This window comes from Astatotilapia calliptera, chromosome 1 (assembly GCF_964374335.1).
Source record: "Astatotilapia calliptera chromosome 1, fAstCal68.1, whole genome shotgun sequence".
NCBI classification, from domain to species: Eukaryota; Metazoa; Chordata; class Actinopteri; order Cichliformes; family Cichlidae; genus Astatotilapia; species Astatotilapia calliptera.
Window position 1 is genome coordinate 38,706,998 of NC_137422.1, and position 144,179 is coordinate 38,851,176.

Here is a 144,179-nt window from a genome sequence, read left to right on the forward strand (position 1 = left end):
TGGCAGAGGAGGCCAAGTTTTCACTCCTGGACAACACAAAGCGATACGTGATGTCGCTGTAACTATGTCCATCTTTAATTTAATGTCTCTGATGTGAGCGTGACAGTTTTGTAAATGTTAGAGCAATAATCACAGTGAAATGCTACAGATGTACACAGATGCTGAACAACAGAAGAATCCAGACTGAGAGACAGTGACTCTTAAGGTTCCCCCTGTGATGAGTCCAAATGTCTGCAAGTGTCTGTCAGCTGTTTAGACTCTGAAGGCTTCTCCTGGTTTGTGGGTCACATTCAAAAACATTTATCTGGCTCTGAATTCAGCCCAGAATTAAACTAAAGAAACCTTTCATTATAATATAAACAGAATGCCCATCCTTCACCTTTCTGTTTGAAATACTCCAAAATATTGACAAAGAGGCACATCGACGTTTGTCACATGGATTTCTTTCTTTCCCAACTACCAACTATAGTGGAACTGAAATGTGCAGCACTTAACAACAATAAAAAGAAAAAGAAAAATCGTACTTTCTGATAGAGACGAAGGTGAGCAGCAACTCTTCAGAGGCAGGAAAACATTACAGTTGGTGGATAATGAAAACAGTTTTATTAATCCTTAATCACAGATATAAGGTCTTTAAACTGCTGTACACTCACAGGGCTTTCCTGCTTGGAACGGGTGTTTGATGGTGTCAACAGTCTCCCTGTTATTTGTGGCTAGTAATAAAGAGATTGCACATAAAGCCCACATATACAAAACACTTAGCTGTGATCCATCTTTGGCAATTATTGTAAATATTACAAGAATCACTTTCGGTGTCACACAGAATGCAAGGGGTTAAAATGAAACGGTGAAATCTGACCGATTTACAACTTAAAGCACTCATAAATATTGTGTTTTACATCTGATTGCCTCAAGGCCTTAATACATCCTCCACACGATGCACTTGAACATATAAAAATGATGAGCACCTCTTTCATTGACTTTGGAGTGTTTTATCAACCTTTTTACATCTGTGGTGTTCCTGGTCATAAGTTACCGCCATAGGAAATGAATGGGAATCCACTCAACAACCACAGCCCCCCCTCCAGCCACCCCCCACCGGCCCCTGACCGGCCCACTGAAGGACCAAATGAAAGACCCACTTTACGACCTACTGAACAACCCACTAAGCAACCCATTGATCCACCCACTGAACTGAATTAAGTGGTGAAAAATGTTTGTTGTGCTAATTTAAGACCTGTTAAAACAGAATGGTCAATTTTGACCGGAAGACTAAAGTAAGGGGGTGGGGTGCACAGAATTGGAGGGTTAAATATTAAAAAGCTGAAGAACATCATTATTAGTTGACTACTGATAAAAAAAAAAATGCTAGTTTTCATCTTTGCTGTCTCTAGTAAACTTTTTTTCTCATAAATTTATGACCTATAAATCCCCCCCAAAAAAATCGCACATAAACAAACTGAAAAAAGCAGACCTACGCTTGAGACAGGTTAAATCCTACCATTAAAACCACCTGTACCATCTGCACTCATTTTGGACCTTAGACAGTACAAAAGTTGGACTCAAAACATAAACAGTGCAGCTAAGCTGTCCAAGTTACAGCTGATCTGCAGTTTTATGTGACATTATGAATATTTTTGGTATATTATTTGTATCTACCAGGTATCACAATTAACAGCCAAAGCAACTGTTCCTTAACCACCCAACTTCCCAAAGTTCAACGTGCTCCTCCTAACTGTAGGGAGTAATTACAGCCAGTCGTCCACCCACTAAACACTGTTCCTACAGTATGTTTAAGGCGCAGGGCGTGCTGCTGCAGAGCTCACAGTTACACAACATGCAGCTCGAGGCTAAACTCTGGAAAGACATAATGAAAATCAGACAGGTTTACTGAAGGAGCTGAAAGTTACATCTGCAGGCCATCATAGAGCACAGAAAACTACAACTGAATACCGTCACACACAATCATCAGGCCCTGAAGGCAAAACTGTTACTTCCAAACACACCGCTAATGACTGTTATCCAACTTTAACCTGACATGGTATAAGATAGTGACACACACTGTCAATCCTGAGATCAAATCCAGAAGTTAGTGAAGAGACTTGATTATAAAAGGACTTAAAGTTTAAGCATTCAATAAAATAAAATGTCAGGAGTTTGTTTTTGTCTTTTATGAGAGAGACTAAATCCCTGCATGGCTTCCAAAAGTCAATTTACTGCTACAAGTATCAATGACAAAAGTTGTATAATTACCTATATTATTCATAACTAAATTTATTTTTTAAAATTAAAACAAAACAAAACATAAATTCAGACTTGTGAAAGCTTTATTCCATTTCTTAAAACTAAAGAGAGAGAGGCGCACGAGGCTAATTTCAGCTTAAAGGAAGCTAGCAAGAGTTAGCCAAACCGCCAAATACGTTAAACAACCGTTTGAATTACGAACTTCCGGTCAGGACTCTATCAGGCAGAAAACACAAAAATCTTCACCTCACCGCCACTGAGGAGCAGTCTCCATATTTAAGGACATACCCATCCTCCATTTAGGCTAACAAATTAGCTAACAGGTGTGGCTAATGTCAGGGAGTCAGGTTCAGCTTGAAACCGACCCTGGTGCGCGGTATCCGGTTGTGTGTGTGTGTCCACACTCACCACTGTTTGGAGTTCTTCCTTCAGCCAGGATTCAGGAACACTTGTCCTGCTTCAGCGCTTCATCACAAATCATCCTTCCAAATATATCCACAGGAGACCAACTTTCACCCCTTCACCTGCATGGCGTCTGCACTGTGCGTGCTCGCTCCACAGCGCCCTCTGCAGTCACGCAGCGTGCTGTGCTGAGCTGCATGTTTCAAGTAAAGGAAGAGCCAGGGTACAAACAGCTAAATTCAAATACCATGCACACCGTGCTTACTCATGCTACTCTCCATGAACTGTAGGAGGTATGACACAAAGTGGTTAGCGTACAGTACCACAGACACTGGTTGTATTTATTTTTTATTTGTAGTTTTCTATAAGGGTGTAAGAGGTCAGACTGAATTGGTCTGTTCAGGTCCTCAGGCTATATTTTGTATCTATTTAATGTCAAACAAGCAACAGCAGAAACTTTTCATTTATCAGTTTCATGAACTCGCTCATTGTTAAAGGGGAAAGAGCAACGATTCATTTGGTAAGGCATTACTGTTCATAGACAAGGTGAAGGAGCAGTGCTGATCAGTTCACCTGATATGTCTGAGAAAACACTCATTAATCTCTACCAAAGACAGATTTTCACTTTAAATTGGATGAAACAAGAGGTCATATGTCATATCAAGCTCATGTTAAAATAATAAAGAAAGCCTGCTTTACATGATGAGACTTTTCTGCTTATTTAAAGTAGGGAATAGTTTTGATGGATATAAAAAGTAAGACTGTGTTGAAAAACACAACAATTCTGTTTAAGGCACTGCTTATTTAAATAGTTTTGTGAATTTTGTGAAATCGGCTGATATTTTCTGTTTGACTTTGTAAAAAGTTTGAATTCATTTTTATGTTCATTCAACTCAAATTCAAATTTGAACTTTTCCTTTTTAGGCTGCAGGACTGAATAAAAACAAGCTGTTCTAACTTTAAATTTCACATTTTTTAATTTCATCTGTTTGTAGTTTTTGCTGCACGTTAAATGACGTCTGCAGAGGTGAACTACAAAGCGAGCTGCATTCAGAGATAATCTGATTATCAGTCTCCTCGTCAAGACCTTGTTTGTGTACATACCAGCAGATCTGGCAGCAAATCAGGAACAACAAAAGTAAAGAGAAATATTTGTACAGTTTCAGCACGGCCAGATGAATGCATGTCGGTTCTTGTTTCAACATGATGCATACAGTACGTGCTGTAAGGCTTTGTTCAGAAGCACTGATACCATACAGCTCAACGGGTTTACATTTACACACAGCCCCTGGCTTGTTACAGCTATAACAAGCCAGGTATTTAACTTGGTAAATACCTGGCTCTGGTATTTAACTCTGACGCTTTTAAATGTTGAAAATACTCCTGAACCTTCTGAAATTAACTAAAGTTGTCGGCCCAATCTGAAGAAACAAAAACTATGAGTTTAACTGCCAAAAATATCTACTGTGTATTGTCCTGAAGAGATACCGACAGAAGCTAAAGAAGGGCTGAACTGTACTATGAGTGTAATACGGGTTTGTACCACAAGATGGTGCTGTGAGTGAACACAGCTTTATTTTAAATGGAAGGTCAGGAGAAGGGTTAAATTGAGCTGAAACAATAATTAAATCTGATTGGAAGTTTCATACAAAGTACGAATGAGTTCATTTTCATGTGCTGCAGTCTAGCACACACTCTGTCTGCCAGCTTAGGGTATGTAGCTGTATTTTCCAGAGAGGGGATGTTTGCCTTCTTTGCATCCATCATAGTAAAAGTCCTGCAAATGAAAAATCCTTCACAAGACCAGAGGTATTCTAAACCTACCGAGCGACATTAATGATGAAAATGTCAGAAGTGAAAAACTTCCCAGAGTATCGAATGTTTTACTGCTGTAACTGAAACCAGCAGAAAGAACATAAAGCACTGAAACTCTGGGGTGGAGCCGACTTTTAGTCCAGTACTGCACCGTTTGAGAACACTTCAAATTATGTTTACTTTACTAACATTTATTTTAGTGATGTCTGATATTCTGAAGGAGAACTGTAAAATAAATGTCAAGTAAAAATATAACATTTCGTCTTAAATGAGATGGAGCAGAAGGATAAAGTAGCATAAATTACTGTGTATTATAGTATTTCTGTGCACTGCTAAGGTACATTACAGTGTACAGGTGTAGTTTAAAAACATCTGTCCACTGATTGGTGGTTGCATTCTGAGGGCGTTTTAGGTTCTGTTACTCTGCATAGGTCTTGAGTAACAGTATCAGACGTAATGAAGCAAGTTTCCCTCAGACATTAAAAGTAAAGCATCAAAAGAGTAAAGCAGGTAGAATAAAGAAGCACGGAGACAGGTGGGCTCATTCAGAAAAACACTCCTCACATTTATTGACTCTTGGATCTCTGGGCCGAAGCCAAAGCTAACACACATTTGGCACAAAGACAGACACGATTCATTGGATTTTTCCAAACAACGGCCCGAATCACAGGCCTAACAGACGAAGACCTGCCGCTGTGCAGAACGTTCCCCTGTCTCAGAGATTCAGGCATCACTGCGGCAATGATCGACTGGACACGGCGAGGTCATCCCCTCGCATCCACCGCATCAGCTCCAGGTTCAAGTATGTTTACAGTGCGAAGACCTCTCTACAAGCAGCGACATGTTTCCTGTTATCACGGCTGCACCACGAGGCGACAGCAGAGACGAAGCAGATCACAGCAGCCTGCTGCAGCCACTCAGCGTGCACTTCACTCCGTCTTAATTCAGGTCTTTGCACTTCAGTTATTTACACATGCGCTGCTACTTTGTGTTAGCTTTTTCAAGTGGTAGCTTCAGCCTAACATGCAACGAGGAAGGAAAAAGAACAGAAGAAAGACCAAAATGTCTGGTTTGTGCTTGGGATGCCAACTTTACCTGTGTGAAGTTACAAAAACAGGATGCCACAAAAAATATGTATCGGTCGTTTTAAAGCAAAGCTGATTAATTTTTGAATCAAAATATTACAGGATTCTGAGATGTTCTCAGGCGCTTTGTTTTAAACGAAGGACAAAATAAAAATGTGTCAGTTCAGCGAGCTGGAACAGGCGTTGGCGTGTTTACTGAGGTTGAGATGTTGACATTTCTGTGAGTCAGGTGGCTTTGCAAAGACTTTTATTTACTCTGAATGTCTTAAATCCTGCACTCTAGTAAAATGAAAAACCTAACAGCAGCTATACTGTTAGGCAGGGAGTTTCAACTTAAAGATCAATAAACTGAAAATGAAAATTCTTTGGAAAATAAAGAAACTGTAACCTTCTTCCATCCTGCAGCTTCCTGTGTGACACTCACAGAGTTTTATAATTAGCTCACTCCGGCTGAAATGTTTTGAAGTGCAGGTCAAAGATTGATGTCGCTTCTGGGTCTGAAAAGTGAAGCCAGTGCAGAGCGTATTATTTCTAATGGCCAGCAGGGGGCGTCTCCTCTAATTGTAAAAACAAAACCCTATATTTGGATTTGTATGTATATGATTATTCTATATTTATTTCCTGATGAGTGCATCGTCTAAAACTCTGGTTTCAAGTTTTACTGAATACAACACGATGTTCATTTTGGAAATTATGGTCCCCTTTAAACTAAAACAGAGGATAAAGCCGGCTATGATTTACGGCACAGCTCTCTTGCGACTGTCAGAGCCACCTCAGCCCGAGGCTTCAAACACGATGCTGTCTTTTATATACAGTCTATGGAGCATCAGCACTGTGGAGAACAGTGAGATCTCATGTCAGTTTTTTGTTCTGTGTGTTTTCTGGATCGAGAGGCCGACGGGACTTTGAGGGTGAAGCTGAGCGGCTGCAGATGCTGCAGATTTGTGATCGGCTGACAGAGTAAAAGCAGCTCGATGAGACGTTAAGGCAAAAAAACATTCTTTGGCAAAACAAGAGAAAACTAAAGAAACATCACACAAACATGTTTGCCTGCTGGTGGGATAAGAACGTGCGGACGGCCCGGAGACTGTTGTCCACCTCTACACACACACACGCACACACACACGCACGCACACACACACACGCACACACACACACACACACACAGAGAAACACATGCAGTAAGACATGAACACTGAATCAACACACAGCTGAACACAGACACGACAGAGTAAGGCAGTTACAGACGGACGCACGCCATAGATATGTTCATTATGCTTGTTATTACACACTTTGGTCATTTAAAATAAACTATTCTGTAGATTTTATATGTCTGCAGTTTTACAAAATACATTTTCAGATTTTTACGGTTTACGAGCAGCTTTGACAGAATAAATACACACATTCAGATTCGAAGCAAAGCAAAGAACTCTGTCAGAAAAGCTTCTATCAGCTCAGGTTAAAGGGTGGCAGCAGGTGGAGGCCTTAACACTAGCATCCCCTCTGTGCAGCAGCGCCCCCTGCTGCTGTCTGCAGTTGGGTTTTACAATCTGCACCAGAAAATTTGCCTCAACCAGCAACTGATTAAAGGACATTTAAAGGGAAAAAAAACCTCTGAATTTGTGAAGGTATTTGATTAGTAACAAATCAACATTAAACAGGTAAAATCAGGCCCAAGTCAGCAGCTGCAGAGAGGGGTTTGAATGCACTTTGCTACAACCAAGGACCAAGGATTATTTTTATTGTTTTATTCATAATCTGTGATTATATTGCACTCACTATGTCACTTATAACTCCTTCACTTTGTAATAAACTACATAAAATATGAAATTGTCCTCCAACTTGTAGTCAAATGGACTTTGTTAATGTCCATCTGCAGCAAGAATATGCTGATACGTGATTACGTAGTCATAAATTGCAGATTTGATCAATAACACACAGATTTTCCTACACAGACCTACAGCAGAGCAGCAGCGAGACTGAGAGCTGATTCTGTCCATGAGGCCACACAGAGATCAGACGGTTCACGTACAGACTCAAACAGACAGTGAAAGGATCAACTAAAGAAGTTTGTCTGCAGGACTTTCTGACAGAAAGACAAAGGCCACTTTGACTTCACGGCCCTGGTCGTGCTTTTAAAGTTACTTATAACTCTCTCCCTGTTTGCCATCCACTCTCAGACATCAGGATAAATAAAGCTGGCAAACATGTTTATGAGAGAGAAGAGCTGACAGGAAGCTGCATATTTAATCTTTACTAGAACGCTGATGTTTAAGGTGCCTCGGTTTTATGCCCACTGTGAGGACATCCATCTGTGGTGCTAGCGGTAGAGCTTTGTCTGATAATCACTGGGTTGGCAGGTTGATTCTAGGCTTGAGTCCCTCCGGATGGTGAACAGATAGTTAGTGTTTTGTGGCCTCTCCACTTTTAAAATGAATCAGAAAGCCTTGAAGGGAAACTTCTCTTGGCTCTGGACTTAGATGTTGATTAGCCTGCCACTAAAAATAGCTCCAAATAAATACACTATGTCCTCCTGTTTATCTGATAAAACTACAGAGAGCTTTCTGAAGGAATTACCAAACCTTTTCAGAAAGCTTTAAGGCTTCAGCACTGGGCTCAGAGCTGAGAGCCGCAGACTGAGAAGAAACGATCCTGATGAAACAGCAGCAGGAACTCAGCTAATTCACTCAATCATGTCCAAAAACTACAACCACGTGGAGCTTTGGAGTACCATCAGTCTGACCCCTTTACCCTGCTTTGAGGTCAAAAGACAAAACTCTGCATTTTTGAGGAAAATGAAAAGGCTAAAGAGGCGGAGACAGGAAGCTGAAAGCCACGAGAGACACATAAACACACAGCTGCTTTGAGTCTGAACATGAGATCTGATAAAATCTGTAACATCACACCGTTCACCTGCCTAACAGTCACCTGAATCTGAACACCTGTCTGCACCTGTGTCGGCTGGTGACGCGCAGATCAAAAGCAGCAGGTGACCTCTGACCTCTGCAGGTTGGTCACATGGAGCTCAGGCTACAGGAGAGAAGATCGGACCTGCTAAGAGGTGCAGCTGTGGGAGGATGGATGATGAGCTAGTTTCCTATTGGACGGCCTAACAGGAAGCACATCACCTGATGTCTGTGAGTATCCTGAAGCTGCTGATTGGTGGAGTCCAGCCCTGCTCTGCAGGTGGCTGATGTTCCACTGATCTGGCATCTGCTGTTACAGTTGGGTGGGGCCTCTGCTGTGAGGCTCAGGAGGGGGCGATGTCACCAGGCTCCTCAGGTACACACAGGGGGTCCTCCTCCTCCCAGAGCCAGGGGCGGAGCTAGGTGGCGGAGGTGGAGGCGGCAATGGCCCGGGGGGCTTCAGGGAAGACATGAGCGGCTGCATCTCCGCAGCCACTCCCCCTTCCACGTCCTCTTCTTCTTCCTCCTCCTCCTTCTTCTTGTCTGGGAAGAGGAACGAGCCCTGAGACACCTGAGGTCCGATGGAGAAAGTGCTGCCCGCTGCGCTGCCGGGTGGCGTGTAGGAAGCTGGGCGGGGTCCACCCAGCCTGGAGAGGGCGCTCACCCGTGGGTGGATGGGCTCAGCAGGGGCCGGTGGGGAAGAGATGCTCTCCAGAGAGGAGATGCTCTGGTTCCAGGCCTGCTGGAGGTCCACTGGGATGATCTTTGTGGCCTCCAAAGACACGCAGGGGGGAGGCGAGCCCAGACTGCCTTTCCACGGCAAATGACTGTCCTCACTGGTTGGTGAGGAGGGTGCGGGTGGTGGTGAGGGCGGTGCAGGTGGTGGTGGTGGTAGTAGCGGAATTTGACACCCTTCCAGAGCTGCTGGCACTGAAGGATGAGACACAACAGGGGGATAGTTACTGAGCAGCGAGGCTTGAAAGACTTAAAGGTTCACACTCTAAGAAAAGGAGGAGATTCTGATTCTGCTTTTAGTTAGTCATGTGACTTTAATCAGACGTTCACCTCAGGGACTGCAAATCAAAGATGGATGTAGCTTCTGGATCCAATAAGTAAAGCCAAGACTGAAGTGCCCAAAATCTGCAGTCTTCCTAGCAGCCAGCAGGGGGCGACCCCTCTGTTTTCTACAAGAAGTCTGGCTCAGTTAAAGTCTATGAGAACATGTCCCTAAAACTCACTTAATCTGTTAGCTCAGTAAACACTTCCTGATCACTTCACAGCTTTATTTGCCTGTTCAGTTCATTTTGTGAATGCAACATGATTTTAATTTTGTAATTTATGGTCCAAGGGCCGCTGTCCTGCAGGTTTTAGATGTGTCCTTGGTCCAACACAGCTGATTTAAATGTCTAAATGACCTCCTCAACATGTCTTGTAATGTCCTGGTAATGAAATAATCATTTGATTCAGTTGTGTTGACCCAGGGTGAGATCTAAAACCTGCAGGACACCGGCCCTTGAGGCCTGGAGTTGCCCACCCCTGCTTTAAAGCATGTCTTCCTTCGGATTAATAAGTTGCTACATTATGAGCTTACTGTGTCCCTCTGTCTGCCACTCCACTCCTCACTTATTACATCCAGATTCACACACACAAGAGAGTTTGAGGTCCACTGAGTTTTTGAGTGACACAGTGACGTTTTACCCGATTTGGGTCGCTGCTTTGGCGTCTCGGCCTTCCGAGCTATGAAGGTGATCCCGACGTCTTCGTCTTTCTCTGGATCTGAATGTTCAGCTTTGTCCTCCGTCTCCACGGGAACAACCACCGGATCTGAACACAAAGACAGAGAATCACGTCTGCTGATAGGTGGAGACATTAAAATCCTCTCTGATGGCAGAGGAATCTTTCCTTAGACGTTCAGAGCAGATGTGTGGATGCGTTGGTAAGTAGAAAGAGCCCGCTGAGGCTGCAGCGCGCTCTCTTTATTTGCGTTACCTTTGTCCTGCCAGCTGACGTTACGTCTGGGTTTATCGCTGCCGTCCTCCTTGACGTCGGATCCTCGCCGCTGTTGAAAGGGGAGAGAGCAAACGCAGTGAGCCACAACAGGAAGCAGCCGGCCTTCAATCAGCAGTCCTTCGTGACAGACAGCGGTAAAAGCCTCTGCGCTGTAATCCACCAACCGTTTCACAGTCTCAAATGTCATGTTACAGTTAAACAGACTGACGCAGGGATCCATGTGCACGTTTAGACATCTTTGTGAGGACAGAAAATTGGATTGCTACTATACTTGTGGGGACAAAGTGCCCGTCCCCACAAGTTTAAGACTCAAAATCTCTTTAAAACCTTTAAACGTTGTCTCTCTCTTTCATCTTCCAGCTGCGTCACTCAGTATGAAACGTTTACAAAAGTCTAAAATATAGATTTCCTTGGACCCGTCCAACGACCGATCCACCACGTGTCCATAGTAATCTGCGGACCGCACCGTGTCATTTAGAGGGCTGTTAGTGGTAAAATGGGATTCTTTGTGAAAACAGGTTCACTCCAGAATGTCTTTTTCTTTCTTTGTTTTTAAGAAATAATCCAGTCATTTTCTGTCCGTCTGGTTCTTTCTGTTTACTGAGCTTTCCGCACAGGTAGTCCGCTGCATCATGCCTGCATAAATAAAGCTGAATGAATAACTCGCACCTCCATAATCAGCTTCGCCCACACGACACAAACAGAGAAATTTCGCCATCCAGCTGATCCGTCAGCCTCTCTGTGATATTATGGACCTGAGCTGGAAACTAGCAGGACTTTACTGAGCTTACAGAAGATATACACCCAATAAAAATGCTCGATTTGGAGCAACGGTGAGAACAGATGCAGGTACTGCATGATGTGCACTTTAAGTCCCAAAACAAGCCCAGTGAGAGCAGAGCAAAGCCAAGCTTTAAACAACTGATGGGGTGATCGTGGCTCAAGAGTTGGGAGTTCGCCTTGTAATCGGAAGGTTATGGTTCTCGGTCGTTGTGTCCTTGGGCAAGACGCTTCACCAGTTGCCTACTGGTGGTGGTCAGAGGGCCCGGTGGCGCCAGTGTTCGGCAGCCTCGCCTCTGTCAGTGCGCCCCAGGGTGGCTGTGGCTACAACGTAGCTGCCATCACCAGTGTGTGAATGTGTGTGTGGATGACTGGATGTGTAAAGCGCTATACAAATACAGGCCATTTACCATAACCGATCAGTGCACAATGAGACTCACTCATTTCACAACACAATGACACTGTTTGTCTTCATAATCTTTACGCATAAAAATTTTGCTGTGACACCAAAGGAAACATTTTCCAGCTACAGTACAGTAGATGTAGAAGTAGAAACACTTTATGAAGTACATCTACTGTACTGTATTTTCCTCCATCATCATCATCATCAGGAGTCATCTGATCGTTCCAGATCCATTCAGTCCAAACAGAGCAGGTCATGGGTTTTCTCTTGATTTAAAAAAAAATACATTGTTCAGAGCATGCTCAGAAAAGTGATTCTTAATCTCAAGCATTTCACTTCCTGGTTCATTAAAGGTGAAAAAAAAATCACAACCAAACTAGACAACCGCAAAAACCAGTCTGTAACGACAGCTGTTATTTCAGCATCACAATCATTCTGTTTAACAAGAAAGACCGAGGACCCTGGGACCGACTAAATCCTGGAACAGTCTAAAAGCTGTTCCTAAAAAACTGGCGTCTGGTGCACTAAGCAGAACTTTATGTTTTCTCTGGACTTTGGTTAAAGCTTGTTTCGGTGACTGATGCGTCTCACCTTTTTCAGGCTGCGTTCCTTCTTGTGGCGTTTGTATCGGGTGGATTTGAAGGTCTCCATGCGGCTCCTCATGTTCCTCTGAAACACCTCCCGGTCCTGGCGCTCCTGCTCCCCCAGCGGCATGAAGTGACGACTGTAGTGGGACTGATACTGAACACAGAGGACACCAGCCTCAGCCTCACGCACTCAAACACATTTCATTTCCCAGTGAGACCTGCTCCCCTGTCCTGATCTTCTTTAAAGATCTCAATAATGACTTTAAAGACCCTGAAACATCTTGAGTGCCCTCCAACACAATCTCCACAACTTTAAGAAACCTTGGGGCTCCAAGAAGGGAAAAACTTACCCGTCTCCTGGGTTTGTACAGGTTTCCAGCGAGGACATGGTGCGTCTCCATGTCCTCCTCCACTTTGGCTCCAGGAATGTTATCGATGACCTGGAGGTCCAGACACACACCGCTGCCGTTCTCACGTCTGGAACAGACAAACATCAGCGAGCATTCAGGCCAGTCAGAACTGAAAAGCTCACAAAGAGTTTGATAATTCACTTATCAAAGGGCACAGGGTGAAACCTGAAACTTTTATGAGTCCGGCAGGGCAGATTTTGCAGTCATGTGACTCACAGATAGTTTGTGACGTTGGTGACTTCGGGGAACGAGGCTCTGCTGGCCATCGAGGGCAGAGACAGTCTGGCTGAGGTCAGGACGTTCCCACCCTACACACACACACACACACACACACACACACACACACACACACACACACACACACACACACACACACACACACACTCTTCAAAACATGTCTTACTGCAGGTGCACTACTTGCAAATCACCTGGTGGTACAGTTTGGTGGTTCAAACGAAGCGGTGACCTCCACAAAATCAAATGAAACCAACAGCGAAGCACCAAAACTTGCAGTTCCTTTAATGACCACCAGAGGCCCCAGCACTCAGTCAGTCATAAACAGTATCCAATCTGACACCCTCCTCATTTGTTACAACCCACAGTTAATGTTATTGTAAACATTTTTGTGGTTTTCTGACAGGCAAAGGGACATTTCACCCTGAAGTCAAATTAACAGGAGCCACCTGAGGAATTCCAAGCATGTCCCACTGGGAGGAAGCTCCAGGGTAGACCCAGAGTGGATATTCCCACCTGTTGTGCTGTTTATCCATCAAACTAAAAGTCTGTTTCCAGAAATGCTGACCTGGTTTCTAAGAAGTTTTCTGTAGGAAAAATGATAAAGTTACTGAATTTTTAAATGCTGCGTATGGATTTTTAGCGGTGGAGATTTTTGTGCTCTCCTAAAAACATATGATGGATCGTCATATAATAAAAAGGCTGTCTCGTTCCTGTTTTCCTCATAAATCTGGTCCAGGGGTTTTCCTCGTCTCAGCTGGTGGGCTGATAAATAAAACTCACCTCTGCTCTGACTCTAATGTCGGCCTCACGGGGGGACTGAGCGTTAGCCTGGAGGCCCCTCACTGTGTTTCAGGCTGATTTATTAAAACGCTCAGCTTGTGCAGGTGCGGGTCAGACTGTTTGTGTTTCACTCTGCTGACCAGGAAAGTTCACAGTCGTGAAAGGAGACGCCAACAAGTCCAAAATCAGAGCCAGCTCAGTCTGAGAACACTGAGACAGAATTTAAAGGAAGGACCTTAAAACTGGAAAATTTTCAAAGCCATAAAAGAGACGATTTCATGTCTTTTCACAGGCAATTTATCTCCAAAGGTGGGAAACTCTTTTGTCAGAGAGGTCAGTGTAGTTATTCTTCTTCTTCTTTCAGCTGGTTCCTTCAGGGGTCACCACAGCAGATCATCTGCCTCCATGTCACACATTCCCAGCATCCTCTTCTGTCACACCCACGCTCTGCACATCCTCCTCCTCTGAAGTCTTCCTCTTTTCCTCCTGCCTGTTAGCTCCATCTCCATCCTCCTTATATATCGCTCTCCCTGCTCTGCCTCTGTCTCTGATGTACTCATTTATAATCCTGGTCCAGCTCGGCCTCCATCTCCAAACCACACATCACAGCAGGTCTCACTGCCATCCTGTAAACCTTCGCTTTCACACTTGCTGCTGTCTTCTGTCACAACTCAACTCTGACACTCGTCTCCACCCACTCCACCCTGCCTGCACTCTCTTCTTCACCTCTCTCAAGCACCGTCCTCTCTGTTAATCACAGCGTTAAACTAGAACAGGAAAATTTTTTTTATAAAAAAGCAAGTAGAGCAGAATGAAATAAAACAGAATAATACAAAATATAGTGTGTCAATAAGTAAAAGCTAAATAAAATAATACAATGAAAGATAACATTCCTGAATGAAATAAAAGTTCATAGAAAAAAAATCATTTTCTAAATATTTTCAAATTATATTTTCAAAGTAAAAACAAATGATGCTGTTTTCTTAATGCGTCTGGATTTGTACGAACTGATGCTCAGGGATCGACGAGTCTCTGTCATATTTTGAATGTTTCTAAAGTGTCGTCTTCCTCCTACACACAGCAAACCTCTGTCAGCTTCACACTGAAGCCTACTGACTCTAATTCTTGGTTTAGTTCTCCACCTGGTGGCTTTCAGAGGAACTGACAGAGACGGGACGTCATCGCTCATCGGTCCATGAAATATGCAAGTCACTGTCAGCAGAGAGGGATTATACCTCGTCGTTTACGGGCACGTGTGTGGTTCTCTTTATGAATCTGGTCCCTTTCATTTTCATTTTCTGAAAGTTTTCAGTGTTGGCAAAACCAAAAGCCATAACTGACTTTCATACATGTTATTGATATAAAACTACGATAGATGTAAAGCTGACACGCTTTAAAACTCTCTCGATGTGACAGTGAAGGACTTGCTGGCTGCTTTCCTTCTTTACACTTAATGTTAGTAATGCTTGGATGGTTTTTCCGACCTGGTCGATGACGCTGATGGCGTCTCTGATGTTGATCTTCTGATAAGCCTCCCACAGTTCACTCTTCCTGTAGACGGACTTCCTCAGCAGCAGCTTACTCAGGTAGTTCTTGTCAAACTGCTCCCACCTGAGCTCAGACAGGGCGACAGGTATGAAACACTTTGTCTCTGCAGCTTCCTCTGATGTTGCTGTAACATTGCAGTGATGTCGGGGACACTCACTTGTCTCTCCAGTGGTGATATCCCTGCAGTCCTGCGATGTCCTCCACCGCAGTCAGAATGTGGTCGAAGGCCTGGAGACAAAACATTAATGAGAAGGGCGACGGTGAAGAAGGTGAAGAAGAAGAGGAAAGGGGGAAGAAAAAGAAGTCACCCTCTCGTGGATCTCCTCGTTGATGGTAGGCTTCCTGTTGGTGGCACGAGGAACTTTGAGCCACTTCACCAGCGGTTTGATGGTCAGACCCTGATGACGAGAGAAGAGTCTCAGAGAGCTTCTGGTCAAAAGTATGTGGACACCTCCCCCAGGACCTTCTCTATTGCTAAAGTCGTGATGGCACTTCCAGTCTAGCATTTTAATCTCAAAGAGACATTTACCATCGAGGTGGCAGCAAACCCACCAAAACAGAGCCATCTATCTTCGCTGTACACGTGTCTGAATCCATTAAAGGTGGATTTACCAGCACTGGATTCTCCTGTGATGGAAGATTTAGTGGAATTTTCTTTTGCTTTTCTAAATATTCCTGAGCCTTGTAGCAGTGTTTTTGCCTTCTGGTGCTTCTTTTTGTACATATTAGATGAATTTAATGTATACTTTATTGATCCCTGTGGGGAAATTCCTCTCTGGATTTAACCCATTCACTCTATATAAGTATAAGCACTGATTCTACGACATTACAGTGGAGCTAAAACTGGTGCAATGTAGCCCTGCCTCATGTCTCAGCCCCCCAGAAGACTCACAGCCTCTGAAGCAGTGTTCCAGTTTCTTTTACTGTTTCTCTAAAACAGCTCATGAACTTGAGAAGTGATTTGGTCATAATCCAGAGATGAGTCAGCGTTATCCACGTCTAAGTCACGTTTTCGTTATTATCTAAGTGATAAACCACCATCTGTTGCACTCAGACGGTAACTCATTAACAGAAGACATTTGTGGGAATCACCACCGTCTGCTGAGGTCCGTGATTCATGATGGGAATCAAAGGTCCTTCAGCCTCAACGTCAACTCATGACTTACACCAAAGTATACTCTTTAGATTTAGTGTTTAGAATAGAACAGAATAGACTAAACAGACGCTAACTCAGTTGGCTGCTTCTGATTCCAGGGGATCCTTTTAGCAGGAAATGCTTATTCTATCTAAATTAAGATGATATCAAACACATGCATGTGTGATTAACACCTAAGATGATGGAAGGATGAATCTGTGAGTCCTCCTAACAGCCTGAAGCAGACACAGTTAATGCTGGGTCCTCATTTTGATTGGTTGCTTTGCAGTTGACTCCGTTGGGTGACTTATAATGATGGTGAGAAGGCCTTAAATGGGTTTTTTTGGAACCCAAAAACAATTCCTGTTTGTTATCTGCAGAGGCTTCGAAGCACACTGAGTGCAGCATGAAGGACAGGGATGGTTGGACCTGCTGCTAAAATCTGTTTCACTAAAACTTCCAAAAAATCCACGTAAGAAATAAGGTATCAGCCGAGTCCGACTTTCCTCCAATTTCCTCGATAATTTCACCACTGAATGTGAAATTAAAGGCCACTTTATAACATCGACAAACTCGTTTCTGTTTTTTTAAAACACTTAACTTGTGACAGATTCCAGGTCTGACACAGATCAACAAGCGAGTCAAATTTCAGTCAGTCAGCAGCCAGTTAGTGAGAAAAACAGAAAAATGGCTGAAGCGAACAGACGCTAATCGGTCAAATTTAAGGGGGCAGGGGAGCAGGGCAACCTCAGGTCGCCCTTTAGCCACGCCCCTGCTCCCATCTGTGCAGAATAGTGTAACTCACTGGTGTCAAACTAAATTTAATCTGTGTAAAAGTCACGGCGTGGGTCACCTGACCTCACTCGTTTGCTCGTCTGTCTTTCATGGAGGGCGCTGAACGCCGTCATTCCTACCTGAAACATGACGGTGAAGAAGACGACCACGATCGTCGTTGCGACGAAGTAATCCTTGGCTTTGACTTGCTCGCCGTCTAGCAGTACCACCAGGGCGAACGCCACTGCTCCTCGAAGGCCGCCATATGACATCACCACCTGGTCAATCTTCTCCAGTGGCACGAGGCGGAAGCGGTTCAGGACCCAGGTCTGACCAACCACACCTGGAGAAGAAAGGACGACAGTTTCACCTTTGTGCTGCATGAAATATCTTAATTTAAGGGTGGAGAAGATTCGACATATTTTCTGGATTCAATTTAAATTCTGCGCGCCTCCTTTTAGCAGGGAGAGGTGGAGCAGGAGGGGGAAAAGCCTTAAAGGTTAAAAAGGAGGTTTTTCTCTGTCTGATACGAGTGTGACATTTGAGCGTGCTCAGTTAAAGATCAGCCATGCAAAAGGTCACCGCAGGAAAAGCAAACAGAAAAGGACAAAGCTGGTTTATTCCATCAGCGATCATCGAGCAGATGCTCCGTATTTTTCTGCTTTTCTGTGAAGCCGCCGTCTCCTCGCACTCTGAAACATATCCTAGTAAGATGCTGAACTATTTTAAGACACGATGGAAACCGACTGACCGACAGCTCTGAAAATTAAGATGAAGACGAGGGTGCAGGACACCAGGCCCGTGTCCCAGGCCCACTTTGACTTGTCCACAGCTGAGATGCCCAGGAAGATGAAGATGATGGTCTCTGCGATGCTGGCCAGAGTCTTCATGGTGTACTTCACCGTGGTTCGAGACTTCTGGGAAATGTTGGCCTCCACATATTTGTTGGCCCCGATGCCACAAAAGGTCATGCTGAGATGTGACAAAAAGACAAAGTGAGACATGCTGTAAAACTTAAAATCAGACCAGAGTTGATACAAAAGATGGATGGAAATGTTTTTGTTTTTGCAACCAGAGAAGTCGCCATCTGCTGATGATCAGAAAGAATGCAGATTTGCGACACCTTAGACCCAGAACCCGCTCCATCTGTTGTACACTGGTAGTTCTGATTTATAGAGGATGGACTTACGACAGGATGGCGGACAGGGAGAAGAGCTCGGCGGTCAGGTAGGCCAAGTAGACCATCAGGAAGACGAGGAGCGGCTCGATGATCCGGACTTTCTTGGTGAAGCGAGTGATGAAGCCCAAGATGACGGCAAAGATCAGACCCACCATAGTCCCCCCGATACTGACGATGAGGAAGGAGGCTGCAGGAGAGGAGGAGGACGTAAGTCACAGGACTCAGGTTTAAGTCAAAGTTTGATCCTTTCTGTGGACTCACCGACTCCTTTGAAGTAATCTGCTGTCTGCACATTCTCTGCTCCCACTTCCACAAAGGAAATGTAGACTTTATATAAAACCTGCAGAACACAGACAGGTTTAGACTGTAGGTGTTTGGAGGTCTGAGCCCACGGACGGTCTAATGTTTAGTGATCTGCGTCTCGGGAAAATCAGTTAAAGTGCAGGTGCTTAATAGCACCACAAGGTGGAGCCTCATTCTTTTTTTGTTATTTGGAGCTGGAGCGCTCACAGGCTAACAGAGGTCATCATGTATGACCAGGCAGCAACCTTTGACCCCGGGGCTGATAAATGAAGCCATCATGAGGTGATAAAAACTGTAGTTCCTTGAGTGGCCACTTGAGGCTGACTTCAAAAAGAGTCATTCCCCCAACAAATGGTTTCCATTTATAGCTAATTATTTTGTTTTGTTGTTTTTTGTATCTCACCTGTATAGATTTTGTTCACATTTAAGGACTGGCAGCCTCAGCCGGCAGTTCTCTGCTCAGCCTCACCTCAACTTAATTAAGTTTTTAATATACTCAGTGTCTCAGCAGTGTGGAGGTTCACACGTATTGCTTCACACGCAAAAGATTCCAGATTTGAAAGCAGGAGGTGACACAGAGCAGCCTCAGGGGTCACAGGCTGCTGCACTCCGAGTGTCAGCCCCGTGGGAAGGTTGTGTCAGGTGGGGCACGTGCTGCAAAAAATCTGCTCCCAATTATTGCAGCTTCATTTTCTGCGGCTTCCCTTTGGGAAACCTCTCAAGAAGTCTGTGCTGCAGTTTCTGTGATTTAAACTCTAATACAATCAAGATGAAGAAACATGTTGTTGCTGTTCTGTTCACTGCCAGGTCACCTCTGTACGGTGCATTTTTGAACGTACTGCCCAACACTAGTGATAACCAGCTGGATATCAGCTCACTTCACTGGGTTATATTGCTTTCTTTTTTATTGTCCTGCAGTGGAAACCCCCTCCCTGCTTTTCAAACACTGATTTCATGTCCTCTGCTCTCTAAGCTGATTCACACAGTATGAATCTCCACTTTATACCCACAAATAATCATTTCACAGCAGGAATTCCAGGCATTCTTACTGTTTACAGGACCTTAATGTGCTGCGTGACAACAGTAAATTATGGCGTGCGGCTTCGGGGAAGCATGCAGCACTCAGCTGAGCCTGAACAGTAATAACTGTGATGTGAAGCGATTGAGCAGCAGTAGTGAGCGGCCAGCCTGAGAAAATGAACTCCTTCCTTCGTCCTGTGCTTGCAGGTCATGGCTGCAGTGCTCCCACACTTTGGATTTTTCCATTTCTTGGTGGGATTAGCTCAGATTCGGAGTGCTGCTGAGGATTAGACAGTTGCAGTGTTAATCTCCTCACAACTGATTAATCTCAGCTTTCTCAAACAGTAAATGTGAGAAAATGTGAAGGTTCTGCTCTTCTGTCCTGGTCCGTGTTCATCACGCAGCTCTGCTGCTCCGATTCACCAGATTCTGTCTCTTCTCTGTCTCTCTTGATGTGGAGTAACATCGTAAATCAGCGGACCTGCTGCCGCTCAGACCGGCACCAGCACCCACACTCGACCTTTCACTGCCACCATCACTTCATACAAATGCAACAAGTGAAGTATGAAGGAAACGATATGTTCGCACAAACACGGCCCACAGTGCGTCCTTGTGTGCTAGTCATTGTTGACCTTGTAAGCCGCTCTGTTGCCACAGCAACACACCTGACATGATGAGGCATGTGTGAGAGCGTATGTGTGTGTGTGTGTGTGTGCAGCTCTGCCTTAACATATCATGTGTTTCTGTGCTGGTTTTACACCTACTGTGGGGACGTACGTCTGTTTGCTCAATTGTGCTCAATTTTAAGATGTGTTTTGAACAGGAAAATACTGTGTGGAGATGCACGTGTGTGTTGTTTATTTTTTATTGTAATTTAAGTTAGAAAATATGACCTTTGATATCAAGAACTGTTTTGCAAATGTGTCAGCAGAGATTTCACAGACTAAAAAGAAAGAAAAACACATACATACAGAAAATAAGTTTACACATGTATCAGAGTTTCTGGTGATATAATCATGATATAAAAACTTGTATTATTATTGGAGTCTTTCAGGATTGGGTGATAAGTTACAATTTTAACACCATCAGTAACAATAACCAGCTGGTGATTGTTATTGACGCATGTGTGCGTGCCACTTTCCATCCCCCGTCCCTTGTGCCTGACGGACTGTGTGTGGTTCTCACCACGGTGACGGCGTCGTTGACCAGTGACTCTCCAAACACGATGATGAAGAGCGTTTCATTGACGTGAACCTCCTCGAACACGGCCAGCACCGCCACGGGGTCGACGGCTGAGATCAAGGCGCCGAACAGCAGGAAGTCCAACATTTCGGCCTGCACGTGCTCATCTGCAGGGACACGCGGGAAATATGAAGAGACGGGACAACACAACAATAACAGGAAGTTTCCAGTTTTAAACGAAGCAACTTTAACATTTTAAAGGAAATTATTCTGCGCCACTGGTTCTCAGATGCTCGGCGAACTCTGTCAGTACTGTGTTTGCAATGATTACGAAATCTATCACAAACCAGTGAAGACAACAGAGAGTTCAGAAGAGAGTGCAGGTAGGGTGGAGTGGGTGGAGATGAGTGTCGGGGGTGATTTGTGACAAAAGGATAGCAGCAAGAGTGAAAGAGGAAGACCTCAGAGAGAACATGCAGGGGGCTGGTGTGACAGAGGAGGAGACGGAGGCAGGTGAGCTTCTGTGGGGAAGGAGAGGTGATATGTGTTCGTTTATTCGCTGTCATATATAAATCGTGCTCAAGAGTAGGAAGCATAACCACGACCATGATATACATGACCAAAGTAAGTAATGAGGTCAGCACACGTCTAAAAAAACCTGTGAGAAATGAAGAGTTAAAGGAAGAGGAGGTACAGCGGCTCGTTTCAGACAGAGGATGGACCGGAGGGACACACCGAAGCCCAACATGACAACATAAATAAGGACTATGTTGAAATTTGGATTACGGAAAGCTGCTCTCACTGAGTCCAGAAAATAACAATAAAGGTGGAAATGAGCACCATGAATCTCCTTTAGAGGCACTTAATGTACTGTAAATTTACTGCTGTGTGTTTGTCCTGAACAAATGCTGTTCGCTGGCACATTTAACTCAAATTTATTCACAAGTTATTTCTGTTTCCTGGAAAGAGGCGCTGCCTTAAAGACTAAACTCAGAGAACAACAAACTGATTGCTGTAAAGAGCTCGGATTGAGGGCAGACTATAAATTTACACAGAGGTGGGGCTATGCAGGACTGCAGATGCACACCTGTGACCTATGACCCCTGCACCCACAGCACTGACCTATGAACCCCAGCAGTTTGGCAGCGTACAGGGAGAACCCAGTGCAGAAGGCGTTCCACAGCGTTCCCACCACAGCGTATGTCAGGATGGCTCCCAGGTTGTCGAAGAAGAGCCTGGCCGGCATGAAGTATCCGGCATCACCCACGATGGTCGGCAGCAGGAAGAGGAAGAAGAGGCTGGGCTCTAGCTGGTATAGCTGCTTCTTATTGGCTATGAGGACGACCCCGCCCAGGACCAGACCCAGCAGAATCAGCATGCAGCTCTCTGGGACCACGGTGGTGAAGCGCTGGGAGAAGTGGAACACTGCAGGACAAGATGCACCGATTACAAAACAAGGCATGAAAAAGTTTGCATGACTTCGTTAAGTTTAATTATTTATCTGCTTTTCTTAATTTACCTTCTCTACCTTCTGTTTCCTGCAACAGCTCCTCTTTGTTCCTTCTGCTACTAAATCCTATGTCAGCTCTATTTTTCTCCACCTGCTTGGCTCCACAAACATCTGACTCTGCAGCTCCTGACTCGTGCTTCATTTTAGTCAGGTCTGCAGGTGTGAACACGGACATGTGTCGCACGTGTGCTGAGATGTGAGGAGGCAATTATTTGCTCTCTGAATTGTTGATATTTTTGCATTTGATGAAACACATAAACAAAAATCAGCGCTGCCATTGTAGCCTTGGACATGCAGTTAGGAATCCATCAAGGCCTGCGGTGAGTCACAACAAGACACACACACACACACACACGCTGGTGATGCTCCTCATAAATCAGGACACAGGGAAAAAACATCAAAGCCTGAACGAACATACTGTGTGCGTCTGTTTCCATGATGATTCATTTACACCAATCAGAAGGCTCTGCTCCATCAGCCAGGGCTGGATCACCATCCAGACAAACTGGGAGTCAGAGGAGCCTCTGACTTCCTCGTTATCATTTCAGTCGACATAATTTGATCAGCTGAAGCAGAATGAAGTAGAACTACAACAAGTCAGACGAACCCAGAACCTTCAACTGCATCATCATCATCATCATCATCATCATCATCATCATCATCATCGTGCTTCCTGAACATTCTGCAGACTTTGATACTGAACTTTTCCAACTGAAATAAGTCTTTTTAAACAGGGTAACTCTGCATTTTACTTAAGCTGGTCATCGGGATCAATGCGCCGTGTTCTCCGTGACCATGGATAACAGCGCTGGGTCATCCTCACACTGAATTCTCCACATACACACATGGAGCATCAGCTGTTTGCAGCTTTTAACTAGAATAAAATAACAAAACATGAACAAAACTTTAAATTTCATGTGTGAATGAGCTTTCTGCCTGACTCACATATATGAACGGATATGTGTGTGACGCTCTTACAGAAAGCAGTTCAGTTACATGGTGTACTCGTACACGACTCTGTGCTCTGGATAACAGATAGCAGAGGAGGCACAACAAGAGGAGCGATACAGTCCTTCAGCTCACTGTAAAGAGCGTTGCAGAACTTTTCTAATTTTTCTAACCAACATCATAAGATAACGTCTGTCGATCTTTGAGCTTCTGGGTTTGTGTCTTAACACTTTAAAACCTGAACCATGAAATAATTACTTAGTTTGTCAAACAGAGTGTTAAATTAAACTTTCTGACAATTTAATTAACTATTTATGGAAGCCCGTTTCCGCCACTAAATAAAAACAAAACAGCTAGTATCCATAACTCGAAATTTCGAGTTATTTTTCTCGAAATTTCGACTTATTAACTCGAAATTTCGAGTTATTTTTCTCAAAATTTCGAGTTAGCTCTGCCAATCAAAAATATAAGTGAATGAGGTCGCTTTCTTGTTACCCGGAAGCATATGGCGCAGAGGAACGCACACTCAAAAACGGATCCCAACAAACTGGCGCTTTGGCGAGTACGTTTTCTGATAGTAACACCATGTGATTCAGCTAATAACAGGGATTTCATCATTTGTGAAGCCAGGCTGAAAACACTCAGCAATCTGTGCATTCACGACTGGATGTAATACCGGTAGCTTAGCTGTAGCATTTGTAGCTGAGGGCTTCAGCTTCCGGGTAACGAGGAAATGACGTCATTCACGTAGATTACTGATTGGCAGTGCTAACTCGAAATTTCGAGTTACTTTTCTCAAAATTTTGAGTTAATAAATCGAAATTTCGAGTTAATATGTCAAAATTTCGAGAAAGTAACTCGAATTTTGAGAAAATAACTCGAAATTTTGAGTTATGGATCCATTTTTTTTTTTTTTTAGTGGCGGAAACGGGCTTCCATAACTATTTGTTTGCATATACTGTACGAGTTTTAATTTGTACCATTTTTATTGCAATTTATTTTGTTTTTTGGGGGAAAGACACACAAATGATGTAAAAGTATCAAAAACTCAAATTCTCATGATACACTTTACATTAAAGGCTTAAACTTTTTAATAGCCAACAGCAGACGACTTCTCTGGTTGCAAAGAAAGACGTGTGAGTGTGTAGAAGTTTAAGGGAAACGTTATTCTACTGCCTCTGTGAGCTATGACTCCAGCGAGCGCTTTTCTGATTATTATTAGTTAGAAGTATGATTGGATACGAGTGAAGTTACTCTCGATTTCTCAGTCGGATCTGCCCGGGTTTCAAACTCCAATACACCAACTGGGAAAACACTCATTTTGAAGCTTTATATCAGGACTTAACAAACGATGACCGTGGTCATATTTTTTATATGCTATGCTCAATAAACTAACTGCTGTGCATTCAATGAACACATTTAATAAACTATAATTAACAAATAAAATGTAATAAAATAACAATGCAGCCCATAAATGTTGAGTAAAGAAAGAGCTCGTTGTCTGATCAACATCAGTCTGAAATAAAATCCTAGATTTTGGTGCTTGACGCTTCATTGCTTGTTTCAAGAGAAGCATGTTTAATATTTGCTTTGTACAGTAGTACACACACACACACACACACACACACACACACACAGCCGAACCACCTACACACCAGACGCACAGCGAGGACAAAAAACACTGAGAACATTCAGCTGCTCAACATGACGTCCAGACATGGCCATTTATACACCACACATCCAAAGCAGCTCTGAAAACAGAGACTGACAGCGTCTGAGTCTGATTCCTCAGAGCTGCAGAGCTCCACCATTAAAACTCATCCCTGAGGCTTGTCTAAGGAGCTTGGAAAGAAAAGCGTCTGGACTTCTTTAGGTTAGGTCCAGCTTTTCTTTCCAAGCTCCTTAGACTACGATGACCTGGATGACTGAGAACCTTCACAGACATCGCTGAGGCTTCATCACCATCAAGCTACACACATACGGTGGTTTATTCTGACTCACTGCAACATGAATCGCCCCTCTGCCAAATAAAATCTAGAGCAACAAACACTGATTCATCCACTGCAGAAAATAGTCCCCAAAATGGTCTATTAACTCCTAAATGATAGTGAACAGTCTCTTAAAGAAATGACTGAGCCTAAAGTTTATATATCTGTTATGGAGGTTTGACTTTTGAAGATCAAAAGCTTAAAAGTTTTAGCTTTAAGAATGTTAAAAGACACCAGGAAAGAGCACATTTGTCTGAGACCGTCTTCAGTGTCGGATTAACCCACCCGTGGCGCTCTGTGAGCCTGGAAGAATCTCACAGTGACAGGAAACGGGGAATTTAACAGTAGATGCTTGTGTTCGGCTTTAACAACAGGAAGAACACGCAAGAGATCACCAGACCTGCTGATTTATGTCTAAATGATCTGAATGTGTGCAGCCAGCTAGAACAGAGCCACAGTGTGTGTCTGTGTGCACGCATGTGTGTGTCACTAACATTACCACATTAGTAAGCAGTATGTATAGCATGTGCGTACTATTGTCTTGCAGTGCAGTGACTCACCAGCAGCTTGGGAAGTATTTATGTCAACAGGTATTCCTCATGTTGTGGGGACTTAAATGTGCAATCATGCTATGGGGACGAGTCATTTTAACAGGGACGAAAGCGTCAAATTTTTAAGGTGAATGCAGCATTTAATGTTCGAGATTGTCTCCAGGAAGTGAATGAGAGTCATGGAAACATGGCTGTGTGTGTGTGTACCTGTTCAGACGTTTTTGTGAGGACCAAAAATTGGAACCTTACTATACTTATGGGGACCAACAGTCTGTCCTCACGAGTTTGAAGGCATTTCTGAGATTCAAAACGTGGTTTTAGTGTCAGGGTTACAATTAGGTTATGCTTAGGTTTAGGCATTCATTTCGAAGGTTAAGGTCAGAGTTATTGTAAGCGGCTAGGGTAAGTGTTATGTCAATTAGATGTCCTCACTAAGATATCAAAACGAGAATGTGTGTGTGTCAGTTAAAGTCCTGCTGCTCTGAAACGTTCTGAAACACTGAAGCTTTCGAGGATCGAGGTTCAAAGGTTTCTTTGTTCTTTTCACATTTTAATACTACATAAAGTTTATTGTTCATTACTATTAATGTTTAGCAGACGTGGCCAGTTCTTGGCTGATGAACAGACTCATCAACCCACTCATCCAAGCACACACGCCACATAAGCGACCTCTTACTCTACCTACAGGGACTCCTTCAGTTGTGTCAAGATGGAGACATCTTGGGGAAACTGGGGTCTCCTCCGGGATATGGACCCAGGACCTCAAGAAACCCAAAGATTAAGGATCATTCCTCTACGCTCTTCTTTCATCTACTCCTGTGCTTGTTGCTCCCTGTCAGTGGGACCCTTTCCAGCTGAAAGTGGGCTCTAACAAGATGCTGAGGTGCTGGGGTAGCACCGGTTCAACAGGATGCAGCTGATATTGAGCGGGTAGTAAGCTACTTGCCCCACAGGTTCAGGTTTCGCCAACTAAACTACTCTGTTGTGGAGAAAAGAAGCACTCACTTTAATATTGGGCTTTGAAACTCTTTGAAGTGTATTTAGGCAGCAGTGGGAGTCCTCTTGTGGTATATGCCAACCACAATCCTCTTATTTTTGCACACTGTAGAGAACACAGATCAGCACATGATGAGAAGGTGCTCATTTTAACAGCTCTGCCAGCTGGATGTCCAACATTATGTCTGTTTAGTTTTTTTTTTATTTTGGGAGTTTTCTTCTTCAGTTCTCTTAAAAGTGCTTTTTAGGTACCAAGCTGCTGAGAACAGAATTGGTGAAGGTAATCTTAGTATCTTCATAAATACATTTGTTAGTCTTAATGACTGAAGTAACAGCTGGTGTCACTTTTGCTATCTAATCATAACAAAACAAAACCAGCCATATTTCAGACAGAAAGGGTGCAGGTCGAAGCAACAGCTTCGGTACACCTACCCCTCATATTACACAGTTTAACCAACCGTGAAGTGATTGCTACGAGTCATTACGTAGAAGAGTCAGATAAAAATTTATGTCCAGAAACAGACATCAATAGCTGAAACGTGCTGTCAATGTTAAAAACTGTTAAATCTGAACATTTACAGTGATGCAAAACCAACAAATACCACCAATACTACTGATAATAATAAATGTTATACTTAATATTATGTTGTACAGCACTGATTTATTGTTGTGGCCTCATTTATCTGGAGTCTTAATTTCTTTTTATGAAAACAATATAATGACTGATTCTGTTCATGTTTTATTCACTAAATATGATTTTCTTATTTTGAACTTGGTGATATCTCAGTTTTCTGATCTCGCTTCTTTTTATGACCTCCATTTATCGTCTAATCTAATCCCCAAGAAACTAAATGTGTTTTATTACTTCGACAACTTGTTTATCATGTGAAGATTAGTTTTATTTCTGTCTTCTGTCTGGGTGGCTCATTTTTAAACTAAGCGAATAATCAGAAATAATCAGATAGATATAAATAAAAGTTGTTCAACACTGGATTAATTAACATGAAAAGAAGGCGCTGTATGGAAGGCCTCAGGTTTGACGATTTCCTTTGGGTTTCTGTAATATTACTTAGAAATCCAACCTTTATTAAAAATGTACACAGAAGAAGAACATTTCATATGCAACCAAAATCTTAAAAAGCTCAGTTATTTTAGTTTGTACAGATGCCATTTGATTAAACTTGGTCTTTTATCGAGTTGTTCAGCATGTACAGTGACTGATAAAGATTTCATAGGAGAACTGTGAGGCTAAAACCAGCAGTTAGTTCTTCCTCCTTATCTAAAACTCCAATCATTACTTTCAAACTCAGAAAATATTTTAAACTCTTGTTTTGTCGATTACAAAAGTGTTCATTATCAGAGAAAACTATAAAAGAAGGAAATTATCCCAAGCTGAGTAGGAGACCCCACTGGGGCATACTGCTAAAATAGCGTGGTCACTTGTTGGTTAATATTATTAGTAAAATATTACAATTATTGGCAGTTATAAGTGTCTTCGTTTTAAAAAAGAAAATATTTGTTACTTATTTTTTCAACCATTTAATGAATTAAGCCATCAGCTCAAAGTCACCATCAGTAATGAGCCTAATTCTTCTTTTAAAGTTGTTCTAAAAACCCTGGTAACAATCAAACAAAAAAAAAATCATTTACTTTTGCTTTTCTCTACCATTTTTTAAAATTATTATTATTTTGGTAGCTGACAATAATCAGGGTTAGAAACATCACCAATGATTTAGACATCAGTGTTTACTATATCAAAAATGGGGTGGGTTCGGGGGGCCCAGCAGGAACTTTGTGGCCCGTGGCTCCGCAGCAGGTGATTCCGGCAGTGGCTGCAGCCATTCCCTCACTCTCATTAATAAACTTCCAGTCTGGTTCCAGCTGCAGTAAGGAGACCAGTGAAGTTCCAGTCTGTGTACTGGTGCTGGGAAACAAACACACACAAACACACACACACTTACAGATCTTGGCCACGCTGGCCACCAGTAGCCAGATGGCGATGATGTACGGGGTCTGGACGTAGCTCCACTCCCACTGGACCACCCGGTACCCGCCGCCGTGATGATGATCATGCTCCCCTGCGTCTTCCTCCTTTCCGGTGCCGGTCGGCTCCTCTGCAGCGGACCGGGCCAAGGCGACGCCGGGCGCCCCGTATTCCGCCCCGGGCTGCGGGAGGAGGAGCGGCGGGGCGGAGGGAGAGGCGGGGACCGGTGGAGAGAAGCCGAGCCCCGGCCCCCGGAGCGGCGGAGCGCCCGTCCCGGGCAGGTCGGCGGCGGCGGCCGGCAGCAGGAGCAGCATCAGTCCGAGCGGCAGCATCTCGTCCCCGGAGCTCAGCGGGCGGACATCCTCCGAGTCTTTATATACACACCGGGACACGGAGAGGACGCGGAGCGAGGCCGGGAGCCGGTTTACAACATCAACAACACACACGCGCGCGCATGGACCCACGCTCACACACACTCAGACTCCGGTAAGACACGGAGGAGGGGACACCGGAGCCGGCATGTGACCCGCCCAGTCCCCCTTTAAAGAGACGGAGACACTGCAGGTGAAGCTCTCCTGCTGACTGACTCACAGCTGATGCTCGGTACCGATCGGCTATGACGTCACACATCAATACTGCTCGGCGTGACGTCAGATTTTCAATTCATTGACATGTTTGAACTTTGCAAACATCTGGTGATTGTAACTGCTCCTTCTTTGGGAGGATTACTGAGGAGGAGCCATGTTTCTGGAGAAACATGGTGAAGGGGCAGAGCCAGCTTGGGGGGGAAAAACACTGAATGAGAAGACATGAGGTCACATCTGGGTCATTCTCCAGCAGAAGGAAAAACTATATGAAGATTTAATAAATGTATGAACAGATGTGATCATCTTGTAAAACCAGAACATGAACAAGTTAAACTACAGTCCTCACCCAAAACAGCACAGTGTAAAGCAGGCTCATGATTAAATGACAGCCTCCTGAAACAGACTGTATATAGAAGATGGGAGTGATAATCGTGTCAACTCGCTGGTCAGTAAAGTCCAAGGAGTAGATGCGACTCGGGCACACTGCTATGGAGGACCACAAGAGCCGCACACATGGAAATAAAGAATTCTGTGCTTAAATAAATTGTACAATAAATTATGCATTTGTAAATTCACTATTTACAGAATTCTTTATTTCCATGTGTGTGGCTCTTGTGGTCGTCCATACGCCGCACCCTGCATAGCAGGAGCTTTTTCACAATGAGGCCGCCACAACCTGAGGCACTAATTAAAGCAGAGAACGAGAGTGTTCACCCGAGCCGTAGCTAAAAGCCTGGACCCGAGCTGGAAGGGAAAGACTCTCGCCCCATTCAAAAGAAAACAAAAAGCAGTGGTCAGTCTGAGAAAATAAGTAGAATTTTATCATTTTTCCATTTCACACAATACAGTGGAAATACACAAAACCTCCACACAGAGCAGGGATGTCAAACTCGTTTTACATCACGGGCCTGGCTTTAAATGGCCCAGACCAGTGAAGCTTCTCTGTCTGGGAATGCAAAGAAGTTTAACTGCACATTTAATTCCCGCGATATCTTAATATAAGGAAGAAAAAAAAAAGAAAAGAAATGCATACCACTCAGTTTTGGTACAAGATAAAGAAATCTGTCAGCACGAGTCTTTGGGCTTAAAAGTAAAATTACAGAAAAGTTTCTGGGAGCTCACCGAAACCTGTTAATGATTGTCGATGAAATATTTTGTAGTATTGTAGTAAACCCCCCAAACAAACAGACTGTAAAACCTGCAAAATATAGTTCAAAACCCAAAGTTTATGTCCTTCTTCAGTCTTTGCTGGGCCGATTCTGCCCCCCGGGCTTTATGTTTCACACCACTGAAGTAGAGATTGAAGAGGGGTGGAGATTAAAAAATACTTTGAACTTTCAGACGTTTTCATACCAGGAACAGAAACCAATCAATCGCGGCTGATACAAGAGAAAACATTTTATTCATTACAACCATGAAACTTGGGTTAGACCATACACACATCAGGAAAGTGTTTAATGAGGTTTTAAATCACCAGATTAAAGAATCTGTTTCCCCTCAGGCTTCTTTTTGTAACCTCAGTTTCTTTAACACACAAGCTTTGGCTGTCCATCTTCTATCTACAGTCTTTGGTTTGCAGCTTCATATTGCTGCATTGTTGAATGCGTCATTCCAGCGTGCTGAAAACCCACAGAGGCTGCTGTAAGTGTTGGAGAGCAGCTGTTTAGCATGCAGAGTGGAAAAGGAAGGCGTTGCTTTAATCTGTGGGAAATGAAGGGTGTGGAGCCACTGCAGGTGTAGTGGGTGGATGTCCAGTGGAAGAATATAACATGAGGCACGAGGAACGTGACAATATTGTTGTGTGGAGTGAATGAACAGACTGCAAACACGTCTCTCTTCTTAAAAATCTTTATTAATTATACAAGCGACACATTCAACCATCCATTTAATATTTTTATAAAATGTTCGTCTTGCTCTTTAAGTTAAAACAAAGTCGTCATCTGTTTGTGAATGAAAAAAAAAAATATGTGAAGAAGCTTTTCACACAAACTGACCTGAAGTCAGCCGCAGAAAGAAACCATAAAAACACCTCAGAGTGCCAAAAACACCAAGACCGACGCACACTGTTAGTCCTGTAATCTCACACACACACACACACACACACACACACACACACACACACACACACACACACACGTTTGTACCACGTAAGTGATTTTAGGTTTTAATCCAACTTTTTTTTTTAACATGTGTGATTAAAATTTTCCAAACTGAGCATTAATCGGTTTGAAGACCACGCCTCCACGAGGGCCCGAGTCCGTGTGACCACGCCTTCCAGTCCGTGCCATGTGTTTTGACCTGATGAGCCCACGTTCACCTTGAATTTAAATAAAACTATACAACTGTCAAGTTTTTAAACAGACCACCTTTGTGCCGTTTGTGACGCTGCAACAGCAAACTCTGCAAACTCTTCAACTCTGTGCAGGTCGGAGTGCAATTCAGCTTCAGGATGACAAATCTAACAAGAATCTGACCTTTTATTTGCAACGTATTCCTCAGATAATCCTCAGAACAGCCACTAAATGGACCCTGCTGTTTGATAATTATGTCAGCTGAGCTTTCTATGAAGTACATTTGCCTCCAAATCCATCAAACACACTTTCACTTACTTAGGAAAACAGGTTTAAAATTGTAATTTTATTATGATATTTTCTAAAGTCTCACAGTCTCCGGGTTTAAAGTTAAAACAGACCAGTTAATGAGCTAAACGTGAGGATATTTCACACACTTCAATAAGTTAAATATATTCACCAGCCTGTCGTTTCTATTGAATTTTAAAGTTTACCCTCTGAGGGAGGAAACTCGCAGCCATTTCTGCTGAACTCTCAGACTCTTCCTGATCCTTCGCTGACAGTTTTTGGCTGTGAAATAAAGAATTTGAGGCCATCCAGTAACGAACCTTTAACAGAAGAGTCCATCCTGTGGAATACGACAGTAAAAATAAAGCTTAGCTTTGCATAAAAACTGGACATGCAGAGAACTGGAGCCTGGATCACCTGACAGCAGCGGTAAAGCCCACCAATTAAAAATGTTTTATGTGCCGGATGACTTCTTTCCCTCGATTTCATTTTTGAGGACGGGCGTTTGGACGTGGCCAGTAAAACTAACTCGGACTGCTCCCATGCCAGTTTCACTCATGTCATGTTCAGACTCAAGCGCATCATCTCACTGTTCTCTCTGGCATTAAATCTGCATCCACCTTTGCAGACGTGCTCTGAAACTACACACTGTTGTGGCTCCCTTATTATATACTTTTTAAACTTAAATTTAGGAAAAGTTCATATTAAGAACAGCTGTGAAATTTTATTCCCAGTTTATAATTTAAGGAGCGAAACTGTTCCTTCACATCGCTGATGGTCTGTTTACACGCGCTCTAAAGATTATGGTAACACTCCAGTCCAGCAGGTGGCGGTAACGCAGAAGACTGAACAACAAAAATGAGCAGGTACAAGCGACGCGTGTCGGAGAGGCCATGCTCGACTTAAAGCAAACACACAGACTATAAACTGGGGACTTCCCAAAGTTATCTTAAAGTCAGTGAAAATGTAACAAAATACCAAAAGTTTCAATTTAAACTAATCACCAAAAAAACCCAGAAACAACTTTCAAAACAACAAACCGCCGGCCTTCTAAAACAGCCGGGGTGGCGTGCCCGAGCGTGCCACGTGTTCAAAACCCAGAAACTGTTTTGAGATCTCGATGAGCTCGAGCCGAGAGTCAGACAGGAAGAGACACACAGACAGTGACACTTCAGAGCCAGCGGCGATTCAAGTTAAAACAAACATGGGAGCAGTTCGAGAGGTCGAAGGCTTTGCTGTGCTTCTGCTCGCATTTCATTTATCCGACTCTCACACTTTCAGTTCTGGACGGACACCTGACAACGACACCTTAAACTCATTTCTCAGTAAGACCGCAGCTCTGCGTCCAGATTTCCTCGTGAGCATCTAAATGTTTCAAAGCTGCAGGAAACCAGTAAAAATCTGTCACGCGGGAAAAATTCTTCTCACAACTATTTCTACAGCAAAGTGTCCGAACAGCTGCGGCAGATGTGCCGGTGGAGGAGTCTCCAAATGCAGAGCGCACGTCTCCCGACGTCTGCTGGAGCCGCTCAGCTGGTCTGGGTTCAGTCTCTGTAATCAATAGTTCGCCGATTTATCGATCAGCTGCAGTCGCAGCTCAGACTCTGTCTCCTGCCGTCTTGTTGTTGAGTCCCAGAGCCTGAACCACGTCCACACTGAGGCCGCTCTTCAGAGTCCTCCTCACTGAAACACACAGAAACAACGTCAGCATTACAGGAAGCTGGGGCTCAACTTTCTTCTTCATTGATTTTGATTCTTTTCACAAAACTCTTCAGAAAATCTTCAGCCCAAAAATAAAAAGTTTAAAATATCTCCTGCCTACGTCTTAGAACAGACCAAAGAGGAGGCTCGGGTGGACCAGCGACTCCCCGCTTCTGCCTGATAACAACTATTTTACTTGGAAGAAGAAAAAAAACCAGCCATTTATCTGCTCCTAGAAGAGAACGCTTCAGGAACTCGTTCCTACAGGTCTTCATAACACGTCTTTCTGTGCTATTCCACACATATTTCTCTATTATACCATCTTTCAGCCTTTTTCTCAGATTTATAGCGTAAATGTACTAATTACTCATGTAATCTGCACTAGTTTCTTGCACAGTGTCAGTTTTAGTCATGCAAATGTAAATAATCATCATCATCATCATCATCTCCTCGAATCTGAGAAGCCAGAAGCTGCAGATTTGTGCGTCTTTTGCTTTAAAACACCTCGTGAAGGTCAAACACTCCAAAAATGTTCCAATCAAAGATTGCAGTTTATCGCACTGCCGCCAAGTTACTTAGAAATGAGTCTGCAGCCTGCGAGCAGCAGTTCATCGTGTCCTGCGCTCAGCAGTAGGATGATGATGATTATCTGCTGCTGTGGACAGATTTACTGAGGAAGTGCAAACAGTGATATGAAGCTGCACAGATATCAGCTTGTTTTGGACACACAGCTGCTGTTGTGTCTCCACGCAGTCTGAACCAGACTGAAGCTCAGAGGACTCGACCTTCAGCAGGACGGGTCCCTAAACCTTAAATAACACAGCAGGGGAACCTGAGGGGCAGCCGCTTCCCCTCGCTCAGGTTTCGCTTTTCAGGTCGTCCTTTGGAAAGCAGCGTTGCGTTCGTCAGTTTAAACTGTGAGTGGAAAAAAGTGACTAAAGTAAAACAAAAAGAAGCTTTGAAGAATTCTCAAAAGCAAAAATTTAAACATGAGTGAAACCGTCTTCAGCTGTGTTTGACCAAAATCATAAAATTCACTAAAATTAAATAAACAAATACATAAACGTGAAAGATTTAAAAAAGAAAAAAAAGAAATGTGGTTTTTCTTCCGGGTGCCCCTCAGCAGGCTTCTGAAAGTTAGCCAGTTAGAAGAAAGCACGTATGGAGGGCGGAGCTTAAAGAGACAGGCGCTCATTTCAGACAGATGATGAACTACATGAGACTCATTTAAATGAAAATGCTGATTTTAAGCCAATAGACTGCTTTTGCAGAAATGCACCCTGGGAGTTGAAGTCACATAAAGCCTCGACTACACTCTGTTAGGGACGGCTGGAGACCCGAAGGCTCAGCAAAGCCAACACAGCCTAAATGCTCCGCCCACAAGTCTGCAAGGTCACAAAAAATTAGGCACGTCCTCGCACTCACCATCTGATGACGTCACAGGGAATCAATATTAAGAAGTAAATTCATACTCACGGGACTTCCTATTCAGTCGGGACCGCTTGCGGTTCTTGGGGCTGGACGATCTGCCGGAGGGATTCTGGGTAACAGACTTGACGAGTCGGTCCATGATCTCATCTGTGGCGTCGTCCTGGGAGCTCGTCTCGTCTTCTTTGGCTAAAGACATCTTGGGCGGCTCCACCCGGCCGAGACCTGAGGACCAGAACCGGAACATTAGCCACGAGCAGGAACGCGATAAGGAGCAGGGCGAGGGCGCCTGGGTGTTCCCATCCCCAGCTGCTCGAACTAGTTCAGAGTTTAGTAGTATTTATCCCAATTTTCTAACTTTCGGCTTAATTTCAGTGTGACGCAGCATCTGCCAGACTCACTAGACGTCCGAATATTTAACAGTAAAAACGAAATTAATTCAGAGCGTGCCGAAACAATCGCTCATTACGTTATTTATAAATGGAGTCATTATGTTGATGGAAATGTTCGGAAAAGAAAACTTTTTTTCATTTTAACCAACCAGAGTAACTCTGAATGAGTCCTGAAGGACGTTTCTACAGCGTCCGGTGGAGCGGCGCCGGCCGCTGATGGCTCTACTCAGATTTAAGCAAAAGAAAATGATTTCACTTTTTTCTCTGCAGCTCCAGCAGAGGTGAAAATATTCAATTTTTCATGCTTTCCAATAAAAAAGAAAAAGCTGATTTAGCGTGTCTGAGTTCAAATCACGACGCAGTCACATTTTTCTGCGTCCTCACTCCGATGACATCAAAATGTGGGGAATGTCGTGCTGCAGACCGGATCTCTATGTCTGATTTTACTGGTTGAACGCTCATTTCTAGCAAAAGCAGCACGAGCCTGACGGCCTTAAAGTTAAACTGATGCCGGAGGTGAACGTGGCGCTGACAGTCAGTTATTGTGGGAGTCGTGTGGAGGTGAAGAAAGCTGCTGGTCTTACTGCGGACGGCTCGGGAGCGCCTCAGGCCTCTCTGATCACAGTTCAGGGTGCTGCTGCGACTGATCAGCAGGTTCTTCATGTTCTCATGCTCCTCCTCCTGATCTTGGTCTGCCTCCGCTGCCATAGAAACGGGGGACGGGCTGTCCGGACGTGACACCGCCCCTGAAAACTTCTCCGTCTGAGCACGGGAGAAAGAGGATAAGCCCACTTTAGAATATAATATCTGTAAACAGTGATTTAATCTCTAGATTGTAAATGTTTTCTTTTATTCCTCTCTGTTCAACAGTGAATTCTGGTGGCATCCTCTAAGGATCGAAGAAGCGTCACAAACTGCAGTTCCTTGAGTGGCCACTGGAGGCATACTCCAAAAGTGAGTCACTCCCCATAGACTTCCATGTTAAAATATCCAACTTTACAGCAGAGTTAAACGCATTTACAGCCTGCTGCAGAAAAATGTTTTGGTCTGTGAAGCTGATTTCCTCCTTTGCAATAATCACACAGGCAGTAAACTGATTTATACCTCGTCCACTTGAATTTAATTAAAGCCTGAAGATGGAGGCGTGGCGGCTCTGATTGAGAGGTGTGTTTGCAGTGGTTTAAATTGTACTGAAAGATCATCAGAGAAGTTCAGTGAGATTCAACCATTATGTGAATCTGCCATTTAAAAACTACAAACCTGGGAAGCTAGAAGTCTGTGGGCTTTGGTGCCGTTCTCTAATTAATACAAATATTTGATATTCTATGTAGATAACGGTGTTAACTGATTGGCACTGGCTTAAATCAAGTAACTCAGATTTTGTGATTCTGTTGCCGCTGACCTCTGACATGCAGGGGAGAGTCTTACCTCGGTGATCATCTTTCCTCGCGTCTTGGTGCGCTCTCGGTGAACTGCGCGTTTCCGTTTGATGGTGAGCACTCGCTCTCTGGTGGTGCGATATTCCAGAGCGAACTCGCTGATGATCCGACAGAAATTTGTCACCTTGACGTCTCTGACCGAAGACGACGGCTGACCCAGGAACAGCAGGAAGGAGTGGAACCTGGAGGAGGAGGAGGTCAGTGCATCATCGTGCCGAGGACAGTGTGTGTGTGTGTGTGTGTGTGTGTGTGTGTGTGTGTGTGTGTGTGTGTGTGTGCGCGCGCATGCTGATGTGTCACCTGTTGATGACTCTCCTGTGGACGACCTTCAGGATGATGATCCTCTGCGTGCAGTCCTTCAGGAAGTCCGTTAGTTTGTTCTTCAGCGCCGCTTTGGTTTCATGTTTGGCCACCACCTTCAGGTTGTCCCATGATGCTTTGCAGCGTCTCTCAAGCTGGACCAGGTTCTCCGATAGCAGCTCAAAGTCCACCTGGAGAAAAAAGTAAACTAGTCAGCACCAGGCGATTTTACATCAGGGCGGCGTGAAGGTGAGAAGGACTGAACTGTACTTTGGCCGAGCGGGTGATGGCGGGGATCTCAGAGTAGACGTCAGAGGATTCTGGGTAATTTTCCACCACCAGGTTACAGGTGTGATGAAGCAGAGACTGACGGTGAACCGTGTCCTTCACCTCCACCACTTTCTCCAGGTAACTCAGCTCAAAGCCTTTAGCCTGCGCACACACACGCACACACAGATTCAGAGGACGATGTTTGATCTCCGCCTGAAATCTCCAATCTTGACTCTTTGTTTAGAGGAATAACAAACTGGCCCTCGCTGTCAGAGATACGTTTGGATGTAAACAAAGCACCGTGCACGTGTTTGAGATTCTTACCCATCACAGAGGCGTCTCATTGGCCAGATCTAAGATCCCAGACGAACTACCGCTTGAAGACACGCAACCATGGTAACCAAACCCCACCCATGACATGATCCAAGTAATGATTAGCACATGTGAAAAGTACACTACACCCAGTAAAGTAAAGATACTTGAACTAATAGATCATCACCATCCAGCAGTGTCTGTTGCATTGTGGGATATTATATTACAACATTCCCACAGAAATAGCTTGGACGTGGTGTAGTGTCCAGCAAAACAGCCCTGCAGCGCTCTAACTGTTCTTTGTGACTTCAGCGAGGTCAAACAGCTGGGATCACTTCCTGGGATCTGTTTTTCTGACTCCACTGATTTATCAATGATAAATTAGTACATCAGAGGATTTGAATAAATACATATGTGCAGGCTTTTTAAAGGCCTGATTCAGAGTGCCAGCACGTGGAAATAAAGCTTAAATCAAGCTCTTTCAACCTGATTTTATCTCACTTTTAATAACGTGCAAATATATAAACACAAATGAAAGCTTCAGCCGAAAGTCCGTTTGAGAGCACAAACCTCCCTCTTGACACAGTACCGCAAAATCTGAGCTTTCCCTTTAGAAATGTAAAATGCTGCTGTGTATTTATTCTAGCTTGGTTTGCTAGTCTGTAACCTTTACAGTTTAAACTGTGCTGTCATGATGATGAGGAAGATGGCGACGACATCCTAACAGCGCCTTCAATCCCCTTCTGTTAGGGCAGCAAACACGATGCACAGCCTCTGGAACAGCCCTGCTGTGGTTTATGTTCAGTTCTCTTTGATGTGATAAAGTGAGGAGGACAGCAGCTGTTAGCAGACCTGCTGCTACATCCTTTTTAATCAGCCATTCAATATTTTAAGCCCTGGTTCGTTTACTGTCACAGATCATAAAACTCTTCCTAAACACCGATGTATTCAGTTTTTATAAAGAAGTCGGGGAATAAACATCTGCTTCCATCTTCCTGTGAGTAACCGTGCATACAGCCTGTCTGTGAACAGCAGGGTGCAGTGAAGGAAACGTGAGGCTGCGGCTCTCGTGTTGTGTAGCAGCTGCTGTCGGCTCAGATTGAAGCACCGCTGACCTCCCTGCTGCTGACTGGCTGCAGTCAGAGTGCTGTCACATGTCGCTGAACCACCAGGGAAAAGTGTTTTTAACCTGACAACCACACTACTCTGTGCGGCAGCTGTTCAGTTTATTTGGATACGTCTGGAATATGTTATCACTGCCTGCTGCAGCAGTAAAATCCCTCATATGCAAGTATGTTTACTTTAATGACGTGTACAAACCGCACGTGAGTTTTTCTAACCATGGAGAGATTCACATTTCCTGCTGCGAGAGTTGAGTTTCTACACCTCTTGTCATGTGTGTGTTTGTCTATTTAGACAGCTTTGTGGGTACAGTTAGGATTGTGTTAGGGTGAGGCTGAGGGTTAGGCTGAGCGGCTAGGGAAAGCATTATGTCCTCACTAGGATATCAAACTAGAATGTGCGTGCGTGCGTGGGGTTGGGTCCCTCCTCACGTTGGAGCTGTTGAGGAAGTTTCCGATGGCGAGCAGCGTCGCCAGGATTCTCCTGAAGGTCTGATTGGAGGCGAGCTGCTCCATGCCGAGCTTCAGGTCAAACAGCGGTTCGGCTATCTCCTGCAGGGGCGACACAGTCACAGGCTCAGCATTGCAGTATAACAGCCTAACTATAATCAGATCCAGTTTTTCTGTAATCTTGCTGAGCTGAACTCAGGTGACTTTCAGGTGTAAATCTTCTAATGATCTGCAATCAGCTCGCTTACCTTCTCCAGAGCCTCGTAGTTCAGTTTGAAGGCCCAGAGCTGAAGGCGGGGGGTCAGGCCATTGATGGAGGCCAGGGTGAGCAGGAACTGCTCTGCTGTGCCCAGAGGGAGGTCGGGATTGGCGAGCTGAGCCTCCTGGATCTTCTGCTTCTCCTCCTCTGTGGGGGTCATGGTCAGGATCTTCTGCTCAGGACAGAGAGAGGGCCCATAGCGTTAAAGTTGAAGATGAAACAGCAGATGGATCAGACTGTGATCCGTCCGCACACAGGAAGTCACCCCTACCTCGATGCCCTCTTTGCTAATGGCGAACTCGTCGAAGCTGAGAATGGCCGACTTGATGACGTGGATCGCTGGCAGGACGGTCATACCGATGTTGATGGCGTTACTCCTCTTTGAGTCCAGAACCAGAATCTCAGTCTTCTTGGTCTCCGGTCCTTTCTGCACACAAGCGACATGTTAGAAACGCGACGAGTGCGACAGTTTTCCTGCTCAATAATTCCTCCTCCAGCTTTGGAAGAGAGCCGCTCGAGCGCGACTAGCAGTGTCAGCGCTTCCTGTGATGTCATAAAGTTACACAGTAACACTTCTTAACAATCATCACTTTTAATGGTAAACTGATAATTGGTTAAACTAAACACACTGATCATGTTCATTTTCTGTTTAGTATTCACTGCTTGTTTAATTTGTGGTTTGAGTTGAAACATTAAATGGTAAATGGCCTGTATTTATATAGCGCTTTACTTAGTCCCTAAGGACCCCAAAGCGCTTTACATATCCAGTCATTCACCCATTCACACACACATTCGCACACTGGTGATGGCAGCTACATTAAGTGTAAAAGTGAAGGGATTTTACAGCCCGCTGGAGCCCCCTGGTGGTCAAACTGTGGCAGACCGCTTTAAATGAGCTCGTATGTGTTTGACATTGGATACCCTTTCTGCAGCCCGCCTTTTTACAGCCTCTCGAGTGCATCTCATTTTGCTCTGTGGGTCTCAGGCAGGGTTTTAAGTTTTTTTTAAGAGAATCTATCATCCACCCACCTTGGTTACAGGGAGCTCCTTGCCTTTGGACTCAAACAGATGCTCGAGGCGGGCGGTGTCCACCGCCACCTTATCCAGAGACGCCCACACCGTCCCCCGACCGAAGCGACACTTCTTCGGTCCGTCTGCCTGCTTCAGCTCCTTCCAGAACAGCTTCACCGTCTTCTTCTTCTTCTGAGAGGCCTCAAGAAGAGGAGGAGGGGGGACACCTGGTGGAGGTGGAGGAGGAGGGGGTGCGAGGCCTCCCGGTGGAGGAGGTGGAGGAGGGGGTGCAAGACCTCCCGGTAGAGGAGGTGGAGGAGGAGGGGGAGGAGCCCCCGGCATGCCAGGAGGGGGAGGAGGAGGGGGAGGGATTCCAGAGAGGGTGAAGGATGAAGCGGAGCTGTCGAAGGTGTCTATGTCCAGGACGTCGATGTCCTCCTCGTCCAGCAGGTCAGAAAAGTCCAGGTCCTTGATGCGTAGGGCGGCGGCGCTCGGCTGCAGCTGGTCCCAGGCGTCGTTGGAGCTGCCGGGGCCTAGCGGGGTCATCTGGGTGGTGTCCAGACTGGCGGCGTGCGCCTCGGTGTCGATGCTGCTCTGGTGCCGGATGTAACGCTTCTGATGGTGGATGGAGACACATTTATCAGCTTTACGTTCAACCTTCAAACTGCACACATGAGCCAAAACATGATGCGGCCCCGCAACTCCACCTGCTCTTTAGCACCAACGTGAAGCCAGCGGGCCTCAAACTGGAGCCACTGATGCAGGCGGGTGTGGGAGGGGCTACAACAAGAAAGCAGCACCACTTTAATAAAACAGAGGAGCTGCAGAAGCATGCTCTCTGTTATTATTGCATGTCATGACTTGTAGAATAAATTTCATGAACAGCAAACGCTGATTTGTTCTGCTCGCCATGAACGTCGTGTCTCAGAAATGACCTCAGCACTCGTTACAGGAACTCTGCTGAGCTCCTCACGACATTTCAGAGAATCTCTAGAGTCCTGTTGGAGAAGTTCAGCTCCTCACCTGAATGTTCTCATAGACCCAAGAAACTCTACTTATCCAGACCATCAGGTTTTGGCTCATGCCTGCACAGTAACTCGGTGCATCAACTAAAACCCGATTCACTTTAAAGATAGATGCAGATAAGTGACTAAAGAACGAAGGATAAACCGAGTACAGAAACACTGCTTTTAAAAACCTGCGGATCCGCAGAGAAGAAGAAGAAAAACATCTGCAGACAGAATAACGTCCTTCATGTTCTGACCTGTTCTTCAGCCAGTCGGGCTCGTGCCGCCTGCGTTGAGCCTTCCAGACTCTCCAGCTCTGCCCTGCGGGAGGCGCTGCTCTCGTTGGAGGTGGAGGACTCTGCCGAGCGCGCTTTGAAGCTGGACAGACGCTCAGTCACACGACCCCGAGCAGCCACATCGTCACCTGATGGGAAAGGGAACGAAATCACAAAAGAACAGAAGAACGTTTTTGCAACTTTATTTATTGTCATAATATTAATAAAGTCTGGGATGTGCAGCGAGCTGCAGAAAAGCGGCTCTCTCACCAGGCACGAAGCTCCTCTCTTCTTCATTGGTGTCTGCAGCTGCAGAGGGGCTCATGGGTCCCGTCTTTGAGTAGAGCATGTCGAGCATGAACTTTGTGTCGTTGGATAACGTGCTGCCCTGTCGCTGCACAAGCGGTGCTGCAGACAAAAACACTGGTTTTTAAGTTTATGCCAACAGACTGATTCAGGAGAAGATGTCCTGCAGTTCCTGTCTCTGCCTGTAGAGGGCAGCTGTAGGCTCTCACCTGGGTCATCCTGGGAGTCTGAATGTCCGTTTGTTTCCAAACTGCTTGATGTTGAGTCTGAACACACACACGAAGCAGAAGAGTGGCTGTCAGCTCACACATTCACTTAATCTGGAGTCACAGGAGCAGCATTAACACCATCACACAGTAACAGAACCACGTGTACATCAGGAGGCTGTGTGCAGCTCTCTGACTGTAATGTGAAGCTTTACCGTGACGTGACGGCACTTCGGCTGCGCCCTCGTCCGCTGTCCCCTCCAAAGTTGACGTTACGGCATCATCAAGTGAGGGCAACTTAATCTCGCTCAAGTCTTTAGTTTTTCGCTTCCTCTGCCACTGTTGGGCAGCCAGGATGCGCAGGAAGGCGTCTCTGAGAAAAGAGAGAGGAGAGGGGGGAAGGGATTAGACCTGATCCCAGACTTCGAGGCTGCTTTGAGGAGCCGGGAGGCAAACTCTGGACTTCTCGCGTCAAGTTAAAGAGGACCTTTTCAGTCTCTTCTCTTATTTCCCCGTCTTCTTCTGATCGTTGCACTTTTGGACGATCATATTAAACAAAGGTTTGGCCAAAGTTTCAAGTAAATAGGTCAACATATTTAAAAGCTCAGGTGCTACTTATGGAGGTTTGCCAATCAGGAGGCAAATTTAAGTGGAAAAGGTCCCCCTTAAGTTACTTTAATACCGAATCATCGCAGTCAAACTGATCTCAGATTCATTTTTATTCTCAACTGCAAACCAAACCAGATTAAACACCAGCAATTAGACTCCACCCAGAGTTACAAAAGACAAAACCAAACCAAACTCAGGACCGGAGGACGCGGTCAGCCCCACCACCAGCAACACACCCCTCCCCCCACATCCGCAGCACTGAAACATCCCACCGGTGCAGATTTATGACTTTAATATGTCAGGATTTGGACGGACCGCTGAGCCGCGGAGCCAACAAACACACACAAACCCAAACACATAATTTTTATATGGTGTTTTTATTATTCAGTTGTTCTTGGCCACCAAAGAATCTCTTCTCATTTCAGCGTTCAGAGGTCCGCGCTAATTTAACATTTTCTAGTTAATTTTATGAAATGAGACGCTCTTTGGTCACATGAGGGGGTCAGTGTGGATGCATGGTAATCATAATGTGTCTGTTTGTGACAGCGTGTAGTTTCCTCATCGATGACTGGTTCTACAAAGAAAAAAGAAAAAGAAAAAAAAAAAAGCTGTGAGTAGGAGAGACTCACAAAACGATTGGTCCCAAAGTTGGAGCCAGCGATGGGCTCCTCTAAGAAAAGTCATATTTAGATAAAAGTGGAGCAGAAGCAGGAGACGCTTCTGAAAAGTCCAAACCACCTTCCAAACATAACCGACTGTGTTACTGCTGAAAACAGGGCCGTGTGGGCTGTTTTCTCACTCTTTGTGGTTGTTTTGCATCTTTTATCTGAGGTCACTTCGTACAGAGACACGGGGGTCCTTGGTTATCGCTGCCCATCCACGCCTGTAGTCACTTTGAAAGCATAAAGAGTATTTTGTAACGTTTCCGTAAAATGTGCAGAAACTTTGCATTAGTTACATATTCAGACAGAAATATTATTATATCATCTTTGATTAGTTTAAAGTCTTTAATAGTGGCAGAGATTTGGAGGCGTCTTAAGAGGTTTCTCTCAGCCAAGTGGAGAGAAACACTTCTTATGTGAGAAATTGTTTTTACACAAGTTTTAGCTGCAAGCATACTAAAAAGTATGCTATACCATGTATATCAATACACATGTAGTTAGCTTATTTGTACCAGTACAGTGCAGTACAGTGGAGTGGAGAGCGGTACTTTTGGAGATGGAGCGGGTCCAGGTCCGGGGGACCGCAGAGCTGCCGGGTTCGGCTCTGCGATCGACGATCTGGGCTTCACGTCTGTGTTTAGTGGCTGCAGCTGCCTCCCAAAAATCACACAGCTACATTTTTGCTTCACTTTATGAGTTTCTATTGTTCTGGTCTGAACCACAGGAGGACAACAGATCCAGACCAGGACCAGGACCAAGAGAAAACTACAGCAGGGTTTGTGTGCTGGGAAATAGATAATCTACATTTAGCACAGAGATACTGGAGGCTTTGCTTGTGCTTCTCATTTGTGTGAGACTTGAGCTGAGAACATTAGAGACAGCGTCACTTTGAGCTTCTTTGATCCGTTGCTGCACATCCTGCTGCAAAATGTGACCCCGCAGCAGCTAAAGACCCTGACATGCACACAGACTGCATGTAACATGTGACAATGCATGAATGCATCCAACGCATGTTTCCATGCTACATCCCGCTGCTACAAACAAGCTTCAGCTTTCTTTGAAGGAATCCATGTCCATCTACTCTGAGCGTTTCCTTTTACAGTGCTGCTTTCTCTCTTTGGTCAGTCGACACAGAACGGCAGCCATCGTTGGCTGAAAGATCACGACGAGACCGTGCACGGCGTCATTACACCGAACGACATCGGCACGATTCTTTCACGCCGGTCGCCTCGTTTGAAAACCCAAAATGACATAAAAGCAGCAGCCTTAAATCTGCATTAAGGGAGTTTAAATGTCACTCAGACAGCGTCATAACACACAACCCAACCCACTGAGGTGATGCAGTCCAACCAACACACACACACACACACACACACACACACACACACACACACACACACACGGGTGAGATACCGTCACTTTGAATCACATGAATTAATCACTTCCCGTTGACTCACCTTTACTCCAAACTACAAAGAGTCCTAAAGTTGATTTCAGTGATGACACACACAACCCAAACACAATCACCAGAGCCCGACAACCATCCCTGCAACTCCCAGCATGCAGTGGGGCTGCACCAGTACTTACTCAAACTTCCTCAGCACCGGCTTGTCCTGATTTACATTACAGTCAATTGGGCTGTAGAGACACAATACACATCTGAGCATGACACACACACGCACACGCACACCAGCAGGCTTTCATCATCCTGTTCAGGCAGCAGTTGCATGCTGGTAACCGGCTACTTTAACGTAAAACCTGCTGACAGGTGCTCAGCTGCATAAAAACCCTTAAAGGAGCCCCTTCAAAGTCAGACCTCTGTATCTGTGGCCCAGCTTCTAACAATGAGACAATCCAGAGAATCACGTAAAAAAGCAGAAACCGAAACCAAACAAATAGAGCCTGAAAAGAAAAGTGTTCAGCACTGAGAGATGAATGAGGTCAGTTAAAGGTTCCGCTCCCTTATCGAAGCACCTGAATCCAGCCTGATGTACAAAAGTGTTACTAGTCAAAGACTCATTTTATGCAGCTGAACACCAGACTGACGACTACAGACACACAGGACGATGAGGAGGAGCAGGAGGAGACGTGTACTTACCAGAGGAGCTCCTCATCCTCCCCAGAGCTGGGAGAGGAATAAAAGGAGACGGGAAAAAAAAAAAAGGAGCAGGAATTTTGGAGGAGAGACAAACAGACAACACATTATAATGTTATAACTGAAAGAGGAAGTGCGCCGAGAGTAAAGAGTAATAACGGCGAGAGCGAACGAAGACGCTGCGGCTGAACTTTTTACCGTCTGCAGCCCTTCTTACTGCATCGTCACAGTTTTTATCAAACTGAAAATCAGAGCCAAAAATCATCTTTGACAAAAAAAACTAAAAGAAAAGGTAACGAGACAACAACAACTTAAACATGGAAGAAAAAGTTCAACTAAAATGATCCAAAAAGATAAAAACGTCAGATTTTAAAAGATCGCAATAAAGATGATAACAGATAAGATAAAGAAACAGTCCTAAAAAAGTATCGTTTTAGAAATAAATAAAAACAACGTCAGGAAATTATCCAGGAAAACTGACATAATCCATCTCAAAATAATAATTACATTTTCCATAAAATTATCTGGATGCTCTATACACGGGATTGAACGGGAAAACATCAGCCAGGAATTTAAACACAGAATATAATCAAGTTTTTATAAAAGAAAAATAATGAAGGTCACAGATTAAAATAACCCACAAAGTTCCAGAACAACGCTGGACCATTTAAAAGGCTAAACCTGATCCCTCCTGCAGTGATGACCCTGCACAGCGATGCCAGAGACGCGTGGTTTAACCGTCCGTTAAACAAACAAACAGAAAAAACAGAGCGCCCCCCCCAAAAATCAACTGATTCACTTACTTCGCTTTAGTTTTGGGCTCCGTCTTGTTGTCGAGCTGCTGCAGATTCGACTGGGAATTCTCGCGCAGAGAGAGATCTGGCGAGGATGGACTGTAACACACACACACACACACAGAAGAGAGTGAGACTGCTTTAAAAACATTGCTCTCTGCCAGTTCATTCCACCACTGCTCTGTGTGTGTGTGTGTGTGTGTGTGTGTGTGTGTGTGTGTGTGTGTGTGTGTGTGTGGCTCCACGTCTGCAGCGACCATCAAGAAAATCAGTGCTACTGTCAGCGTCTGGCTGGTCAGTGAGGAACATGTGACCAGATGTTAGATGAACCCTTAATGAGTTCCTGTTACAGCAGGTTTTTCACAGAGCTGTGTGGACAGCAGAGTGGATGTGAGTAAGACTGAAAGCTAAAAGTTCAGCTACACCAGTTTACACAATAGTTGCCTTAAGCTTGTGTGGTATGAGAAATATACATGATAGTGAGAAACGCATGTTATTGGTCTGTGATTTTGCAACAAAACGTAAAATAAATAATGACAGTGATTGTGAATCCTAAAGGGACTGAAGGCATGGCAGCGGACAGAGTGCTGCAGGCAACACTAGCATGACTGCAGAGTGTTTGTTAGTCGACAGCAGACAGGCAGGAGTCCTGGTTGCAGGTTTGAGGTCGGTCTCAGTGCTACAGACCTGCAGTCGGCCCGATGCTCCTCAGAGATGGAGCTGGTTTTGGAGAAGAACCTGGACTTCCTGCTTAGACCCAGAGACGACATGTGGTGGCTGAGGAAAGAGCGACTCCTAGTGGTCAAGATGCAGGACAGCACAGCGAGGGAGAGAGAGAGAGGGGGGAGGGAATCGGTGGTTAAATCAGAGACAGAACCGACACCAAGACACCCAGATGAGGGGGGAAAAAAAAAAACAAAAAACCCCAAACAGAAAAAGAGCCCGAGATAAGAGGAAGAAAAAACATAACCAGAGGTGAGAGAAGGCGTCCACGGTGGTGTGATTTGTTGAAAATCACCACAACTGGAAAATCCTCCTGATTATTCTGCCATCATGACAATAATCACCTTTAAAAATATTTACACCCGTTTTTAAAATCAAACCAGTCACTTAACTAAAACAAGAAAACTTAGAATGTTTAGGCCAGCGGTGGGGATCTCCAGGCCTCGAGGGCCGGTGTCCTGCAGGTTTTAGATCTCACCCTGGGTCAGCACACCTCAATCACATGATTAGGCCTCTGGAGAACTTCAAGACATGTTGAGGAAGTCATTTAGACATTTAAATCAGCTGTGTTGGATCAAGGACACATCTAAAACCTGCAGGACACCGGCCCTCGAGGCCTGCAGTTTCTCCAGGCGGTGGTACATGTTCAAATAAGGACCACATGAAGAACAGGATGCAACGTTTCCCAGCAAAACATTCCTCTGCAGTGACAGGATCGCTGCTCCTCACGTCAGCCGTTTTCAGTGTTTCTGTTGTTATGGCTGATTGGTGTTTAGATTATAATATAGATCATGACGGTTTCACGAACTCGAACAAGTCTTGGTTGTGAACCCAGAATGACTGAAACCAGTTTCCCCTCTGGCTCTGCAATGACTAAAACACGACTAACATTCAACCTGCCGGCGTCCCTTTAAACGCCCGTTTCTGCAGAGGCCAAACACGAGCAGAAAGGTTTACCCGCTGAGGACAAACATTCCTGCTGATTGAACTCACAGAAAAGCTGCTTCCAAACAAAACACGCCCCCCGTCTCCCCCCCTCCTCGCTCCGTCTGTCGGGCTAAACTTGGTAAACTGAGCAGCGGGAGAAGGCGACGGCGCAGACCACAGCACCCGAGGGAGACGCAGTCTGACCGCTGCCTCCGATTAACAGCCGACACGGCGTTTGACCTGCAGGAGAGTCACGATTGCAGGAAGGACTTCAGGTCGTTTCCTCCCACAAACCTGCAGAAAAGCACGCTTGCACATCTGAACCTTCGCTACTGCCTCGATTTCAGGTTTCTACTTGGGCTCCGTTTAGCGAAACGTCTGGAGCTGTTGAATGTTATACTAGCTCTCATTGATTCGTCTAATTGATTATTAATGATCAGAATCAAGAGGTAAAGGTCACGAGCAGAGTGAACTCACGGGCTTGGCGGCGTTTTTGTTCCCTGCTCCGTGTCCACGGTGCCGTTGGGGGACATGTGGGGCGGCAGCGGAGATTCTGTCCGGGATCCGGACGGACTGGAGGAGGAGCTGCTGTGCTCGGAGGCCAGCGGGGACGAGGCCCTGCTGCCGAGACCTGCCGTGGGGCTCGGGGAGGAGATGACCGGGGAGACGGTGGGAGACGCAGCGGGGGAGACTGTGGGAGACGCAGCGGGGGAGGTGGCTGGTGACACTGAGGAGTTGACAGAAGATGACAAGAAGAGGGTAGGAGTGGTTGGGGCGGTGGAGGGAGATGAGGACGTGGGCGAGGTGCGGGCGTTGAGAAGATTCTGACTGGACAAGTGGCGGCGGCCCCTTGATCCGTCCTGCTCGCCGGTCGCCAACTTTCGTCTCTCTTTACGTAGGAGGGGGGAGGAGTCATCCACCTCACCGTCTTCGTACTTCAGAGTATTCTGCACACACGCACACACACACACACACACACACACACACAGAAAGACTGAGCATGCTCTAAGATCCCTCATATAAGGGGTAACAGAAGTCACATGACTGAATGATGATGTGCTGGTTACAGATGTGCGGCTCATAAATCCAATGCTTCTCATATTAGCGCCATAAATCCTGCGATTGCTGCTCGTTACACACTGAAGCGGCATCACTGTGCACACACATCCTAAATCTCGCCGTATCAGCACTCAATGTTGGGATGTTGTGCAAAATGCAAATAAAGCCGAGATGGAGCCACGATTTTTTATTGATAACAGTAAATGTTTTTAAAGGTTGAACTACAGCAGGGCAGCTGTAGCACTCAGGACCTGCTGGCAGGGCGCTTTCACCGAGAGACTTTCACTGAAAAAGACGTCTGTTTGGAGGCAGCACGTGTTCCTCAAAAATGGAAATGTATTTAAATCCCCGTTTCTCGTCGTTACCTCGTATATGGTGAACTGCGTCCGCAGGTCTGGCTCCGTCCCCTTGTTGTTCATGTGTTTGCGGATGACGGCCTCCATCCCCAGCAGCTCCAGCTTGTCCGTCACATCGTAGAACGAGTCCTGGTCCGGGAGCGCCACCAGAGTCTGAGAAGCACACGGAGGAGTGAGTTTGTACTTCCCAACTTCTGACCTTCTCGCTTACATTTGGAAATTTTGCTTACCTTGTTGATGAGTGTCATGGCAAACACGAGCAGCTCCGTGTCGGCGCCGTTCCTCTCCTCCAGGACCTCCATCATATAACTCCATGGCTTCGCAGCTGCCAGACACACACAAAAACACGTGATCATCATACGGCTGAGCACCTGGTGAAGCTACCCACGTCACATTCAGGGCATCCGTCTAGGAAGAGGTGATAGGTCACATGGAGCAGCTAATGAGAGTAAACGTTACAGACACGTTATATGTGATCTTACATAAAACCATCATCTGCGTTTTTGTGCGCACCTCTCTGTCCAGCCACGGTGTTGACGGCTCTGATGAGCAGAGGACTGTTGGACTCCGAGTACTCCACGAAGACGATGAGCAGCTTCAGGGCAGTTTTCACCACCAGGCGAGACTAAAACAGAAAAACGTGTTGAGTGTTTGACCAGCAGGTGGCGTCGCACCACTGCTCTGAGGTCCGAGGACTCACCGAACTTCCCGTCAGCGTGTACAGCCACTGCACCGTCTCGTTGTGGTTGATCACTCCGTTCATGCCGTCCACAAACAGCATGATCTGACTGAGAGCTGAGGACACACAGACCGATGGATGAGCGCTGGCGTTTCCACAGGAGGCTCCAGCAGCTGCAGACTATAATCTGCAGCGCTGACTCAGCTTTCTGTGGGTTTGCTGGACTTGTGAAGCCGAAGCTCCGTTTCCATTCTGACCGAACACGAGAGCATGCGCCGATCCGAGCACGCGGCCCCAGGTCTGCGCTTCTGCGCTGGCGCCGTCGGCACGTTCCTAGCGAAAGCGCCAAGTTTCACTGCTGCCACTGTTTGCGTTCCTGTCATTTGGGTGAAATTGTGCCTGCTGGGCAGAAAGTGCTGCAGCTGACACAATAATTTACACATTTGTGCTTCTGGGCTTGTTTTTCCTTTTCCAGTTATACTAAAAGCTTCCAGCTGATCCAAAATGCTGTAATTCAAAGTAACCTCAGTAAGCTTTACAGCAAATCTCACCATTAAAAAACACACAACACACATCTAAACTTTGCATCAACTGAACCAATATTCGAGTTCGTCTACTATAACCTTCTGATATTAAATTAAACTAAATCAATTTTCCTGTTAAACTGAAGCTGGTGTTAATGTTCGTGTGTCACTGTAGATCTCCTAAACGCCCGAGCAGGTGGATTACCTGCAGGATTATGAGCTGTGTTAACTAAATAGTCCTACAGTTAAACACAAACCTTCACATCAGGCACGTTCACTGAGTGAATATCTGCTTCAGACAGGCTTCTCACAGATCTGTGTTCAGCCGTGTGACAGCTCAGGCACGATGAAGTTAGCGGAGCGTTTTTGGGATTTACAAATGCTTTTTCACCTTATGTGATTGACCTCTGTGCTCTGAGCATCTCTGCGCACACGCAAACATTCAAAGGTTTCACAGCCTCCCTTTAATCCTCAGAGTCGGTGGAGTCTCACCTCTCAGGATGTAGTTCTGGTAGTTGTGGTCGGCCTCCGCCCCGACTTTAATGAAACACGTCAGCCCGTCAGAGGCCACGAACTCTGGAACCAGGTCTTTATCATCCTACAGACAGAAAAGACTCGTTTAGGAGACCGTTCCAGCCGGTGTTACAGAGACAGAGCTCCTGCTGCAGAGGCAGTCACACTGCAGCTTGTTTTTAATACTGAAGTGAAGTCAGACCTTTGTTCCCTGAGGTTAGCCTGCAAGGCAGCGGCTCCTCACAGGTAACAACAGCTCGCACAGACAGAAGCATGAAGCAACACATTAATATGTCAACAGTTAATCTCAAGAACTTCAGGCCAGTTTATGTGCTGACCTTCAGAGTCTGTCGTTTCACAGATATGGCTCATGTGACTTTTGTGCTGTATGTGTTTATATTATCTTTGCTGATGGATTAATATAGAAACAGGATGTCCCCGCAGCTGCTTCTCAGGGTGAAGCCAGTTTCTCATATAATCAAACTCATATAATAATCAAATATTTCCTCATATTTTGCCTTTGAAATGCCAGTGCTGCAGCGTGGGGAAGGCAAGTGTGGGAATGTGGTGTTGAAGTGTATTGTTATGCCTCGAAGTGGCCTCGAGCAGTAAGAAGCCACTCGCTGATGAACTTTGATCAGGAACACCAAACTCGGCTCCTGCAGTCACTTGTTTTCCTAACGTGTGCGTTCTTGTGAGTCTGACTTTGTGTCAGAGTCAGCTGCAGTTACAACATTCATGCCAACGGCCACTGAAGAAATCTGAAGACTGTCTCATAATTACCAGATATTACAGGAACCAGCAGCAGTGTGACCTGTGTGACCCATTTCCTTTAATCATGCAGGATAAACAGATCCGAGAGGGTTGTTCGAATTTTTGTTTGAAGCTTTAAACAGCTGGTTTGCATTTAAGACGTTTTTACATCATCGTTAGCCAAAGACACTACATCAGGTGGCTGCCATTAATTATTTCCACTTTTAGAGGAGATTCTTTTTTCTAATGTTAATCAGAATAAACCTAAAAAAATCTACGTAGCAACCAGAGAAACTAAAACTACAGCCACAGAGCAAACAACAGGTGCAGGCGTCTCCCAGGCTCTAGCTCAGACTACTAGACTAGTCTCCAACCTTTTTTGCGCCACGGACCGGTTTATGCCCGACAATATTTTCATGGACCGGCCTTTAAGGTGTCACGGATAAATACAACAAAATAAAACTAGTACCGGTACTGAAAAAAATAAGATTTATTTATAACACACGTAAAAAGACCCAGGAAAACCGAGTTACCGATAAAAACGATGACAAAAATAACGCTGAAAACCGATAAAAACCCTGAAAACCATACATTTCAGACCTGAGCCTCAACTCTCGCAGCCGGTACCAAAGACTCATGGACCAGTACCGGTCCGAGGCCCGGGGGTTGGGGACCGCTGTACTAGACGAATGCAATCAAGACCTCAGCTGAAAAGAAGTACAGTATTTTTTGGACTATAAGGCACATTAAGCGAAACAAAACAGTCAGATAAGTCAACTTTACTCAACTCATTCTTCTTGCTTCCTCCACTTCTGTACCATTGATTCATTAATGCTGAATTCTCTGGCAGCTGCTCTATTCCCATGTTGTTGCAGTATATTAATGACTAACCTCGTATTGTGGATGGATTATCTCAGTTGTTCTCCTGACTGAAGTCTGGTCCGTTTAAAGCATCCTGCCATGCGATTGCATTTGTCTCTAACCATCGGGAACCCTCGAGTTCACTTTTATCCAGTGGAAAAGCGTTAGCGTTCATCCTCCAGCTTCACTGCGTTTATGTTATGCTAACATAGCTGTGTCGCTAGCACATCATTATATACCAGCTAGCCCAACTTCAGTAACCCTACAAACGTCACTGCTGTTTAGTTTTCTGTCTTCATTTATGTTGGAAGTGATAACAGAGCTGTACGTTTGAATTTTTTCAGAAATCTCTCAGTCAGAACATGCTATATCATGCTTAGGTAACTAGCGAGCTAACTTCCTGCTAACATCTAACTCCGTTAAATTGAATAAATTCTGTTTTCATGGATGCCTGGATGTTAAACTTAATTGTTACACCTGGTAAAGCAGCAACGCTGATCATTTTATTAAAGACAAAAGAAATTGCACAGGTTTTACCTTTCAGTGATGCTGCAGTGTTTTGGACTTGAAAGGACGGAGTTTAGGACCCAGATTACTCTGGGAGACTCCTGACTATGGTAGCTGTAGTGCTCTGACAATCCATCAAGCAGTGCAGCTTCGTAGCTTACCAAAGACTTACCAAAAAAATTTTGACAGATTGTTAAGCGCTGTGTAGCACATAAAATCGGTTCTAGGTCAGTGAGCACAACCAGAATTCATACATAAGGCGCACTGTCGATTTTTGAGAAAATGAAAGGATTTTAAGTGCGCCTTATAGTGCGGAAAACACGGTAAAATCATTTCACGTGAGTGTAAGCTGAGCTGTGCTTAAACGAGAAGTAAAGTTCTGACAGGTGAGCGTGTTACCTGGAAGAGCTGTTTGAGAGAGAAGAGGGACCGCCGGAGTTCTGGACCCTGGGAGTTGTAAAGTTTCTCTGAAACACAAGGACAGATGCAGGAAGTCACTTCATAACCAGTGGTGACATAAAAACGTCAATACTGTGGAAGTACCACAAGCCTGACTTCCCTTAAACAGAGGATGGAGATGGGGGGGGGGCTAAAAACAACAATTTCCAGTTTTTTTACCCCCTACCACAGCCTCTGATTTTCTCAGTATCAATGGTATGTTTGAAATGTAGCCGTTCAGAAGAAAAGGCTCATTTCTGATGACACAACAGTTTAAGTGAATCTAAACCAAAATATCGTTCAAATATCATCAATTGCACAAAATCCTCAAACACTCCTTTTACTTTCATTTAAACACAGTGAATCTCTGCAGAGAGCTGAGCAGGAATGACTGATTTCCACTTAGATGAACATTAAGCGTCTTTACTGCTCTTAAACACAGACTACACCTGTGCAGGTGATGTGCACGTACAGGTCTCTTTAATCCAGGAGGAGTGGTGCAGGTTTCTGAAATTTGAGTCAGGTCAGATCAGGACTCTCAGGTCCACGACAACACAAACACGAGCAATCAGAAAACAAACAAACCTGCAGTTCATCAAACAAACAGCAGGTGGTGCAAAGAAGCTACAGCAGAGGAGACCACACTCATTAAAAAGCTCAATTAAAATGTGCGTTTTCTGACTCCATTTCCACTGCTCAGTGCACCAACCACAAGTATCTTACAACCAGAATGAATGAGTGAGCCCCTGCAGTTTCAGTTGCATGCTCTGCCTTTAAGCACACTTTGGAATTTCTGTGTGAAACTTGACATTCTGCCCGTGTTAGCCAGTAACTGCTGTTTCAGTTGTAAACAGCACTCAGTCTATAGGAGTGAGCTTGCACTAGTCTCTGCTCAGTTTCATGGTCATGGTCGGTCAGCGACACTGTCATCCACCTGTATGCAAAGCTCCACCAAGGCTCAAATTTTCCTCCACGACAGATGCAAATGGCGTCAAAAAGCATCAAACTGATGTCTCACAATTTTTCGTTACCTTCTTCTGTGAATTTATGAAACTGTAACACAAAAATTAAAGATCAAAGTCAATATCTGGCTCTGAATCAGCTACAATGTAACCAAGACAGACTTCTCAGAAAATTTCATGCAAATCGCTTCATAATCCTAATTACAAACAAGCTGAACCAATCCCGTGTCCTCTTTGGTGACACCAATGACCCCATAAATCTGTGTTCTGACCTTGTTTTGGGGAGCCGGGAGAGGACTTCCTTTCTACTTTTTATTTTTATTTTTTAATCTCCCATTAGATGGAGCCTTAGCTTTTTTCTTACAGCAGAACCATAATTAATATGTTCAGGTTTTACTGGTTTCCAGAGTCTGACTGGACCACTGCAGGTTGTGGAAACACTGCCCCCTGTCCTGCAGGCGGCCTCGTAACCACGTGTGAGCCTTCAGGCTCAGGCCTCTTGAGACTGGCACCAAAAATGAGTCAATCCCCACAGACTCCCAAAAAAATCCAACTTCAGCATTAAAAGGCATATTTATAGCCTGGTACAAAATAAATGCATAGTTTCCACTTTAATCACAACAGGACCTTTTTAAAAACACCTGTTTTGGTCAAATCTTAAATTTAAGGGCTTGGCTGCTTTGATTGTGCCGCCGTGATGATACAGGGAGCTGTAACTGCTACACCTCTGAACCGGGCCTCCACACCATGTTTTAGGAACAATTATCTGACAATAACTCTGCTTTCTGTTACAGCTCGTCTAAGAAGTTTGTGCTTCGGTCTCGCATGCACCTGAGAGCTGCGTGCATCTGTTATATACCAGTCAGACACTTTTGGTTGCAATGCGATTTGTGTGTCCACTCAGAGTACTGACCTTAAAGGTCAACACTGTCTGGGACATTAGAAACGTATCAGCATCGTGCTCAGAGACGTCTCCTCTATTCCTCAAGAGCTCTGGGAAATAATCTCAATCTGATGCTGAAGCTAAATAAACTGGAGACAGTTTGAGTGAAAGTAGAGAAACAGAACTGATTATAAGAGTTCATGAGAAACTGACTCTGGAACACAAATCAAAGCAAGGAAAAAAAAAAAAAGGGATATGAAACAGAAATAAATAGAAACACGCAGTAACCAGGGCCTATCGCAGAGGGAGGAAGTCACGGGAGGTGTACGTCGCTACAGCCACATAAACATAAATCACTCCTGAATGGCCCGCGATCACCAGCAGCCGCTCGTACACAAATACTGACTGATCGATTTTATACAAGTGTGATTGGCTGGCAGCTATGACATCTAACCAAAACAAGGAAGTTCAGTGTTTACACGTCAGACAGTTAAGAGCCTCTTTAATGATGAGGGATGTTTGCATGTTATCAAAACACAATCGTGCACAGAGTTCTCTTCAGACGGAGACGGATGTCAGGTGGACGAGCGTGGAGAGACACATTTCCTCCATCGCCCTCGGCGCTACAGTGACGCCAGCCCTGCAGAAATAACAGGGGCTTAATAGAAACTTGTGACGAACAGCTTTGCAGCCTGATGTTAAACGGCTGGAGAAATATTTCAGCGGACGGCGTGACATTTCTAAATCTGACAGAGCCATCCAGAAAAGCTGCTCGTCAGCACGATCAGAAGAAAGCGTCGCAGGAGCGATTCCCGACACCTGCAGGGAAAGTGAGGACACACACCTGCAACGGCCACTTTCATCGGTTTGCATCTGCACTGAGTTTGTACGATGTAATAGCCAGCCTGCAGTTGGAATGGCAACAATCACAACAACAAGATAGAGGATGTTGTGTGTTTGTTGCGAGTCCTGGTTTTAAGATGGTGACAGAGTTGACAGTGGGGTTTCCACCAGAAATATTATGAAGCTTTGAAAGCTTCTACCAGCTACCAGCACTACTTCGACTAAACTGCTTAATTTAAAGGTGAAAATCTGCTTTCAGTCACATCTTAATTGATTTAAAAAATAAATAAATAAATAAATAAATAAATAAATCCACTATGCAGGTGTCCAAAAGGCAAAAATGGCCACAAAATCTTGGACATGACTGTAATTCGGGCCTATTTTCTGTTGCGGATGCGTACAGATATAGAAGATAAACCTGAATGGTCACGCTCAGGGGGCATCTCTTATCTTAGCTCCTGTCTCTTTAAGGCGACACATGAAAAGCTCCAGCTGTTCTGATTGGTCAGCTGGTTACAGCATACTGTGACCCTGATTTCTTTAGGAGCTGCTGGTTGGTAACCAACGTGCACGATGATAGGAGAATCAGAGCCAGGACAAGTAACACCTCCTGTAGAAGTCCCTCTGTTACTCGGTCACCGATCTCTGATGGTTTGCAGTGGGATGATTTGTTCTTCCCCAAACTTTGCTCCTGTGTCTCACATTAAAGCTGCAGCTGGTGTGTTCGTCTTTCAGAGGCTCAACTGAAACTCCTCAGTGGGCAGAGGCGACTTATCATTTCAAACTAAATTACAGCTGACAGATGAATAGTTGGTGATATTTCAGACAAACAGAGTGAGGGAGATTACAGAGGTGCAGACACAGGCAGGCGGGGGGAGGGGGCCGCTGCTGGGTTCCTGTCAGCGGACACGAACACAAATAAAGCTCAATCTGAGGAGCTTTACCAACGTCCGCCCCGACGGCCTCCTGCAGCTCTGAGGCTTAAAACAAAGGCTCCAATCAGCCCAGAGTCAGTCTGCACATCTGGGATGACAAAGATGGAGCTGAATGGAAACAAGTCCTAAAATATTTCACAACCGCTCCAGTGTTTCACCACAGAGCCAAAAATAAAAAAAGATGACGTCAGAGGGGTGAGTGTTCGCTTCACCACAGAGTCACAGGAGCCACTCTAGCTCCAGTTTGCTGAGGGAACCAATACTGGTCTAGCTCTCGAAGACTGGAGTTGGACACCCCTGCCCATCAATAATACAAAGAATAACCCAACAATCAAATAACCCCCTATGAGCAAAGACTCTGGTGACAGTGGGAATGAAAAACTCCCTTTTAACAGGAAGAAACCTCCAGCAGAACCAGGCTCAGGGAGGGGCGGGGCCATCTGAAGTGACTGGTTGGGGTGAGAGAAGGAAGACATGCTGTGGAACAGAGGCAGAGATGAATAATAACTGATGATTACATGCAGAGTGGTGTGTAAGCTCATAGAGTGAAAAAGAAACAGTGCATCATGGGAAGCCGCCAGCAGCCTACACATATTGCAGCATAAGTAAGGGAGGATTCAGGGTCACGTGATCCAGGCTGTGCTCTCACCTATGTGTGCGTTCAATACTTTTAATTATGTACTACAAATATTAGAAGATGTGTCATATTTTTAATGACTGGCTGAGGAAGACCATGAAAATCAGACACCGCCCTGTGTCACAGCTCAGGCCCAACATGCTCCTGTACTTGATCCCACCAACAATATGTTAGCCTAATGCTGAAGAGGCAGAGTGGGGAGCAGCAGGCTGGAGGCGTACTAAGAGCATGAATCCTGAACTCAGAGAGTCAGCAGAGAAAGCCAGGCTTGTTTACTGACACAGCGAGCTGCAGTTCTGTAGCTCACATTAAGACTCAGGTAATATTCTGACCCGGGTCAGACTGGGCTGTCCGCCCTCTGGAAGCACTGCACTTCACCGCTGCAGACCATTAACATTAGCATCCTGGCGGGAAACATCTTAACCTGGTTCGGGAACAGCACCATGCAGGACAGACGAGCTCTACAGAGGGTTGTGCGGTCAGCTGAGCGCACCATCCGCTCCGAGCTCCCTGACCTGCACTCAATCTACAGCAGGCGGTGCTGGACCAAGGCCAGGAAGATGGTGAAGGACCTCAGCCATCCCAACAACAGACTGTTCTCTCTGTTGAGGTCAGGAAAGCGATTCCGCTCCCTGAAGACCAACACAGAGAGACTGAGGAGGAGCTTATTCATAGCCTTTCTTTTTTTGTTTTTAGGTCACGAGCAGTTGTCCAAGCATTTCACTACATATCGTACTGTGTATGACTGTGTACGTGACAAATAAAATTTGAATTTGAAATTTGAAGATAACCATCAGGCGGCTGCCTGCACAGTTACATGGAAACCCAAAATCAAACACGCGCAGTAAGAAAAATGTGGAAGACTCCGGCAACTTGAGTCAAATACAGTCCAACCGCCTCTCCCACAAAGCTGCAGTCACACCTGAGTGCAGTCAGACCTGCAAGCCTCTACAGACTCGCTTACCCTGTCAGTGACCTTGAAACCTGCCCGGCGACACGAACAGGATCAACGGGAAGTCACAGCCCCTGGTCATTTTTCGCATTAGTATTCCCCCCCCCCCCAACAACAACAACAACAACCAAGTAACTTAAGCCACACAACTTCCACCCAGAAAACACTTGACCTGTAATGTGCTGATCTCCGTTCCTGGCAGTAATAAATAACACTTTTAAGCAACGTTACTGTGGATCTACCCGACACGCAGCTGGTAGATCCACAGTCAGATATTTAAGGATGGGAAAAAAAAGCAAGAAAAAAAAAGCAAAGCAGGCTGCAGGTTTTAATTATCTGTTCATTTAAAAAGCTGGTCAGCTTTAGCTCCCAACAAACAACAAATACTTCCTGCAAATACTAACAGAAGAATACAACCCCGCCAAAATAAAGCCAACAATCAATGCCTTGCGATGATTGATGGGATGCATTTAATCCTGCTTATTTTCTCTACATTTCTATTTTTGGCACTCCGCTAGAATAACTTCATGACTGAGTTACAGCTAAAAATCCCAAAATATCATGGAGCCCGTTTGAGTAACCAGCAGTTTCTTTCTCTCACGTTTGCTCTGTTTACTATCCAGAATCAGTACTTAATATTTCCTTCTATTATGGAGCAAAAGTATTGATCTGTTATAGCAACAAGGAAGTGGTTCCACCTCTAATTATATCTTTCTACTTCCTGTCTGCACAGGAAATGAGGTTGTGTCCCGCTATATAGAGAGACATTTCCTGCCTGCACCTGTAGTTTATCACACATATAAACAGCTTTCCATCACATTTCTAACGTGATGAAGAGATGAAGGAGCGAACTGGAACAGTTCTCCTGCACTGACCTCAGATCAGCCCTTTAAACCTGCTGAGCTAACAAACAGCTACGACTTGTGAGCCATTTAATGCTGCATGCCATTTAGCTCCAAAGACTTTTGAAGCCGTTTTTAATCTGATGTGTGCAGTGGACACGGTCCTGCTTTGGACCTGAGTTTAAAGAACTGTTCAGTCTGCTGTATTCAGCTTTCGTGTGTATCTGCAACTGTTGCAGCGCTTCGATGTAACGAAGCACACGACATGCTGTGTATCAGGTGAAAACGTGTGAGCTCCTCGTAGCTTATCCAAGATTATTTGTTGTCACTGAGAACGTCAGCACCTGTTGACAGCAGCTCAAGATAAAACGCTTAAAGTTACTTCTGTCTCTCAGAGGACCGCGAGTCACTCAGACACCCATCTTTGACCCAAGATGGCCACCAGACAGCCACAGTTTCACTGCCGCGGCCGAGCATCGAGGAGGGAACGTGCCGGGATTATAGAGAGCTATAACTGCTCTATGATGCAGCGCAGACGCAGCTGCTGAAATTCCTCCGTCCTGACTGAACTCCCACACTTAGACTGCGTGAAGGGCAAAGGATTCATGTTGCTTTTCCACCAAGATCAGACCAACTCGTTCTGACAAACAGAAAATCATTTCAAGTCTGTTTCACCCTCACGCTGGCAGCAGGGAAATAAATAAACAGGTGAAATACAAAAAAAACAAAAAATAAATTAAAATCAGCTGACCCACTGGTTTGCTTACATCCGTCTGACCTGATGTGAAACTTACTGAGAACCTCAGACACATTTCAGCTCTTATTTTGTTGGATTTTATTTACAAAAAAAAAAAAAAAAAAAAAAAAAAAAAAAGCATTTTAAGAGTTGAATGTAAGAACTACAGAACCGTCTCACTGGATGTCTGTTGGTTTTTAGCTACAAACTATTCACATTGTTTTATATGATCGTGAGGTTTAGACTGAAACAGCAGACTGGAAACTTTATTTACAACTTTATGAATCAAATTTAAGGTTTAATATTCTTGAAGTCTTTAAGAAGTCAGACATGTTAATATGAGGCCAAATCTGAAGCTTGATTTATAGCACTGCTTTAAATCTACAGTCCAGCCTGATGTGCAGATTCACAGAGACATCAGTGCAATGCAGACTGTAACTGTGGGTCTGTCTAGTAGTAATATGAACACGGTCATTTTACATTATCATTATACCAAGTCTCTGTGGAACAAGCTGTAACTGACAGGCTTGCTGTCTGGTCTGTCCTGAAGTCCCGAATTTTACAAAACATATTCTATCATTTGGAAAAGTTCTTTTCATGTATTTGTGTGATTACGGCACTTTGGAGCAGAGGCAGTGTTGCAGTCTCCGGTTCACATCCCGTGCTCTTTCACATTAGCATGCTGGATTCCCTGCTGAGGCTCCAATTTGCTGTGCACCACGTCGGCTTTAGTAACTTCTCAAAAATGGCACATTTGGTTTGACGGTCATTCAGCAGTCCAGCTGAAGCAGTGAGTCGGGTCCCTTTCACAGAAGTTTGTCTTGTTTTTGTTTCCTTCAGATGCTTTTGTTTGATTTTCTCTGTTTATTCCCTGGTAAATGTCACCTTCCTCCCTGTGAATCAGGCCCACTGAAGTGTTAATCAGTGCATCTGCATGAATGCGGATACAGCAGGCCGGAACCACGGATCTGAAGAACTGCATTCACTAACGACCATCAGAGTCTTCTTTGAGTCGAAGGAAACGTCAGACAGGCAGAGGGACACAATGGGAAGAGGTCAAACGGTGCTTTCGGTGTGTTGACGTTTTTCTCCGGCAGCAGCGAGCAGATGCAGCAGAGCATGAGCGATTCTTGTTCTGTGTAAATAAAGCTTGTTTACATCCGTCTGTCGGAGACAAAAACACATTTCTAGAGATTTATTTTTCAAGCGTTCCTCATAAATAAAGCCCATCAGACTGCAACAGCAGGGCCCTCGTTGAGCTGATTAACGAGCATGATAGCGATGACTGAAACAGAGGGACACTGGGAAGGATTCCTGTGTTTGTCCTGTGGAGACAGGAAGTGAGCTACATTATCTCAGCGTGGTATTTCCTGTTAGTGTGAGCGTTGCTAATTGAGTCCAAGCCCAAAAGGGAAGAAGCTAACTAAAATCTTCAAAAGCATAATTTACTATAAAAAGTATCAATATAAGCAAAGGCATGTGATCTCAGAGAAGCCATGATTGTAGTTTTCTCCTGACTGCATGGCGTGGAGCTCACGCTGAACACGATTCAAATAACTTTGCTTAAACTAGAAGAAAAGGATTTCCCCGAGAGACAATCAGCTCGTCAATCAGCTGGAAGGAGTCAAATAATTGTGTTTAGCTTCTTGAAAATAAGATTTAATGCTTTTTTGGTCCCACGTGACAGGTAACTGAACATTTTTGGGTTTTGGAAACAGGGACACGTTCCTAATTTTTTAACTTACCGGTAGTATAGACAAAAGATCCAACAAGGAAGTAAAGACGGGAGTTTAATGAATTTAATGGGCAAACTGAGATGATATCAGGCTAACATTCACTTCTGGGATGTTTTTAGCTTTGCAGATGTGAAGATTTGATGTTTTTCATTTGCCATTGTTTTTTCTGATGACTGGGTGGACTGAGTGGCACTTTATTCTATTTCTGACATCGACAAAGACTCTTTGCAAGAAGGAAACAATGGCTGGTTGCAAACCTCAGAGTATATTTAGAGCTGACACAGCCCAGACTCTGTTTGAAATGTACAATTATTATGAAATAAACATTTTATTTTTAAGTGACATATCTGCTGATTTTTTTCCCCCTCTGAATCTTTGATGCTTTTTCATTTTCCTCTCACAAAGTCAAAGACTTTGAAGCAGTTTTAGAAGATTTGGTAATAAACAAAATGTGATCTGAACTCATGATCAGGAACGCCAAGTAAGTGTGTCAACATCCAAGCAGCCGCCACAAAGCAGGGAAGGAAGCACAGTCAGTGCATTATTGATGACATCATCATGCCGCGAGCCAACAGGACACACAGACAGACACACAGCATTGCTGGAAAAATGGCACTATGAGCTTCATGTAGAGTCTTGTCAGGATGTGACTTTAAGGTTCAGGTTGAGACAGGTGACCAAAAAGAAACACATACATGTTTTTACCTGCAAGTTTTACAGTAGTTGGCAAACTTAAACCTGAATCTGTGTCTAACCTAAACCCTGAAACCAGGTCTGAACCCTCCGAGGGTCCCAGTGGAAGGACGTGGCATCCTCGTAATGTGTTAATCTCCTCCTGTGGGCTTCAAACTGATCCCAGAACAGTCGTGTTGCAGTGCTATTTTACTTCATAAAGAAGCAGATAAAGAAATGGATCATTCTCAGTCTAATAAGACTGGTTCTACAGAGAGAAACAAAAGGTAAGCTCTGTGAGCTATCCGTCCTCGCTGGAGTGACAATCACAAACAAATCACAGCGAGGGTTCCAAGGAGTACACATTCTGGGAAATCCCCTCCGGAGCAGGAAGGGTGGGGTCATGCCAGGCAGCACGGGAAGGAGGAAGGGAATAAGTGGCTGACAGCGGGAACTCTGGGAAAGTTCAGCATTTCCCAGGAGAGGAGATTCTGACCAACTGAAGTCAGACCTCAGCAGCTACCAGAGAAACGGACACTGATCTCAACAAACACATGGAAACCTCCAACAACCCAAGTCTGAAGCTGTTCACAGGATCCTGAGATTCAAAGACACACAATAACAAAGAGATGCATAACAATTAAAGAGGCACAAACGGAAAAAGCTAAGTGTAGTTGATGAATCTCAGGGCTCCTCTGTGTCATTTAACAGCCACTGGATCCTCTGAGATCGTTTCACACTCGGCCTGCAGAACCTGATTGTTTCAAAAACGCCTTAAAGGAAATGAAAATGACAAATTTGGAGTCAGAATGATGCAAAACAAAGACGACAGAGAGACGCACTGGTCTTCTGAACAGAACTACTCCATCTACAGGTGGAAGCTTTTTGAAGAATGCATTTTAATGATGAGTTTATGGCAAAACACAGTGCCACTAAACACAGTTATGTGTAGTTTATGAGTGCGATTGTCTCAGGATGTCCTCTGGGTCATTTGACTGGAACACAGTCTCTCCCGTTTCTCACTCTGCCTGCAGAACTTTCCAGCATTGTTTCAAAACTCTTAAAGAAAATGAAAGCGAAGGCTTTCTACCTCCGGCTCCGTCCTTTCTGACGCTGGTGTGTCCAGCTGCTGCGAGCAGCAACACCACAGGCGCAGATAAGGGCAGAAAAGGGCTAAAAATAAAAACCCCAAAACCAGAGTGGAGCTTTGGTCTGCTGGGATGAAAACAGCTACAAACACAGAAGTGTTCAGTGAACCGCCGAGAGGCTCGGAAGACCATTTTAAACAACCATCATGCCCAAAGCCAAGACACAGTCAGCAACAATAAATAATCAGCCACACGCAGAGCAAGAGTGCAGATGAGGTGAATCCGCTCAGTTTGAGCTGCTTCACGTTGTCTGTATTCACTGGTGTACACCACTCTGGAAAGGTTTTAAGTAACAACCACAGGGAGGCTTTTAGACCGCGACGTGAACGCAAACACGCAACTAAATTTCCATTTACACCACATCAGGATCGAACTGTAGAAATAAATAATAATAATAATAATAATAATAATAATAATAATAATAATAATAAATTGCATTGATATAGTGCTTTTCGGGGCCCTCAAAGCACTTTACAATACCACTATTCATTCACTCTCACATTCACACACTGGTGGAGGCAGCTACAGTTGTAGCCACAGCTGCCCTGGGGCAGACTGACAGAAGCGAGGCTGCCATATTGCACCATCGGCCCCTCTGACCATCACCAGTAGGCAACAGGTGAAGTGTCTTGCCAAAGGACACAACGACCGAGCCGGGGATCGAACCGGCAACCTTCCGATTACAAGACGAGCGCCCAACTCTTTGACGATACCCACAGATTTATTTTACACAAACTGCTCTGGTGTATAAACAGACACTGTCCTCATTTTAACATGGACAACCCCCGCCTAATATGCATTTACTTCTTTGCATATACGTCATTCTCATATTGAAATATTGACGTCCGTAATATCGTCCTCAGGAAGTTCTCTTAAAGACAGTGGAGCCAAAACTGCTTATTTCAGACAGAATGAACTGATAGGTTCAGTATAAAATAAAGTTTTATTTTATTTTATTTATGAGTAGCAAAGTATGCAAAGCTACTATATACTAGTCAGCGACTAAAAATATAAAGCTGGAAACCGGGACAACGGGTCCCCAAATGTGTTCCTGACAGACAGACAGCAAATACAACAAAGTGACCAACAATAAAAGCAGGTGGTGCAGATCTCTTATACATGTCCTTATATGCCCTCATTTAATGTTCATGTTTCTTTTTTCCACTTGAAAACCAGAAAGTGAGAGCCAATCAGAAAGTTAATTTAAAGTGGGCGGGGCTAAACTGGCTCATTTCAGACAAAGGATGAACTCAGAGCAAGGCCCAATGTAAGATGATTAAGGAGGATTATGATCTGCGACTCATGCAGAGCTATTCTAGTAGGGCCCTCTAATAGCGTTACATAAATGACTTCCTGTTTGACTCACAATTAAACAACATGACTAAGAAGAAAAAGCCAGCTGGTGTCCAGAGATGAGACTCATTAACCTGCAGAACCCAGAGAGCCGGTCTTTAAACGATCAGCAGCAGGCTGAAGCACTTTAAACCGCGCTCTCCGTTTATAAACAACAACAAACAATAGAGTATAAATAGATCACTCAGCCTCTTTGTTTACAAACAATAAAAAGTTAAATATTTGCAGGCTCTGCCCCTCGCTGAGCTCCTCGGGGATTTCTGATGATTACCAGTCATGAGCCGGTCTATGAGCCGTTCAGCACGCAGCCACACCCAGCATGCACCTGCTGCAGCCCGGTGGCTGTGTTTGATTTGGATCCATCAGTGTGTGCACCGGATGGTGCGCTGGCAGCGATTAATTAGAGGAAGGCACAACAGTTTCTTTAAACTTATGCCAAGCTAATGCCTCAAAATGTGCCTTCCTTTACTCTGTGCTTGCCCCCCCACCACATCCTGATAGTCCGCGCCAGGTCGTCTTTAAGTCTGCGAGTAGGTGTGTCACTTCCATCACGGTGCTGACAGATGAGAAACCTTAAAGTTTAAAACTTATAATATCTGATAGCTTTGAGGAAAATAAAACAAACAGGTTTGATCATGCTGACCACCAACAGGAACAGCAGGCTTCATATTACAGGTCTCATGCTTAGGTCTGCTCCACGTGACTGTGGAGGTTTAAAACTGGTACAACAACACCCCTGACAGAGGTCAGAGGTCACAGAAGGAATATAACCAGACACGCAGTGAGTAGAGGAAACGAGAGCAAAGGGAAGCTTTTAGAGATGGCATGAAAAGGTAAATCAAAGCACAGGATGTACAGAAAGTGCTAATACTGCCGTGACTGATAACTGATTCGCTTCACCTCGCGCTTTCCCAGTGAGCTCAGATGTAAACTGGTTTATGTGAAAACATTTAAATAAATCAGAGGGGTAGACTGATGTTCAACACAGCCAGGCTCTCCTTGTGTTAGCTGGCTCGACAAAACCTAAAATCATATTTGAGATAACGGTGCGATGATAGTGGTTATCATCTTTCTCTGCTAATCCCTGCATCCTGGGTGGCTGTAGCCCAGGAGGCGGAGCAGGTCATCTGCTAATCAGAAGGTTGGTGGGTTGATTTGATCCAGTCTGCGTGCCAAATATCCTTGGACAAGATACTAACCCAGAGTTACTACAAATGTGTGAATGTTAGATAGAAAGCACTGGCATAGAAAAAGTCTATAAAGAACATAAAAATAAAAATGTAACACTGCTGCAAATAAGACGAGAGGTTCATACTGCAGAAAATCATCAATCTGGTGATTACAGAGTTGCACAGAGCAGATAAAAAAAAAAACCCTTTTAATTCGAGGCAAACACTCCCACTGGTGACAGCTAAAACTTAATATTTAAATGGATCCAGTTTAAACTTGCTGTCCTGCAGCCTAATAAAGGAGATGACTGCACAGGTGTTCCTGATGGTTTCTGTGATTTCAGCAGCGTGAAAGCGATGAAGAGTTTAATTTTATGCACAGAATAAGTATCAGAACATTTAAATACTTCCTGCATCACCAACTCCGTACATGCACAGCTCACTGACAAGTTTGCAGTCTAAGTTTATAGCTGGTGCCATGTTAGTAAGGTACAGGTGAAATGGAAAGCCTGAAGATAACCTGATCCCAACCAGCTCCTGCATTCAGCGCGAGTTACCACAGGGATCTAAGACGGTAAAAACCACAGAAAGCTCCGACTTTAACCTCGACATGACTCGCGATAGCATTACTCTCGCTTGTCAAATACACTCCTCGGGACTGAAACGAGACAAGCAGGAGCCACGACTTCATTCAGTTTCTGAAGATGAAATCGGTGATAAACGAGGCTGCTGTGAGGAAACCGCTGGATGAAATGAGTGATATCATCAGGAGATCCACAATATTTCCTAACATAGTCCTGACACTCTTCAACATGCCCGCGCTCCTCCTCCTGTTGTAAACGTAACCAGGACGAGTCCGGACAGGAGCTCGTCTTCTCAAGCCGATCCGTTTCCATGGAAACCTCAATGGGAGATTTTTTTCTGGTCTTAAAAATTCTGCAGTGTCAGACTTTAGTTGGAGCTCGCCTGAAGTGAGAAGAGTCATGCTAATCCTGTCTTACTCACATTTACATGCAGCAGTGAGCTCCCTGTGGGGTCAGTCTGCAGGAAACTACATTTCCCAAAATGCACTTAAAACCATGAAGCTTTTAAAGACTTTCAGCCTTCCAGCAGCCTGCTCAGAGGACACCTCTGATCCCTGTAAACAAGCTTCAGAGGAGCTACTGCTAACCTTTCCCGATGTTCAGCACCTTCAACAAATAAAACAACAGCCGAGTAAAACTCTAAACCTGAGCTCCACTTCATGTGGAGAAAGTAACCGCTGTATTTTCTAAGCTGCAGACTCAGAGGGAGGAAATCCTCCCAGCTGAGTGCAACACGTCACTGTGGTGGAAGATGGCGAGAGTTTCCCCTGAGTCATCACTCCTGTGCTGCAGGAGAGGACGGAGGGAAAAAGTAAAGCAGAAGACTGAGGACATAATTACCCAGGATGGAGTGAACACGAACAGAGAGCTGAGTCCTCAGAATCAGGATGGGCTTCCTTCCTTTCCTGTGGAAAAATAAGAAACCGTTTGAGTTCAGAACAAAAAACAGTCACGACTCAGAGTTCAGGTTCAGTCAGAGCAGCCAGCTCCGTGACAGACATCTAACCAGATTAACTTTTGTGTAATCGAATCATCGTACGAGAGGGACATGGCACTCAAAGAGTCCCGAGTTGGCATATTTGAGAGAACACAGAGTCAGACGATGGAAGAAGAACCTCCAAAGTGGGTTTTATCAGATATGAGTGCAGTTTTCACAAAGACTTGCTTCTACAAGGAGTCCTGATCCACTGTCAGTGTGATCAGTGTGTGCAGACAGCTGGTCTGAGGTGATCCCAGAACAGCTAAGTTTCCACATACAGTCAGACTGCGGCATGCTGGGATTAGAGTATGGAAAGAACGACAGCATGAAGGTATGGAAAGAATGAGAGCGAGAAAGAAGGAGAAACGGGAGAAGGGAAGATGTAAAGGTGGGCGTGTTTGTCTGGAGGCTAAAAGAGGAATACGTTTTTCAGACGCTCTTACAGCATCGCACAGAGTTTACACTGCTGGACACACACAGTCACCAAGCAGCTATAATGTGTTTCAGTTCCACATCACTGAAATGAATGCGATTCTTCACAGAAAGAAGATCCAGTCTGAGGCCTGGATTTGAACCCAGATACTCCAGCTTCCTCCCACAGTCCAAAGACCTGCATCGGGCTAGGAAGACCAACCATAGGTGTGCAGGGTTATCTGTGCACTTTAGTCCTGTGACAGACTGACCTGTCCAGGGTGTCCTGGGCCTCCTGCCCTGTGACAGCTATGATAGGCTCAACCGCCTCCTAACCCTGAATGGGATAAGTGGAAGAAAACTTATCCCACTAATTCTACTTCTTTTACTCCTTTTATGCATTATTTTGATTATTCATATTTCTATTACCTCTACCAAGGAAGTTGTGTTTTTGGTGCTCCTGTCTGTAGACACGAAGTTTTGATCGGTGACGAGCGGGGTCATGTTAACAATTGATTAAAAAAATGGCTTCCATCCCCCGAGGTCTTTGTGGTTAACTTCATGATTTATTGGCTGAAAATTGACGACAACTTACAAGCGTGCTGTCTGTTGGCAACATGTGAAAAGTATAAATTTAAAATATCACCTTCAAGGTCAACAGATGGATCCGAAGGTCAAAGCGATGATGCCATACAGAGTGATTTAAACCCATGTTTCTGACTCAGACAACGTTTACATGCACAGGGATTCTAAATATCACTCTGGACCTCTGAGCTTCAGATGTATATTTTAAAATTGTTATTATTTTTATATAAAATAAAATAGCAATCATCTTTAATAATTAAATCTAAAATGGTACTTCCTGTGATCTCACTTTCACATTTCACACCTGCCTTTTTTAACCCCCCAGAATGTTTTACACCTTTAAAGACAGTGTTGGCAAGAGTGTATAGTATATACAGCATAAGCTCAAATTATTCCAGTGCATCTTAGCTGATGTCACAATTGGGCATCATCGTTATACTCTGAGGCACGTACGTTTTCGGGCAGCCGGTCAGTATGAAGCCGCCGCCTGCAGCGAGCAAAGCGTTTAAAGCGCCCGACGACAAAAACTGTTTTCACTTATTTATCACTAAACGTTGTGGAGATACAGAAATTCTTTTATTGGTGCCATATAATCTGCATCATTATAACTGCATTGATAACATTCTTTACAGCATTATTTCATGTAATAATATTTCTCACAGTATTGATACTGCATTACAGTTGTTTATTGAAGATGTTCATATGAGGATCCTTCCATTATGTTAACTTTTATTACAAGTACGGTTGGAAGTATTTTATACACATTGCATATCTGTGCTTACTTTGAGTTGATGTTCGGTTCATTAAGGGTTTTAAGCTTCACTGGCGTGACTGTCCAGGTGATACATGCTGAGGGAAACTAGAACATAGAAGGATAACTGCAATGCATGCTTACAGTACATGTATATAATTTAGGAATGTGTCAGGCCTGAGGCCTTAACCCATTTGGAGTCTTACTAGATTTTACTCTACTTGGCAACAGATGATCAGAGTCAATAATCAGCCTCAGAGACCCTGAGGGCTTGAAGTTTTATTACCTTGTATGGAAGGTGTTACAGAAAAGAGAAGTTCTATGTCTGCTTATAGCTATTAAAGACGTACAAGATGTACGATTAACTGTGACTAATGTCGCGTGTACCCCACTGCTTTATAAGTGTCCACCACATGCATTTTGGTCAGAAGACATATGTTGATGTTTTCTCCGGGCTGTTTGATTGCACTTTTCTGGGGCCTCCGTGGTTTGTGACACTGCTCTGCATTGATCGATTTCGCGACAACGTGTAAACAACTTTTACTAAACAATCAATGTTACACATGTACTATATGAACATAATTAAAATGAATAATAACAATAGTACTTTAAATTACATAAAGTGTATTATAATGAGTAATGGTAAACTACTATTGTTTTATAATAAGGATAAAAATGTGCTTTGTCTTTATTTTAACTTGGCTATTTTTCCCCATATAATTTTTTATTTTATTTTAATACTTGAGTATGTTGTTGACAGCGTTCGTCTTGGTCTGTGTGGGTCCAGTGCTTCTTTTCTCTGTTTGTGGGGTTACAAGGACGGCATGTCTCTGCATGACATGTTTGGCTGCAGTCATGTTCCCAATAAACACACACACACACACACACACACACACACACACACACACACACACACACACACACACACACTAAAGCTTTTCTTACGCCACATCTTCGTAGAAGCTCTCCAGCTCGTCTCGCTGCTCAGCCAGAGAAGAGTCCAGGTCCAGATAGTTTCCACTGGGAGACAGCTGGAGGGTGCAGTCTTCCAGCTGATGGACACACAGACAGAGACATATGTGAAGATCAAGTTTAACCAATGCTGAATCACGACAGAGCTCAGCTGTGAACAGATTTGTTTGTGTGTGAAAAGCCGAGGCAGAGCGAGGGACACCGATCTCTGGTGTCAGTAGAAACCGATCCTGCAGCCGCTGCTGCAAACAAACAAAACTGACTCGACCGGTTTAGCCGATGAGGTCTGTGGATCTTTGCCTCTATATTCATGTGGGAGAAAGTAATCTGCCCGGATACTGGCTAATCTGGATGAGTCTCACACTAAAGCTGCACCCAGATTTCTAAAGGATCATCCAGCCTCATAAAGCTGAAGACATTTTGAGATTTGGTAACTAATGCGAGGACACCTGCTGTCCGAATAAATCACAGACTGAAAACAGTCACATTTATGGCAAATACAACAAGATGCAACAATCCTCCAATATCAGGAGTCACACTTTATGCAAAAACTCACCAAAATTTAAGCCACCAACTTCAATTAGCTGATCAATAACAGCTTTTCTGGACGATTGATTCATGCATTTATTTACAGCACAGTGTAGGACAGCTGTAGATCCGATGCTTGGCTGCAACTTCTATTTTGTGTCAACTCTAAAGCCACAGGACAAGAAAAACTCCTGACGTTGATTTACTCCAGGATCACATCGATCCATGTTGTCCTGCGTCAGAGAGAAATGCCATTTATACTTCAATATATTTATTATATTCTTGTTAAAAACAATGGAGTCCCGGTGTATCAATGTAATGTAATGAGACACAATGCTGTCAGATTCAACAGCGGCAGAAAACACTCGACTGTTGTGCCGATGCTTTAGCTCAAACAAATGCGATTCCTCCACCGTCGTTTCTGCACAACGCCCGATTTTACTGAATTTACATGACATGTAAATCTTCTGGCTGACTGGAAAAATAAAGACAAAGCGAATTATCAAGAATTAACCACGACCATTATAAAGCAGGACCGTATAACAACTCTATTGTACTTGTATATAAATAATTCATAACAATGGGCATCTCAGGACACTTTATATTATAGGAAGGTACCGATCCAACATCGTTCAACAGACGTAGTGGTTCAGTGGGAGAAACGTTTCATCACTGATCCGAGTGCTTTGTTCAGTCTCAGCTGACTGCAGGTTTCCAACCTTATAAACAGGACATTCGCACAATGACTGAAACCAGCCCCTCACTTGGCTCAGTGACGAAACGTTTCTCCCACTGAAAACGTTACGTCTGGATGAACAGAATCAACTTTTTGGGATTTATTTACCTGGATGATTGAGTACGCTTCAAGACATTATTCAACACAACTCCTTTACTTACGCGCCTAGAGGAGCGTAAGTAAAGGAGAGTTTAGGGCAGGGGTGGGCAATCTCAGTCCACGAGGGCCAGTGTCCCTGCAGGTTTTAGATGTGTCCTCGAACCAACACAGCAGATTTAAATGGCTAAATTAGCTCCTCAACATGTCCTGAAGTTCTCCAGAGGCCTGGTAACGAACTAATCCTGTGATTCAGGTGTGTTGACCCAAGGTGAGATCTAAAACCTGCAGGGACACCGGCCCTCGTGGACTGATATTGCCCACCCCTGGTTTAGCTTCCTATTCTACTTTTCATCACTAAGAACCACAAGAAAGCCCACAGTCTGAAACTGAACAGCCATGTAGGGAAATGTAGGAATAATATGACGCTAATAGGTCTTTAATATTACCGTTTCATAACTCACGAGTAGTTTTCCAGAATGTAAATGATAACATTAGAGACACGGGAGGTTTCTAATTTTTTATAGCAAGCAGTCATGCATATTTGTTTAATGTGTTTGTTGAAGGAGACACTGATTAAAGTGACTCAAAGGTTCCTTGCAGTGTTAACAGAGGCCAGTGTAATGCCATCAGATTAGTCAATGTGTTTCTGAGGTTAAATACAGTAACTTCAATTTAATCTGAGTTTAGCAGCAGGAAACAGGAGTCATCTCGCCCTTTGTCTTTAAAACATGTCTGCAATTTAACTGACTCGTGTATCTGGTTGTATTGCTAAATATAACTAGGCATTACCTGCAGAACAATGGAAATGCACGCAGTGCTTTCATGTTATACATTCTTCCCTTTGGCAGTGAAAATAATTGGTCCCAGCACAGAACCCTGGGGAACTCCATGACTAACCTCTGAGTGAAGAAGGCGCGCCATCCAAATAACTTGGATTTATTATTGAAACTGGAACACATTCAGAAAAATCCATGTAATCTGTAATAAAACCGACTGCTTCATGCAAACAAAGTTGGTTTAGGCTGAGAGAAGCTAATTAGTAACCTTCGCTGCTGTAAATGTTTTACAGTCATTTCTAAAGCTGGAGCTGGTGTGTGACATTTGTGCTGTTGGATAATCGTACAGTTATTCAGCCGTCGTACCGTCAGCTGTAAAACATGAATGCTGCTCGCGTCAGACGTTATTCTTTTTATTTTAGAAATGGCTGTTTAACCCCTCCCTCCTTTTGTATCTGTGGTTTCTATACTTTCACTGATTTTATTTACATGTGACAGAAAGTTGCTTTAAAGAACCGATCCAACAGGTCACACACGCTCTGGGTTTTCTGGGGCAGTATGCAACAGGAATGTGTTTTTTTACTCTCTCAAACAGTAAACAGGGTCTGATCCACATCAGCTTCATGTCTATTTATAGCCGCCCTGCTCGGCCTGGCAGCATGTTTGTAGCAGAGCCATGGCCAGGTACAATAATCAGTTATCAAACACATCAGGTCTGCTTTTGAGTGTCAGACTCTAGACCTGCAGGTCCACATTCTTCCTCTCCAACAACACAGATCCTTCCCGTCAGCCTGGAGCTGCACGGAGGAGGCGGAGGAGGCTCACCTCCACATTTTTAACTGATGGTGTAACTGCAGGTCACGTGGTTGTTCGTGGATTTACATTTTCTTCGCTATAATTTTCAGTAAGGATTTAAAGAAGACAGTGACCATAAAAGCAGCTCCAAACATCCCTCTGACTCAATCTGCACATTTTCAGGTTTAACTAATCTTACATCTGAGTCTACAAAAACCTTCCTTTTCTGTGAAAAGTTTGTTGAGTTTGCACTCACATTTTATACCGAGTAGTCTAAGGAGCTGGGGAAAAAAGCATCTGGACTGCTTTAAGTTTCTTGAAGACGTTTCATCCAAGAACCTTCTTTAGTTCTAAAACCAATTGGTTGCAAATCCCAGATTATTAAGGCCTACTGGGAGTGTCCCTAAGAGGGTTGTTGACCAACTATTGATCATCTGAGTCAGGTGTGGAAATGGGTGTAGGTCATTATCAGCCAAGGTTTCAGGCTAACCCATAGTGAGACCATGCCCCACCCTGTCATGTGATCTATTGAGATCAAATGGCCCAGGATGCGAGTGGGCGTTAAGGCGTCTGGGAAGGATCTCAAAACTGGATTATAGATGGCACAGTGGGTGTCATAAGCCCCGCCCTCTGTTCAAAGATGGTTGTTCACAGTGGACATAGATGCTTCTTTCACTCCTCTTTCAAACCATCTGTCTTCTCTGTCCAAAATGTAAACATTGGTATCCTCAAAAGAGTGACCTTTGACCTTTATGTGCAAACTGAAGAAGCTGCTTCTCGCATGAGAGGTGAAATGTCTTCAAGAAACTTCAGTCCAGTCGCTTTTCTTTCCAAGCTCCTTAGATCACCAAGACCTGGATACTAAGAACCTTCAGACTGAGAGCTTTTCTAGTCTTACCGACCACTCAAGGCGCTTTAACACCAAGTCACATTTGAACCACAGAGCACATCTACCTCACATGGTAATCTAGAATCTCCAGTTAAGCTAACAAGTGTTTGGACCGTAGGAGGAAGCTGGAGTACAGACACAGGAAGCACACACCGACTCTCCATCTCACCAGGATTCTGCCCAAATAAAGGAGTTCGGCTGTGAGTGTTAGTATTTTACGGTGATCTCCATGAAGTGGGGACAAAATGGTTAAAAATGTTTTTTAACCTAACATCTTAGAGTGGACAGGAATGGCTTAAACACATACGCACGTTGTGGCGCCTTCCTCCTCCAACTTCCCCCCCTCTTGGTCCTCATTGATTAGCATCCTATTGACCCACTGGGTCAAAATGTAGATGCTTCCGTTATGCAGAACTGTGTCATCACTGTATTTATTATTTTGCAAAACCAAACAGGAAAGGTTGAAGAACAATCCACCTTTTCTAATTTGAATCAGCTGGATTAGATGCCCTGCTACAAACTCTGAGGACAGAGACGGTAACCGTGCAAATGATTCACTCCGAGCACGAGTGTGTGTTCTTGGGCTGCACAATTAGTCAAATCTAAATCTCAATCACAATTTTGGCTTCCCACAATTAAACTAAATACTAAAAAGCGTGCTCTGACAGCTGTTCCCTTTTCCAGTCTGTATGAGTAACAAATGTTAAAAGACAGATTTACAACATCCTGTCAAAACAAACATCAAATGTCTGACACAGCAGGAAGTGAAGAGCTTGCCTCCTGAAGGGAATCATCATCCATTGTTTGGAATTACTTCAGATTTGGGGCAAGTGACGTTAACCTGGAAAGAATCACATACAAAGAGTGCTGCAGAGTTGTAACACAAATAACACACAACTGCCTGAAAACACAATGCAGTGGTTGCAAATGCGCCTCGTCCAACATCAGCTCAGACGAGTCTGTACAGCGCATCGGCCTATCAGCGCATCCATCCAGCTCCCACCAGCCAATCACATTTGACTTGATTCTAGATAAGAGTCCAGTAAACACGGGGGAGTAACGAAGGCTTTGGGAAGACGTTGAGCTGATTGGACGCCTGATACGTTATCCTCTCTCTGTTCATTTGTGGCAACAGCTGACAGGGGAAATTAGAAGAGGCCCCTCAGCTGTTTTGTTCACATTCATCGTGCAGGTACAACAAATGGAGTGAAACCTTTACCAGGACACGCTCTCATGCCAGGTCAATAAACACCTCGTCTGTCTGCAAAGAAGTTCTAATTGACAGGAACGTACCATGACAGAAAAGTGAAAGTGGTGCCCGGATGACTTTGTGTTTTATTTAATTGATGAATTGTATTAGAGCAGTCGTCTGTCTGAACTAGTTTGGTTGAGGAGAAAGAGGAGAAGGCGAGACGTCACGCACTGCCTAAACTAAATGAAGTATTTCCAGTAATGACAAAACATATGTGGAGAATCTTGTGCCGTGTGTGCTGAATGCAAGACGGGACAAACTCAGACGGTTTCCCGCGACACTGTCCGGAGATCATGTGCAAACAGCTTTACACTCGATTTAAATAAACACTGCTGCTAATTTACTTTGATCCTCTTTAAAGCCGACACTGAGCGTATGAAACAAAACTCATCAACAGACTGTTTGTGCAACTGCTGCCTACAAATTTTAGGAAGGAAAAGCCTGTTCAGCTCTTATCAACACATTGCTCTTAGTATTACATCCGTCCATGCATCCATCCGAGCTTATCTGCTGTTTACAGGTCCCACCCTTTTCCTCCAAAAACCAGGCAGTGAAGCAGGAGGACAGCGATGAAATAGAACCAGCTTCGTGCAGCACAGCAGATGTAATGGCTGTGTACCATTCTCACTATCTCACTGAATCTATCAAGGAGGCGGGGAGCTGCCTCAGGTCGAGCCCTGGGGCAAGATGGGAACAATTAGGGGGTCAGTGGAGGAATGTAATCTATAGGGACTAGCGTTCTCTGGTGCTTATCTGATGCTCGAAATTCCAGCCGGGCTCCGGCCGCCTCGCGGCAGGCTGGTGTCGGGCTCACATGATGGCTATGAATCTTTGAAACAGAACTTCCTTTATTAGAAAGTGAGAAATCAGCACTAGTGTTTCACAGAAACAGTGCAGAACATGTTCAAACAAAGACTGCTGAGCAATGATTGCTTCATCCTTCTTTTAATAACTGCAGAGGGAAAAAGAGCAAAATGTGACGTCAATAAGATGGATGAAGGCAAAACTTTAAATCATACCGCTGTAACTTTTCAACTATTAGCAATAATACATATCTGAAAGTCTGTACCTGGCAGCTCACACGGATATTTCTATTGTTTTTGTGCGCAGCGCTGTAACGTCTCACCTTCCAAACCCAAATCACTATTGAATGCTCGTAGTTACTGTAGTCTGATTACTGTCTAAAGCGGCACAGTTACATTTCTTCTACATTCTTTTGAGCATTAACGGAAACATGAGGAGTTTCTCAGTTTGAACAAGTGTGGCTCTAAAGCCTCCATCAGCTCCTAGAAGTTACGGGTCCCGTTTCCTTGTCTGCAGCTATGACCACGGTAGCTCGAGGCTGAAGCTTGTGAGAGCTTTTGATCGCTTGAGAGCTGGAAATTTTTCCTGGAAAACTACTTGTGCATTTATGGCAGTCGGGTTAAGACAGATGAGGGAACCATGAGATTCATCATCAGTAAATTGCTCTTGTGACGCTGACTGGATGGACTAACCATTAAAACACATCTTCAGATATGTCATCGTCATGCTTCGGTTTCACTGTTAAAGCTGTGTTTGCACTGCAGGGACTAGGAGGCTTTGGAAGAGCTCAGTGTGTTTCCACTGCCGGGACTCTGTTCTTCACTGGCAAAGAAACCGCTTTACAAAATAAATGTCTGAAGGAATTATTATCTTAAGGTTCTGGAACTTTTTGGGTCAGCCTTGCAGCTCGAAACGCTCCTGATTGGTGCTCACCACTATTATTAAAAATAAAAAATATGTAGTTGTTGCTAATGCGTTTGTTTACTATGCTGTGGCCTTAGAGCAGCATGCCAAACATGGACTGAAAATAAGGTGTAGTAGAGTCGTGCACAAAAATGACATGTGTGACTCATCTGGAGCACAAATGCAGAGAACTAAAGGCCAAAGGTGAACAAGGCTCCTGGGACTAAAGGTTGTGAGTACACTGGGTTTCATGGCAACTTCCATTCTTTTGTGTTAACACCAGATGAAACAAGGTCTAAATTAAGCGCCAAGTTTTACCTCCAAATAATTCCTGATCCAACTTTCTTTCATAAGTACATGCAGCTTCCTGCCAGGGCTTGCAGCTCTGAACATTTCTGACTGGTTCAGTTATTTGGAGTTTTTTCAACTATTTTTTCAAAGACCATTAAAAAAAAAAATTAAAAAAAAAATACTAAAACTACAACATGGAGTTACAAAAGACAGATGGAAATGACCACACAGTCCAAGCTTCATTAGGCTGTAACAGTGAAGAAGAAATGCACGGGTACAGACAGTTGTGAGCAGCTCTTGGTGTGTGAAAATAATGCAACTTTAATTCAATTCCAATTAAATGCAGTGGAACTTTATATAGCATCAAACAACACCTCAAGGTGCTTTATTTTTAAAAGGTAAAGACCCTAAAACAATAGAGAGAAAACTGGCAACCCATTATGAGCACGCATTTGGCGACTGTGGGAAGGAAAAACTCCCTTTTAACAGGAAGAAACCATCAGCAGAACCGGGCTCAGGGTTCTGCTGCGAATAAAATACTTATTATAAATACCTGTGAAAAAAAAACCTTTAAAAATTAAATAAAGACAGAATGTGAAGGAAAAAGATGCTTGTTTATGTACAAGGCTGCACTTTAGTGTAATACCACTTTTCACCACAAGGTCGTAAAACGAGTGTATCTCTTTTAACCAAACACGTAACTAAGAAGACATAAGGGTCTGGAAAAAAAGGCTGAGCTAAAATAAATAAATAAATATTTGACTTGTAATAAACTCCTCCTGACAGTGGACTAATTAAAACGTGCAGAGTGTCATTACAAAAGGCAGCTTTAAAAACAGCCCTTGCTTTTCTTGATAAGTCAGGTAAATAATAACGTTCTCAAGGAGCTTTAGTACGAGTGAAATCAAAGATGGCAACTTTAGCTTCTTGGAAATTTTGTGGAAATTAGGTTCGTGTACAGCGGTTGTCATGAAAACCATCCAGCCTCAGAGAAATCGCTGCTCTGAAGTTAGCCTGTAAGTTTCCACAGCTTCATAATGCTACCTAATGTCAGACAGTCCCACAACACTGGCACCATCAGGGCTCACTGAATTATAACACTGCTGCTAATCTTCATTTAACAGGCTGCAATTAAAAGCTTCTTGTATTACAGCCCATCGTAAACTCTGTAGCCAAAAGTCATTTAGATGTTTCTGACAGTCGCCCATTAAAATTAAGCTCATTTCATTTTGACGCTTAAACCAGACGCCGCTTTTGTCAGCAATGTTACGCAATCACTTTATTGTGCCGTGTACTTCAGACCATCAGAACTGTGGAATGTGTGCTTACATGTAACATGACTAACTGCAGTGTAACAGCATGCTGACATAATGCTGAGTGAGCCTGAGTGACATGACGCTGCAGTCACTTCCTGTTTGGAAAAACAGACTCCTTAGCACAAAGAAGCATCATTAGTCACCCAAGCAACAGGAAACAGGACCACGAAGCTTATTCCGCTTTTCCAAACAACGACGCATTAAATTCACCATTTTCAGCCACATTTTCAGCTCCCTGACAGAATGGACCATTGAGAAGCGGAGCAACACGACTTCTCACAATAATTTCATGAGGCAAAACTGCACATACATAGCTTCAAAGGGCAGGAAGACTACTTCTTCATTTTGAATCAATCCAGTTTTATTTATACAGTCCCTGTTCACAACAATCACCTGCAGACACTTCCCAGTGATACAAATGTTCAGAAGATCCAGTATGAGCAGCACTTTGTGACAGTGGGGAGGAAGAACTTCCTTTAAACAGGAAGAGACCCTTAAGGTCTGCCTCCCATTCTACTTTCAGAAAAGCAGGAACCACAAGTAAGCCTGCAGGCTGAATAATATTATTCTATGAGGTCTTTACAATATGACACGGCCTGATCATTCGGTTTGAGAGGGAAATAATAGGACACAAGTCCCCCCACAGCTTTCAGGCATTAAATGAAGATGACATAAAATGGTCTTTTTGATGAAAGACAAACGATTTGGTCTTAAACCCGTGATGAACACAGAGTCAGCAGGGTTCACCCTTTAGGGAAGATAACCAAGTGTACAAAATGTTGTTGACATTTCAGTCTGAGCGCACAGGGTGCTGAGTGTTTTGGTTTTTTCCTTTGAGACTTCCCGGTGGGGTCATTCAGGTCTACCTTCTGTCCCCGAAATAAACCTGGAGTTACAGTTCGTTAATTTAACCTTTTCCACTTAGCTTACCTTCACTGCACCTGCACTTATTCAGTTCCTAACCTTTCATCTTTCTGAAGGCACATTATGCAGTTTTATATTGCCTTCTGCCCCTTTTCCATCTCGATTAAACAGACGGCTTTATTTTGTCTCAGGGTGCTGCTGAATGCCTCTGCTGTGAAAATAACCCTGCAGTGACGTTAAGCCTTATTGATTATGTTCTGATCGATTCTGAATCCCTGACAGAGAAAGGGGGCTTGGGACTAAGGAAAAAGCTCTCACGTGGAAAATCAGACTGAAAAAAGAGAAACGGATATAAGTCTAATTAAAACGTTTTCTACTTTAATGAGGAGCAGGTCGATAAAGTCCTGTTTCTCTTACACTTGTATTGATTTCAGTATTAAATGTGTAAAATGAATAACAGCTGCTATCCTGTTGAACGACTCGCGTTTCGGCTCCAACTCGGACGCACCAGGCTGTATGATTTTAAAGTCCGGTGTGTGTTTTTGGACTGCAGCAAACATCACAAACGCCTCTTTGACACCTGAAAACTGTCGCCTGCCTCGGATAATTCGAGGCATTTAAAACTTATTCCCACCCCAGCCTCTCTGTCCGGTCCGGTTTCGCAGGTTTCCCCGTAAAGGTTTAAGCTCCCCGGCAGGACTGGCGTTAACCAGGTAGTCCCGTCAGTGACCCACCTTCAGCGGCGGCTCCAGCAGCTTGTGGATCCCGGCGATCTGCTCGCTGAGCGGCAGGTTCTCTTCCAGGTTCACCGTCGGAGGTCTCCGAGGTTCGGGGAAGTTTGTGCAGATAAACGGATCCGAGTCCTCCAAGTACTGGACCCGGCAGACGATGGAGGCCATGGCCATGCGCCCGTGACCCGACTGCGGCTGTAAAAGTGCGAGCTGTCGGCGAAGGTCCGTCCTCCGCTGGAAGCAACTTTAAATGAGAGGAGAAAGTTTCAGCTCCAGATATAAAGCCGCCACACTCACTTCCGGCGCCTTCAAAGTAAAACTAAAGTGCAAAAGAAAAAGACATGATTCAAAAGAACACTTTATTGATGATGAGATTATTTCTTATTTATTTCTTATTTTCATCAGATCTGGATTAGGTTATAGGTCATATTTCTTAGTGCATATCAGTGAACTCACCCTCCAATCTGCTCAGATCACCCAAAGTTACCCTTATGAGATCACACTAAAAGACCACGTTTTTTTACTTAGATTGAGGCATTTGAATGGTACTTTTATTCTAATAAAAATTATACACAAAGGTCTGACAAAGTATACTTCAAGATAATCAGATAGCAATACAATACCCACTTCAGGAAAATCCTAATCTCAGTATTCACTGACCGTTAGTTGGACTAGTCACTGATAACTTGTGTTCTTGTTTGCAGCAAATGCTGCATTTTTTATGCAGACTGGTGGTTTTTGGTGTCAACCAGAAAATAGTCCACCAGGCTGTGCCAGAGACCATCATAAGGTTTAGGATGTCACTGCGGGGTGGCACGCTCTCTGTGCGATTGGCTCAGTCTGTCATGAAAGTGATGGCGAGGACTGAACGTCTATGATCGGTCGGTATTTAGACAAGCACAGAGGTTCTGTCAGATTGATCACATGTCCTCTATGCTGAGTATGAGCCGAGTATTGGCTTCTGTATGTGGCAGAACATACGGTGAACTGCTTTTAAACTTCATTCATGTTAGTCAAGCTTTTCAGCAAGTTTTTAAAAGTTATCTGCACATTAAAAAATGTTTATTGATTCTTTGTGAAGGCAGGTTATGTGACAGAAGCTGAGCACATGTGGTATTGTAGTTTATGTTGGTTGCATATAAGAAAACATATGTAACCAATCAAACTGTCACGGGCAGAGCTGATGGATGAGCATGCAGCTCCTGGAGCCTCGGGGTGCAGTGTGTTAGGCTGCTAATCCAGATTTTGCGGCGAACTTTTATTTACTAACCGCTCCATCCTCACGAGGCCCGTCAGCAGAGCCGTTTGTTGATCAGCAGCGTCCTCTGGTGGATGACTGACTGTAGTACAAAGATTTTCAATGACACATTAATGCTTGTTGTTCTTCTAGCCAGCTTAAAGAGTGATGCCGAAAAGTGTCATTAGGAAATTAAAAAAATATACACCTGCAAACACCTGCGCTTTTTCTCTGTCATAAAAACTGCTTAAATCCCCACAAAGAACTTGGACTCACTTTCTTAACCCCTAGGGATACAGATGTATAAATGTTCAAATATCAAATACTTCAGCAAAAAAAAAAAAAAAAAAAAACATGACAGAAAAAATAAAAATAAAAGAAATATCCTTTCAGAATATTTCTTTTTACATTTCATGTGGCTGAAGTTAATGCAAAAAAAAAAAAAAAAATCAAAAAAAAAATCAGAATACTTTATTAATCCCTAAGGAAATGATGTAAAGCTACACACAACCTACATATGCACACTGTCATAGTCAATCTGACATCCCAGGTATAATCTTACCATAATCATTGTAGCATAAATATGTATGTCTGTTCCCTAACTCCTGCTAGAGGCATCAATCAAGCTGGATTAAACTTTATCAACATCTATGAAGCTTTTAGGAATTATTTTTATGTCACTCACATGCTTACAAGTTATATAAATTATGTGCAGTAGCTGATCTTAAAACAAATGGCAACATTACATCTATGTTAAGCAGTTTTTAGCGCAATGGGACTTTGAGACAATTGTGACTAAATGTCAGACAGTGATGCTAACAGTGCCTGTAACCCATCACTTTGTCTTATACAGTGAGTATGTAGATGAAGAGAAGAAGAACAATAAATACATGTTTATTATTCATTTATTTGCTGTTTATGAACAGAAATTTTCATCACCTGATCATATACAGTATTATAATGAAAATAAAAGAAATAAATTATAAATGATCATACATGTCCATCTTTTTATACATGAGCAAAGCAAAGAAGCACTGCTGGCCTGGCAAACACACAGGGTGCTTCTTGTATGATACAATGATATCATGGGTATAATTACAGTTTATCCTTCCATGGTGGAGTTCACATGGTTGGCTCTACATTGTCTACATTTTGCACTGCAGCACTCATAGTTTTATGCGTTTCTTCCGATTCTTATATCAGTGACTGATGGGTGGAGCTCTACTTGACACACCACATCCCAGTAACATGGAACAGTGAGAGACTCTATGCACAAACTGCTGCTGCTTCGACCTCTGTGGATCTGTGGACTCAGTTCATCTTCTCTCAGCACATGCATTACCCCATTTACCAAAATGGCAGCCATCTGTGGAGAGAAAAAGAAACACTGAATAAGTGTTTATGTGCAGCACATCCAGTATAAAATACAGCAGAGGTTCAGATCTCTTCAGAGCAGCAGTGGAGAGGCTGTGCAGTGTAGCTAGCGCTCTCTTAGTTCTTCATGTTAACATGTTGGTGTGAACATGCTGAGCTTGAGGCTCACAGACCTGCAGATGCTTTTAGCATCAAGTCTAATCAACTGAGCACCCCACAGGCTTCATTACTGCAGAAATTTGTTAGGGCCAGCAGCCCCCGGTGGCACCTCCTCTCTCCATGCTGGTCCTCGGGGATTCCATTGTCAGGAACGTGCGGATGAGGGGGGCGCTCACGCTGTCGTTCCCGGGAGCCACCGTTGTTGACATAGTGGACAGAATTCACAACATCCTGGCGTCCCACCCACAGGCCAACCGGCTCATCATCCACATCGGCACCAATGACATCCCCAAACAGCAATCTGAGCTGCTGAAGTTGGACTTCCTCCAACTCTTCAGCCTCCTTGGTCAGTTGCAGGTGAGTGCTTTTATCTCCGGGCCCACCCCCACAGAGGGATAGGCAGTTTCAGCCGGCTGCTCAGCCTTAACACCTGGCTTTCCTCTGCCTGTGTCTCCCACGGTGTGGGTTTTATTAACAATTTTGATGCCTTCTGGGAGAGGAGGCATCTTTTTGGGGCAGACGGGCTCCACCTCAACGCCTGGGGACGCTGTTTGCTGTCCGCCAATTTGGCATTTGGCGTACAGCACTCCCGCACACGGCCCTGTCATTACCCCAAACTGACATTTCCTGCTGATCTGTCCACCACTGACTGATGTCCCCTGGTCCCAGTCCTATATTTGTTCCGCTTTTAACAGTAATACACAAAACTCTGGACTTGGACCTCTCTCGGACACAACAAAAGCAACTGTCTGGTTATCAACTTAAACACAAGACCACAGCAAGCTTCTGGTTGAATGTGACTGCTTGACATAAGTTATTATCACTGTTCTCCTCTCAGTTGTACTCATGAAAGCCTGCAGGTTTACAGGAAATGCCGAAGGGTTGATACTAACTTCAGTTCAGTGTTCCTGAAAACCGCGTGGACCGACTACCATCGTTTACTGACCTCAGAATCTCCAGTAAACAATGCGGACTCTTCATGAGATTAGACAGCTGCTTAACTCCTGAATCCTCCAGGATGTTGTGACCCAGGTCCAGATGTCTCAGATGGGAGGGGTTGGACTTCAAAGATGAGCCCAGATAAGAACAACTGGTTTCCGACAATTCACAGCCCCTTAATCTGAGTAAAGAATAAAATGTGGAGATAAAATAATTGATAATCCAACCAGATGTGTTCAGGTTCTAAATGTGCAGCTCAAGAATAATTATTCCTAACCAATAAGCTTTTTTTTTCTAGCTTTCTGTAATTATGGACTGTTATCTTATCAGCTTCTATCCACTTAATCCAGATGTCCTTACATAAGGATAATGGATGCAACAGATAAAAAAAGTAAACTGACCTCAGAGTTTCAAGCCTACAGTGTGAACTCTCCACAAGGCTAGCAAGCTGTTTCACTCCTGAATCCTGCAGCTTGTTGTCACTCGTGTCCAGATGTTTCAGATGGGAGGTGTTGGACTTCAGAGCTGAGACTTCATATCATATTCATCCTAGTGTACAACTAAAACATGGTGTCTAACCTCAGAGTCTCCAGTCTGCATTGTGGACTCTTGAGAAAACCACACAGGTGCTTCACCCCCGTCCAGAAGCTTCAGATAGGAGTGGATTGCATTCAGAGCTTCAGCCAGGGAAGAACAGCTGGTCCTTGACAAATTGCACCGAATCAGTCTGAATAAGAAAAAAAAATTATATACATTAAAATCACAGATAATTTGATCCAGGGTTTTCAGGTTTTACATGTGCATATTTACAGCATTACTGTAGTGACCCAAATCAAACTCTTCATCAAATGGCCACTGAACCTTTATTATGCCAAGTACATTTTCCAAACTAAATTTGGAAGGAAGTGTATGAACAAACAAATAAAAGCTGGCTCTGGGTCAGTTCCATTCAAAGAAAATAAACAACATAGGCCCATAGGTCCCCAACTGGTTGTGGCAGATGGCCGTCCCTCCCTGAGCCTGGTTTCTTCCTGTTAAAAGGGAGTTCTTCCTTCCCACTCTTGCCAAAGAGCTTGCACAAAGGAGGTCATATGATTGTTGGGGTTTTCTCTGTTTTCTTTGTATTATTGTAGCGTCTTTACCTTACAATATAAAATTCTGCAAGGCAACTGTTGTGATTTGCCGCTATATAAACAAACAAAATGGAACTGAATTGAACTGAATCAATTATGACTTAAAATTAGGGCATCCACTGTGTAAGACATTTTTTGCATTGCTCTTCTGAGTATTATTTGAAGTATCACAATAATAGTATACTGGGATGCCAACCTTGCAAGAGTATGGAAAAAAAGGAAAACAATAAAACAGTCGAGGTGACAAAGCTCAGTGTGTAAAGCAGTAGTATGAAAGGTCGTGAAAACAGACACTATACTGGCTGCAATGAACATCTTAAAGGAGTTTTTCATTAAAAAAAAAAAATCAGGATTATGGAACCATAGCAGAAATGAAAAAGGAGATAAGGGATTATTCTGAAAGGGTGAATAAGCCAACCTGCAAATGTATTCAGCAGAAGATGAAATTACTTGTTGTTACCAAACAAAACTTATTATTTAATAACGTAATAATGTGTTTAACTTGTAGAGAAGATAACAAGTGTATAACATTGGGCTAGTAAAGCGAATACCCCTCAGAGAACACTAACAATAAATTTCTCAACCGCAGAGATAAGCTTGTAACAGTCACAATGGTGTGGTGTCTCTTTAAGACAATTTAAGGTCAGAAATATGCGCCACTGCCCTCTGTGGAGTATGAGAGCAATGTGCTAGCACGTGAGAGTGTGGACAGACACGGACTTTATATGTTTTACCCCTCTAACAATTTGCAACGTTACGGGTTGTAGAAACACTGTGCTTCATGTATGATAAACAGTAGCCGTTAGACTGGGCCTTGTAAGGTTGATTAAGAGAGTGTGCATTAAAGGACAAGCACTGTGGAATTCCCAGTACCAGTGTGGTCGTGAGTTTTTCTGACTGTCCTGCTAAGTGTTTCTACCTCTCCTCTCAACCACTGAGTACAACCCATGTTAGGCACAGTAATTAATTTAATTTGTACAGTGTGCTAATGAATGTTATAAACCTTCTTTATAAGCTCCTCTTTGAGGAGCAGACAGTCATTTGGACTTCAATACAAATAAAATGAAAATTAGTTTTTAGACAAAACTTTGAACAAATTCTGCAGACAGACCAAGATTTTGAATTTTACCTCAGAGTCTCCAGTCTACACTCCGGGCTTTCTAGAAAACCACACAGCTGCTTCACTCCTGAGTCCTGCAGCATGTTGTCACTCAGATCCAGATGTTTCAGATGTGATGGGTTGAACTTCAGAGCTGAGCCAAGAGATGCACAACTGAACTCTGACAACCTGCAGCCCTTCAATCTAAAGTAAGAATAACAAGAATCAAGAATCCAGTTATTGCACAAACATTTACATTTTTAATTGTGCAGTTCAGTATTACTATAAATAACCAGTAAGATTTCCATAAATGAGTAGAGTGACCTTGTCCTTTTGCAATTGTGGTTCAAACTCCTGAACAATAACTCATGTCAACACAGATCAACAAACATGCTGCTGTCCTCAGTCAAGTCTCATAGCAAAATTAGTATCAGCTCACACATAAAAGCTGTATATATTACATATGATATATGTAGGCATTTGTCAGGCTAAAAAAATCTATCAGAAAAATAGTAGAACCTTTAGGTGTGGCCACATTAACAATCTGATATATTGTTAAAAATGACATGATGCAATTTTCAGCTCAGCAATAGCAAAAATTCCTGGAAAACCACAGAAGAGTGGATACTGATAGAATTCTTTCCCTGGTGAAGAAGATATGACTCACAACATTTACCCAAGTCAAGAACATCCTCAAAGCGTATCTTTGTCAAAGTCTACACTCAAGAGATGCCTTCTATGTACAATGTACAAATAAAATTTACAACAGGGTGCAAACCACTGGTTATATTTAAGAACAGGAAGACCAGATTAGACTGCCATAACACACAAAACTTGGCCATTGGCCCAAATCTTATTAAACTAAAGTCTGTGACCTGACCTCAGGTGCTCCAGTCTACAGTTTGGATTCTCCAATGCAGCAGACAGATGCTTCACTCCGGAATCTTGCAGTTCATTGTAACTCAGGTCCAGCTGTGTGAGATGGGATGGGCTGGACTTCAGAGCTGAGGCCACAACTTCACAGTAAGTCTCTGAGAGTCTGCAGCCACAAAGTCTGTAAGGACAAACATTACCCTTTAGATCTACTTTACACATTTGATGACAGTTGAACATATCCCACTAACATGTCAGCTTATCTTCTTTCTTTTAATTATTTTAATAATTGTTTAGCTTTAATCTGCAGAAGGGACTTAAGTTGCATTCAGGCTGTGCACAGTTTGTTTACATGACCTGATTCTGCAATTGGCTCCAAAAAGTTATCATCTGGATCCAAATAACATTTTTACTGGCCACTGTGTTAATGTGATTTTTGTACTGGGTTACTCATTAAACAATTCCAGTTGTGAACGATTATCTTTGTTTGCTGCAAGAGTCATGTATAAATTTAGGATGGAATTTAAATGTTTTTCAGACCTTTGGTTAATGGTGTTCTCTGTGACAGACTTGTGCTTAGCATACACATGGGTTCTTTCTTTTTAAACCACAGAAGTCATTTAGAGACTGGTGATGTAAACAAAGCATGTGAAATTGATAGTTAATATTAGATACTTACGTTCAAAGAGGGGAAATGGGTTACCATATGTTTTGTAGATAATCAAAATCTGATGATTTTTAAATACTTGTAGGATGCTGAAATAGACTAAGCTGATAGATGTTAATCTGTCTGTGAATGGCGCTGGAGGCCATTGATCAATGGTCATGACAATTAATGATCATGAAACTGACCTCATTGTTAGTCAGTGGTGTTATTTTGCTCATTGTGCAAATGTACTGTTTAGTACACTACGTCCAGATGGAATTCCCTTACCTGGATGATTATATCATCAGGACGATATAAAAAAAATGAACCTACTTTGAATTATACTGTCTGAATTGTTAATGTTAATCACATTTGGACTCACCCAGCCCTTTTACAGTTCCTCACAGCTGGGCTCAGTCTCCGTTTTCCTTTCTCTGATGCATTGTATTTCCTCAGATCCAACTCATCCCGAACCTCCTCTGACATCTGCAGCATGTAGGCCAAAGCTGAACAGTGGATGTCAGAGAGTTTCTTATCTGATCTGTTCTTTGACTTGAGGAACTCTTGGATCTCCTAATGGACAGAGATTTTTCATCTCCATCAAACAGTGAAAGATGTTAATGCTTCTGTCAGGAGACATTTCATCACTGTTCATCTCATTCAGATTGTTCATGACTATTTGAACATTTTTTAGACTGTTCTCCGTCCGACCCAGCAGACCTCCTAAGAGTCTCTGGTTGGACTCCAGAGAGAAGCCATGAAGGAAGCTAACAAACATGTCCAGGTGGCCATTTTTACTTTGAAGGGATTTTTTCATGACTCTCTGTAGAAAGACATCCATAGATGGGGAGCTGTTTTTGTATTCGCAATCTCTCTCCAGGAAGTCCTGGAGCACTTCTGTCTTTCTGTGGGTGAAACTGTAGAACAGATAGACTGCAGCCAGGAACTCTTGAATGCTCAGATGAACAAAGCAGTAGGCTGCTTTCTTGAAGATCTCACACTCTCGTTTGAAGATCTCTGTACAAACTCCAGAGTACACCGAGGCTTCTGTGACATCCAGCCCACACTGCTCCAGGTGTTCTTGGTAGAAAAGGATATTTCCTTTCTCCAGATGTTGAAACGCCAGCTTTCCCAGCTTCAGGAGAACTTCCTTGTCAGCCTCTGTCTGCTCCTGTGGACTCGTCTTATGTCCCTCGTGGTACTTGTTCTTCTTCCTTTTTGTCTGAACCAGCAGGAAGTATGAGTACATGTCAGTCAGGGTCTTGGGCAGCTCTCCTCTCTGCTCTGTAGTCAACATGTGCTCCTGAACTGTAGCAGGGATCCAGCACACATGATGTGGAGGCTCCTGGATGTCTTCATGTGGGAGATGATTCTGGACAGCTCTTCATCACTGAATCTCCTCCTGAAGTACTCCTCCTTCTGGGCATCAGTGAAGCCTCGTACTTCTGTTACCCTGTCAACACATGTAGGAGGGATCTGATTGGCTGCTGCAGGTCGGGAAGTTATCCAGACAAGAGCCAAGGGAAGCAGATTCCCCTGGATGAGGTTTGTCAGCAGCTGGCTGACTGATGACTTCTCTGTGACATCAGACAGCAGCTTCCTGTTGGTGAAATCCAATGAAAGTCTGCTTTCATCCAGGCCGTCAAAGATGAACAAAAGTTTACAGACAGCCAGCTTCTCTGCTGTGACCTTCTGTAATGTTGGATGGAAAACATGGAGCAGCTCCAGAAGACTGTACTGCTCCTCTCTGATCAGGTTCAGCTCCCTGAATGAAAGCAGAACCACAACACTGACATGTTGGTTCTCCAAGCCCTCTGCCCAGTCCAGAGTGAACTTCTGCACTGAGAAGGTTTTTCCAACACCAGCGACGCCGTTCATCAGAACCCCTCTGATGGGTCTCTGTTGGTCAGGTAAGGCTTTAAAGATGTCGTGACACCTGACTGGAGTGTCATCAAGAGCCTCCATCTTGGAAGCTGTCTCCAGCTGCATCACCTCATGTTGGGTATGAACCTCTTCACTCTGTCCCTCTGTGATGTAGAGCTCAGTGTAGCTCCTGCTGAGGAGGGTTCTACTTCCTGTTTCATAACTTCCTTCAGTCACACGTTCGCATCTCCTCCTCAGACTGATCTTATGTTCATCTAAAACCTCCTGCAGACCAACATCTGCTGAAAGACAGAAAATCAATGAGACTAAATGTAACGGAGCGAAGGTGATTTTATTTCCACAGTGTCGTTTTTTAAAGGAAGGAAACCTTCCTCCAAACGGACAGAGCAGTGGAGCCGCCAAGGGAAAGCACACGATTAAAAAACTGTATAATTAAAATATAATTTATTATATTTAAATAGTTAAAAATGCAAAATGAATTAGAACAACCTTGGCCAAGGGGTAACACAATAAAAAGCAATAAAACACAACATTAAAAGTCCAGTGGCATCCGCCACGATATAAAAGTCACAAAGAACTAAAAAAGTCCAGCGAAGTGATGTAAAAGGGAAACCCAGCGGAGTCCTCGCCTTCCTCCCCGCATTCCGCGTCCTGGTACGCTGAAGAAAGGGAGGGAGCGGCAGTCACTATTCTTTTCGGCAATTTTCATTCAATAAAAGGGGCTAAGTCGAAGACTTACCCCGGGTGGGCAGAGCTCTCAACTCCGCCCGCCGCTTCTTTAAAACTGCAAGTCGGCACCAGCTGTCTCGCCGCCTCTGCTCTCCCGCAGTGCACAAGCTGGGCTCTCGTTACTACTGCCGTCCGCCTGTTCGCTCCGCGTCCCTAGTCGCTGGTGCTGTCCGTCCTCTCCTAACGCCCAGCTCCACCAACCCCTTCGGCTTGCAGGCGCTGCCGCCTGGCACCACTTACTCCTGGCCGTCTCTCAAGCCTCTCGGTCGAACTCCTTCCTTTGGTCTGCCAGGCCCTCTTATTGGCCTCTCTGGGATCTCTCGCAGGTGTGATCAGTTTATTATCAGGTAGGGGCGGAGTCTTTCCAGGACAAGTCATCAATTAAATACCATTAAAACATGCAGTAAAACTCATAAAAATAAACCAGTGTACAATATTAAAATATTAAAAAGGTAAAACGCAGCAAAACATGCATAGTAGAAAAACTTAGATGACTTGTCCCTTTCCACCCCGTGACATAAAGAGAAAAAAAACTCCTACATAACACAAGAAGTCGAGTTTTCAGAAATGAGTCTATCAGCAGACAGATGTTCAATCGTACTTTGCACTTTGGGTTCACTGGCTGTCTGCCGTTTAGCTTCTGTTGTGGGGATTTTTCCACACTGGGGACAGAAGAAGTCTCCTGATGAAGCACACTGGTCCCAGTATGAACAGACACACTGTTTGCAGAACCAGTGTCCACAGCTGGTGAAGACCGGATCCTTCAGGACGTCCTGACACAAAGCACAGCAGGACAGCTGCTCCTCGAACATTGCTTGTCTTCTTCGCTCTGGACACAAACGAAAAATTATTCCATTTACTGATAAAGTACATAGTCAAAAACAAAAGTTTAATACCAGCGCTGGCTTACAGGGAAAATATTGTTTTTTAAATAAAAACATAAAATGAAATTATAACAATAATAGTAACGTATAGACAGAGGGCTGGATCCTGTATCCTGGGTTTTGCTCTGTGCCTGGCACGTGTTCCTGTTACTGGACACTGGGGACAATTTTCAATGAGCAGATTTCATGTGCAGATAGATTCCTTCACTCTGAACAGAGCTGTACAGTAAAAGCTTTAAAAAGTGTTCATTCAGTCTGTAACCCAATCTCAGCATCACAGGAGCATGTGTTGTATTAATGATCCATCCAATCATCAAACACAGACACATGTTATAAAGAAGCTGAACGGACAAGGTAAGCGACTCATGTTGTAACTGACGTCAGACGCCGGAGATTTTGGTGGAAAATTAAAGCAAATGGTAGTTTAGATCTGAACAAATTCATTTAAGCTTCAGTATTACCAAATACACTTATCAATTGTCTTATAACTAACACTATTTGTCTAAATAATCTCCAACACCCTGGAGAACAACGAGGAGAGTTTAGAGACTCTCCAACATTCTATTGATCAGTGCTTTCAGGATCTCGTGATGAAGAAGACCCAGTGTGCAGCTTCCCCGGCCAAACCTGAGACGCCGTCGTCGAAAAGACAATGCCCGGCAGATTCCCCCGGCTCAACATCGCCAGCCGGCAAAGATATTGCCGACATACTGGAGTCAATCGACAAGCGATTGTCCAGTTTCGACGCAAGGCTGTCCTTGGTGGAGATTCTTCACCGAGAATTTAAATGCTTGCGAGAATCCCTGGAGTACAGCCAGCAGCAGGTGGAAACGCTTGCTGCTGAAAATGCCACGCTAAATGTCTCACAGATAATGTTACCCAGCTCAATAGAGAAAATAAAAAAATAAAAGAAACCGTTATCGATCTACAAGCTCGTAGCATGCGTGATAATCTGGTATTTTCTGGTATTCCAGAAGCTGCTGGAGAGGACGCGGAGACCACGGTAAAAAGCTTCATCAAAATCCACCTGAAGCTGCCGGAGGACACTGTGAAGAACATCGTCTCGGCCCCATTCGGGCTACGGCCGGGAGACCACGTCCTATCGTGGCCAAATTCGGCCACTTCAAACAAAAGCATCATGTGAAAAGCCGCGGCAGGGAATTAAAAGGAACGGACTTCAGCGTGAACGACCAGTTCCCCAAAGAGATCTTGGAACGACGCAGGGTCCTCTTCCCAATCCGACGCGGCTTCATCCAGAAGGGCTCCCGCGCTGTCATCGCTGTGGACCTGCTGTACGTGGACGGACAGCTCCACCGCGACCCCAACATCACTCCGTGGCTGTATTAACCTCACACCAGATAAGAATCAGCTACACCATTTCCCTATCCACTCACACTAACTTGCATTAACATCTGTTTAACTTACCAGCATCAAATCGCATCTTAAAGTGTGATTTCATAGCAGAATTAACACCGTCACTCTCTGTCAGTGATTTAATTGGAATGTTTACGTTTTGTTTTGGGTTTTTTTTCTTCTCGTTTTTTTTTTTCCTCCTCTCTTTTCCCCCTCTTGGTTTTATGCTGCTCACCCCTGTCCTTGGTTTCTTTCTTTATTCCTTTCACTGCCTCGATCACCTGCTTCGACACTCATCCACAAACATCCTTTATTTCGACACATACGCACCATGCGCTCAACGGCAGCACATTTTACTTCAGTCAGAAGTAAAATGTCGTTTAGGATACACACACTTAAGCCAAGCCTACTCATATTAGTAACTATGCATACACAAAGTCAGACTCAGGGAGCATCTCGCCACACATTTTTTCTCTCTCTCCTTCTCTTTATTTATGAACAAGTGACGTATTCTCTCCACCTGTCTAAGCGACGCACACAGCATACATCCCTAGTTATACACAAACATCTATGGGTACACTGAGGTTCATTACATGGAATATAAATGGAGCTGGCTCCAGAGTAAAGAGGTTAAAAATATTTAACCAACTCAAAAAACTACAGGCAGATGTTGTCCTTTTACAAGAGACCCACAGACCTCTTAGAGGTTCGAATGAACTTAAAACACCTGAGTTTCCTAATGTGTTCTCAGCTTGTTATAATTCTAGACAAAGGGGAGTAGCAATTTTAATACATAAAAATATTAATTTCACAGTACTCGATACAGTTATAGATCCAGAGGGCAGATTCTTAATCATTAAACTATCTATACTTGATAAAAAGCTATGCATTGCAAGTGTATATGGTCCAAATGTTGATGATCCCTCATTCTTTCACGGTTTTTTCAGTGCACTCTCTGAACACTTAGATGGCACACTTGTTCTTGGAGGCGACCTCAACCTTGGACTAAATGAAGACATGGATAGGCTCAATACAGCGGGAACTCAGCGTAATTGGCAGTCCATAAATATAATCAAACAGTATATGAGCGACTTTGGTCTTTGCGATGCATGGCGCTCCCTTCACCCCACCAGTAAGGAATATACTTTTTTCTCACATGTCCATCACTCCTACTCTCGTCTGGATTATTTTTTGGTCAGCAGCTCACTGCTGAACGACATTTCAGACACTGAGATTCATCCTATAGCTGTCAGCGATCATGGTCCTGTATCTTTAACACTAATGCACAAGAATAATACTACGCCAAGAAAAAACTGGAGATTTAATATATCACTACTTAAAGATGAAGACTTTATTAAATACTTTAAAAAAGAGTGGACTTCATATTTGGACTATAATGACACTCCCGAAACATCAGCTTCTGTTCTATGGGAAGCAGGGAAAGCTGTGATGAGAGGTAAAATAATTTCTTTCTCATCACATAAAAAGAAAAAAGAAAACAAAAATATTCAGGAATTAGAAAAAAACATCAAATCACTAGAAGAAGCCTACGCGTCCCACCAAGATCAGGAAACATTGAACAAAATACGCAAAACAAAACTAGAATTAAATGAGATAATTGATAAAAAAACAAAATTCTTAGTACAAAGACTACGCCTACAAAATTATGAACATGGTAATAAATCCGGTCAATTTCTAGCAAACCAGCTAAAAATAAATAAAGAAAAAACAACTATATGTGCTGTTCAAGATTCATCTGGGAACACAATATATGAACCGATACAAATAAACAACATTTTCAGGGATTTCTATAAAACGTTGTATTCACCACAAATAAACCCATCTAAAAAAGAAATTGATCAGTTTTTGGACAACATAACTCTTCCAAAATTATTGGACACTCAAGCAATGGCACTGGATTCACCACTGACACCAGGTGAACTCCAGGAAGCCCTGATAAGTATGCACAATAATAAGGCTCCAGGTCCAGATGGCTTTCCTGCAGAATTCTACAAAGAATTCTGGTCGATTCTAGCACCAGTTTTCTACAGAACGTTGTTGGAAATTAAAGAAAAGGGCAGACTTCCATCAAATATGAATTCTGCAAACATTAATCTCCTGCTAAAACCAGGCAAAGACCCTGTATATCCCTCAAGCTATCGTCCAATATCCCTTATAAATGTAGACCTTAAAATAATCTGCAAAGCTCTCTCAAAGAGACTGGAGAAAATAACCCCCCTCTTAATTCATCCTGACCAAACTGGTTTCATAAAAGGTAGGCACTCATCAACAAACACTCGTAGATTACTTAATTTAATAGACTACTCATACAGTAAAAACCTAGAAACTACAATATTCTCTTTAGAGGCAGAAAAAGCATTTGACAGAGTTAACTGGAAATTTCTATTTGCAACTTTACACAAATTTGGTTTTGGATCCTCTTTCATAAACTGGTTAAAAATATTATATAATTCCCCAACAGCTTGTGTTAGAACAAATGACCAGACATCCTCCAGCTTCTGTCTCTTGAGGGGCACCAGACAGGGATGCCCACTCTCCCCTTCACTGTTTGCAATTTTTATTGAACCACTAGCAGCAGCATTTAGACAGAATTCAGTAATTAAGGGCATAAAATGCAAGAACGTGGAACATAAAATCAGTCTCTATGCGGATGATGTGTTACTCTTTCTCCAAAATTCACAAACCAATATCTCTGGGGTGATTGAATTGATAAACTCTTTTGCAAGAATATCAGATTACTCAATTAACTGGTCAAAATCTACAGTCCTACCGATTAATTGCTCCCTCCATAATTCCTCTTCTACACCACTGCAATCGGGAAATATAAAATATTTAGGTATTAATGTTTCTCCCAAGCTTGCAGATCTAACTAAATTAAACCATATCCCACTTTTAAAGAAGGTAGAAGATGATCTGGCTAGATGGAAATGTCTACCCATATCACTCATGGGAAGGGTTGCCGCTATAAAAATGATGGTCTTACCAAAAATAAATTATTTATTCTCAATGATCCCAACTAAACCGCCACAAGATTGGTTCAGATCTCTAGATTCATGTATGTCCAAATTCCTTTGGAAAAATAAACCCCCTCGTATAAGCTTAAAAACACTACAAAAGACCAAGGATAAAGGAGGACTAGAACTGCCTAACTTTCAGCACTACTTCTTAGCCAACAGGCTTCAGTTTATCTCAGGATGGCTAAAACATACCCTCTTAGATGAACCTTGGCTAGATGTAGAACAAGCACTTTGCAATAATCTAGAGATCTCAGACCTACCATTTATCAGCTCAAACATCCAACGACATGAATGCTTTAAAAGCATCAACATCAGCTTTTCTCTGACAGCATGGTGGGAGTTTCTAAAATTGACGGCGTCTTCATTAATCCCATGCAAACGTACACCTATCTGGAACAACCCTGACATATTACAAAACAATGATATGATAAACTTTTCAGATTGGAGTGGTAAAGGAATCAAATATTTAGAACATATACTAAAAGGAACAGAATTTATTTCATTTGACGGACTAGTTACACAATATGGGATCAACAAGAAAAGATTTTTAGAATATCAACAAATTAAATCCATAGTAAAAAAAGAAATTTAAACCGGGTCAAGTTGAACTACAAACACCACCAAGTGTGGTTCAATTTCTTACTCTTAAAACCCCCAAATTACTATCCAAAATATACAGAATGCTTTCTAAAACAGATGAATCAATATCACTTCCTATTGCAAAATGGGAAGCGGATTTATCAGTTAACTTAGACCTAAACTTCTGGTCTCAGATTTGCTTAAAAACCTTTCATCTAATTAGAAATCCCAGTCTTCAATTAATTCAATACAAAATATTACATAGAGTGCACTATACAGGTCATCGGATGTTCAAGATGGGCTTTACGTCTACCAACAACTGCTCACACTGCCAAACCAATTCACCGGACAATTATATCCACGCTCTTTGGTTCTGTCCACCAGTTCAGAAGTTTTGGTGCGAGATATGTGAAGACTTATCGAAGTGTCTGAAATGTAACATTCCAACTTCCCCCTTAGTGTGTTTGTTGGGCAGCTTAGATAATGTCACTACAGAAAAGAATATCGCCCATATGATCTTCACTGCCCTATGCATAGCCAAGAAAACAGTCCTCATGAACTGGAAAAATAAAAATAATCTTAATTCTAACCAATATAGAAATTATCTATTAGATTACATTAGTCTTGATACAGCCTCTGCCACCACATCAGATCAATTGCTCTGGGCTCCTTTGATCAGCTCCATCACCTAGTGGGGGTGGGGGGTCATAGTTTGGTCCTGCCTTCACTGTTGTGATTGGTGTGGGGGTAGGGACAGGCTTAGGGCGTCGGGGGGTTCCCCGGAGGCATCTTCCTTGGGGGGCTCAACCCGGGGTAGCGGTCATGTCCGGTTAGGGGCTCTGTTGGCTCTCAGGTGACTGTTTCCTCGCGGCTGCGTGCAGCGGGGCTAGGGGAGGGTCTGTGCTGACGGACGTGGGTTACTGACCTGGTAGCCTGGCTGCCCCTGGGTGGGTCCGGGATGGGCGTGAGGTTCTGGGGGCGCTCCGTCTCTGGGCTGGGGCCCGGGCCGGGCCTCGGGGGCTTGGGTCCTGGTTGGTGTGTTGCCGGGGTTGTGGGCGGGTGGGTGCATGGGGGCCCAGCCCTGGAGCAGGGTGCCGCCGGTGCATCGAGCCACCTGTGGGGCTCTTCAACTGGTGGGGAAGATTGTCACATCTTGCAGGAGCTTTCCTCTCCTCAGGAGCTCCCTCTGCAGGAGGGGGAGATACAGGAGAGGTGGAGGAAGATCTCAGCCTGGGTGTTTATTGTCTTATGTAGTCTGGAAGAAGAGTGGATGGTGGGGTGGGTGCAGTTTTCTCTGTGGTGGGGTTGGGTGGACTGTCCCGGGCTCTGTGGGGCCGGGAGGCGCTGCTGCGCTGGGGCCCCGGTCTGGATGGGCCTGGGCCCCCTTTCCCTGGCGGGTCGCGGAGTATGGGGGTGCCTACTGGGGTCAGCGGGGGAGCTGGCCCCAGGGAGGGGTCACTTGCCCCTCCCCTCCTTCCCTCCCCATCTCCAGCTGCCTCCCTCTTCCCACTCCACCACAACCACCCACACATGCAGGACCTTGGAGTAGGGGTATGTCACCAGGGTGCAGAGGAGGCTACCCCCCCCCCCCCCCCCCCGTCCCCTTCTGGCTGCCTCTGCCTCAATTTTATCCCACAACTTAGACATTCACATTACTCACACTCGCATTACACATACATATAGGATCTTGGGGGTGGGCACGATACACGGAGTCCAAAGTACCATCAGGGTGTACACCCCACCCCTGGCGTCGTTGCCCACCTCTCAATGTTAAATACACGTAGACATTGAGGGCTAGCAGGAGGGACCATGCGCTTACCTGCTGCTCTCTGGCAGGTAGCTCCATGCCCTCCTGGGTTTTAAATGCACCTTAGAACACACATGCATCAACACTACAATGAGCGGGTGGAGGGAGGTTTGGAGTCTTCTCTCACCCCCATTCTCTGCGACCTGCTGGAGCGGGGGGGCTAGGAGGAGGAGTTGGCCGTCCGACTGCGGTCTGGAGTGTGGGGCCTCCCTGCTGCTGCGGAGTCGGGGCGGTCTGCCTCCCCCCACCGCAGGGAAAAGGGTAACACCACCTGGGTCTGGGTGCAGTTCCCCCCTCCAGGGGCAAGGGTACCTAGACCCGGTTCGTAGAGTACGCTTGGGGAGTGTGATCGTGTGTACAGCGTCTCTTTATGTCTGTCTCCACGTTGGTTGAGTGTGGAGTAAGAGCATATGAGAGCATGAGGGTGGGAATGGATGTTTGTATCTGTGTGTGCCTGTATGTCTGTGTCTATATGTCAGGTTGGGTGTCAGGCGCCACCTCTCTGGGGACATCTTAGGCCCTCCAAGGTTTGGAGGCCTATCTCCCCCTACCACCACTTCCCCTGCCAGTGGCGGACTCCCTCAGACATCGGTGTGTTGGTGGTTCTTTGTGTCCGGGGATGGGCGTCCAGGTACACACCGGCTCACTCCTTGGCGGCCGCTTATCGGGGCCTGGAGCCTGGGGCTCGCTCGGGCCACTTCGGAGGTGGGGTGCCCCCGGCCTCTCGGCCTGGGGCTCGGTCACTCAGGCACGGCTGGCTGCCGGCGGAGCTCACGGGCGCATCACTGCAACCCCCCCTGGCTTCTGCTCCGCGGCTGCTGAGTGAGCCCTCATCTGGGACTCTCCTCAGCTCTTTCTGGGACAGTGGCGCGGCTGCCCCTCTGTTGGTCTTCCTTGGTCTCTTGTGTTCTGGGGGCCTCTGGATGTCTGGAGTTTTGATCTCCTCCACACCTGCTTCATGCCCTGGAGGACGGGGCTGTGGCCCCCCCACACCCTCTAGCAGATCATTACATGAAGGAACCTTTAAAAAAAAACAAAAAAAACAAGCGCGTCCATGCTCACAGGTGTACACACGGGTGATCACACCCACAAACTACACCCTTTTTGGCTCCTACCTCAAAGCACACTGTGTTCTGTTGATCTTATGTGCTGCACAATAATGTTTAATATTTAGTATTTACTGTCATATTCCCATATATCATTGTGATGTTGTTTATTCTATTACTCTTGTTCTCTTCTGCTTGTTTTCTTTTTTCTTTCTCAGCAGGTGACCCAGGTTTTTGTCTTTTGCCCTTCTCCCCCGTCCCTCTTCTCAGCTGTTTCTCTTTCCCTCTTTCTTTCTCCCCTTCTTTCCCCCAGTCAAGTCTGTCCCGTATTCAGTAAGTGAAAATAAAATGAACAATAAAAGGTGAATCAAATGGACCATTACGGCAAAGCTGGGATGGTCAGTTTGGTAAAGTAAATCCGTTGGGCATCTTTATTTGCCTTTAGACAACAATTCTGATGGCAAAAGAGCCAAACGGGACAGGCCAAAAAAAAAAAAAAAAAAAAAAAAAGAAGCTGAACATTCAGATGTCTCTGAAATCTGAGCAAATCAGGTGGCTGCATCCCAATTTTTTTCTTTAAAGTGAAATTTTTAATGCTAAAATGTATGTAAGAGACTAGATTTGAAAGAAAACATCTTCTATCCATCCATCCATCCATCCATCCATCCATCCATCCATCTTCTTCCGCTTATCCAGGGCCGGGTTGTGGGGGCAGCAGCCTAAGCAGAGAAGCCCAGACCTCCCTCTCCCCAGCCACCTCCTCCAGCTTATCCGGGGGAACACCAAGGCGTTCCCAGGCCAGCTGAGAGATATAATCTCTCCAGCGTGTCCTGGGTCTGCCCCGGGGCCTCCTCCTTGTGGGACATGCCTGGAACACCTCACCCAGGAGGCGCCCAGGAGGCATCCTTGTCAGATGCCCGAACCACCTCAGCTGGCTCCTTTCGATGTGGAGGAGCAGCGGCTCTACTCTGAGCCCCTCCCGGATGGCTAAGCTCCTCACCCTATCTCTAAGGGAGAGGCCAGCCACCCTTCGGAGGAAGCTCATTTCCACCGCTTGTATCCACAATCTCGTTCTTTCAGTCACTACCCACAGCTCATGACCATAGGTGAGGGTAGGGACGTAGATCGACCGGTAAATTGAGAGCTTTGTTTTTACGCTTGGCTGTCTCTTCACCACAACGGACCGGTACAGCGTCCACATCACTGCAGCCGCAGCACCGGCCCATCTGTTGATCTCTGGCTCCCTTCTCCCGTCACTCGTGAACAAGACCCTGAGATACTTAAACTCCTCCACTTGGGGCAGGAATTCATCTCTGACCCGGAGTGGGCACTCCACCCTTTTTCGGTTGAGGACAAGAAAACATCTTCAAGTTCCTGCTCTCTTTTCTTATGTGGCTAAAATGCAACCTAATTCAGACTTTACAGCTAAGACGTCAGCTGGTGACCTGGTGGCTGGTAAATACATCAAAGGATGGTGTTGTTTAAGAGCCACTGATGGCTCACATTTATGTACCTTGTAAAAGTAGCCTTAATAAGATGTTGTTGTCAATAAGGACCACCATCGCTGTGAAATGCTCCCAGTTTTAATTCAGGATTATTTAAGTGTCACTGATCTAATATATCACTCAGGCAATCTTCCTCATAGATACATGCAGAACAAGTTGGTTTAAAGGAGAGACAGTCACTTACTTTATGTCTGATAGAGGTTCATTACTGAAGTTTAAAGGCACTCCTTTGGACCTATTACTCTTCATAGATAAACACTTGTACTGCTTACTGGAGACTCTGGTGGAGCCTCATCTTCCCCCAGATCACTCATCTCCAGTCAGTCTGAGAGGAAAACCAGCAAAGGTTCATTTTACAGAGACAGAAATGAAAAACACCAGAAAACCACGAGAAAAGTCGTGCATATTAATCTTTCATTGGTTTTATTTAATATTCACGTGTCCTAATTTGTCGTTGGAGAAATTGCAAATTTTTTCTTTTAGCTGAACGTTTAGTGGGTGGTGACGTCACTGCTGTTCGTAAAGGCCCTGCAGTATCAAAGATGAAATAAGGAAACTATATACCGTATATATATATATATATATTTCATGTCACTTTATTATTTCTCAGATTATTCTATTATTCTATTCTAACACGGCATAAATAAATACACAATAACACTCACCTCGTTGTCCTTCTGTTGTGTAGACTGTAAAATAGAGTCTGAGCTCATAAACCCTTCACTTTCACTTTCAACCTAACATTACCCCGCCCCGAGACAACGTCACAGATGTGTGACATCAGCTTCTTACAGAGAGATGAGCGCCTGTATTCGACTGAATACTACAAAAATGAATCTAAATAAATAAGCGTGAAAGGATGATACTTGGCATCACACACAGACCTCAGACCTCCGTGATTCTACACACATAACCACAGCTGCTGATGCTGGATATAAAGTGTCATGGTGGTTACCTGTGGTTTGCAGTAATGACCAACAGAATGTGAAGAATACGTGGAAATATGAGGATGAGCTGTTGCTGATGTGACAGGAAGCCAAGAAATGGGGAAACGTTTGTAACTCAGTCCAACAAACTCATTTATGAAGTGAAATATGCTGCAGCTGCTGTTTGCTGTAATAGTAGAGTAAAGTAAAGCTTTTGTGGATCTGAACATCGCCTACAATTCCAGGTGCTGCCATTTGGCCTGTCACTTGGACCAAGACTCAGGTGGTCTCATCAGGTGTAGGCTCCTCCCCCTTTACATCCTTCTGTTTTGAAAACAGTTACAAGCTGCTGTGGAATGTCAAAGCTAAAAATAAAAATTAAAAAACACTGGATACTGGCATATAAACTATATTAAATAAATTTCAAACAGAAAGAAGCACAAACGAGTGCAAACTACGCAGAGAACAGTATCTGTGCTCACTTTGCTGTTCTTTGTTTCTGTTGAACATCTGTCGATGGATTAGGCCTTCCACAGCTGGATGATCTCAGCCCAGTGAGTGTTGATCTAAAGATCACTCCCCCAGGAGCCACTTAATTAAAAAAAATATGTAATCAGTGAGTGAGAAGAGTCAGCTGATCCAGATTCGTCCCATTCATTCTGGAATTCTTCTGACTTTTCAGTCTATGTCTGAACCCTAACTTTATTACAGGCGTGTATGTATTTATAACCTGTTTATTATCACTGTAATCCATTGCACTGTGCATGTCTTTTATTGGTGTTTAATTCAAAAATGCTGTATTGTTTTTGTGTAACTGGGTGAAGCTTCTTTTGACGGCTTCCTTATTCACAAAGGGTCACCACAGTGTGCAGTTCCATATGTTTAAGCTGGATGACGCTGAGTTTGGGATCTTTCACTTTATAGGTGAACGTGTGAATCACTACAAATGACAAAGTTTAATCTTGTTTCTCTGTTTTTTAAAATTTTTATTATTCTGAGGATGCTGCTTTCTGATACCTTCTACAACATGTCTCAGTGCTCCAAAAGCAGCAAAATCTAAATAAATACAAAAATGTGAAAAAGTGGAGTTTGTGTTTGTTCCAGCAGGTGGCAGTGTTTCTGCACATTTCAGTGGTTGACAGCTTGCAGCGTGATTGCATAAGAAAAGTGATGAAACTGGTTGAAACACACACACACACACACACACACACACACACACACACACACACACACACACACACACACACACACACACACACACACACACACACAAGGACTTTGGTTATTTTAACTCGACTGTCAGTCAGTCAGTCACAGCAAGCAGTGACCCATGAAGGGACACTCACCTGGGTCTGAAAAACGTATAAGACGTATAAGAAATGGAAGGAAAGTAATGAGGACGAGGAGTTATTATGTAGAAGCTGGTCTATAAATAGTTGTGCTTTTTACCCTCCCCTGTTTCCTCTTCTCTCTCTCACTTAACTAACCTTTGACCTCTGAAACTAAAAAAGACAAACTGGCCCTGACAAATTGGCCTGTTGTGGTTTTGGCTCTGCGGTGCTGGTTACTAGCTCTGACTCCATCAGCACAGCTGTTTCTCATTGGCTGCTTCTTGCTGAATTTCTCTGAGCTCCTTCCAGCTACACTGCAACACACAGTCACACTGGGAATACACCAGTTCAGCCGCAGACCGGTGTACTGGTAATGCAGCACTCCCAGAGGATCAGGTTTCTCTGTCTCTTTGGGATATGCTTGTTTGTCTGTTCTGGTTCCCATTCTCTTTGTTTTCTGTGCTAAAATCAGCCAGGTGTGTTCAGGTGTGTTTCTGTCCAGTGTGGTGCACTGACAGAGGAGAGCTAACTGAGCTGCTCAGCTCACTGAACCTTCTACATCCAACATTTGGCTCCATTTTTTAGGAGGCAACAGTTAGATGTGAGAGAAATTTTTGTCTTTTATTAGTCAGTTACTCATTATTGATTTTGGGTAACCGGGCCTGTGGAGTGCACTCAGGGACAGGATGCAGCTTGCTACATAGAGAGAGCTGAGTGTAAAAGCAAAGCTCTCAATTTACCAGTCGATCTACGTCCCTACCCTCACCTATGGCCACGAGCTGTGGGTAGTGACCGAAAGAACGATATTGTGGATACAAGGAAATGAGCTTCCTCCGAAGGGTGGCTGGCCTCTCACTTAGAGATAGGGTGAGGAGTTCAGCCATCCGGGAGGGGCTCAGAGTAGAGCCGCTGCTCCTCCACATCGAAAGGAGCCAGCTGAGGTGGTTCGGGCATCTGACAAGGATGCCTCCTGGGTGCCTCCTGGGTGAGGTGTTCCAGGCATGTCCCACAAGGAGGAGGCCCCGGGGCAGACCCAGGACACGCTGGAGGGGTTATATCTCCCGGATAAGCTAGAGGAGGAGGCTGGGGAGAGGGAGGTCTGGGCTTCTCTGCTTAGGCTTCTGCCTCCGCGACCCAGCCCCGGATAAAGCGGAAGAAGATGGATGGATGGAGAAACTAATCTAAAGGTTCACAGGAGAGTGTACGAAAGAGGCAGGAGAGGAGGATGAAGAAGGAAAAGAGCTGAGGAGAGTACGTTGTGTATAAACGTGATCCTCGAAATCTGTAGATGACTATCTTAAGATCTAAGTAAGACACGGACTTCGGGATGAGCCCGAAGCAGATCTGAGATGATGAAATTTACATTACTCATAACTTTGTGGTATTCTCTGAGTTTAAGCAATCAGCCTCAAAGCTCCACGTTGCAGTTTTTCACGGCCACTTTGAGGCATCTACTTTTTCTTCTTCCTCCAAAACAAGCCGTGAAAAAAGTTTAACAGTGTTCATTCCTGAACACCAAGAACGAGGCTGGTGTTGTGTTTAAAAAAAGGCACATTAAGAAAATGAAGTTAAATGGCCTCCTTGCAGGAGCCACTTTCATAATTGCGCTCCGTGATATGTACGTTGTGCGCCGCCGACTACTAACTGACCCTCCTGAGGTGCAACAATGACAGTGATCCACATACTGTTTTTATATCATCTCACCTCTGATCTGTGTTTCTGCTCTGTGATTGAAAACAATATCAGGCCTTCCCATGTGGAGTTTGCATGTTCTCCCCGTGTTTGCGTGGGTTCTCTCCGGGTACTCTGGCTTCCTCCCACCGTCCAAACACATGCAGCTAGTGGGGTTACGTTAATACATGATTCTAACTTGTCCACAGGTGTGATAGGAGTGTGACTGGTTGTCAGTGTTGGGGAGTAATGGAATACATGTTACGCGTTACGTATTTAAAATACAAAACATGAGTAACTGTATTCTGTTACAGTTACCATTTAAAAAGGTGATATTCAGAATACAGTTACTTTGTTGAAATAAATGGATTACACGGTGGTATTTTCCTGTTTCATATGTTAGGCTATTCCTCGCCAGTGGAAACAAAACAAAACACACATTAAAAGCCTCTAATGCCTGTGTCTCAGTCTCATAGCCCATGCCACCTCTACTTGCAGCCGCATAATGACGTGAAGAAATATTTTTTTAAATTATTCACAAAAATAATTTGAAGGCAACAGGCTGAGTGTTACAGGCATAGCCCTAAAGAATGTAGCCTCATGGGCAGTGTAGCCCAGCTGTAAGTAAGCTGTTAAGACTTGACTGTACACTTTTTTCGTGTTTTCCTCTGAAACAATACGTTTGGTTGGAGCAGCCTTTCAACGCCTCTCTCTGTCTCTCGTTAGCAAACTTGACCCAGACAACAAAGCAAAGCTAGTTTTCGGTTATGAGCCCGACACGAACCCGACGTATTAGCCAGAGGTCCCTTTACTACGGTTTGGAGCCGCGGACCTGTTTTATATACGTGTGGAATAGTTTTCTATACGAGATCGCTGCAAAAAGTGCAGCCTTACCTAATGTCCACCTACTGTTACTCATTTATATTAAGATTTAAACATCTAGTTGGTGTTGGTATGGAGAGTAACCTTCAGTAAAAGTAATAAATCACACAGCAATAGTACATTCATGTAGCTGTAAAAAGCATGACAACATATTAAGTAATCCAAAGTATTCAAAATACGTTACTTTCATTGAGTAACGTAACGGAATACGTTACAAAATACATTTTGGGCCATGTAATCTGTAATCTGTAGTGGGATACATTTTAAAAGTAACCTTCCCAGCACTGCTGGTTGTCTGTCTCTGTGTGTTAGAGACAGACTGGCGACCTGTCCAGGGTGTCCCCCGCCTCTCACCCTATTACAGGCTCCACCCCCTCCCGTGACCCTGACAAGGACAAGTGGAGGAGAAGGAGATATGTATCGTGTGTTAGCTCCAGAAACGTTTTCTTTCAGTCTTGGTTATTTTTTCTCATCTCCCTTTTAGTTCGTGCTCTTTTTTTTCTTCTTCTTCTTTTTAAAATATTGCGGGTAAAATTGTTTATTCTGTCAGAATCAGCCTGAGAAACGAAAATCTGCTAAAAAAGTGCTGATTTGCATGTTTATGCAAAACAATGACTAATTACTAAACATTGTGGAACACCGTAAACTGTATTTTTATAGAGCTTCTACGTTTCGAGGTTGTTATAGCAGATGGAGTAATAGACGTAATTATACTGAAAAGTTTTTCTAATATTTTGCCCACTCCATTAACATAGAATAATGGGAGTTTATAACAAACACAACTATTGTGTTTGGATTACACAACTGTACAGGTGTTCCTAATAAAGTGATCAGCGAGTGTAAATTCAGTGTTTGTGCAGTGATTTTCGGCCGGTGGGCACTGAAACGCTTCCTTGTGTATTGAAACTTTAATCTGTTGGTGCCGTCCGTGTTTGCTCAGCACGTCGGATTTGCTCACGGCATCACTGTTGTTTTTGGCAGCAGATTATCAGCTGCTGAACACTGAAGTGTCCTTAAACGCCCCACACATGGAATTTCATAACAGCTCCTGCTTGCCAAATCAACACAGAAGCATCAGAAAGTGACATAAACACAAACACACACTAAGCACAAAAAAGGAAAACCGACATGAACCCAACTGTAAATATTTCCATGCTGAATGTGGGGTTTTCAATATGAGAAGGGTCTTTGTTCAAAGTTTGAACACCACAGTTATTTATGTATGTTTTCAGTGCAGTTTGTCAATCAGCAAGAAAACTTCATGTTTAGGTGGAAAAAGGCGAGTCCATCGAAGTCTGGTCAGGACGCAGATCACTTTTTATTTTAAATAACTTCACAGCAGGGCAGTGGCGTTGGTGGACGAACGCACCCACCAAATACTTTTCTTATCATTAGTTTTATAAAACACTCCAGTCAACATTTTGACACTGATAATGCAGTAAAGGTTACCATGATTACTGACGAAGTTACTGCTTTGGGATTTTCCTGAAAGGCTTTTACAGCGTGACACATGACAGGAGCGGAAACTATCCAGCTGTGCATGAAGGACTGAAATGCTCCAAGTGGCCTGCAGGGGGCAACATCTATCCACCGTGTGCTTCGAGTCAGACACGAAACCATCACGTTTCAGCTGATACTGTGGGCTTTCCACTGTACCACTTTATCATTTAACATAATTACATTTAAATGCACTTCTTGTAAAAGTGCATTGAAAGCTTCATTCTGAAACGTTTTGGCTGTAACAGCAAGTGTTTGTTCTGCCATGTTTCCCATTTGAGGAGTAATATGAGAAGGAGCACCTCCTGGCTGTAGGAGATGGAAAGCTCCTGCCAGCCGTCTATAGTGATCCTCTAGTTGTTCACCCATCAAGAACCTAGTGTTGGTAAATGGTGCAACTCCTTAGATCATCATCATCATGTGTAATTTAGCTTTGTGTAATACTGAACGCTCTGAGGTAGTTGTTACTTAATTATGTTCAGGCAGGCTCTGAAATCTAACTCAGACACTGACCTCAGCACTAGCCCACATCAGCTGAGGGCTCCATGCAAACACTCCAAACGTAGACCCAACATATGGCACGCTATTAGAGCTGCTTTAGCCAGCCTATAGCTTTTACAGCTCTGCAAGCAACTCTTCAACCTACCGCCACCCCAACTCCTCCTTTCACGCTCTGTCATGTCAGCTGTCACCTCTTCTCAGCAGAGCCACACCATAAAATATAAAGGAGTACAGATCGAAATGACATCCCAGTGGTCCTGACTGACGAGGCAACTCGAGCGCCAACATACAGAGTTATGCTCCAATATGGTGCTTTATTGAAATGACTGATTTTCTCAAATGACAGTGCTGTTGTGCATCTCTGCCTGCTCTTGCAGCCCTTACACACACCTGTTACCGCTGTTGGCGCCTGCCTAATATATCCATGTGTATCATATCAGCAAAGCACGAAGAGCTCAGAGCCTAGATGCCAGATTTTTACTGTATTCTGCTGCTGTGACAAATCAGCCATTCCACTCACAAGTTTCTGACTGAATTTGAAAGTTCCTGCAATGACTGCAGAGCTTGAGCGTAGTCTGCTGATGGTTCCATTGAGGTTCGAGCTCTCATTTAGGAACTATCTTTTGGGAGAATGCTCTGCATCGCTCCAGAAGGGTTTCACAGACATCATATAGTTACAAAACATGCTGGACTGAGCAGGCTTGAAACATGCTGTGGCTGTGTTAAACGAGTGTTTGGATTGGTGCGCCAGGACGGCTCAGAGCGATGGGGTCAGAGATCGCAGTGTTGAGAAAACTGATGCAAGAATCGAGATGCATGATAGATACAGAGCGGTCTCTGGTCAGCTTCTCTTTGCCTCGTCCTCTTGCAATCAGCTTCATTAACCTCCAGCATCCATTAGCCTGAGCCAGCAGTTTCAGCCAAATCACCCCACGAGCAAGAAACGACACATCAGCTCGCCAGCTGTTTCACAACTTCTGCATCAGCCTGGTTTCTAGAGAGAAGTTAAAAATACACACAGAATGATCAGATAAACGGACCAAGCACAGTCCAGCGTCATCTTATGCAAGCTGTGCTGAGCAGTGGGGAGGACAGGAGGAGTGATGGACAGCCTGCAAGCTCTGGAAGGACCCCCTCATAACGCACCCCCTCCACCCACAGAGGCCCTGAGTGCTGAGGGGGACATTCAGTCCAAAATACCATCGTAAGCCTGTGAGCCATGTGGAAATGCATCCGTCCATTCACATGTTATTTTCTTAACCACTGTCCAATTCAGGCTCACGAGTTTGCTGGAGTCTATCGCAGCTGTAGAGCACTCAGGGTTAACAAACAGAGACAGGTAAACATTTGAGCTTACATTCACACCTGGAGTACCTGACAGGAACCAGGTGGCCAGTGGCTTTGAACCCAGAGGAGGGAACATGCTAACCACCTCACTTGGTCCTGGACCTCTGATCCAGAGTTTGGGTTTGCACCAAACATCTGACTTATGATTAATAATTATTCTCTGATTTGATTATAATCTCAGTCTTTGAATCGTTGATTTAGAGCAGCAGTCCCCAACCTTTTTTACGCCACGGACCGGTTTAATGTCAGACAATATTTTCACGGACCAGCCTTTAAGGTGTCAAGACAAAAACGGTGGTATTTTTTAAATATAATAATAAACATGAATTCACTGTGTAATTGTGTAACTTTATTAGCAGCGTTTCAATAGTCCGTTGTTCTTATAACATAATAGAAGCCGTTCCAGTTCTCTAAATACTAAGGACAGGAGCCCCAATGCCTCCTTTATTACCTCCTTTAGCAAAGGATACACCGGAGCATCCTTTATGAAAGGAGAGGAGAAAATGCCGTCCGATAATTCAAAGTGGCACACATCATGTAAATGTTAATTATAAGTGCTTTTTCCATCATAACTGCAGAAATAAAAACTATGTCTTGTTGAGTTGCTGCCCATGAAGAACACAGTTCTATATACACTCGAGATTCTTTTCTAGATGAACTGATCAGTTCTGTAAAATAAGTAAATCAAGAATATCATAAATGTATTTTTAATTCATGTCAGTTGGATAAGTGATGGTTGGAGGGAATTTTGCGCACGGAGGATCCACTGATCACAGTAGGTATAAATATATAAAATCCTATTTAATTTTAGGACAATAACATGTATTTCATACTTTTGACTATCGAACAGATTTACTAACCTCAGGAAATCATTGTGATGTCATAGTGTGCCTCAGGAGGGAGCGTGAGGGAGAGTGGGGCAGGCCTGCTAGCCAAAATAATCCAGCTCAGGTTTCACACAAGTGTTTCTCTCTGAAAACAATTCAGATAAATGAGAGGAGGATGAAGCAAAATCAATCTGCTTTTAATATAAGAAGCAACTCTGCTGATAGAAATCAGGCCTCAGGTGCAGCGCAGGATTTAATCAGAGGATTGCAAACTGTTCCACCCTATAAACCTGAGATCTGTGTGGTGAGCTGACCCGTACAAAGCATTATTCACCATCAGATCCCGAGTCCTCCACGTGTTAGAGAAAACACTGTCACTGTGCCACGTGTGCAAATTTTAAATAGCACGTTGCAACATTCAGGCATTAAACTAACAGACTAACACGGATTCATTCATAGCTGCATTTCTGAGTACAGATATTCCACATTAATCCTTACAGATTCAGCAGAGGAAAGCCTGTCGCTGTGCGCACTGCTGAGAAAAAGAAGTGAATTTCTGCTCTGTATTACTGAGAAGCAACCTGCGGGATTCACCTCTGAGCACTCAGCGAGAGGACTGAGTGCAGAGTCTCAGGACAGTTTCGATAACATTGTTGTCGTTCTGATAATATCTCCCTCTTCTAAAAGTACGCACTCCTAGTAGCAAATACCACAACAGGCAAAACAGGATTTTTTTTCATCGTCAGTTTGTGCAATTCGCAGTAAATTGTGAGCCACAGGCTTTTTAATTCACATTTGTGTGACTCGCTCTCCTGAAAGGGAAACTCTAACAAGTATATTTGCCACAAGGCCATCTGCACAAATACTCCTGCTCACAGCTTTCAGTCACAAACTGACACTGAGGCTCTCCACTAAGTCAAAGAAGGCTTTTGGTAGACCCGGCCCTAAACCTCCCTTCTTCCTTAAATTTCCAACCTTTGGAACGAGGCGATGTTTTTCTCTGACTGTTCTCGTTTACATGACCTGTTTAAAACAACAGAGTTAGAACAGACTGTGGTGAAGTAAGATGTGGTGAAGAACTAAAAGAAATTACAGATAATTTTGGTTTAACACAAATGATCAGTGATCCCACTACAATAACAAATTGCTCTGGAACTCTAATAGACCTGGTGTTTTCTAACAAACTGGACAGAATGATAACAACATAGAACTTTTTGACTAGCTTGTCTGACCACAATGCAATATTCTTCTCTAGAAAGCTGACTAAAAAGCGACTGAGATGTGTCAGTAAAAGCATGAATATAAAAAAAACCATTTATTCCAAATAGTCAAGAACAACATTTAATGGCAGCTCTAAATAATTTTGATTGGACTAGCATACTATCCTATGATGACACTAATAAATGTTGTGATCTATTATACTCTGCTATTAAAGGGGTCTTGCCACAGTTTCAGAAAGACAGACACTTAAAGAAACGAGTTTATTCCTTGCCTTGGATTAATATGGAGTCTAAACAGCTTATGAGACTCAGAGACCAGTTACTTAAAAAATCGTTACAATCTGGATAAATGCTGATCGATTACATTTTATATCGCCAAGGAATAAAGTCACGCAAACTTTGAGAAATTTTTTCATGACTGTAATTAATAGTGCCAAAGGAAACTGTAAGCTAATTTGGGAAAATATTAACAAACTCCTTGGTAACAGTAAGCATAATGCTGATAAAGACCTTGAACTTAAATTTGCCAATGAACTGGTATCAGAGCCTCTCAGCCTCGCTACTAAATTAAATGATTTTTTCCAAAGTACCATTAATGAAATTGCACAAATGTGTTCTAATTCTTGTGACCCTCAACAAAATATTGGGAATGCCGACACCAAAGAGGATGTTTCTTCTCAAGATTTAAAGTTCAATATTCAGAAAATTACAGAAAATGAGGTAGAAAATATAATCTCTAAATTAAGAAGTTCTAAAGCAAGGGATGAGTTTGGATTTGATACCAATTTCTTGAAGTATTATAAATCTTGTCTTTTGGTGCCTGTGACCCATCTTATTAATTTATCAATCACGCAGGCAGTCGTTCCTCTGAGTTGGAAGGTGGCAAAAGTTACACCAATTTATAAATCGGGTGATAAATCAGACCCTGCTAACTATCAACCTATTAGCATACTCCCTATCTTTTCAAAGATAGCAGAAAAGTGGGTTGCTAATTCTATCATTGAACATCTTAATCACTCCAATCCGGGTTTGCACCCTATGCAATTCAGATTTCTCACTCTTCATTCAACTGAAACGGCTGTCTGTGTTTCTGTTGAGAGAGTGAAATCTTACTTAGACAAGCGCAGTTATGTTGCGGCTGTTTTTCTTGATTTCAAGCGTGTGTTTGACACTGAATCATCTTAAGCTCTTGTCTAGACTGTCGACATTTAACTTTAGTAATCACACCGTTAAATGGATACAGTCTTATCTATCAGATAGAAAACAATGCGTGCAAATAAAGAATAGTAAGTCACCCTATCTTTACTGTGCGCAAGGTGTCCCTCAGGGTTCAATTCTAGGCCCCCTGTTATTTTCACTTTATGTAAATGCCTTGCCCAATGTGTGCAAAAATGTGGACACGATTATGCATGCTGATGATACGGTAATTTTTGCGCAAGCCAAAACTGCTGCTGATGCAGCCCATCGGCTTTCATTGGCATTACATGATTTACAAACATGGCAGAATGACTCATGCCTGTGCCTTAATGTTAAAAAGACCGTATCAATGTTTTTTAGTAAACCTAAATCAACCGTGGCTGCAGTAAAAGTTTGCTTGGGTGCACAAGAACTAATTAATGTTGAGGAATTTAAGTGTTTGGGAGTGCTACTAGACTTTTAAATTATCCTTTAAAAACACGTTAAAAAAGTAGTGAAAACTGTGAATGTTAACATACAGAACTTTAGACATATCTGCACATTATTAACAGACAGCAGCGATTACATTCCTGCACTCTATGATACTGGCTCATATTGAATACTATACGAGTTTTGCTGCTATTGGGCCAATCGAAGTGTGCTACAAAAGAGCATTGAACATATTAGATAAAAAACCTTTTTCACATCACTATTGTCAAATTTTCGATAAATACAAATTTCTAAATTTTACTAATTTCAAATTACTTAAATCTGCCTGTCTAATATACAAAGTTATACATGGTCTGGCGCCTCCACCAGTCAGTGATTTTATTAAACAAAAGTCCAGCAGTGTTGCCGGGTGTCGACTGACTCGAGCCACCGTTAGAGGTGATTGTGAACTGGCATTCAGACGGACCACCTTTTCACAGAATGCTCTGTCATATCAGGGAGTGAGCTTCTGGAAAAGTCTTCCACTGTCAGTGAGGGAAGTACAAGTCTCCTCATCTTTAAGAGTCACTTAAAAGGGTGGCTGAGGGACACACAAACATGTGATCATGTTTAATAATCATGCGTTATATTGGACGTGAAAAAGAGTTAGTGTATTACAAAAAGGGAAACAACTATTAGTGTAATGGGTCAGTGCAATATCAGGACTGTCATGGTCCGGGTGAGTAAGGGGTTTTTCCACTCCGCTGGGCTCCACCTTCAGGCAGAGACTCCAATCAGCTTCCACACCTGGTTCCAATCAAGTCACCAGCATATAAGACCAGCATTCACAACAGACCTCTGCCAGATTTTCTGCTAACTCACGTTAGTGCTAGGCCACCAAGCCCTTGCGAGAGCCGTTAACTACTGCTTTTCTCCTCACCGTGTTTTCTTTGTCATAGGACCCACCTGACAGTCGCACTTCCCAAGCCAAACTACTCACATCTCTGCCTGAACGCTGGTTCTGTCATCTGGTTGCTTCCTTTCCATCATTGGACTACACCTGCCTGCCTCCCTGCCAAGTCCCTCACTCCAAGTATATTCTGGATCCTCTCTGGACGCTCCTCACCCGGAACCCCTTGGCCACCCCCTCCTTGCATGACACTTTAACCTGCAACGCGTAAGCCCTAACTACCATAGTCTAATCCTTCAGCTGTGATTCACTAGACTGCCACTGACTACTTGTCTCCTCTCATTATAGTGACTGCGTGCCTCCATCCAAGCCGCTGCCCCTTTTTCCATTCCCAGGATCCATCCATGATATCTAGCACCTAGTCATAGCACTCAGAGTTTCATGTTCATAGTTTGGCCTCACAGTTCTCCGTTCATAGCATTCATAGTTTCCTGCTTTGTAAGGTAACTAGGCACTGTAAATAAAGCACTGTGTTCACGCCCATTTTGCCTCCCTCTGTGTCTGCATTTGAGTCCACACCCACAGCCTGGCCCTCTCGGCCCTAACAAGGACAGTCAGCGCATGTGCAATACTGGGGTTTGTGCGTTATAATTGATGTGTTTCCGTTATTGTCATCTATATTGTCCTCTGTGTCCACTCTTCTTGTCATTGTTTGTTCTAGTATAATGTGATCACTGTTTTTGTCACATGACCTGTAAATAGTGTCTCTGTATGTTTTTACTAACTTGTGTTTAACACCAACCTGCCAGAGGGTCTGCGGATGGAAATTAGTCCAAGGCTATAATCTGGCATATTTACATTTCTTAAAATGTTAATTAATATGCATTGCCCCTCTTTCTAAATAAAATAAAATAAAGATGCACACTTTGTAGTCTTCTGCACATTGTAGTGTTAACACAGCAGACATGCCGGTGTTCATTGCTAAGCACAGACTAGTGCAAAGCTGTTCCAGGTCTGTAGAACACCGACCTTCTCTTTTCCTAACTCCTTCTCAATTCTCCTACCCACCTTTCCTTGACCTCGGTGACGTTTTCATCAAGGCCAGAGAGATTAGGAAAAAGAGACAGCAAGGTGAGACGACACTACAGAGTGCACGAGGAGAGTGCGTTCCAAAAATCCGTCCCGTGTTCTCCTATTTACTTCCTGGCCCCATTTCTGTGTGTATTTCTTAACTTTGTTTCCAATAAAGCAATAAAGCCGTTTGCATCTGCAACCTGCGTCCCTCACGACGACCTGTGACAGTTTCCAGTTTGTTTACAGGCTGAATCTGGAAGTTTTGGCTGTGCACACTTTGATAGCTTTGAGCTTTTTCAACTTGTAATTTATAGCCGTGGCCACTTAACTAACCATTACATTTATTTGATTACTATTCAACCAAATGCTTACAGTTCTGGTATAATTCCAGCCTGGCCGCTCAGCACGATCTCTGGGTGAGGCTCCAGTACTTCACAACACAGCTTAGACTCTTAAGCCCTTGGTAGCTAATTTCTAAGCTTCTTCAATTAAATTCAAATCAATTCGTACAGTGCCAGTTCAGTGCTTTGCACTGTAAGGGGAAGACACCATGTACAGTGATAAAGAGAAAACCAAAACCATCAATTGAGCCCCATTCAGCAAGCACTTGGCAACAGTGGGAAGAAAAAAACTCCACAAGATGACACGGTTATTTTTATGTGTGTGTTTGTGACAAGTGGAATTTCCATTATCTCTTTGACTGATGGCTGCTTTTGAATGAGCGCTGCTGCTGAACCATAGAGGACGCATTTTTCCATTGTGATGATGTAGAGAGTTCGCACCTATGATCTGTGATCAGATCTAAAAACAGGCAGGAAAAACACCGTGTCCGTTCACGCTTAAGATGAGTGCGGACCTGCTCTGGTCTGAGGCCAGGAATGCTCTGGCTGCAGGTTTAAAACAACACGCAGTGACAGACGGCAGGTTTTCACGGCTCTGCGGTGGCTGTAAATCTCTCACTTAACAAGACCATTATTGATAAAACACAGACCAGTACCGACAGGAAAATCTCACACAGGTGAGTCTATGTCATCCTGCAGGTGCACTGTGTTATTTTAAGATCTGAAGATAAATATTTTACCTACAAATATTTAATTACTAGATTATTATGGCGACTCCAGCGGCCTGACTACACAACAAAACCTGCTGTCAGCCTCATAATATCTTCACTAATAGCAGATTAGTGAATAGAAAACAGCATTATGCTTCCCTCACTTTTCCTTCATTGTACATGAAACTCGACAAAAATTGTGGTCACTAAAGAATGAATGAACGTCACCATGCCGGTGAGAAGAAATGGTCAGAAACGTCATAAAACAGAGAAAAACTGCATCCATCTTTAAGTTTAGGTTGGTGCTGTGCTGACACATGCACGCAGCAGATGTTGGGTAAGACACACTGGGTGTTTTACGATTTTGGATTAAGCTGCTAAAGAAGCTCGTGTGGGGTGGCTGTGGCTCAGGAAGTAGAGCAGGTCGATGGTTCAAAAGCACTGGCATGCAGATCGGCTCCTCCAGTCTGCACGCCAAATATCCCGAGACAAGATACAACCCCACTAACTCTGTGTTCATCAGAGTGTGAATGCTTGATAGAAAACACTTAAGCATAGAAAAAAGGACTTGCATGAAAGGGTGCTAAAGGGTGAATGCATGCTGTATAAAGCGCTCAGGTAGAATAGCACTATGTGAGAACCAGTTCATTTAGAAGAAGCACAAGTTGCGCGGAAAAAATAACTAAATACTTAAGAGAGGTGTACCAAGGAAACTAAAGTCACCAGACAAAACCGTGACTGACTGGATTTAATTAATGTGGTGGATCTGCGGATGATGGGGTCCTGCTGGCGCGGTCGAGACATGACCTCCAGCTTGGATGGGGAGGTTTCGGGGCAAAGGTCTCTGAATGATCTACAATTCTACCCTCACCTGTGACCATGAGCTCTGGATAGGGACTGAAAGAATGAGACCGCAGAGACAAGGGACAGAAATGAGCTTCCTCTGGGCGGTGTCAGGGCTCACAGTTCAAGACAGGGTGAGGAGATTGGCTCAAAGTGGAGTCACTGCACCTCCCCAGTGAAAGAAGAAGATTATCTGAGATTATCTGAGATGTGGATGTCTCCCAGGTGTTTTGGTCCTGGAGGAAACCCAAATGTTTTAATTTCTGATGCATAAAACTGATCAAGTCCTTTAAATTGGTGTCTTCTAAATAGGGTTTGTCTCTGCCCTGCTTCAGATAATAAAGTAAATCATCCACAGCAGACATCATCCACATAAAGACAAGACGAACCCACATTTTTTTCTGGCAAACATGCAATAATATAGCTTTAATGTCGCAGAATTAAAGAATGGGTTTATTATATTATCTATTCAAGTTTTTGTTGTGATTTCACCACGTTAATCTCAGAGATTTTGCTACGTCGGGAACGCCTACCTCCCCCACAGACTGAAATCCAGTCCGACTTGCTGGAGCATCAATTTTTTTTCCATTCTTACCTACAACTTAATACCTGAACTACAGGTATGTTTTTATTGTCTAGTTTTGTTTCTAGTTTTAAGAGCTGCCAAACAATCAGAATCGAATATTAATGTGACAGTCGGCTGCCAGATTTCCGCAACTTTTGATGATGTTCTTATCTAAACAGCCCGCGGCTTCGTACGATGCTGTGGAGCTCTCAGTCACCAGCAGAGCCAGATTTGTTCTCAACCAGGCTGAATAATGGCAGGATGCCTGGACAATCAGAGGTTATGCAACAGGCGGCTCCCATGCTGCCTGGTCCGACCTGAACCTGCACAACCTCCAGTGTGCAGGCAGCTGGAGGAGGGCTCGCAGCTTCTCCTTCCATAAGTAGAGTCAAAGGTCAGTGAGGAGATGTGTGTGTGCGTGTGTGATATGTCAACAAAGTATTTATATGACTTATTTTTGTTCTTCATGAGAAGATGCCACAGCCTGGGGGAGATTTGATTACAAGCAGCAGCATGCTTCCCGTCCCTGTGAAGGCCGCGAGCTGTTGGCAGGAGTCAGGTGTGATTGTTTCAACCTGTGTGCGGCGCAGGAGGGGGAGACTGGATTGAAAACTACACTTATTGTGGGTCTTTGTCCTGAAACAGAATAAATGCACTTGCTGAGTAAGGCCTCACGTAAAAACACTCAAGTTTAGCTGATGAAAAAGTTCCTGGGACCAGGCTGCTGATCTCTCACTCAAGACAAGTACAACCAAAATCAGGAAGAAATCACACACGAAACAGCTTCAATTGTATTTTTGTCCATTTCGTCATTATGCCTGTAAACACGGCTGAACCGTGTATATTCAAGAACCAGAAGTGCTATCACTCTAAGAAAAACACCGAGCTGCGTTTACAGTAAGTATCCCTGTTGGATGAACACTGTTTGTTTGTTTTTAAAGAGAAAGGATAAGTGGAAGAGGATGCCTGCATGGATGGAAACTACTTTGCATATTTCCAGCTCCATGTTTTTATTCTCAGAATCTACTAGAGTGGCTTTGCATGATTCAGTCCAAAAATAATGGTTACTTATCCAGATCCTGACTTTTGTACAGACCCTCAGCTCATCATGAAACCATTTTAGGTCCTTTCCCTTTAAACCTACCTTCTCCTTATTGGCTGGCCCTTAAAAATCAGAAAGTTTGAAAAGGAGGTGGGTGGGATGTTTTTGCTCACAGCCACATTTATTGCTTATCCTTAATATGAGGAACCACTATTTTAAGAGTATGAAAGTCCATAAGAAGTAATAATAATAATAATAATAATGGATTGGATTTATATAGCGCTTTTCAAGGCACCCAAAGCGCTTTACAATACCACTATTCATTCACTCTCACATTCATACACTGGTGGAGGCAGCTACAGTTGTAGCCACAGCTGCCCTGGGGCAGACTGACAGAAGCGAGGCTGCCATATCCCAGTCCCAGTTAATGATGCATCTACAGTTGCTCTTGAACTTGTTGGACCTTCCATTAGTTTGATCCAGGAAAGATGCTCATTGAGTGGAAAAACCACCGGCATTCCCTCAGAGTGAAAAGATTCATTACAGTTCAGTTTTATCTATTTAGCACCAATCAGTAATTAATTACTGATTACCCCCCAAAACAGTAATCCCGTTACTTTACTGATTACTTATTTTCAAAAGTAATTAATTACTTAGATACTTAGTTACTTTTTAAAAACACGATTTACAACCTGAGTAGGTGATAAAGAGATCTTTAAGCCCAATTCTACTTTTTCTGCATAATCTATCATACAAAATGTAATCAAATGGAAAAGTCCCTTTTTAAAATTTGTTTTTGTTTTAATCTTTTAACTTTATGCATCAAGCAAAAATGTAATTATCTGCAACATTCTAACTGGAAGAAATTTGTTTAACATTTAAACCTATTTTCTGCACATTCCAGCACACAATATATATATATATATATATATATATATATATATATATATATATATATATATATATATATATATATTGTGTGCTGGAATGTGTATATATATGTGTGCTGGAATATATATATATATATATATATATATATATATATATATATATATATATATATATATATATATATATATATATAGTGTTTACACTCAGTCAAAGACTAGCGGTCCTTTTGCCCTATTTTCACCTGTAAAGCAGGAGTAGGGTAGGCGGAGGTTTACCCTGTACCGCGGTCAGTTGAACAGTCCGCGAGTTCCTCTGTGAGTTTCCCATTACGTCGTAGCTACTCGGTGCTTGTTGGAAGTTTAGGGGTTTTTTTCGCTGTAAAAAGAAGTTTTCTTCCCACGCACAGCGGACACTAATGTTTTTGTCACTTTTTATGGAATCAAACTCAAAGTAAGGTCAGTACTTCCACGCTTTAAACGCTGCACGCTCATACTCTCTCCCACAATCGATATATGATCCATTGTTGATCTGCACACAGCTGTTGTCACAAACGTCGCACTCGCTTACGTCACTGTCGTGAGACATTCTCGCAAAAAATCACGGTTTTAGTAACGCAGTAACGCAGCGTTCCTACGGGAAAGTAACGGTAATCTAATTACCGTTTTTGCAATAGTAATCCCTTACTTTACTCATTACTTGAAAAAAGTAATCGGATTACAGTAACGCGTTACTGCCCATCTCTGGTAAAGACCCTACAATAATACACAGAAAACCCCAACAATCAGCATGAGTGACGGGGAAAGGAAGAACTCCCTCAGAAGACACCTCAGCAGAACCAGGGTCATAGAGGGGTGAGGGGAGGAAGACGAGACAAAGACAAAGAGATGAATAATAACTAAGGGTTAAATATTGTGCAAATGAATGAAGACAGACCTTCATATTTGATTAATGTGCATCATCTGGCTTCATGCATGAATATGGCTGGTATCATTCGCAATAACAGTAATAATATTGCTTAAGGAAGGAACTTATTATGTAAAAAGTTTGGTCCCAGATCGGAGTTGTAGCTACAATAGACAAGGTTGTTTGAGAAAGTCATTCTGAGCTGTTGGATAAATGTTGCTGATCAGAATGAGATGAGTCTGTGGCTCGGTCTAACATTCCCGCTGCTTTTAAGACAAATTACTTACTCTACTGCAGTAATACTGCAAAGGGCACATTAATACTGCACGTGTACAGTAACACTGCAGCGTCGTACTGTAATACGGTACTGGCCTTCAGTGCTGGTGGTCCCCGCAGCAGCAGCAGCGGTGGTGCAATTGGCACCTCGCTCCAAATATTGAACAACTCTGCGGGGACTCGAGGCCTCGACCCTGGCAGCACGTGTTAAACTGACTCTCGGTAGGCCACCACTCAGAGGGGGTCGCTTGATGCTAAGCCACTTTCCCCCCACATCCACAGCCAATCAGAGAACAAAACAACTGGGTGAGGGGTGGCGGTCGGCCCGCTGCTGTTGCTCAACTGGGCCTCCCTCCTCCTCCGTTCCACGACACCTGGGGCCAGCTCCTGCACTCCAGCGTCCTCTCCAGCGTGTAGCTGAGCACGCCTGTGTTTCCCTCCTACTCTGCACATGCCAAGCTGCCTGATGTGCGTTTCTGGCGCCGCTCGTTGCCTCCATGCTCCCCGGAGGAGTTTCAAAATTAGTTGATGCAACAAGCAGCACCATTGAGTGAACGGACAGACAGAAGTACAATGATTAATGAAGTACCATTGACAAAGTGTGAGTGTGTTTTGTGTGTTTGTGAGCAGTTCAGCTGAGGTTTTTGTAATTTAAATGATTGCAGCTTTTTTGTAAATTATACTGGCCAATAACAGCGCCGGACACTGGATCACTGCACGTCAGATGTCCCACAAAGAGCGCATCAGCAGGCAGGATAAATAAATCAAGTCCTTCGCCTTTTTAAAAAATGTAAACTCCCCTTATTTTGCAGGACATCCACAACATGTCAGTAATGCTGACCAGTGTAAACCCGCTTGTGCTAAAGACAGCATATATCACACATGGGCAAAGTTGAGCCCGTGTGTGATGTGGACATCAATCACTTTTCAAAAACTAAATCCAAGCATCACTTCCTAGATTTTATCTACTGTTCTGATTTTATCTGTTTTGATTTTATATACTGTTGTTTGTTTGTTTGTTTGTTAATTAGTTAGTTAGTTTATTTGCTTGTTTTAATCAATTTTAAATCATGCTTTTTATTTGTTCTTGTTTCTAATGTCTCTGTAAAGCACTTTGAATCACCTTGTTGTTGAATTGTGCTATACAAATAAACTTGCCTTGCCTTGCCTTGCCTAGCAAATTAATGGGTAGACACAATCCTTGCTTCAGTGCATTAATAATTGCAGGAGCCTTGATGCAGTTTGTGGAGCTTACATGATTAACATAATTTGGGTTAATGATTGGGGACTATAAAGTTATGGCCAGTGATGGGAATAACGACGTTACAAGTAACGGCGTTACTTTTTTCAGTAACGAGTAATCGAACTAATTACTATTCCTAGACCTGCCTGCATACCTTCTCCGCATGAGGCCAGACATTGTCATGCACCAGAAGGAACCTGGTACCCACTGCACCAGTGTAGGGTCTGACAGTTGCTCCAAGGATTTCATCCTGATACCTGATGGCAGTCAAGGCGCCATTGCCTTTAGAGGTCTGTGTGTCCCTCCATGGATATGCCTCCCCAGACCAACACCGACCCACCACTAAACTGGTGAATGATGTTACAGGTAGAAATACATTCTCCACGGCTTCTCAAGACCCTTTCTTGTCTGTCACATGTCCTCAGGGTGAACCTGTAGAAAACACTGGGCACCAGTGGTCATCCTGCCAATTCTGGTATTCAATGGCAAATCCCAATCAAGGTCCACAGTACTGGGCACAGGGCCCACTAGAGAATGTTGGACCCTCAGGCCACCTTCATGATGTCTGTTTCTGATCAGTTGGTTGGAGAAATTCAAACCAGTGACCTGCTGGAGGTCTTTTTGTAGCTCTGGCAGTGCTTATCCTGGGCTGCTTTTGCACAAAGGACCAGAGACCAGTCCTGCTGACAGGTTAAGGGCCTTCTACGGCCCTGTCCAGCTCTCTTAAAGTAACTGCCTGTCTCCTTGAATCTCCTCCATGCCCTTGAGACTTCGCTGAGAGACACAGCAAACTTTATGACAATGGCACATATTGATATTGCCTGATAATTTGTTACTAGGATTAGGGGTGCAACGATACACAAAATTCACGGTTCGGTTCGATACTTTGGTGTCACGGTTCGATATTTTTTTGATACAAAAAAAAATGTTCATGCCTTTTTAATTTGTCATTTATTAAAATTATAAATATATATTTTAACTCAAAAGTACAGTTTTTAAATTTAATGTTGCTGAAACAACAAAGTAATACAAAAATAAATCTGATTGAGGAATCACTCATCTTTGGAAAAGAGAGTTTATTACAGAGAAATGTCTCTTTCCAAAATAAAAGATACACTATACGCTTCTTCTGGGCTATATTCTCAGCAGCATATTAAACATATCAGGTCCCCATAAGGAGAATCCTGTGCTAACGGCTGTCTAAATGACTCGGGTAAAGTTTGTAGCATGTGTGCTTGTTGTTTTTGTCTGCTTCCACTTGTCTTTGCACGAGGATGATGTCGGAGTAAATGTGCAGTCATATTCGTTGTGTTCCCACTAGTGCTGTCAGCGTTAATCTGAAATGACGTTAACGCCACAACACGGCAAATCTCCGTTAATGAGCTACCGCGGATCGCCCCGTGCATGGGGCTGGACGGCCAACACGTTAACGAGCTAACTGCGCTAACGCAGTAGTTCCCACCCATGTAATTGAGCATTGCATGGCACATCCGACATACTGTTTTACTTTTGTCCATGACGCGCTTACCTTCAGGGTCATACGTCACATGAAGACCAAGATAGTTCCAAACGCCAGATCTGAATGAGGGTGGGGGAGGTTCAATTTACCATGTTGCAACGAGCTTAGCTTCTGTCTCGCTAGCTTGCCCTGCGCTCAGTGAATCTGCGTTCGACTACTCCGCCTAGGCTGCACTGTCGAGTGCAGATCCACTGAGATCTCAACACAGACAGCATCGTCAGAAGAAAAGTTGATAAAGTAAATTAAAAATTTTGTATTGTTCGATACATATGCGTACCGAACCAAAAGCACTGTATCGAACGGTTCAATATCGATACGAGTATCGTTGCACCCCTAATCAGGATGTCCTAAAAAATCCCCGGGAAGCCTTCAGTGATCCAAAATGCGCTGGCTCTCTTCCAGAGTGTGTCTTTTGTTTTTTCTTCCTACCCTCACCTCCACCGGTTCTGGCAGATGGCCCCGCCCCTCCCTGAGCCCAGTTCTGCTGGAGCTTTCTTCCTGTTAAAAGGGAGTTTTCTCTTCCCTGTGTTGCCAAATGCTTGCTCATAGGCCGTCACCTATTTTTCTGGGGGGTTTCTCTGTTTTCTCTGTATTGTATGGTCTTTACCTTACAATACAGAGGTAAATACAATACTTTAGTGCATCTATTGTTCATGCAGCGCCAAATCACAACAACAGTCGCCTCAAGGTGCTTTATATTGTAAGGTAGACCCTACAATAATACATACAGAGAAAAATCCAACAATCATATGACCCCCTATGAGCAAGCACTTTAGTGACAGTGGGAAGGAAAAACTCCCCTTTAACATGAAGAAACCTCCAGCAAAAGCAAGCTGAAAGTGACTAACAACTCTGCTACTTAACTGACCAGATCAATATTCCAGAATTTTAATTGTCTTGATGCTATACTCTGATAAAAACAAGTAGACTTGAATCTCAATAATATGAAGAACTAAATTGAAGCAACAGCTCCCATTTACATGTGGTATTAGCAAGTTATCTGTGTTTTGATCCATTTAATCTGCATTCATCTAAACAACTCAAACACAGCTGAAAAAAACAGAACCATGGGATAATGTAAGATTCTAGAGAAACAAGAAACAACCAAAATATTAAGTACATTTAAACCCAAGAGGAAACTAACATTTGGACACCTCAAAACTCTGGGTCAGAGACCCTGGACCACGACACAAAATTCCTTTAAAGAAGTGTCTCTTTTCCCGAGAATTCACTTGGTTTCCATTCTGAGATAGTCATGTGGGAGGGATTTGATTAACATGAAACTGAAATGACATAAAATGACTTGTAATATAATAACTGCAAGAAGAGAAGCAGGGATATATGAAAGGAACATTTGGCATTCGTGGTTCCTGTGGCCGAGATCCTGCTTGTCTGCATCAGGATACAGATAAGTTGATGTCACGTGTAAATGTGAGGACGGGGGGGTGGGGGGTGGGGGGTGGGGTGGGTGGGTGTCTGATCACCACTATGGCTCAAACTGTAGCGATCACCTTTGTTTGAAGCTTAAAATGTTTTTGCTTTCCACAATTTTCTCTTATTGGAGCACAGCCCAGTGTGAACTGCTGGTGGGGTGGTGGAGGGTATGTATGGCTTTGTATGATTCATGAGTTTCCACGCTGACTGCAGTGCTCCCATGATGCTCTAAATTCTGCCTGACAGGCTTTCCTGCCTCATACATGAATAAACTTCTGCTTCCCGTGAATATTTTGGCAAAAAAAAGCATTGCTGGCGTGAATGCCAGCAAAATACACGAGCTTCAGGATCACTGGCTTCAGTTCACTGCCCAGAAGATGCTCTGTTTCCTAAAGGGAGGCCAAACATTCTCCATAGCAAGAAGTTCTTTCTGGACGCTTGATTTGATGGCGAGGCCTGCGACCATTCACTGTGCTCAGATGCTTTCTGAGGAACACCTGCGTGAAACTATATTTTGCTAAAAAAATTTACCCTTCAGCCAGTGGTTCTCATTCAAGCCAGATGTAGCTTAAAATCATAACATAGCATGAAATGCCCAAGGCTGTCCAAGGTTGTGAATTTACACTTACTGAGCGCTTTATTAGGAACAGCATAACACTGGCTGCATTTTCCTCTGTGTTCTTGATGAGATTTTGGAAACCTTCCTTCAGAAATCTGCTTCTTGACACGATCCCTCACATCATTTGTGCAGATTTGTCAGCTGCATATTCATGCTGCCAGTCAGCCTTTCCACAGCATCCCAAAGGTGTTCTACTGGATTCAGATCAGGGGAAGGCCACCGAAGTCCATTTAACCAGCTTGACTTTTCCAGAGAGGCACAAACCATTTTCCCCAGGAGATGTAAACTGTGGCCATAAACATGCTCAGGTTGATGGGTCCAGATATTTGAAGCGGTCAGCAGCAGCACTAAGACGGAAACTAACAGTGGTGATTTTTCTTAAGAACCCTCTTTGGTCCAGCCCTAACCTAGCCTTGTGTTTTTGATAATGAAAAACATTCTTCTAAAGACTCCAAGATGATTTTCAAAAGCCAGAGAAAAGAGCTGTATTTTGGTAGTAAAGTGTGGACATGCCACAAAACATATCCACACTGCTGAAGCAGCAACAGCAGCAGCCTGGAGTGGCGATACGACGCAGGCTGGCTATGAGGATTCTCACCTGTTACCTGCAGCCTAAGCAGGAATGGCGGTTCATTGTATCGGGCTTCAGCTGTCCAGTTTCCTGTCATCTTCTACAAAGTTTAATCTGAAACGGTTTTCTGCTGTTCAGCGGATTCCATCTCGAGATTTGTGTTCAGCTGTTTTTCATGACACTTGCAAAAAGCGGTTCACTGAGTTAGTGCTGCCTTTTTATCAGCTCCAAGCCGTCTGACCTCTGTTCCTCTCCTCAGTAAGTTGTTTCCTCACTGAATAGTTTTGGTTTTTCACCACACTGAGTAAACTCTGGGGACACTTATGGTGAAAAATCCATAAGATCAGCAGCTTCCAAAACACTCAGACCAGCTGCCTGACACCACTGTCCACACCTCGGGTGTGGATAGTCACGAAGCACATAACCAGCAGCAGCTGGCTGATTGTATCGCTGCCCTGTTTCCTTTAACATGTACAATACTCAGCTTGGTGCGCTACAGTATCCATTTTTATTAAGTCAATATAGCAAAAAAGGTCTTCAAAGACTCATTTTGTTGTCACTGAAAACTAAGCTGCATATAAGAAACGATGTGCAGCACTGAGCAGAGCTCAAGTTTGTTTCTAAACGTCATCTGTTTAGAAACCAACTCGGCTTAAACTGCTTCGTTTAGGATGTTTTGCTCGCTCATTTCTGTTCCTTCATTTTTAAGATTAATGGTAGCACGAGTCTCCACATGCTTGTAATTGAATTAAGTTCCTCTCTGCTCTTTTGGCTTTAATTTACTGTCTTTTTATAATGACTTTAAGTCCCTCATATGTAATAATTCATGTTTAATTGATCTGCAACTAATCCAATAGAATAAATCACAGACTTCACAGTCTGAGGTGGCGCTTTCTTATCGAGCTGCAGTCCTAATGACTGTGAGTGCATGTGATTTTATCCATCGTGGTTTAACGCGATGCCATGGCTGCAAACTGCACAGGTGTCTGATGAAACACTGGTGGGAGATTAAAACTCTGGACAATCAGTAATCAGCACTTTGATGAGCAGTGCAGTTGCAATCGTGTTTGTTAAACATGCACTGTGCAGAGATGCGGTGACCTGATAAATTCAACATGTGCTCTGAATGAGGAAATCATGGTGACGGCGCCGTTTAAAGCCTTGTTCTCACTTTTCAGGGAGGCAATACCCTGATATTACAGAGCTGCAGCTGTTGTCTGTCTGCACGAGACTCTCACTGGGATACTGCCCATCTTACTTGATTTGTATAGTTGTCTGCAGCTCTATTATCCCCACACGTCCCCACAGGTTTCCAACCACAGTCCAAAGCTTGCAGGTGACAAGAAAACCTGCCGTCCAGCATAGAGATCCCCGAGAGTCTGGTTGTGTTTTATTTATATTGTTCAAGTACACATTAGGACTTTATGTAGTTCAATTTTCTGTTACTAAATATTATATACATATAATACAGGGGCATCACAACAAAGAATCTCCACATGATTTTTGGCCTTCTTGGTGTACATCCCATTTCTCCTCCCCTGTAGAAAACATCATGGGTTTTGATTACTGCAGGAGAGACCCTCAAGTCCCTTGTGCAGGACAAACCTTTTGACTGAACTCTCAGCGGGTCCCTCCTGAGGGTGTGGCTAAAGTTAGGGTGGGTTGAGTCAGTGTGGAGTTTATGTTGTCCAAAGAAATGCAGGAAATTTGAAACTGGCTTTAGGAGGCGATACGAGTCTGTGGCTGTCTGTATATTCGACCTTTCACTCACTGACCCCAGCTGGGTATGATGGGGGTGAGAGGACGTAAGTGCGGGACGCAGAGGGAGATGAAGTCAACAAAAAAGCAAACCGTTAAAAGTTGTAATAAAACATAAGAAACATAAAGGGTGCACAAAAACAGCACTACATGGAAATCTGCAGTGTTTTAACAGATGACATGAAAAGAAAACATGCGACTACAATAAACACACACGCAGCATATTAAACAAGAAGAGGTGGAAACAATTAAGGGCAGGCAGACACTCTCAAAGGAGTGAAGTCACAGACTACACAAAAGACATGACTTATTACCAGTGTTGGTCAAGTTACTTGAAAAAAGTAATCAGTAACTAATTACTGATTACTTCCCAAAAAAAGTAATCCCGTTACTTTACTGATTACTTATTTTCAAAAGTAATTAATTGCTTAGTTACTTTTTAAAAACACGATTTACAACCTGAATAGGTGATAAAGCGATAGATCTTTCAGCCCAGTTCTACTTTTTCTGCATAATCCATCATACAAAATGTAATCAAATGGAAAAGTCTCTTTTTAAAACTTGTTTTATTAGTTTTAATCTTTTAAATTTATGCATCAAGCAAAAATGTATTTATATGCAACATTCTCTGACTGGAAGAAATTTGTTTTTACATTTAAACCTATTTTCTGCAAGTAAAACACAGCAGAAAATAAATAAAGTCAAAGACTCAGCGGTCCTGTTGCTCTATTTTCACCTGTAAAGCAGGAGTGGGGTAGGCGGAGGGTTACCCTGGTGCAGGTGTGCCGCGGTCAGTTGAAGAATCCGCGAGTTTCTCTGTGAGTTTCCCATTACGTCGTAGCTACTCGGTGCTTGCTCGGAAGTTTAGGGGTTTTTTCGCTGTAAAAAGAAGTTTTCTTCCCACGCACAGCGGACACTAATGTTTTTGTCACTTTTTATGGAATCAAACTCAAAGTAAGGTCAGTACTTCCACGCTTTAAATGCTGCACGCTCGTACTCTCTCCTGCACTCGATATGTGATCCACTGTTGATCTGCACACAGCTGTTGTCACGAACGTCGCACTCGCTTACGTCACTGTCATGAGACATTCTCGCAAAAAATCACGGTTTTAGTAACGCAGTAACGCAGCGTTCCTACGGGAAAGTAACAGTAATCTAATTACCGTTTTTGCAATAGTAATCCCTTACTTTACTCATTACTCGAAAAAAGTAATCTGGGGACACCAGGTAAATATGAACAGAACCTCAAGTATGAGAATCAAAACTCAACAAACGGTAACAGTAAAGCAGCTGTAACCAGACTGACTGAGACTTTTCATCATGGCTGAAAGTTCAGCGCAACTGCTGTGTCATTACAGATTGTGTATGTCTGCTATTCACCCTCTAACTTCTGCCTTTTCACACTTAAAGTCAAAATATTCTGTCAGCGATAAATACTCGGTCCTCGCTCTCCTCTGTGCCACCTTTCCTCCTGGAAACGCCCCTGGTCCGTCCTCAGAGGCTCTTGGGTTGCACGACCGACCCGAGAGCCAACAGAAGTGGCCGACTGCCACTGGCAGCCCTCCTTCCGACGCATGCCGACAACTGAAATGTTTCCAGCAGCCGTCTGTCGCAGCAGACGCATAAAAAATGAGTGACTCCAGTTTAATGGTGACAAAGGTCAGACAGCGTGGTACGATGACAGCGTGCTGCGCAGCCTTCCTCTGCCAGGTCTGCAGATAACGCCAGCAGAGCTGAAATTGTGCAGATCAGTCTCAGATCAGTCTTATCTTTGAGCCATCAGCCCGTGTTTAATTTGTGAGCTGCTGTGATGAAAGGGAGGGTGGATTGAGCAACACTGCCCAGGCCTTAAAGCCGCTGCCAAACCTGGCTGCCAGAAACGGTTTCATAACCAAACCTGACCACAGCGGACTGCTCGCCGAGGCTCAGGCACTCGGTAACCCGGAAAGCTTCAGCAGACTGAGATTAACTCATCGCTGGTTCGAAGAGAGAGGCCCTTCTGGTCCACACAGGGGATCAGAGGAGAGCTTTCCTCAAACGTGTCGCCACAACGCCGATGACACTACAACAAGAAACCTGAGACACAGTTTTAAATCTTAAACAATAATTAACAAGCAAAAAAAACAAAGAACATATAAATTGCACATAGCATCACATATATGCTGTTATTATTTTTAAAAATCCATAAATCATGAGAGAGAGACATGGACAGGGTTTGGACTAAAGTCACCAAATATCGATTGGCTGGACTGGAGCGTCTGCAGGGTCAGAGGTCAAAGCTGAAACCAAAGTCCAGGTAGGAAGAGGAGCAGAGCGAGCGCTCGGGTGGACCGGTCGGCCAATCAGAGCGCAGGAGCAGCTTCACCCAGTCCGATCCTTCGCCTGGCTCTGGGATGACTGTACTTGGATGCCGTCCATTTCTCTATCCGTCATCGCCGGGGTCGCCGCCATCTCAGGCAGGCAGCCAGCCCGATTGGCTCACCCGAGGTGTAGAGGAGCGAGGAGGACACGTGAACACCACGCTTCCACTGTTGCTCAAAGGTCCCTAGGCAGTCATTTACCCCCCCAACCCCTCCTCCTTTCTCCCCTACAGACAGACTCACTGGTCTCTGCTGTACAAAGGTGAGACAGCTTCAACACACACACTCATGTGTCTTCGCCTGCGTGACTTCAGCTGCCAAGATTTAAACGATTTAAGTAATGTTTTTTTTTTCACGATTAAAGTATTTTCTGCATCAGCGAGTAAAACGCAGCCACCTGCTGAACAGCCCACACCTCAAGACCTCGTTGTCTTTTGTGTGTCCACTTCATGCCGCAGACACAGTTTTAGAGTTGATCTAAAACTCTTTATTTTCTGTCATATATGGGATTGTGGTCGGTTCAGCTTCAGATCACATTTTGGTTGCTTCAGTAACGAGCTGATGTCAGATGACAGATTTATTGATCTGGAACAAACAGCGCGTCCACTGAGTGCAGGCAGGTTAGATCACAATCACAGGGTGCTGCCATAGCCTGTATATAAAAGCTGAATGTAGCCACCGTGTTATCGCTCATTCGCGAGGTCATGTTGTTTTGTTTTCACCATCGCCAGCTCTTCTTTGACTCCAACATGGACTCTGAAACTAGTGACAGAGACTTGAGTGTTTTGGCTTTGTGCGTGTGAGAAACAGAAGATATGGTTCTGTTTTATTTCATTATGAGCATTTCTGTGCCATTTGTTCCCGTTCGGGTCACGCTTCTACTCCCCGCCTCAGTTGCAGCGGCTGGGAAAAATGAGGATCATACATTGGAGCAAAAAGGTCAAGCGTCCTGTGGCTCCACCCACAGAAATACATCCTTTCATGATTCTGTTTTTAATCTTACTGAAGGCAAAGAACAAAAAATGGCTCCTGGGATTTGAAAATTACAGATTACAAAACAAAATCATTCCACAAGCCTGAGCTGAAAATGGCTGTTTGGACTGAAAACAATGTGTTATTGTTGTCAGTTTCCTAGCAACAGCTTTTACACCGTACCTTGTTATTTGCTTGTTTTTTGCACAAAGCTTCACAGCAGGCTTTTATTTAACACATCTCACTGTGGAAGCACAGCAGGATCGGTTGTCTCACACTTCTTTGCAGGATTGAAGAGAAGCGTTTCCATAACATATTTATGGCCGTAAACACGAAGCTGCTTTGACAGTCTGAGCTCATCTGTGAGCAGTGAATCATGTGACTTCATCAGCAACGTGTCAGACTTCTGTACCTGTTGCTCTTGCTAGCTGCAGCGGTAGACTCTGCTGCCAGGCCGCAGCCCCTGAGTTATGGTTCGCTTTAATTGGACCCAGCAACAGAGACGCTCAGCGAACTGAACCAATTACCTCCAGACCCATAATTCATCTGTGCAGCAGCAGATTTCTCGACATGTTCAAACTTCAGCCCCACAGTTACAGTACAGGGCGGGGACCCACCAGAGGGCCAAAACCAGATCAGGCACTACCGGACTATTTCCACCGCGTTTACTGAAGATATTTCTGCTGCACGAAAGATTGGCAAGTTACAGATCTGGTTCCTTAAACGCTGGGTATCTGCTCCAATTTCTGCTCAGTTTTATTTTAGATTATCGATTCAAAGCAATCATCTCAAGGTACTTTACACTGTAAAGTAGCCTCACACTAATTTAAGCAAATTCTTATTAAAGGAGATGTTTTTGTACGTTCTGCGTGAACCTGCGAGAAATTCAAGACAACTTCAAGAAATGTAACAACGGTACAGAAAGACATCAACAAGGAGGTTTACAACGAGTCCAAAGAAACACGGTGCAACTAAGAAGCAAAGTAATCAGAAAGACACAAAAGAGATGCAAAAACAATCTTTTAATTTGGTTAAACTAAAAGACGCCACAGTATTCGATTCCACTGTTTAACCCAAAGAGTTCATGGGTAAAATGCAAATCTGTTCATACGACTGCTTCAGGTTTTTAAATGCTCTGCAGCAGCCTGCACAAATTTAAAAGAACGATTTAATTTCATGTTAATCCATTTTTAGTGCTGCACCTGTGACGCCTGCTCAGGCGTCCTCGGATGAACTTCCACTGTCCTCTGTGGGAGATTAGAGAAAGTCAACAGGACAGCATCCATTTTCCTGGTCAGCTGCCCAGCAACACCACCCTTTCCTCTCTAAGAAGGGAAGGCAAATTGATTTGTGGAGCACTTTCCACAGTTTTTTTTTTTAATTTAGAAAAGGAAGGCAAATAATTAAAATCATCTGGATGTATGCCAAAACGCGAAAAGGTCTTGAGTTAACTTTGAAGGTTTTAATTAAGAGTAAAAGCAATTTTTAACAAATTAAAAATAACAACGTGGAAAAGATTTGGAGCAGAACTCGACTTTTCTGGGTGTGTGTTCAGACGTGTGGAGGATAATAACCTTGAGAGATGGTGGGATGCTGTATCGGACTGACCATCATTTCTACACGCATGTCTGCGCTTTATTTCAACACCACTGAGCTTCCACAAAGAAGCAAAGGAAAAAATTCCTGAAAAAACATAATCTTCTTGAATTCGGCTGCACCCCGACCTGCTCCAGCAGCCGCTCTCTGTCAGAGGCCCCCGATAGGCTCCAAGACCACAGTTTTTAACTGTTTGTGTTAGAGGTCAAACTCATTGCAGGAGACAAATTGGCCCATAACGATCTCCTCCTAATGACACTAACACCCCCCTGGGTTAATCATTGCACAGACGCTCTGCGCCTGTGAGGAGCTGCGGAGGTCAAAGTTCAATGGTTTGTCTGAGAGGAACAGCTTCACCCTCAGCCCACTTCAGAGGCCAGTATCAGGTCACAGAGTACACCCAGTGTGGGGTGAACGTTTGCACATGCTCAGTGGCTGCCATCAGGCATGTGTGAATACAGTGTAAATAAAGGAACGTGCAATCGCTGTAGGGGGCAGGGGTCCCCGTGCAGATCCTTCAAAATTACAGAAAGCTCAGTCATTTCTCTCTAAACTGGAGTCTTTTTTTATTCGCCTGGCTCAGACTTGTGTTTGCATTTGCACACAAACAGGAAGTCGTCACCTGGCGTTCACAGTGTTTTCCTGACAACTGCGCAAAGGTTCGGGCCTTCTCAGAATCATCCTGCAGCTAATCAACCAGTCCGTGCCTCCATCACAATCACAAAAAATAACTAAATGAATCTATCTGAGTTCTTCAAGGCACTCTGAATCCAGCCAGAACGTCAGTGGCAATGATTCCCTTACATTCCCCTAGCCCAGTGCATGTAGCCACGTTAGTGTGAAGGCAAGTATCAGGGTTATCCTGATACTTGCTAGGAGGACGTGAATGACAAATACGTAACAGTCACATGGACAAAAGGCTGCACGTTTCAATCACTCAATCAGTGAGTGTTGGCTGACCATCTTTCCACATGTGGTCCTGGGTAATAAATATTTCTAATTCTAAAGTTATCGTCTGCTTGAACCTTGTAGCAAGGGGAAACTTGTGTACATGAATAATTTGATTCTTTTATTGAAACATTTCAGTTTGTGAACAAATTAAACTGAAAGATTATCTGACTCAAACTGAACTAACTGATCGGCGCTGGCACGGCTTCATCATGCTAAGATACTGTAAGGAGGCAGAGAGGTGACGGCAGCACACCTTTCTTGCTCTGTAACAGATACTGACTGTGTCACGTAATCGCTGCGTGCCAGGCGCAGATGCAGGACTCAGGAGACAGGGAAGCGCTTTGGTGCCAGTAACTCACAGGGAGAAAACCCCCCCAAAATCTACATATTAGGAAACTCACAGCAAGGAGACACAACAGGGACAAAGTGACAAAAGACAAGGGGAGACTCAGACTATACACAGTGGTGAAAAAGTGTTTGCCGCCTTCCTGATTTCCTAGTTTTTGGCATGTTTGCCACTTTAATGTTTCAGATGATCAAACAAATTTTAATATTAGACAAAGATAACACGAGTAAACACAAAATCGAGTTTCTAAATGAAGGAGTTTATTATTAAGGGGGAAACAATCCAAACCTACATGGCCCTGTGTGAAACAGTGAATGCTTCCTAAACCTAATAACTGGTTGGGCCACCCTTATCAGCAACAACTGCAATCAAACGTTTGCTATAACTGGCAATGAGTCTTTTACAGCACTGTGCAGGAATTTTGTCCCACTCATCTTTGCAGAATTGCTGTAATTCAGCCACATTGGAGGGTTTTAGAGCATGAACTGCCTTTTTAAGGTCGTGTCACAGCAACTCAATTGGATTCAGGTCAGGACTTTGACTAGGCAACTGCAAAGTCTTCGTTTTGTTTTTCTTCAGCCGTTCAGAGGTGGGCTTGCTGTGTTTCAGACTATTGCCCTGCTGCAGAACCCAAGCGGGCTTCAACTTGAGGTCACGAGCAGATGGCCGGACATTCTCCTTCAGGATATTTTGATCGACGGCAGATTTCACGGTTCCATTTACCACAGCAAGTCTTCCAGAACAGCAGAACAGCCCCAGACCATCACACTATCACCTCCAGATTTTATCGTTGGTATCATGTTCCTTTTCTGCCAGCTGTAACGGGACAATTACCTTCCAAAAAGTTCAACTTTTGTCTTGTCAGTCCAAAGAGCATTTTCCCAAAAGTCTCTGGGATCATCAGGATGTTTTCTGGCAAAACTGAGACAAGCCTTTATTTTCCTTTAGCTCAGCGGTGGTTTTCGTCTTGGAAGTCTGCCATGCAGGCCATGGGGACCGGGCAACAATGGCCTGCATGGCAGACTTCCAAGACGCCGGAACGAGACTAGAACAGAACAGACACACAGTGAACTATAACTGACCCAAAGCTGAACTAGAAGCACAGGTAACAAAAACTTGTGTGTGAGTGTCACTCAGATTTACCCTCACATGCACTCAGAAAATAACAAATGTCCACATTTCTGAGCTGTATTGAAGTCTTCAGGAGAGGTCAGCGTGTACAAAGGAGGTTGCGGTGCAGTCCAGGACGCTGGCAGCAGTTGCTACACATTGATACTGGATGGTAAAATCAGACATTTGAGATCAAATATCAAAATATTTGCAACAAACCCGACGTTTTAATGTTTGTAATGCAGATGTAATTATTTAATTCCTATAGGAGGCAGGGCTGTTAATCTGTTGTGTCCAGTTTATCTCTTTTATTTGAAACTGAATATTTTGGGGTTTTGAAGTGCTCAAACCAGGAAACCTGAAGACCTTGGTCCTGGCCTTTCAGAGTGCTGGCAGCAGGTTAATCATTAACAAAACCATTTTTTGTGGCTCCAAATGAATTTGACTGTATCAGACAACAAACCAATTTGTTCTTATCACCATGACGTGTTTTAGTACATTTGGTCTCATTCAGATTATTGCTGGGATAAAAAGCTCCACATAAAGCTGTCTGGTGATGTCACCATGCTGATTCAGATATTGATCTCTGAGCTAATTGCTCATGTGGACCAGACTGTACCTGCTGCCAGGTGAGCAGGAGAAGTAGGCCAGTGTCTCTTTATCTTTGTGTAAAGACAATGTGTCCTATCACAGATGGAAATTACTGCGATACAGCACACAGGAAAAACAAAGCAGCAGCCTGACAGCTATTGTCCACATGGCTGCCTTTGTGTGTGTATCCAGGGCACTGCAGCGCTATCTTTGGAATTAATATTTAGACTGCAGAGACCAGAACAGCTCTGAATAGAGCAGGACCTGCAGAGCAGCCAGGGCTTCACCCCAGCCTCTGTTTACTCTGATTAATTATTCTCTGAAGGAGGCAGCAGCTCACGCACAAGCCTGCTGCCTCACCGGGCTGCACGGAGGCTTTCGGCCAACATTTCGCAAAACGTAAATCAGAAGAGAATGCAATAATCCGCGAATCACTCAAACTGTGTTTTTTAATGAAAAACAGTCGTGAGCTACAAATGTCATTTTTTTTTTTTTTAAAAACAATATATCCTCAGTATGATTTTGATGCAAGCACCACATGACAAAAAGTTGGTTCAGGGCATGTGTTGCAGCAATTCTTCTTTTAACACTTCTTGCTTGATATAGGATTTCAGTTGCTTAACAGATCAGGGCCTCATTTGTTGTATATTTTTATTTCATAACATCCCAGCGGGTGACAAGTCTGGACCACAGGAGGGCCAGTTTAGCATCAGGACTCTTCTGCTACAGAGACGTGCTGTTGTTAGACGTGCAGAACGTGGTTTGGAAATTTGCAAGGCAGTCAGTGAAAGGGACATTGTAAGGCTGGCAGCAAGCGTTGCTCCAAATATTTTAAATAGAGGTCCAGGACAGACACACAGCTTTATTAATTAATAAAAGAAGTTTAGGCTTCATAGGGTACAGGGTCTTTAATAACTGAGACATAATCATAGTTGTGGTGTTGATTAAATATTGCGTTACTGCCAGCAATACTATTAGTTAGTTGTATGCATCTTAAACAGGTGATAATGATGCCATCAGATATGTTAAAGTGATCCAGGATATGTGCACCAATCCCAGGACATGGACCTGCATGGTATTGTCCCGGTCTCTCCTCTTTGGTCTGCAGGATATGGTTCCACACACCTGGTGACACTTTTCTGCTTTGCCGTTTACTGTAAATTAGCGTAACTCCAGCAGAAGCATCTACAGTATGTAGAATATCTATTTGTCTCACATGCATAATAACTGTAATGGTTCCAGTGAGGATTAGGACAGCAGAGGGACAGAGAGTAAAATCTAAAAATCTAATATGGATGGAAATCAGACGCAGGAAAGAAAAACAAACAAGAAAAAACCAAGTTAACAAATAAGAAAAACAGAAGGACCACTAACAGGATGACCTGGGAAGTGACAATGTAAAATGGGATTCTTTATATACTGAGAAGCCTGAATGAATAACTGAACACAGGTGGTACTAATGAGGAGGGAGCAGACTGTCACACAGGAGGGAAAACTGACATAGAGAGGAGGGGGCAGGAGTGCAGTGTGACCAGGAGAAATTATATTATTATTATTTATATCGCACCAAATCGTAACAACAGTTGCCTCAAAGTGTTCATACTGTCAGGTAAATTCAAATTCAAATTCAAATTCAAATTTTTTATTTGTCACGTACACAGTCATACACAGTACGATATGTAGTGAAATGCTTGGACAACTGCTCGTGACCTAAAGAAAACAAAAAAGGAAAAGGCTATGAATAAGAAAGGAAATAAATATGAAAAATTAAAAAGGGTAAATTTAACTAGGAAGGAATAAAATATAAATTAAGGTTAAAAATGAAATAACTACAACACAAATTAGAATGAAGGGTAAATTTAACTGGGAAGAATAAGATAAAATATATAAATTAAAGTTGAAAATAAAATAACTGTACAACAAAATACACAATACACAATATAGAACTATATAAGAATGTATGAAGAAATCTAAATATAAATAAATATATACACAATAACAGCAGCTGTACAAGTATTAACTGGAAATGAAGAATATAGTGACCAGTGTTGTGCAAAACCAAAGTCCAGAAAGTCCAGTGTGTGTGTAAGAACCATATGTGTGGGTCAGTACTGTGTGGTGGTGTGATTGAGAGACCGTATCGCCTGCGGGAAGAAGCTCCTCCTCAGTCTCTCTGTGTTGGTCTTCAGGGAGCGGTATCGCTTTCCTGACCTCAGCAGAGAGAACAGTCTGTTGTTGGGATGGCTGAGGTCCTTCACCATCTTCCTGGCCTTGGTCCAGCACCGCCTGCTGTAGATTGAGTGCAGGTCAGGGAGCTCGGAGCGGATGGTGCGCTCAGCTGACCGCACAACCCTCTGTAGAGCTCGTCTGTCCTGCATGGTGCTGTTCCCGAACCAGGTTAAGATGTTTCCCGTCTGGATGCTCTCTATGGTGCACGAGTAAAAGTTCCTGAGCACCTTGGAGGGCAGTTGGAAGTCTCTCAAGCGTCTGAGGTGGTAGAGACGCTGTCGGGCCTTTTTCACCACGGTGTTGATGTGACAGGACCATGACAGGTCCTGCGTGATGTGAACTCCGAGGTATTTGAAGCTGTCCACTCTCTCCACTGGGCACTCGTTGATGACGGGGGTCTGGTAGTTCCTCTCCTGCTTAGTGCTGAAGTCCACTATCAGCTCCTTTGTCTTACTGACGTTTAGAAGGAGGTTGTTCCTCTGGCACCAGTTCTCCAGATTCCTAATCTCCTTCAGGTAGGCCGTAATGACCCTGCAATAATACAAAGACTACCCCAACAATCAGACGAGCCCTGTAAGCTAACACTTGGCGACTGTGAGAAGGAAAAACTTCCTTTTAACAGGAAGAAACCTAGGAGAACCACGCTCAGGGCAGCGCAGCAATCTTCCATGAGTGGTTGGGGTGAGGATGAATGAATGAGTGAATGAATGAAGACCTAATGAATGGTTCAAAATAGTTTGAGTTGTGGTAATTAACTACACAGAAAAAAGTCAAAACATTCATTCGGTCATATGAACTACAGTAAATTAGATGCTTACAGGATTCTTACTCATGTCTGTAGTTAGTGCCGTTCTGCCCGAGGGGCTTCTGCCTTTCAGTGCTGATGTTGAGAAATGTTCTTGACCATTGTGGCCACATAACGCCTCCTCATTGTTATATCTGAAAGAGTCATCCTCGCTGGGATTCTATTTTTAGCATCCTGATCCTGTTGCTAATTAGCATCTCTATTTGAAAGACATTCAACCAGGTGTTTTTCTTTATTATTGCAAAACCTCTGCAGTCTTTACTTGCACCCTCACCCAAACTTCTTTGGAAATGCGTTGCTGGCTTGATATCGAACATATCTTCTTCCAAAAATAATAAAATGTCTCACTTTCAACATGAGATTTGCTGTCTTTGTAAAAGTTACAATTAAATGAAGGGTTTGACAGTTATTGCATTTTTATATATGTTTAGCACAATTTCTCAACTTATTCTGAAAAAGATGTTGGACGTGATGTCGTTGTTCCCCACGGCCCAATCATTTTAATGCTACAGTCATTAAAAAACACCAAGTAATAGACGATGGTCCAGTTATGACCCAGCAGCCTAGAAATGATCACTCAAACCGCTCCCTCTGCAATGAACCAGTGGTGTTGCCTTACAGCTGCATCACACTAATATACAGTTTGAATTACAGGTTGTATTGTGTGAGTTAAGGCAGAAGCAAGGGTTAAATGGTGGAAGTTAAAAAGGAGGAATGTTGCTCAGAGTTCAGACAGGAGTTGGTAGGAAAGAGTTACCAGATTACTGGGAAAGTACGACTGCAGAGGTGTAGGAAACTGCCAAGAAGGTGTTTGGTGTATCCTCTGCACAGAAGGAGAGACAACAAGCAGACTTGGTGGTGGGATGAGAAAAGAAGCAAAGGCTTGCAAAGAAGGGGTTAGTAAAAGTGGGATAGACAGGGAGCTAAAGAAGTAGACAGTACTGGGAGAAGAGGCTAGGACTGCAACAAACCAGAGACTTGAGAAAGACTCAATTAGCCAGGCAGAGACATCGAGCTGCATAGTATGTGCAGCAAGTTAAGATGGTTAAGGGTAGAGATGGCACGATACCACTTTTTTATGTCCGATACCGATACTGATATCATAAATTTGGATATCTGCCGATACCGATATGAATCCGATATAGTGTTTTTTAATCAACAAAACTGTTTTTTAAAATATCTTGCTGCATTTTGCAAGTCTGCAAGTTCATACTCAAGTTTAAAACAACAACTACACTAAAGCTATTCTGTTATACCTGTATACAAAAAAAATATTTCATAGTTCAGCAATACTGATCAATCTAATAAACTTAAACCTACACCATCCTCCCTATTCTGGTATTTTAAAGAGTACTTAGCGTAAATATTAAGCAACCTAACTAATAGGGTTCCAACTCCCAGCAACAACAAAAATAAATAAATAAAAAATAGGGAACCACCCCTCACGCTCCACCTCATGATGCTTAATCAATGTAATCAACCTTAATTTGATGCAGTGTGAAAAAAAATGCACAGAAATCAATTATTTTTCAAGAAATATTAAATAGATTCAACATCTTTCTTCAGCAAAATTGCAGACTGCACAGATGGTACCTTCCCAAAGGAAAATGTACTATAGCTTACTAGGGTATATATATTAGACTTAATAGTCACTATATACAGTAATTGACTTCTATTCATTTTACATCAAATTAAAACTTTGGGTGTCAGATAATTATTTATTAAAAGCTAGACATTTTAAATGAGAATAAGAAAGAAAAGTATGTCTTTGTGCCCCCTTTTCCCTGTTAATGCCCTATCGGCCCCCCTGGCTAAACTTTGCTAGATCCGCCCCTGCACAGTTACCAGCCGTCAGCTACGTAGAAAAAGATCCTCGAGTAGAAAGTAATATTAAATAAATTCTAACAACAGCTTATCAAGCTTAAACGTGCTGCTGTTGTTCAGCCGCTGGTTTGCTCTTTCTGGTGCAAAGTGGGCCAAAAACAAAGACGGACTCGCGACAGAAAAGCCGATCAGCTGATCATTTAAGCAGTTTCACGATTGAAGTAGCAGCCGGAGAGCGAGAGGCAGTCGCTCGTTAAGCTTAACGCAGGAATGCTTTACAAACATTCAGAGATGGACTTACACACTTGCTTTACTTCTCTCGGGGATAACTTTGTCGGAGATGAAATGCCGGGTTGCTAGCGAAGCTCCAAATGCTATCCAGACCACCGACAGGTCCCGCATGCCACAGCTGCTCTATCACGTGATGCATACTGCTCCGACGTTCTGAGGCGAGTTACGGCGTGTTGCAAGTTTTGTGAAGTGCTTTCGTGATATTTAATGGATCGGATTACATTTTTTATTTTTCTCCGATATCCGATCCAGTAATTTAGGTCAGTATCGGACCGATACCGATACGTAATATCGGATCGGTCCATCTCTAGTTAAGGGTAGAGATAGAAATATAACAATGAAGAAAGTGTGAGCACATGGAAGAAGCTCTTTGAGAAGGTGATGAATGCAGAAAATGGGAAAGAGTAGGACAGATGGAGGAAAGTTAGTGAATCAGGTGGAGAGAATACATTGGAACTAACATTGGAAGCAATGGAGAGGATGAAGAGGGGAAAGACGGTTGGTTTGTCTTGATGACACCTGTGGTGCTAAGGAGATGTCTAGGAGAGAGCAGTGGACAGGACAGTGGACTTTTTAATGATGGCGCAGGACGTTTATGAGCACTGCAAGACAGAAGGGCGGTGTGACAGAGAAGGATGCTGGGATACGGTGAGACGGAGGCAGATGATCCACTGTGGCGACAACTAACAGGAACAGACTGTGTGTTTTCTGAGCCTGGCTGAGGCTCACAGCGAGCGCTGCTGTGACACGTGGCTTGAAGATAAAATTACCTACACGCCAATTCTCATTTCCACAGTTATAGAGTGAACTCCAACACTGGCCACTTATTGGCCAATCCAACTAGGATTAGCTAATCCAACCCCCAGAGGACCGAGAAGGAAGGAAGCGAACAGTCCGTGCTTATGAACATAATAAATTAGATTTACAGTAAGATTAAACTTCGACCAGAGGGAATCCCACTGAAGGGAAATATTAATGTGTCCTTTAAAAGAAAACACGGCCTGATTTGATTTGGGCTGGCTCACACTCAGAGCGGCGATGATGTCGGCTTTGAAAATATTAAAATGAAAACACGCACAGTTGAATATTGGACTCATGGGGATAAACTCTGATGTCTCACTTCAGCGAGGGCTTATCACACAAACAAAGGATGTTTGTACTTCAGGTTTTGTGAGGATCTCAAACCTGAAACTTTAGTCAAACATGGTTCCTGAACCCTAAAACCAAGTCTGAACCCACTAACCTGCCACCTTTAGTAATCTGTCACACACTGAGGACAGACACAGTGTCCTCACAAGGTCCAGAACTCCAGCAGGTCCTCACAGAGATATGTGTGCGCACACACTGAGCGTGATGGGGGATTTCTGGTCTCAGTTGTTGTCCAGCTCTCAGGGAGTGTTTCCAGTTCGTGTTCCTCCTCCTGTGTGGAGGAGCGCTGAGAAACAGCACAGGCCTCTGAGTCAGCCCTGTGTTCCTGCAGCGATCACACGCTGCACACATGTAACTGTAAATGAATGCAGTTTGATCCAACAGGCGGGCCATTAACATGCATCTGTAGTAGGAATGCAGACCCCTGCAGGAAACGCCTCGTGGATGGAACTACTCATACAAAGCATAAGCATCAATATTAAATAGCTTATTTCTGCAGGTTGCACTTGAAGTGTGCATGAACACACTGAGCAGAGTTTGAGCAGAAATGCCAAAATACAAGAAAAGGGGGACACTGTGTGTTTCATCGAGCGGTCGTTTGGGAACATCGAGCTGAACCTCGGTCAGAAGCCGTAGACTCTCTGAGCTCCGTTTGGAGAGGTGAGAGGACGTGAACTGCAAACGTCCCCGGTATCTTTCTCAGCACGAGAGAACATTCCCATCACTGTAGCTCACTGACACGGAGCTCAGCCCCGCACTGAGCGTTTATCTTGTTTATGAGTTGTGAAACCTGGAATAAATCAGCAGCGTGGAGAGCTGCGCTGCCAAGCTCCCAGTGACGTTATCAACCTCCACCATGAATCAGAAACAAGGGAGGTGTTACTCCTCCTTCTCTCCACTCACTTAATTCATCCTGACAAGCGAAGCCCGAACTTGTCAATCACGCTGACCCTGATTGCTTACAGATATCTGGAGGTTTGACAGCATTCTGCGAGCTGCGGCCTTGTGATCGATAGTCGGTATAAACAGCTTCACCTTCACCCTCCTCCACCTCCTCATAAACACGTCTTCTGACCCTCAGGAGGTTTATGTGCTTTGTGCTCGACCCACAGAGAGACTGGCTTGAGTTGTGCATCCATCAGCTTCAGTTCATTTGCCAAACTTAAACTCATCACATATATACGAAGGGGTGCACATAAGTGGTCCACAGGTGTGCATGGGCTGTCAAAATAAAAGACGCGCACCAGATAAGAAGTTGCAACGCGCGTTTGCGTACATAAAAAGGCAGTGTTTTTGTCCGCTAGAGTGGGATTTTCACGGCACATTCTGCACCGCATCTCTGTGCGTTCATCATTTGTTTGAAGCCAGCTCACCTCCTGCAACCACTGTTCTGAGAATACGCGCTTCTTTTGCGGTTCGGACTCCTTCTGACATTTCTGTGGAGGTGGAGGAACACCAAAGTTGCTTAAAGGAGCTTGCTTCGTCTTTAAGAGTTCTAAACAAATGTCTGTCCTCCTCCAAAAAATCTTATGTACGCAAACACGCGTTGCAACTTCTTTTTTTTTTTTGCCTGTCCCATTTGGTTCTTTAACCGTCAGAATTGTTGTCTGAAGACCAACAAGGATACCAAATGGCTTTACTTTGCCAAATGGATCATCACGGCCTTGCCGTATTGGTCCATTTGATCGACCTTTGTTGTTATTATTTATTTTATTTTATTTTCAGTTGTTACAGACGGGACAGACATCCTTTAATGTTCATGTATATACAGGGGTGCACACAAGTGGTCTGCAGGTGCGCATGGGCTGTCAAAATAAAAGACGCGCACCTGCAGACCACTTATGTGCACCCCTGTATATACATGAACATTAAAGGATTCAGGTGATTGTTGGAGTTGACGGTTTCTTCTATTAGGCTCGATGTCGTTATGTTACCTGAGTCGTTTTCATCCTCTCCACACTCATAATTACACCCGAGTTCTCCTGATTGTGCAAATATCATGTTAAACGCTGTTTCAGAACTGAACATAGAGATGGAGCTGTGAGGCAGGTCGAAACGAGGAGGACCTCAGAGGAGGTTCATGGATGTAGTGAAGTAGGATTGATGTGA

The 144,179-nt window shown here is 43.8% G+C and overlaps 2 protein-coding genes and 1 pseudogene across 9 annotated transcripts; all 3 read right to left on the reverse strand.

Moving 5' to 3' along the window:
- Positions 1-5,002: 5,002 nt before the first annotated feature.
- Positions 5,003-29,376, reverse strand: slc9a5 (solute carrier family 9 member A5). 2 transcript variants are annotated; one of them, XM_026176116.2, is made up of 16 exons: positions 28,756-29,376; positions 21,924-22,226; positions 20,805-20,968; positions 18,558-18,636; positions 18,306-18,483; positions 17,868-18,088; positions 17,257-17,459; positions 15,516-15,605; positions 15,365-15,435; positions 15,144-15,270; positions 12,859-12,950; positions 12,583-12,709; positions 12,237-12,386; positions 10,442-10,511; positions 10,151-10,276; positions 5,003-9,382 (listed from the first exon to the last, which is right to left on the reverse strand). In XM_026176116.2, the coding sequence occupies exons 1-16, from the start codon at positions 29,108-29,110 to the stop codon at positions 8,766-8,768; spliced, it is 2,973 nt and encodes a 990-aa protein (XP_026031901.1). In that variant the 5' UTR covers positions 29,111-29,376; the 3' UTR covers positions 5,003-8,765. The 2 variants fall into 2 exon arrangements, with proteins under 2 accessions (XP_026031901.1, XP_080156912.1); XM_080300786.1 differs by lacking the exon at positions 28,756-29,376 and adding an exon at positions 22,321-22,439.
- Positions 29,377-31,199: 1,823 nt separating this feature from the next.
- fhod1 (formin homology 2 domain containing 1) lies at positions 31,200-81,309 on the reverse strand. Of its 6 annotated transcripts, XM_026176129.2 has the most exons (28): positions 81,059-81,309; positions 71,045-71,151; positions 68,214-68,278; positions 53,883-53,950; positions 51,342-51,447; positions 50,347-50,441; positions 50,160-50,271; positions 49,877-49,971; positions 49,656-49,799; positions 48,709-49,178; positions 47,269-47,376; positions 46,591-46,680; positions 45,791-45,817; positions 45,280-45,330; positions 42,637-42,794; positions 42,425-42,481; positions 42,180-42,317; positions 41,892-42,058; positions 40,646-41,242; positions 39,888-40,043; positions 39,606-39,788; positions 39,340-39,459; positions 37,475-37,636; positions 37,205-37,395; positions 36,894-37,086; positions 36,050-36,227; positions 35,122-35,298; positions 31,200-33,627 (listed from the first exon to the last, which is right to left on the reverse strand). In XM_026176129.2, exons 1-28 carry the CDS (start codon positions 81,227-81,229, stop codon positions 33,542-33,544), a joined length of 4,272 nt encoding a protein of 1,423 aa, XP_026031914.2. In that variant the 5' UTR covers positions 81,230-81,309; the 3' UTR covers positions 31,200-33,541. The 6 variants fall into 6 exon arrangements, with proteins under 6 accessions (XP_026031914.2, XP_026031943.2, XP_026031924.2 ...); XM_026176158.2 differs by lacking the exon at positions 47,269-47,376; XM_026176139.2 differs by lacking the exon at positions 45,791-45,817.
- A 266-nt stretch (positions 81,310-81,575) lies between these two features.
- On the reverse strand, positions 81,576-101,654 carry LOC113020250 (protein NLRC3-like; annotated as a pseudogene). The gene is made up of 9 exons (XR_013908983.1): positions 101,525-101,654; positions 92,640-92,722; positions 91,748-91,957; positions 88,898-90,677; positions 87,877-88,050; positions 87,027-87,200; positions 85,166-85,491; positions 84,772-84,945; positions 81,576-83,658 (listed from the first exon to the last, which is right to left on the reverse strand). The product of XR_013908983.1 is annotated as a protein NLRC3-like (transcript).
- Positions 101,655-144,179: the final 42,525 nt, after the last annotated feature.

Coding starts and splice junctions, on each gene's coding strand:
- slc9a5 (XM_026176116.2), bottom strand. CDS start 29,110: ATGCTGCCGCTCGGACTGATGCTGCTCCTGCTGCCGGCCGCCGCCGCC. Junction 18,637..20,804: donor TCAACGACGCCGTCACCGTG/GTGAGAACCACA, acceptor TGTGTTCTGCAG/GTTTTATATAAAGTCTACAT. Junction 9,383..10,150: donor AAAGCAGCGACCCAAATCGG/GTAAAACGTCAC, acceptor CTCATCCTTCAG/TGCCAGCAGCTCTGGAAGGG.
- fhod1 (XM_026176129.2), bottom strand. CDS start 81,229: ATGGCCATGGCCTCCATCGTCTGCCGGGTCCAGTACTTGGAGGACTCG. Junction 49,972..50,159: donor CACCGTGGCTGGACAGAGAG/GTGCGCACAAAA, acceptor TGTGTCTGGCAG/CTGCGAAGCCATGGAGTTAT. Junction 42,482..42,636: donor CGAAGTGCCGTCACGTCACG/GTAAAGCTTCAC, acceptor GTGTGTGTTCAG/ACTCAACATCAAGCAGTTTG.